The 121,896-nt window shown below is 38.0% G+C and overlaps 8 protein-coding genes and 1 long non-coding RNA gene across 9 annotated transcripts in view; 8 read left to right on the top strand and 1 right to left on the bottom strand.

The window, feature by feature from the left end:
• Window positions 1-878, top strand: part of LOC119532218 (olfactory receptor 11H6-like) — a 941-nt gene extending 63 nt beyond the window's left edge. The window contains 2 exon segments of the mRNA XM_037834417.1: window positions 1-442; window positions 445-878. The exon segment at window positions 1-442 is cut by the window's left edge and continues 63 nt beyond it. Coding sequence (XP_037690345.1) covers window positions 1-442; window positions 445-878 — 876 coding nt within the window.
• A 5,352-nt stretch (window positions 879-6,230) lies between these two features.
• Window positions 6,231-7,166, top strand: LOC119532219 (olfactory receptor 11H6-like). The gene has a single exon (XM_037834418.1). It carries the CDS (start codon window positions 6,231-6,233, stop codon window positions 7,164-7,166), a length of 936 nt encoding a protein of 311 aa, XP_037690346.1.
• Window positions 7,167-19,387: 12,221 nt separating this feature from the next.
• LOC119532223 (olfactory receptor 11G2-like) lies at window positions 19,388-20,341 on the top strand. Its single transcript, XM_037834424.1, has one exon. It carries the CDS (start codon window positions 19,400-19,402, stop codon window positions 20,339-20,341), a length of 942 nt encoding a protein of 313 aa, XP_037690352.1. The 5' UTR covers window positions 19,388-19,399.
• A 24,481-nt stretch (window positions 20,342-44,822) lies between these two features.
• On the top strand, window positions 44,823-45,889 carry LOC119532928 (olfactory receptor 11G2-like). Its single transcript, XM_037835160.1, has one exon. It carries the CDS (start codon window positions 44,918-44,920, stop codon window positions 45,887-45,889), a length of 972 nt encoding a protein of 323 aa, XP_037691088.1. The 5' UTR covers window positions 44,823-44,917.
• A 13,003-nt stretch (window positions 45,890-58,892) lies between these two features.
• On the bottom strand, window positions 58,893-66,299 carry LOC119533471. The gene is made up of 3 exons (XR_005216635.1): window positions 66,178-66,299; window positions 60,549-60,630; window positions 58,893-59,052 (listed from the first exon to the last, which is right to left on the bottom strand). It is a non-coding gene; the product is annotated as an uncharacterized LOC119533471 (long non-coding RNA).
• A 7,122-nt stretch (window positions 66,300-73,421) lies between these two features.
• On the top strand, window positions 73,422-77,926 carry LOC119532929 (olfactory receptor 11H4-like). Its single transcript, XM_037835162.1, has 2 exons — window positions 73,422-73,428; window positions 76,989-77,926. The coding sequence occupies exons 1-2, from the start codon at window positions 73,422-73,424 to the stop codon at window positions 77,924-77,926; spliced, it is 945 nt and encodes a 314-aa protein (XP_037691090.1).
• Window positions 77,927-85,134: 7,208 nt separating this feature from the next.
• LOC119533472 (olfactory receptor 11H6) lies at window positions 85,135-86,127 on the top strand. The gene has a single exon (XM_037835507.1). The coding sequence runs from the start codon at window positions 85,135-85,137 to the stop codon at window positions 86,125-86,127; it is 993 nt and encodes a 330-aa protein (XP_037691435.1).
• Window positions 86,128-90,020: 3,893 nt separating this feature from the next.
• LOC119532930 (olfactory receptor 11H7-like) lies at window positions 90,021-93,047 on the top strand. The gene is made up of 2 exons (XM_037835163.1): window positions 90,021-90,036; window positions 91,894-93,047. Exons 1-2 carry the CDS (start codon window positions 90,021-90,023, stop codon window positions 93,045-93,047), a joined length of 1,170 nt encoding a protein of 389 aa, XP_037691091.1.
• A 6,933-nt stretch (window positions 93,048-99,980) lies between these two features.
• LOC119533473 (olfactory receptor 11H4) lies at window positions 99,981-100,949 on the top strand. The gene has a single exon (XM_037835508.1). It carries the CDS (start codon window positions 100,005-100,007, stop codon window positions 100,947-100,949), a length of 945 nt encoding a protein of 314 aa, XP_037691436.1. The 5' UTR covers window positions 99,981-100,004.
• Window positions 100,950-121,896: the final 20,947 nt, after the last annotated feature.

The following is a 121,896-nucleotide window of genomic DNA, read 5'->3' on the forward strand; positions in this document are numbered from 1 at the left end:
TGCCGCTGGGAAATACAAATCTTCCTTTTTTCCATATTCTTTTTGACTTACACCCTGACCCTCCTGGGAAACACGGCCATCATGTGTGCAGTGCGCTGGGATCGTCAGCTCCACACCCCCATGTACATTCTGCTGGCCAACTTCTCCTTCCTGGAGATCTGCTATGTCAATTCTGATGTGCCAAACATGCTGGCCAACTTTCTCTCCAAGACCAAAACCATCACCTTCACTCGATGCATCTTGCAGCTGTACTTCTTCTTCTCACTAGGCACGACCGAATGCTTATTTCTCTCCATCATGGCCTATGACCGATTCCTGGCAATCTGTCGCCCCCTGCAATACCCCACTGTCATGACTACTAAGTTCTGCAGCAGCCTCATCATCTTATGCTGGGTGTATGGTTTCCTCTGGTTTCTGTTCCCAGTGACACTTGTTACCCGGCTGTATTTTGTGGCCCTAATGTGATTGATGACTTTTTGTGTGACCTGGGTCCCCTGCTAGCCCTGGCTTCAGCCTGTGTCCCAATCCCAGGGACTGTTCTCATATGTGGCACCATGAGCTCCCTCCTCATCTTTGCCACCGTTTTCTACATCATTGGTTCATATACTCTGGTTTTGAGGGCTGTGATGCTATTGCCATCAGCTGCTGGCCGGAAGAAGGCCTTCTCCACCTGCTCCTCACACTTGGCTGTGGTGTTTCTATTCTACGGCTCTGTCATGCTGACATATGTGAGTCCTGGATCAGGACAAGCAGAGGGCATGCAGAAGTTCACTACTGTGTTCAGCTCTGTTTTGACCCCTTTTTTCAGCCCCATGATCTACAGCCTCTGGAATAAAGAGATGAAGGATGCCTTGAACAAAGTTCTAGGAAGTTCCTAAAAATGGTCTGTGATGTTAGTGAATTGCAGATAAGTTCAGACTGTGAGCCACCTGTCCTTGAAGACTTAAGAAACCAGCAAGTGGATGTGAAGGAGGCAGACTCGGAAAAAAAAAAAAGACTTTAAATCCCATTGACCGCTCCTCACATATTGTGTGGTTTCACCTACCTGTAATCAATAAAAAAATATTTGGGCGATTTCACAATCTTAATAAATGGTCTGCCCAATGCCTGTCTTCATAATTCCTTGACTTCCTTTACTCTGGTTACCTTTATCTCCTCTACATTTGCGTAAACTTAACTTGTTTTCCGCTAACACTTGGTATATGCTCCCTCAATCCTGCCCCTTAAAAATCCCTCATTCTTGCCAATGAAAGACTCTGACGTATTGCAACGTGGATAATACCAATTCCTCCTCCTCCTTTATCCTGTCCTGTGTGTCATATTCCATGTCCTCCTTTTCAGTGCTAATGGTTCCACATAAACTCCTCATCCTTTCTGTGTGTTCTAGGAAGGGAGAAGAGGGTGGAACAGAGCAAGTTAAAAGAAGATAAATTGAGATTCAGCCATTTTATTGAATAAATGACCCTGGGATTGCTGCAAGCTTTTGGTTTATTTCCAGAGTTCTGGTAAGGTTTATTTGAACACTTTTGCCAGTGTTTGTGTTGCTTTTACAGAGGAGCAGATTTTTGGAAATCTGTATGTTGCCATTCTGGCAGCCCCACCCAAAACTTTTTACCGGTAGAAAACAATGACATGAGTTCTAAAGTACTTGAGTGTTATAGTAGAATTGTGGGCACAATGTTATAGCATAAAAGTCATAGCTAATTTGTCATGGAAAGATGATATATAGAAAGTAATACAAAGGAAGTGGCAGTTCAGTTAGAACGATAAAGAAAAATAGAACATCTGCAGACATCCACACAAGGAGAGCAGCCCATAAAATTACCCACAGTAATATTGGCTGAAAATAAATTTAGAGCAGTTGGAATTAACAGGCAGAAAAGAAAGGCTGAGCAACTAAAAATGAGTAAGAATACAAGTGGCCACATGTATCCAAGATCTTCTAGTAAAAGCGATCATTTATTTTAGTCTTCTAGGACCCTGAAGAGTAAGTTGAGATAAGCGGCCAGACTGTTCTAACTCTCCTTCTTTATCTTCGGTCCCAGCCACTTTTACTCTGTAAAGAGTATCAGGAACCAGTGAAGGAAGTAAGTATTTATAAAAGAACAAATGCTGGGAGTTAGACAGAGTAGGCCCCCCACAAGCCCTCTGAAGGGCCAGAAGATAACCTAGGCCTTATATCCAGTACCATTTCAAGTACGATTATGAGGTATGGCAAATTATTATTTAGTACCTGGTAAATTTCCTTTTCATGGAACTTCTCCAGGTGGCTATATCACTGGTGTCATCCAACTCTCCTTACTTTTTTCCCAAGCTATTACTGTATGTCTGCGTTTTGAAAGTTTACCTAATCCTAAACAGCACCTGAAGAATTACTGAAATACAGATGCTGAGTGTCATCCCAAACTTCCTAAAACAGAATCTCAGAATACAGCATGGGAATTTTTATTCATTCCAAGAACTTTTGCCTTTTAATTCACAAAATCTTGAACAATTATTTCACCTCTTGAGCATCAGGTTTTTCATCTGTAAAACGGAGTTAACAACAATGTCATAGTATTGCTGTGTGGATGGAATGAGATAATACATGTAAAGCACATAGTAAATACTCAATGAATTGAAGGTGTTTCACTATTATTAATCTTAACCCAAAGAAATTATAACAGTGGAATTTTGGATAACACAACTATTAGGGAATAAGGCCGATATTTTGGAGAAAAAATGTTTTTACCAAAAAGGAAGGAAGTATAGAAGGGGCACCTCCCAAATCTGGGTTTGCTGCCTGGCGTGGCCAGTGGAAGTCACACCGAAAAAGGCTGAGGAGGAAAAGAGGGTTTATTTCCACCAGCGGGGGTATCAGGGGAAGATTTTTCAAATCAGTCTCTCCGAAGTGATTTTTCAATTGGCTTTCATACCCATCAGAGACAAAGAGAGATAATCATTTTAGTTAACAAGTAACAGAGGTTTGGAACTTTCCTACTTCCTTCAGGAATTAGGTGCCTCCATGTGTGTCTAGGGAGATAGACGAAAAGGCTTTATTCATTGCTTGGCGGTCTGGAGACCATAGAAGAAAGTTTATTCAAATCTGGATGCAGAATTTATATTTACATATTGCTGCACACTTCGTATTTATATTTTGTTGCTTTGTAAGACCAAGTGTTCTCACTCCCTGCCTACTTCCCATTTTAAAGTTCCATTTAAAAGCTGTTTTAAAGATTACATTTTAAGGCTACTTTACAATTTCCTGCTTGCTTACAGTTTTAAGATTATATTTGAAAAATCACTGTTACAGAAGGAAAGAAGGAGAGAGGGGTCAGGGGTGTGAGGGAGGGAGGAAAAGAAAAGATAGTGGCCTTACCAAGCCATTGAGTGAATCAAGAGGAGAGAGAATGAAAACTCTGGTGTCATAGCTCTAAAACTGACAAATAAGAAAGTCCAAAATTTGAAGATAGACTCAAAACATGAATACAATTGAATGTGAGAGATTAGGAAGAATAAGAAAAATCTACTCATCCAGCTAAACTGGTGTTGCTGTAGTGTTTACAACATCATAAAAGTAAGCTTTTAATAGAACCAAAATTACAATCTGCTCTAAGAATAGCATGAAATGATGTGATCATCGTGGGACAACCTGGGTCCCAAGAGCCAATTAGTGGGCTCCTAAGGAAAGGAAACATTTGGGATACAACTGGCAATCTTCCCTTATAATGTCCCAATTTTAGAACCCACAGGGGGCTATATCCCTTCAGATGAATAAGACATAAGTTTCAGAACAAGACAGATACGTCTTTGTCATGTAGCAAATACACTAATTTCTCTCCAGACCAATACCGTGTACCCAGCAATGTAAGCCCCTCTCTGGCTGGTGGCTGCCGAGGATGCCACCCCCTCCATCCTGCCTGCCTTTGCTGCAGTGGAAACAGAAGATTACAAATTAGACCTGTCAGTTCTATGAGGATATGGGTTCAAAAGAGACGTAAGGAGAGGACATCAATCAGGCATGCCTTTTAGCTCTGCATTCTATTGTCTGGCTGTAAAAACAACAGCCCCTCAAGTCACATGAATGAATTTAAAAGGAAATCCAGCTTTGCAATGAAGAAAGCCAGGGAAACTTAAGTGAGAGAGATGAGGATGCAGAAAAGATTCCAGTATTACTTAAAGGCTATCTTTATTAAGCAGAAGTTTATACCTAGTCACAACCGGCACTTCACCGAAACAGAGACATTGGCAATCTGACATCTGGAAAGGACTGGGTAAGGGGCTTTGAGGAGCAGGGCTGAAAAACTTCACCTCTCTCCATTTTCAGCCCTGTTTGCTCTGGCGCAGATCAGATGATCCAGTGCTGAGAGAAGGGACAGCTTCGAAATGTCTGAGTTTGCCAGATTGGTGAGTTCATTCCCACTTGGCTTGCAAAACCATTGGAATTGTCACGTGCGTTTGTCCCAAATATTTCTTCTTGCTTTCTTTACTCTTTTTTCATGGTTTCTTTGATTGCTGGAGTACCCTGAATTCCTGCTACAGAGAAAACAACCAGAGCTTTGTTGCCCCAGAGACAATCTACTCATAGACTTAAGAGGAGTCTTACAGTGAGGTGTGAGGTAAAAATTTCTGAATCTCTGCCATACCATTGTGTCTCTAGCTGCAGCTATTAAGATCATCCATAAAGTAATGGCATTATGCAATCTGCAAAGCAACACATTTTATAATGAATAATATTAATAAATAATCTTACCTAGCATATTTCAAACATAAAAGTTTCTAAGGCTATATTCTGGACTTATATGTTCCTGAATAAATAATGTCACCTAATCATGTCACTCTGGGTCATTAAGGTACAAGTAATGACTACCCCTCACTAACTGAGGCATCCAGAAAATAGAGACCAAACTACTGAGTACAGAATCTTAGGAGATTTTGTTGGCCTTGCCCTGCCCCTCTCACAATGTATGACAATGCCCCAGAGAAGAATATTTTCATGAAAATTTTATATATTCCAAAATTACAATAACTTCCTACTTCTCCCTCTACCTCCCCAATCAACTTCAGCCTTCCACACCTATAAAGGTGTGGGAGGAACACAGGCAATAGGGAAGTAGGAGGGGGCTCCTAATAGGGAGAGAGACTTTGTGACTCTCATCCTGTCTTTGGTCCCCAGAGGTCACTGGTGGGAATTGCTGACATTTGTGATCCTCTGCATTCATCCATAAACCAGAAGAGTGGGAGCCTTTCTGGAAATCCTGATATCATAGGCAAAAATTTCAACAATCCTAAAAGAATATACCAGGTCCATTACTCATTATTTCTACCTACCGGGAGAGTTATAATTTAGTCCAAGGTTTAAAAGAGGTATTTTAATCTGACTGGTAAAAAATGGGAACATTGGGTACATGTTTAGGCGTAAAAACTTTCCTAAACTAACAAGAGCTGATGAACATGGAAGAAAGGAGGGCACATTTGACATTTTTTGCCTGGGTTACAAGGCCCCCTTAAGGTTAACAATATTACTAAAACATGTTTGATAATGGATGGTGGTGATGGTAGCACAATATCTGAACATAATTAACAGCATGGTATTTATATACCCGAATGTGATTGAAAGGGAAATGTTAGGTTGTGTAAATGGTACTAGAATAAAAGATTTTCTAAAAATCCATGGAACTGCAAAACAGAGTGACCCCTATGCTAAACCATGGACCATAGTTATTGGTACAAAAAAAAAGATTGACAACATTGTAATCCAACATTTTTCCAGAATAAAAATGAAATGTGTGAAGATTTCATTGTAGTATTCGTTATCTTTCTGTCTCCCTCTTCTACATCTCTGATTCATAGCATTTGTGTCTGATTCCAAAGATACAACTACATGAAATTAGGTTTTTTTCATATTTTTCTACAGACACCAGTCGATGACTTTCATACTTCCTTACACACATGTCTGAGTACTGTCATTAACCTTCTCCAACCTGCTTATTGCATAATATCTTTTATTGTGAGAAAATTCCAAAGAGGAATGAGGGAGACTCCAAGGATTCAGAGCGTATAATTATATCAAGTACTCTCAAAGTATGACAGTCTTCAGCAGTGCAGTTCGATTATAACTTATTTATTAGAATAACAGAATCTCAGAAGTGAATGAGCATTTAGGACTCTACAAAGGAAGTGCCCATGAGGATTGGAGAATAAGATCATCTCTGTCATTGTCACATTCTCTTTTCCTCATGTAGGAAGACATGAACGTGTCCAGAGTCAACACAGTGACTGAATTCATACTCCTGAGCTTCCCCTGTTCCCGTGAGGTTCAGATCCTCCTCTTCATGCTGTTCTCTGTGATGTACATCCTGACACTGATGGGGAATGGAGCCATCACCTGTGCAGTGAAGCTGGATCACAGGCTCCACACCCCCATGTACATTCTGCTGGCCAACTTCTCATTCCTGGAGATTTGTTACATCAACACCACTGTACCCATTATGTTAGAGAACTTCCTGTCTGAGACAAAAACCATCTCTTTCACTGCCTGCTTCCTCCAGTTCTACTTCTTCTTCTCCACGGGCATCAGTGAGAACTTCTTAATGTCCCTCATGGCATTTGATCGGTACCTGGCCATCTGCCAGCCTCTCCACTATCCTACCGTCATGACCAATCATCTTTGCATGAACTTGGTGGCCCTCTGCTGGGTAATAGGCTTCCTCTGCTATCCACTTCCTATCTATTTTATAACACAACTCCCCTTTTGTGGTCCCAATACCATTGACCATTTTGTCTGTGACCCAGGTCCCCTTCTGGCTTTGTCTTGCATTCCTGCCCCTGGAATTGAGCTTTCCTGCTCTATATTGAGCTCCCTTATTATCTTCATCACCTTCTCCTTAATCCTTGGATCCTACACACTAGTCCTCAGAGCAGTGTTACGGGTTCCCTCAGCAGCTGGCAGACGTAAGGCCTTCTCCACCTGTGGGTCCCACCTGGGTGTAGTGTCTTTGTTCTATGGACCAGTCATGGTGATGTACGTCAGTCCAAGCTCTGGAAACCCAGCTGGGGCACAGAAGATTGTAACCCTGTTCTACTCATCAGTGACTCCATTTGTAAACCCTCTGATCTACAGTCTCCGGAACAAGGACATGAAAGCTGCCCTAAGAAAAATACAGATGTGCACAAAAATTAGTTAAGGTGAATGAGAGCTCATAAGTGGACCAAGATCAGGATATTTCTCTTTTTTCCCATATATACTCCTAGTTTTTTTTTACAAAAATGTTCATTTTCACCTATATATTCACACTCAAATTCATCAGTTTCTGCCTAATCATATAATGAATAAGAGTATTTCAAGTAAACCAGACCTTGCCTTCAAATTAGGACTTGATCGATAAACTTGAATTAAATAACCAAATATCTGGATTTTAGACCCTGACCTCTCTATGAACTTCCTGCCCTTTGTTCTGTGATCACTTTCCTGGTCCCTGACCTCATGCTCTTTTTGACCTCTAATAAATGTACATCCAATTCTTACACTTGCTCTTTCTGGCCTGATGATATCTGCTCCACTCCTAGCAGAAAAGTAGAGAATTCAAACCATTTGAGCTCAGATAAAAGAAAATTAGTATCAATCAGTAAATCATAACTGAGCCAAAATTTTTATTTAATTGACACCCATGCTTCCATCAATGATCTAAAGCACTTGTTCCCAAACCTGTCTTGTTTGATAATTACTTGGGGAAACTTTTTAAAAGAATATATTACTGGGCCTTTCTCCAATTCTCTTAAATCAGAATCTTTGAAGTAGACTCTAAATCTTTACTTTAATGCTACCCAGGTGATTCTGGTGCATCTAGATCAGCACTAGGCTACAGGCCAGTTTTTCAGAGTCTCTTTTTTTTTAATAAATATATGATATAAGCAGAGAAAATTTGCATATTATTTTCTACTCTAAGCTTGGAAAAGGGAAATAATACTAAGTGACTCAAACACTAATGACAGCAGCAGAAGTTTCTTTTCCTGACTTGACTTTAAAGTCCTCCATTTATCAAAAACTTCCTTCTTTCCTATTCCTATCAGAGCAATATAGTTAAGATACCTAGAAATAAGGTTACATTTAAAAATAAGATTACTTTGCAATGGCATTACACTTTTGAGCTAGTTTCAAATGAAGGAAGGTTGAGTTGAACACACAGCCCAGAAGAGGCAAAAGAGAGAAAAAAAGCCATAGCGATTCTAAGATACTGAAACCCTAGAGAGATGTAGAGGAATTTGATGACAGCTCCAGATTGTTTGACCTGACTATTTGGTCAAAAATAAATTGGTTATTGTTACCTGGTATAGTTGTATTTAATTCATTCATTCAATAAACATTTATTGACCTCTGTGATGCGTACTGAGATTACATCAGTGTACAAGACAAAGTCCTTACCTCCATTCTTCATTGAATTCTAGTGAAGAAGGCAGATAATAAGAAGGTAAACACATAAGTTTATAATTCCAGGAATCATAAATTGAATAAAAAGAATAAAGGAGAGTATGAATATAGGAAAAATTGGGATAGGATAGGGGATAATTTAGACAGGATGGCAAGACGCCTTTCTGTGGAGGTGATATTTCAAAGTGAGGGAACAAACTGTGTGCAGATCTAGGGGAATTAAGTCCCAAGCAAATGCAGGTATAATATTGGGGTTTTCAAAGTATATGAAAAGATAAATTTTGTTATTTAGAGGGAAAAGGGTCTGGAGACATAGACAGGATCAGATCATCTGTAAGCTTCTAAGCTACTTCAGGGAATTAGTTTTTTATCTGAACACCTGGGGAAGCCTGCTCAATACTATGTACTAAGGGGAAGACTCAATAAAAATCCCACCACTCTCATAAGTACATCTTAACTTGGAACTACTTACTTACATGTTTATTTATATATGTCTATTTATTTTTCTATAACCCACCTTGGGTTGGGTATATAAAGGAGTTGATATACCCAACAAAAACTGCAAAATCAGAGAGAGGAAGAGAAATATGGATTGAAAAAGGAAAACAAAATAGAAAGAAGATTTGTAGACCATAAGATCTTATACAGTTATTAAAGTCAGAACTAAAATTTGTTCTAAACTCCCTTTAAAGCAAAGTGAGGAGTAGGGAAACTTTATCTTTTATACGATTTTCATTACCTGTAAGAAGAAAACAAATGGGTTCCTTATAGGAAGCTAAATTCTAACTGGCTCCTAGTTCAAAAATAATTTAATTTATGTGGATTCATATTAGAGAGACTAAAGGTAAAATGAACAGGCAACCCAAAAAATATCTGTAATAAAAATATGCCTATTTTAGTTGGCTCAATAGAACTGCTTCTTGTTGGATTCCTCAATAAAAGTCAAGGTCATTACTTAGAAGTGCAGCTCAAGAGAAGCGATTCTTTCCAGGTCTAAGAATTATGATCCAAATATCAGCTGCCTGACCATCTGGCTTACCCCAAGAGTATGACCTAAACTATCCTAAGAATAAATTTACAGCTAATTGCATACTCCTCCATATCAAAGATTAAAATCCCCTGAATTAGTATACCAAAGTTCTCTTCTGTCATGTAGGAGTAGTATTCACTAGAATGGAAGGAACCATTGATATTCTAACATTTGTCTCAAGAAATTTATTGGATTCCTACTCCACTGGAAGTAATTCACCTGTAGAAGGCTCCCATACCCACTTTCAAGAAAAAAAAGGTGAAGAGTAAAAGGAAAGAGTGACCCAGAACTCAAAAATATGGGAAGTGTTGGGAAAATGTGGGAAGTATCAGGAAAAGTTATTCCTGACATGGTTGAAAGGAGGAGGACAGTAGTACATAAGTCCAGTAAACTCTTATTAGTAAACAAATCTTCAGGTATATACGATAATTATTTTACGATAAGATGCCTGTATTCTGAAGAAATGTTTTTTGTTGTTTTGTTCTTTTTTTCCTTAGAAAAATTCCTCTTAAATGTGTACAATGATATGCTGGCAGAAATAAGGGAAAGGGGGAGTTTTATTTCTATAACTTGATCCTAATAGGGTAGAAGATGGAATTTGCAAAACACTAGAGCTCAGATTTTGAGGTGAGCAGCAGTTAGAGTCAAGTCCCTTCAGGATCCTGGTAACAGTCCTCACAACAGTCTAATAAAGGAAGGGAAAAAAGAGAGATGAACAACTAGTAAATGGATTGTCAACAAACAAATTGACCAATTTCATACCACTTGTGGTTTCCTCTCACCCAATTCGATGGGAACAGGTCAGCCTCAAGAGCAGAGAGGACCCCCTACAGGTTTATGGGAATCTCATGGGCATAGTGAGAACGCGCCTTGGCAGCCTGAACCATCATTAGATCACAGACCACAGGTTGCTAACACCTGCTTTATGGATGATGTTATAGACTCATTCAGACTTCATTGGCATGCCTAATTTATGCTGCCATGAAAATACCAGATGAGGAGCTATTATTTTATCAGGACTTTTTAGGATTTAGTTATTGCTGGGGTTTCTGTGCCACTTCCTTAAATGATACATGAGTATAGGAAATTCTCAACCAACCAGTGAAATGTAAATTTGGGGAACAACTTTTCTCAGAACTGGATTGCTTCAAATTTGACATTAGTTTTCCCATTTAAACTCTGTTAGATAACGTAGCTAAGTGCCTAAGTCAGCACATAAATACCTAGGTAATATATAATGTACCTGCACATATTAAAATGAATATCCATTCCTGATAAAAGGTCTTAGTAAACTGGAAATAGACATGAACTTCATCAGTCTGTAAAGGGTGTCTACAAAATCCTACAAAAACACCATACCGAATAAAGTAAGACTGAATGCTTTCATATTAAAATCAGAAATGAGACAAGAGTGTCTGTTCTTGCAGCTTCTATTCAACATCAGACTGAAAGTTCCAGAAAAATGCAATCAGGCAAAGGAAAGAAATAAATGGCATCCAGATTGAATAAAAAAAGAAAAACTGTTTTTAAATGACCATGTCATCTATGACACAATCATCTATATAGAAAAGCCAAAGGAATTTTAAAAATGGGCTGTTAGAACTAATGAATGAGTAAGATACAAGCTCCATATATAAAAATCAATGGTATTTCTATATAATAGCAATAATCAGGAATTTAAATTTTAAAAATTAATGCCATTTACAATAGCATCAAAAAAATAAGTAATACTTGGGGATAAATCTGACAAAAGATGTGAAAGTCTTATACAATAAAAACTATAAAACATAGCTGAGAGAAATTAAAGAAGACCAAAATAGAGGTAAATAAATGTAAAATATAACTGGTTTATGGGTTGAAAAACTCAATATTGTTTAGATTTCAAGTCTTCCCAAGCTGATCTACAGATTCAACACAATCCAAATCAAAATCCCAAGCAGGTGTTTTTGTTGAAATTAGCAAGCTAATTTTAAAATGCATATGGAAATGCAAAGGACTTAGAATAAATAAAACAAAATTGGAGGACTAACACTATCTTATTTCAAGACTTGTTTAAAATCTGCAATAATCAAAACAGTGTGGCACTGGGATATAGTCAGACAAATAGTATAGAGAGTCCAGAAATAGACCCATACCTGTATGGAAAAAGGGTTTCAACAAAAGTGCAATGACAACTCAGTGGAGTAAAGATAGACTTCTTAATAAACGGTGCTAGAATAATTAGATATCCATATACAAAAAAAAAAAAAAAAACTGAACTGCAATACAACACCTCACAAAATACACAAAAATTAACTCAAATAGGACCTAAATGTAAAACCTAAAACTATAAAACTTATAGAAGAAGACATAGAAGAAAATTCTTCAGGTCCTGGTTTAGGAAAAGATTTCTTATATGCCACACAAAAAGCATGTTCCAGAACAGAACAAATTTAAAAATCGGACTCCACCAAAATTAAAAAGCATCCATTCTTTGAAAGACACTAAGAAAATGAAAAGACAAGCCACAGACTGGGAGAAATTATTCACAAAGCACATATCTAATGAAGGACTTGCATCCAGAATATATAAAAACCACTCAAAAGTCAATATTAAGAAAACAAACAACCCAATAAAAAATAGGCAAAAGATTTGAATGGACATTTCATCAGAAGACAAGTAAGCAAATGAAACCACACTTAACATCATTAGTCATCAAGAAAATACAAATTAATACCTCAATGAAACACTACCAGACATACCAGAGTGACTAAAATTTAAAAACTGACCATACCAAGTGTTGGTGAGTATATAAAGGAATCAGAACTCTCATCTACTACTATCGGGAGTGTAAAATTCTCCAAGCACTTTGGAAAATGGTTTGGCAGTTTTCTAAAAATTTAAATATCTGCCTACCATATGATATAGCCATTCAACACCAGTATTACCCAAGAGAAAAAATGCATATGCCATACATAGACTTGTACACAAATGCTCCTAGCAGATTTATTTATAATAGCTAAAAACTGGAACAACCATAATGTCCACAAACAGTTGAATGGAAAACAAAGTTTTGTATATCCATACGATGGAATATTATTCAACAATAAAAAGGAATGAACTATTGATACATGAAGTAACATGGACAAATCTCAAAATAATCATGCTCAGTTAACGAAAGACGGGGTCAGAAAGGGGTAGGAGGCAGCAATTACAAAGGAGAACAAGCATATTTTTGGGGCTGATGATTATGTTCACTATCTTATGATGATGGTTTCACAGATGTATCCATATGACAAAATGTATCAAATTACACATTTTAAATGTATACTGCTTACTATATGTCAATTATACTTCCATAAAACTGTTTAAAAAATAAAACATATTCTCAGATCAATCCCAGAGATGACAATATGTTATAAAAAGGACAGAAAAGATAAAAAGAGCAGTACAAATACTCCTCAACACTAACTTACCTACCCACCAAACCTCCTTTTCCAGGTCACTTTCTCCACAGGGCTTTACATTCCTGCTTAATTCATACTGAGTGCTCTTTTATATTTTTAAGAGTTAAATTACTCCTTCAATGTACATTTTTGGAGCTCCCACTGTGTACCTGAGTGGTTTGGTGTTACCAAGACTTGGAGACATCTGCAAGAGACTTTGGGAAGTGGGACAGGAAAGTCAATGAGGCTGCACTATAGAGTGCCTTACTCACCAGGCTTTGACTTTTGAACTTTATGCAATAGACAGAAGTATGAATGGTGCCCAAACAGGGAAGTGAGCTTAACTAATCAGTGTTTTAGACAAAACCTTCTGCCACAGTAGGGAGGATGAAGAGACAGGAGATAAGTTATGTTAGAAGATCTGCCCCTCCTAGGAGCCCACCAGGGAGGCAAGAGGGAGCCTGGCAGTGGATAGTCCGGGCGTGGGAGGGTGTCCCTGCCCTGGCATGGTCCTTTTGAGGAAGAGGTCTTATGATTGGTCCCAGTCCAACACTCTGTATCTCAGTGGGGAAAAGGTGGTGGGATGACTGGCCTTGGATGGTGACTATCAGGGAGGATGAGGATATAATTGAGTGGAAGAATCTGATGCTCAGTTACTTCACATTTACCTATGGGAGTCCCTTTTAGCAGGTCAAAGTTCCTTTTTCCAAGTTTTTCTTCTCTAATTAAGGAAGAATCTGGAGTGCCCAGTCCCAGCTTCTGCTTAACAAGATCTCTTCTATCAGGTTCACCATGGCTGATAAACTAATGGTCCATTCTTCCTGGATATAGATTTTATTAGAGTGTATACTGATGCAGCCAGCACAGAAGAATTTGCCTAGACCTTAGCCCAAAGTTTTTTAAATAGAGATCACATGGTAGTTTTGTGTTACTAAATTAAGGGTAGTAACATCCAGAATGACTCAGACAAAATATCTTATTTCTTTCACAGCAAAAATAAAGGGCCTGCCTCTCTGTTGAGGATGAGTAACCATGGAGCCCACCTCCCAGGAGCAGAGCAGCTGCAGAACGACCCTGCTCTGACTGACCTTAGCCAGGAACATCCTGGAAAGTGTCCCCTAAATGTGTCTGTCTTCCTGGTGACATCCAAATGAAGTTTCATTGAAAGACTTCCTGCTTCACAGAAACCTTATTCTGTGTCAGGTTTCTTTATGCCCTGTAGCCAAAGGCCACAGGAACACTTGTAAATGAAAAACTTGGGCTTATTACTCTTTATAGCAGGGGAGAACACATACTGTGGGGGATCCATGGAATATCTCAATGAGACAGTGTTAGAAAGAATCTATTATAGGATTTGGGCTTTGGTTGGGTGATTTGGAGGAGGGTCTAAGGAAGGAGAGTTTCAATCAAGATTTGATATTGTCAGAAAGCAGGGGCAGTTCTATGACTGGGTACCTCAACAAATTTTATCTATAGAGGACACTCTAGAAGGAGAATAAAGTAAAAAACGGTTGAAAAAATAGTAGCAGCTGCTCATTTTAGCAAAGAGAGGGGGTGTTTGGTATGTTATGGGTGACACTATGGCCTTGTTTTTGTTTGTGCTTAGACAAAATTCTGAAGTGGACTTGTTTTGTCTCGTTTTAATGTGGTTTCAGAAACTCTTTGACTGAGGTTGTATTCTGTGTAATTGCTTTTGTCCAAGAAGAGAAGAACATGACCTATCATGTTAGATAGAGTCAGACCAGCTTGTAATAACACTGAGGTCTAGCTATGAATATCAGATCACAGACTTCTGTGGCTGCTTTTCTTCCCTTCAGGTTTAGACACTCGGTGGGAAGTGGGGTAGGATAGACAGTGTTAGAGATTGAATTATTGGCTTATTAATTAGTCACACAATCAACTGACATGTGAATATTTCATGCCATCTATGAGAGGTATGAAGGCAGGAAAAGATATCATTTCAACATGCATAGGAAAAAAAAAAAACAGAAAAGACGGCAGGTCCCAAGGGAAGTGAATAACAAGCACAGAGCAGTCTCCTGACACTGTTCTCCTTTTAGAAACAATAAGCAGTTCTTCAGGATCAGGAAAAATAGTGCGGAGTTTCTGGCAGCCTCTGCTTATAACCCGCCCATCCTCCAGCAAACACAATCGAGGATCTTCATCACAGCCCTTTCCACCTCTCCTCTACCTCTTCTCTCCTCTCTCATTACTGCCAAGAAGACTGTCACTTCTCTTTAAGCAAATAAAAAGGTAATTTTCTGAGAAGCTGAAGTTTGGGATTCCCTTTCCTGATCCAGGTAATAAGGTGGTATAATGTTTAGAAGAGGAAAAAAAATCATAGTATAGTTGCAGGATCTACTAGCCTCTACCCACAGCTCTCTTTGAATTTGCTATGGCCTTCCACAAAGAAACAAAATTTCTTAAGCTCTTACTGGTCATACCTTGGTCAAGGAACTTCCACAGATGTTATTTCATATAGCAGCAATCTTTTTAATAGCCCTTTGAAGAAGACAAAATTATGCCCATTTTACAGCTAAGAAAACGAAGATAATATCAACTAAGGAAAGCTCTTGACTCTAAATCCAGCACTTTTTCTATTTTCCACAAATGCCTACCACTCTTCCCAATCTGGAAAATTATCCTTACTTTTAAGTATTTTACTGAATTAGATTACATAATGGGACAGACATAGCAGCCACCTCATTGAAACTATACAGATCAGCTAAAGCAGGGAGCGAGTTATTCTGAGATATTTCTGCATTGGCTTGTGAGAAATGAATCAACAAATGAAAGTACCAAAGCTTCTACTGCATCAGGGCTTCTAGAGACCAGCTTTGAGGAAAATATCAGGAAAATGTCTTCTTCTTACACAGTATATGGCACTGGACCAGGCTCACTCAGACATAATCCATCCCAAACTTTCTGGGGTTGACTAATTTACAAGTAAACAAACAAACAAACAGAAAGGCAATTGTTAATTAACTCAATCCAAGCAGTGTGGGTATAGAAACACAGCTGGGACATGGTTGTACCCGTGTTCACAGAGCCCTCTGCAGCCCACACAGGGTGTATCTACTAGTCCCTTTTTTGAAGGGGAGTAACAATACAGTCTGGTTAAATTTGTTAAGTTGATGATAGCCCACCCAGATTTATTTTCACACCTTTCCAGTTTCCTAGAGCAGCTTTGTAAGACTTTATACTTTCAGAATTGTTTTGAGAAGAAATAGTTTTACTCAACAGTCTAACATGCTCTGCTTTACAGTTTTTAAAGAGTAGTCTGCTGCTACCTGCAAAATGGATTGTAGAGAGACAAAAGTGGAAGCATGGAGTTTTCTTAGGAAGGTACTGTAGAAGTACAGGGAAAGAAAGAATGATCTTCTGAATATGAAGGATGACAGTCAAAGAGAAGTGCATAGATTTGAGTTATACTTTGGAAGCAAACATATCTTGCTGATGAATTGGATGAGAGGGATAAATAAAGGAAGAGATAGAACATTAAAATATGCCAAACCAGAAAATAGGAAGTTCTTCGACATTAACTACAGCATTCAAGATGCTGGAAATATTTTGAAATGATAAACAAAGTGATTAACTTAAAAAAAAATCTTTTGGAAACACCCTTCAAAACCCTTTGATTTAAAACAGTCAAACTACAATTAGAAAAGATTCTTGTAACTTGATGAGAATCAAGTGTTTGTTTGGTTTTGCTTTGTTTTGTTCTGTTGCTGAATTGTTACTAAACTTGTCAGCCTAAAACTATTTTTTTTAACTTTCTGCGATTTAAAGCCCTAAGTCACCTTCACATGTTAAATAGCAAATTTTCCTTTGAGTCATTCCTTCCATTCATTAGTAGTTAATGTACTTTCAGGCCTCCAGTATTGTCAACAGCCACATTAAAAAAAAGAAGAAGAAGAAGAAGAGTGCTTGGGGAAATGTTTGCTTCAGCAAAGGCCACATTCTGAATATTTTCATCCTGAATGAGAATTCTATAAAGTGATGAAAGACTACATTATTTTCTATGTCCAGTTTCAGTTCACCCTTAAAAGGGATGAATATTTCGTATCAAACTTCATCTCAGTTCCTAGTCAAAGTACTTTAAAAGGAGGGAAATAGAAGACAATCAGTCAATTAGAAAAGGGAAATTTATGGTACAAGAACAAGAACCTGTTCCTCCCACAGCTGAGGCACTGCAAGTCATGAGGTAATGCAAGTTAAGACAAAGACAAGCAGAATCTTGGAAAATATTATTGGCAGCATGAGTCCCCCCATCATGGAAATCAGATAAAATTCAGAACTACATCTATCTCACAGAAAGAAGCTTTTACACACATTTTATAAGTTCCAAAATATTAATAACATTGCTAGTCCCCTTTCATTAATTTCCTTTCTCTCCCAACAAAACATAATCAATTACCTCTCCCCTGACATCTTCTGCCATTTGTCCTGAGACGTCTTTCTGTTTTTTATTCTAATGGACTATTCAGTCTCCCTCATAATTATATTAAATATTCAGTCTCCTTAATAATTATATTCATACTCAAAAATAATTTGATTGATTGGTTGATTGATTGATTGAAGCAATATTCTATATAGCATAAATAGAGGAAAATAGATATATTAACCAAGTCCAAGGTCTGAGTCCAGGATTATTTAACAGAGTTTTTGACTCTGGAAAATGGAAATCCATTATACAGATGTACAACCATCCAATCTCATTTCTGCCTTGAAGTGCTCCAATCTGTGTTGGGAGAGGGAGCAAAAATGTAGTTTTCTCTTCAAGTTTCTTGCTAAATCTACTTGAAAATATCAATAATATCAGGTTCCACAGTTTACATAACTGAAAAGCAGCATTGGACTTGGCAGACTCGTATTCTGAGCCAAACAATCAAAGACCCGTTTGTTCAAGGCCAGATTAATGTTAATCCTAACCCTCAACTATATCTACCCGGGCTGGGTAACTGTTATGAGAGAAATGAGATACAGCTATTTTCTATAATTAATTTGAACATTTTACTTATGAAGTAGGTATAATTGCATTACCAAATTGCATAAATCAACTAGTTAGTCAACAACCTCAAACAACAGTCTCAAGATTTCCTTGAGTCAGCTTTGCCCACAAGTAGTTGTGTTGGTGTGGTCTCTTTCTGGAAAGTGAGACAGTGCATTTATTCACTCATTTTATAAATATTTATTGAAAGCTTTCTAAGTGCAAAGCTTTATTCCACTCTAGTTAAAGTAGCACCTCTGTTAAAGTAACTACTCAGACAAACTTATTTTGAACCTGTGACAAATCTGTTTGAAACTTGCTGCTCAGGGAGAGGTACTGAGGGACTCACTTCAGAGACTTCTCTCCTGGTAGAAGCATTAGAAAAAGCAAGAGGTACAGTAAAGGAAACCCTGGTTTAAGTCATAAAGCTGGTCACGACTCAAATCTCACCTAGATGGACAGCGAACTTCCCATAAGTGCTTTAAATTACATCATGCATTAAAGGGCTCTCCTAAATCAGATTTAGGAAGAATTTTCTTTCTCACTTCCAAAAGACTCTCTCCTGAGAGCAGAAAAGTTCTCACTTAACTGCCTACTGTGATCAAAAGCATTCCAAAAAGACAACTGACCCAGTGTGATATTATCAGAACAAAGAAAAAGAGAGAAGCTATTGAAATGCAGTCTATATATTATTCACCAGGCTCTGGAAAATAGAGACCTTAACCTGTCATTAAAAACGATGTTGAAAACCAGAGTTCTCATATAACTTCCAGTAGAAGTGAAAAATAGTGCAATAAATTATGGAAAACTGTTTGGCAGAATCAACTAAAGATGAAGGAACACATAACCTATGACCCAGCCTATAGAAACACACACACATGTGGACCAGGAGAAATGCACCCTATACTCATAGTAGCATTACTCCTTATAGCCCCAAACTGGAAATAACCAAAATATTCATCTTTAGTAGAATGGTTAAAAAAAGTAGTGGTTTATTCCTACAATGCAATACTATTGAGCCGTTAAAAAAAAAAAACAAAGACAAACTACAGATTCATGCAACAACATTTCATGCAACAACATGAATTTCACAAACTTAATGTTGAACAAGGAAACCATCCACAAAATACTACATATCACATTTATATAAAGTATACATACTTAGGCCATTAAATTATAAAGGAAAGCAAGGAAGTTACCACCATAAAGAAAAGGAGAGTATTACAACTAGAAGCACAGGTAGACAAAAGATAGAGATGAAGTTGGAGCATGAAAGGAGCTTCTAGAGGGCAACTGATATTCTGTTTCTTGACCTCTGTGGTAGTTACAGTGTTGTTTTCTCTATAATGATCTATTAATCTGTACATTTATTACAGATAAACAACTAACCCAGAACAGTATTTCAGGATGAGATAAAAATTATAATTTTTGAAATGTAAGTGTTTACTGCATTTCTTAGAATGACTTAAATATATTATCTAGATTCCCATCTCGTCTTACACTATCTTTCAGCATTTGATAGTCTTTTTACAGCTCACCGATACATGAAAATCTTTAACAACCCCAATGAGTCCAGCACCCTCACTGGTTTCATCCTCCTGGGCTTCCCTTGCCCCAGGGAGGGACAGGTCCTGCTCTTTGTGCTCTTCTCTACTGTCTACCTCCTGACCCTCATGGGGAATGGTTCCATCATCTGTGCTGTGCGCTGGGATCAGAGACTCCACAGTCCCATGTACATCCTGCTTGCCAACTTCTCCTTCCTGGAGATCTGGTATGTCACCTCCACTGTCCCCAATATGTCGGCCAACTTCCTTTCTGACACCAAGGTCATCTCCTTCTCTGGGTGCTTTCTCCAATTCTACTTTTTCTTCTCCCTGGGTTCTACAGAATGCTTTTTCTTGGCAGTGATGGCATTTGATCGGTATCTTGCCATCTGCCGGCCTCTCCACTATACTGCCATTATGACTGGACATTTCTGCACCAATCTTGTGGTCAGCTGCTGGGTACTTGGATTCCTCTGGTTCCTGATTCCAATCATCATCATCTCCCAGATGTCCTTCTGTGGATCCAGGATCATTGACCACTTCCTCTGTGACCCAGGTCCTCTGTTAGCACTCACCTGTACAAGAGCTCCTAAAATTGAGTTGACCAGTTCCACCTTAAGTTCTCTACTTTTATTTATTCCATTTCTCTTCATCATGGGGTCATATGCTTTGGTCCTTAGAGCTGTGTTGCGGGTCCCTTCAGCTGCTGGACGAAAGAAGGCCTTCTCCACCTGTGGTTCCCATCTGGCTGTAGTTTCACTTTTCTATGGCTCAGTGATGGTCATGTATGTGAGCCCAACAACAGAGCATGAAGATGGAATGCAGAAGATTGTGACTTTGTTTTATTCTGTGGTGACCCCACTCCTTAACCCCTTGATATATAGTCTGAGGAACAAAGATATGAAACACACAGTGAAGAAATTACTGAGAACAGAAAAATGAGAGTCAAAAAGATTCAAGAGAACAGAATTTGTTCTTAACTTCTTTTGGTTAGAAAGAAAACTAACATCACTCAGAAAAGTGTTCATATTTTTAAACTTTATACACCATAGTGTTTTTCATATTTTCTAGAATTTACAGGCCTATGAATGTTCAAGAAAATGTACTCCAAATCCCTAATTTTACAATTGATAGAACTGTAGATTGAAAATTTTGCTTGACTTACACAAGGTCATAACTTAGGGCAAAGCAAATTTCTCTTTTACCCTTTCCACAAGAACAAATTGTCCTTACTCTTCTAATTGAGCTTATAGTTCTATGCTCCAGAACATCTCCCAATTACCATAGAGAGAAGATTAATATCTTTGATATGCATAAATTTTTTAGATCAATAAGCAAAATACCAATTGAATTAATAGAAAAAGTACCAAACATATGAAAAAAGCAAACAGCAAAATTTTAAATATGAAAACATATTTTTATTCATAATTGGAAAAATATAAATAAAACTGTCATAGATCTCTATTTTTCCTCTCAAACAAAAGAGCAAAAATAACTTGGAGAAAAACAACATTCTTTTTCCACAGCTAGTACAGCAAAAATTGGTTAAGAAAAAAATATTTTGGAGGGCATTTTACCCATAACTATCAAAATTTATAGGACATTCCCTTTAACCCAGCAATTTCTTTTCTACCTATTTATCTAACTGATATACTCACATATGATAAAAATTGTATATGTACTAGAATACTCACTACAGCCTATTACAATAGCAAAAGATTGGAAAAATATAAATTCCCATAATTAAAGACTGATTAAATCAATTATTGTGCATCCATGGAATGGAATACTATCTAGATATTAAAAATGAGGAGGCTGTACATGCTTGCTGATATGAAACTATCTTCAAGGTAGATTATTAAATGAAAAGCAAGGTGGAAGAAAGCTGTATCTTGGGCTATCTTTCATGTGAAGAAAGGTTATCTAGCAATCTATATATATGTTTATAAATACTTAGTATCTTTCTTGATATAAAGAAGAACCTGGTAATAGCAGTTGCTTCTGGGAAAGAGAATTGGGTGGCTGGGGACAGGAAGAGAAGGATGCTTATTTTCACTATATACACCTTTGTGTATTTTAAGTTTCATTCCATGTTCATGCATTACTTAAATGACCCCCACTTCCAATCTTAAAATTAAATTTTAAAAAATATTTGTCTATGAATTTAAAACAAAGAAATGTTTCTTCCCAATTCCTTGATTCTTTAGGATACTAGAAAGAGGGCTAATTGTTGACAGAAAACCAAAAAGAAGGAAACTGACAGCCCCTAGGTGTCATCTCACTCAAACACTTTAGTTCTGTTAGGACAAGGTAAGAAATGTCTTCATTCCCTGAGGACCTATGAAAATAAATACACTACAAAAAATTGAAACCATCCATATTTTTAGTAATTGTCCTATCATCTTCCTCCATAATCATTTTGCAGATGAGGTAACTAAAACCTAGACTGATTAAGTAAATTTCCTAAAGCTAAACAATTGGTGAGTATTGAGCTAGGATGAACTAAAGAATCCTGGCTCTAGAAACCATGCTATTAACTACTGTGTTATTCTGTCTCCTGATGCTAGAATATCATATTTGAGCTCCTGAGCTAAACATATTGTGTGCACTATCTCTTTTAATCCTCACTACAATATTTTGTGAGTCATCACTATTTTACATATTTCACAGAATGTAAAGCAAAGGCCTGGAGAGAACAGATATCAACCTTGACCAAGGCACATTCTACTAATAACTGGGAAAGCCGAGACTCAACTCAGATCTCTCTGAATCCAAAGCTCGTACTCTTCATCACTATTAATTTGACGTCACAGAATTATATATTGTATTGAAAACTGACAAATGCTCTCTATGTGCCATCATAGGGAAATATTATTCAGCTATTAGAAAGTATTTATGGGAAATGACTAATAAGAACTTAAGTGAAAAACACAGTATAATATTGTAAATACAGTATAACACATAGCTGCAGGAAAAAAATCCAGACTTTAGGAAAAATTTACCAAAATATATAAAATGGCAATGTTTGGGAAGTAATATATCAGTCATTTTTTTCCCTCTTATTCCACTTCTCTGTTTTGTCCTAATGTTTCTACATCAAACAATAGTAGGTTAGTAATAATGTTGACTCTATAATAAATTATTTTAAAGAAATAATAATGATATATCTGGTTCAGAGTTTCCCAGTTTAAAGGAACTAATATAACTTAAGGGTGTTCACTCATTATAAAACCTCACTCACTATGCAGCGCCTTAATTTTCCTAACAAGCATACATTCATAGCTTCAAAAAAATATTCTTCATTTTCTCAGAATTAAATTAATAGAGAGCAACTAAATCTCTTGAGAAGGTGAAGGCAGGAGCAGAAGGATAGAAAAGTGATCACCTGTAGTGGATGAAAGAAGAGAAAAAGGCCTGTTGGCTCACCCAGGCTTCATTTCATCTGTCTCAGTACAGTACCAAACATGGAAAGTTTCCTTGAGTGTGATATTAGCTGGCAACGTATAAACTGAACTGCAGTCATGGCTATTGATGCTTCAAACTGAAGACTGTGAACAATAACATTGTATATTTACTTATGCCTCATATTCCTGAGCAGATGTGCCCTAAAAAGTTGGCAGATTTGTTTACATTCCATTACTATTTATCTTACATAGTGTAAATAAATTCCTAGAATAAAGTAAATAGGTCTGCAAAATATAATGCAAATCACAATTAATAATCCAGTCTATTCATTTAAATACAGATATACACACACACATATATATACTATGTATTATATAAATATTTTTGAGAAAATATGAAAAATAATTCCCAAGAAATGTCACAAAACTTAAATAGTTTACTGAAGACGCTTTCACATTTCACTTAGATGATATAGCCAAAGCAAATATGTTTTGGGTTAGATGAAGGGACCTTTCTATTTTTAGAATATAACTCTTCTCCTATTGCAAGGTAAATGTCTTTTAGAGTCACAAAATTTTTATTCATTAAATATTTTTATACAATGTCTTATCCATGACATCTTTTTCATATTTTTTCTTCTAGAATATTAGTGTTAATTTTCCCATGATAAATACATTGTAAATTAGGACATCCCTTTACACTGAAATACTTAATGCTGAAATACACTAACATTGAAATAATTCCCTAAAGCTTTTCCTGATACTTTTACATTTTTTTCTCCATATTATCCTCTTTAGGACACAATCAAATCATCATGAAAATTGAATTTTATTTGCAAATATTCAAAAAGACTATGGGCTTCCAACTGTGACCTCCCCCCAAAAAGGCAATAAATATAGATGATCTGGTGATTTTTTTTTTTGTAATTTTTTATGTTGAAAGAATTTCAGATTTACAGAAAAGTAGCAAGAATAGGAGAATATAGAACTTCCATATACTTTTTACTCAGATCCCAAAATGTTAAAATTTTACCACAGTTGATTTATTATGCTCTCTCCCTGTCTGTCTGTCTGTATTCCATATACACTTCTGGAGAGCTAGTTGGAGACATCTTGCCCCTTTATCCCTAAATTCTTCAGTGTGTTTTTTCTAAAAACAAGGATATTATCCTACACAACCACAGTAAAATTATAAAAATCAAAAACTTTAGATTGTTATAATATTATTTTCTAATCTACAGACCCTATTCCTATTTCTCCAACTATTCCACTGATATCTTTCATAGCTGGGGGAGCGGGGGGGATTTTTTTCTGGTCCAGGATCCAATCAGAATTACAAATTGACCGTTTTTTAAATCAAATGGGTTTTCCAGTGTTTGTAAACCAACGAAAAACTTGAAGATTCCAAAGTATATTTCTAAAAGCAAAGTTATTTTTTTACAGATTCTACAGAAAGGAATTTTTTTCTTCAAAGTTAAATTTTTATATTTGAAAATTAAAGTAGTTGCTTTGTTACACAAACAAATAGCAGGATGAAGTAAGAACAATTGAATTCTAAATGATAAATGCTTACCAGATTCTACTCAAGATTTTTAAGAATTTTGTTTCTACAGGAAAAAAAATTAAAACACATTATTATTAGCATTGATTTGAGCTCATATGAAACATAAATTGAGCTGCAGGGTTTGTATAAATTCATAATTAACAAAAGAATAATGTAATGTAGTTACATATATTTATAGTTATAAAATGTATGAAAGTGTATATTTATATTTAAGTATTTAATAATTTAAAAAAGAATAATGAGAAACAGAGATGTTAGTTGCAGAGTGATCTTTGCCTCCTATTAATAATAATTTGTTATTCATAAATGTCTTTAATTTCATTCTTAAAAGCAGGTGATTGGAATTATGAAGGGTAAAGAAGAATACCATTTGGATAAAACATCATCATCCCTTCCGAGGATTTAATCATTATTAATGTTTTTGTTTGGTATCCTTTTTGGTTACCAGTTTCCCATATGATGTGTACTTTTAAAGTGATCATTTTTGGAAGTATCAATTCAGGCCACAGGTTTAATGAAAGTTGATTAATATTTGAAATGGGTTTTCTCCTTCTAAACATCATAAATGGCAATTAGGTGCCTAGGTCAGCACACAAAATCCTATTTAAACCATAATGTACATGCTAATAATATCAATGTATTCCAACACAGGCATTCAGAGTGGTAGGAAAAGCAAATAAAAAGGAAGAAAGTTAGGTAGAGCATGCACAGATATTCCTGTATGCAATTAACTTACAAATCCGCTACACAAGAATGTATGAATTCAGATCCATGGGTGTATTGCTCCACAGAAGTGGGTTCCCTTACTTTTAATCAGAGTCAGGGTGTTCTCTCATGCCTTTCAGGGGATAAAATGACTCAGTCAATAAAGCATCTGGAATTGCGTGTGTGTGCACAAGTACAGCTGGAGCATAAGAGGGAAAGCACAGGAAACTGAGAGGCTGCATTGCAGGGGCTTTATTGACCAGGCTAAGGACTTTCGGTTTTATGTTATGAGCAGGGCAGACATCAAAGGTATTAAAAAAAAGTGAGATGTTTAAGACAAAAACTCCTTTCAGGAGTGTGAAGGGACAGGAGATGAGTGGTGCCAAAAGACCTGCTGCTTTGTTAGGGATAAAGAAACCTCAAAGCCCAAGCCCCAATTGTAGCTTCTCTGAGTTGCTGCCATGGCTCCTCTTGCCAAGAGTGAACTTGGGCCTCACGTCTTTGAGAGAGGCAGTTCTTTCAGAGGAATGTTGGGACTCAGAAAGATCACCAAGGATGCTATGGTGGTTCTGGGAAGACAATGAATGGTTCCTGCTGAAGGCTGAGGTCCCTCAGCCCATCTCCTCTTTCTGGTAGGGAGAGAGAGATCTGTAACCAAACCCACAACTGACACCACTCATCAGAAGCCAAAAAATAAATACTTTCCATACAGACCCTTAGCCTGGGTATGCCTGACAGAATTTCCCTTGGGTACAAAATAGGCGTTATGAACAGTTTGGTGATAGATTGATGAATCTATTGATTGCAACTCTAACCATTACTGAGAGATTTAGTCCAAATAAAAGGACTTATTTCACACTGGGGGAAATAAGTAGAAATGGAAGCACAAGGGTCTCCAGAGAAGAAAAGGAGTGAGCAAGAGAATAACTAGCTCAGAGCTGTCTCCTGGCACTGTTCTCCTTCTAGAGGCAGTAAATGAATCCTCAAGGAGCAAAGGACAGGCTCTGCTTATAATCCTGGATCCTCCAGCAAATACAGTCAGTGATCTTCAACCCAATCTATTTCCATATCTTCTCCCACAGCTGATAATTGCAAATATAACTAACTCTGCTCTCAGAAAAGCCTGCAAGAAACTGGCTGAGGAGATTCAGTTGAGATTCTCTCTCTGCCTTCAGGAAACAAGGTAACATAGTGCTTAGAGGAGCAAAGATATCAAAATATAGCTGCAGAATCTACATCTCTGAGAAAAAAAAAAAAAAACTCCTGTAAATATCCTACACTTACACACAAAATATCTAATATTTATATGTTGGATATTTATCAGGTGCTTCCACATGCATATCTTATTCAGAAGTCTTCATAATAATTTTTAGAAGAAAGCACTGTTACCATTTTACATTGGAGGAAACCAAGAAAAAAGAAATAACTGGTTTATAGAATTTCCCACTACTAGAAATAAAAGAATTCAAACCCTGGACTCCCACCTTCAAATCCAGAGTTTTTCTAGCATACCACACAGTTGCCTGCCGGTTACCAGCAGTGGATAAGTATACTTACTTTCAAAGCCTTTCAAGAAAGAGTTTATACAATGGGACAGAAGGCTACATGCACCTACTGGTTGCCAGGCACTTTACAAATATTGTGCATTTAACCCTCAAAATGTTGTCTTCTCTCCATTTTACAGAAGACCAGAGGAAAGAGAGGTTAATAACTGGTCTGACATCCTGCAGCTAGAAAGTGATGGGAGCAGGGTTCAAACCATGGAGGTCCCAGTCTGGAAGCTGTGCTCCTCCATGGGGCTCCCTCTCTGGGCCAACTGAGGCAGAGAACATTGCTGATTAGAGAATTTTCTGTACTGACGGCTGAAAGAAGTCAATTGGTGAGGATACTAAGACTTCCACTCCACTCTGACTTTGGGGACCCAGCATTAGGGGGAAAATGGGAAAAGCCCTCATCTCACATTGCATATAGAGCACAAGCATCCTGACTTCTAGATGCTAACTCTACAAATAAAAAGTGAAGTTTGATCACATGGTTTTATTAATCTCTTGGGTCCAAGAGGCCTGTATGCATAGAAGCAGCCTTGAGGCCCCTACAATCACCTTTCCACTACCTTAGCCACAAGGCTTTCTGTACCCATTCAGGGGGAACCTGCCAACTTAGACTGTGGCCAGTTAACACAGCAGCTGCTTTGTACACTTCGGAGCTAACTGACAAAAAGTGAATTAAAAACAGCCTAGGGGAAATATTTTTACCTTTACCTATACTTAACTTTATTAAGTTTAGCATAAAATATTTTTACACATTTCCTATTTTATACTTGAATTATCCTGAAAGGAAACAATCCTGAATTTGGTACCTTGATATATAATTAATACAATATTTAGCAGGAGTTTTCACTCCAGGATTATATGAATCCAAAGTATCACTTCTAGGTTTACTAGTCTGGCTGTCATGTGTAATACAGAGATGGATAGGATTAAGAATTATGTAGTTGAACTCCCATTTTACATTTAAGAAATGAAAATTCAGAGATATTAAATAACAATGCTAGATCCATAAAGCAAGTTAGTTTTTTGTTTCGTTTTTCTCAAATCAATAGAATTTAGAATCCAGTCTTTCTACTCTCCACCCTGCTGCCCACCCTTAAGTGTTTGGAGAGATAATTGGCTCAATTCATCTGTTACCAAAAATGTTTAATGTCACATAACCCCCTTTCAAATGAATTTCCTGAAATCTATATCAGCACACTAATAACTTCAGGAAATACAGAGCATTTCTTAAATATTAAATTACTGTAAATTTTACTTTTCTTTTTGAAGGTTCACATGGTGTAAAAATTACTTTCATATAAATAATATTTTTAAAGTTTGGAACAGATTTCTCAAAACACTTTCTGTTTATAGATTAAAAGAGAAAGGCAGAGAAACTAAGATGGCAGCTAGCTGAGACAGGGCAAAAAAAACGCCTCCGTGAAAAACACTACCTAAAAACCAGAAAGTGACCTAGAATACCAGTTACAGTGATGCGCCAGCTGGACGAGGGCTCCTAGTTCCAGAGGGGCCATATACTTGGTGAAACCAGGAGTCGGCATTCTGAAACAAGTGAGTAAGCTGGCTGGAAGACCCTCAGCCACACAGCGAGCTGGGGAAACCAGGGTTCAGCGCTTGGAGACCGGCTGCCTCTTTTATAAAAAAAAAAAATAAGGGAAAAACCCAGGAGCGGCTCCAGCTGCGATTGTGGGAACCACGCAGTAAAACACAGCAAGAGGGGGCTGAGCCAGCCTCTCGGTGTCTGGCTGGGAAGATAGCCCACAGCAGATACCTTTGGGTCTGGGGGAATGGAGGGGAGAGCTGCAAGCAGAAAGAAACCCCGTGGCTAGCAGCTGGCCCCCGGGAGGGCTGGATAAACTCCTGCCCGGGGCCATGCCCACAGCCCAGAGCCCCGCCAGTTGTCCCAGAGCTGGGAAGGAGGAACTGTGAGAGGAGGAGGGGGCTGAGACGCTCCGTTCGGCCATTTTTGCCTCAGGCTGAGAGCACGCCACCACACAGCCCAGTGGCCCGGGGTTTCCCTTGAGGGACAGCACGCACTTGTGATATAGCGTGGCATTCCCTTGGCTGAGCTCCAGGAGGAGCATGGCTGGGAGGGGGGATCTGCTCAGAGAACCCAGGGACGCTACGCCAAGTCTGGTGGTTTGTGGATCAGTGAGAGAGAGGGTCTGGGGCTGAACTGAAATGAAGGCTTAGACTCTTGTGGCGGTGTTGAATCTCCGGGATCCTGGGGGATTTGAACATTAAAACTGCCATTCCTCCCTGGCCACCCGTACACACACCCCACATTCAGGGTGGACGGCTCCAGCAACACACCCAAACTGAATTCTCCAACTGAACCCACAAGAATCATTTCCCCACACACCAAAGGAACAAGGTTGAGAACTGACTTGAGGGGTATAGGTGACTCATAGATACCATCTGCTGGTTAGTTAGAGAAAGTTTACATCACCAAACTGTGTTCCTGAAAAATTAGATCGATATCCCTTTTGTTTACAACCTGAAAGAACCCTATCAAGCAAAACAAATGCCAAGAGGCCAAAAACAACAGAAAATCTTAATGCATACAATAAAACCAGAAGATATGGAGAATCCAACTCCAAACACACAAATCAAAATATTGGAAGATACACTGTACCTCACAAAATTAATCAAAGAACTACAATCGAGGAATGAAAACATGGTAAAGGATTTAAAGGACATCAAGAAGACCATGGCTCAGGATATAGGTGACATAAAGAAGACCCTAGAAGAGCATAAAGAAGACATTGCAAGAGTAAATAAAAAAATAGATGCTCTTATGGAAATAAAAGAAACTGTTGGCCAAATTAATAAGACAATGAATATTCACAATACAAGACTAGAGGAAGCTGACAACATCTCAGTGTCCTAGAAGCCCACAGAACAGAAAATGAAAAAACAAAAGAAAGAATGGAGAAAAAAAATCGAAATGGATCTCAGGGATAGGACAGATAAAATAAAACATCCAAACTTAAGACTCATTGGTGTCCCAGAAGGGGAAGAGAAGGGTAAAGGTCTTGAAAGAGTATTCAAATAAATTGTTGGGGAAAACTTCCCAAACCTTCTGCACAATATAAATACACAAAGCATAAATGCCCAGCAAACTCCAAATAGAATAAATCCAGATAAACCCACTCCAAGACATATTCTGATCAGACTGTCAAATACTGAAGAGAAGGAGCAAGTTCTAAAAGCAGCAAGAGAAAAGCAATTCACCACACACAAAGGAAACAACATAAGACTAAGTAGTGACTACTCAGGGCCACCATGGAGGCGAGAAGGCAGTGGCATGACATATTTAAAATTCTGAGAGAGAAAAGTTTCCAACCAAGAATACTTTATCCAGCAAAACTCTCCTTCAAATTTGAGGGAGAGCTTAAATTTTTCACAGACAAACAAATGCTGAGAGACTTTGCCAATGAAAGACCTGCCCTACTTCAGATTCTGAGGGGAGCCCTACCAACAGAGAGACAGGGAAAGAAGAAAGAGATATAGAGAATTTTAACAGACATATATAGTACCTTACATCCCAAATCACCAGGACACTCATTTTTCTCTAGTGATCACAGATCTTTCTCCAGAAGGGACCATAAGATGGGACATAAAACAAGCCTCAAGAAATTAAAAAAAAAAAAAAAATTGAATATACTCAAAGCACATTCTCCAACCACAATGGAATACAAATAGAAGTCAATAATTTTTGAACTGTAATTCAGCTATTTACTTCCTACATAATACAAAATACACAAACTCTAAGGACAAATCAGTGGTTTTGAACTCAACGTAAAATATGTAACTTTAGACAACTATATAAAGGTGGGGGCATGAAGGAGTATAGGAACATAGTTTATATGTCTTATTGAAGTGAAGGTGGTATCAAAGAAAAACAAGATTGATATGGATTTAAGAGGTTAATTTTAAGCCCCACAGTAGACACAAAGAAATGATCAGAGAATATAACCATAGAGATGAAAGTAGAGTTTGGGTTAAGAGAAATGGGGAAAGGGGCAATGGGGAGTTAAGAAAGGAGTGTAGGGTTGCTGTTTGAGGTGAAGGGAAATTTCTAGTAATGGATGGTGAGAAAGAGCATTACAACATTCTAAACGTGATTAATCCCATTAATGAAAGGCTAGGGAGGGGGTGGAATGGGAAGATTTAGGCTGTATATATGTTTCCACAACTGAAAAAAAAAAAAAAAGACAGTCTAACTAGATGACAATTGAATGCTAAGGATGAACTTGGATGGGACTGGAGGATAGAGGACAGGTGGCTCAAAGGGACACAGTTGAGACATAAGGAAAAGGAAATATAGAATGTAAGCTTTGTATCATTGTTGAATCTACTGTACTTCTTAGCTGCACTTAATGGGATTGCATAAAAGAATGTTCTTGTTCATGGGAAGTATATACGTGAATAATAGTGTATGCTCAAGGATGTGTGCAGCTAACTCTCATATATGATCATAAGACAGAGCAATAGATGATGGATGATAGATAGGGAGGGAGGGAGGGAAAGAAATAGCAATATGACAGCATGTTAAACTTGGTGGATTGAGCTATCGGGGGAGGGGGGTCAGGGTATGATGGAATTCTGTGTATGGGTTTAGTATTGTTTTCGCAACTGTTCATATAACTTTGAATTTATTTCAAAATAAAAAAAAAGAGAAAGACGTTTATTTTCTTCATTATAATTCATGTCTTTTCCAAGGTTTCTATGATGGACATATTTTGCAACCAGAAAAAAATGTTCAATGTGCAGAGCTATTCAGTTACACAACAATTTATCAAACAATTGTTCAGTTATACAACAACTTATTAAACACTAGTATGTGCCTTACACTGAAATAAAAGAAATTAATTCAAGGTCCCTGTCCTCATTCAGCTGGCAAACAGAGTCAATGATAAAGAAAGAAAATCATTTCAGATCTTGAAAAGTGCTAGGAAGAAAATAAAGATAAAGTTACGGATAGAGAACAGCAAAGGAGCTCACATAGTGTGTTCAAGACGGTCTCCCTGAGACGAGAATACTTGGACTGAAAACTGATGAATGAGCTTCAGAAGAGATTTCCAAGCAAAGAGAAAGCCTAGAGCACAGAACCTGATCAGAGGAGGACTTTGCTTATTCTAGTACGGAAAGACGGCCTGTAAATTAGATAAATGGGGAGAAGGAGAGGCAGACAGGAGAAAGGGAATAAGGAAGGGAGGAAGCTGGTGAAGTAGGCAGAGGCCAGATCATTCAGGGGCCTATGTGCCATAAAATGGAGCTTGGGTTTATTCCAGGTCACTGAATGTTTTTAGGCAGAGAGATGACATGGGCAGAGCTATTCAGTTACACAACATGTAAAGTAATTACAGGTAAAACAGGACTCATTTCTGCCATTTTAATATTCCTCTTTTTTGTATGTCTTATGTTTTGTATGTCTTGATCTGATTTTCATTCATTTTTAAGAGGTCACTCTGGGTGCTGAGTGGAGAATGGGTTGCAGAGAGGCAAAGGCAGGAGCAGAGAGATCATTCAGGAGGGAAAGAATAACGGTGGCATGAACTAGGGGTTGTGCTGGTTTCCCTTCCTAGGACAAATACCACACAATGGGTTGGTTTAAATGACAGGGATTTATTGGCTCACAGTTTCAGAGCCCAGAAGGCTTACCTTCTCCCCAGACTGGTAACACTCTCACTGGCTGGAATCCTTGGGTTTCATGGCTTTTCCATCACATGGTGACGTCCTCTCTTTTCTTTTCCAGGTTCTGTTGACTTCTGGCTTCTGGCTCCTCCCCATGACTTTTTTCCCTGTGTCCTTTTTTTCCTTTGCTTATAAGGATTTCAGCATATTGGATGAAGACCCATTCTCATTCAGCTTGGGCACACCTTAACAAATAACATTTTCAAAGGTCCTATTTACAAATGGGTTCACACCCACAGGACCAGGGATAGGACCTGAATATGCCTTTTGTAGGGGACATGATTCAATCCCCAACAGCAGGGGATATATTTTGGAAATAGAGCTGTCAAAAGAAACAAAGTCACTAATATTATTATTACCAAAACTGTGAGTTTATTGAAAGAGAAATGGCTCCAACTGGGGGTGTAAGAGTCTCAAAACGGTGAACAGGTTACAGTGGTTAATATAGGCAATTAGGAGATTTCAAGTGAGAAGTTATAATAATTTTTTAAAAGTTCCTATTCTTTAAATAGGATGCACTCTTTGGAGTGGATGTAAGTACACAGACACCAGCTAAAGAAACACATTTAACGAAGTAAGGAATGAAGAGAATTTTGGGAGTTCAGGAAGGTTATTATTCAAGTACATGTGCTTTGACAAACAAATTATTGATGAACAGAACTTTTAAAAATTGTAGTTCAGTTGGAGAGTTTAAATACATAATGTGGAGAATTATTTGAGAATGCAAAGAAACTTTAAAATGCATAACTTTGTGACATATGTCAGTAAACTGTAATGTATGTTTTGTGTCTTTTGATAAATGTTGACTTTAAAATTACATTCAATTTTAATTAGAAGCAAGATAACAAGGTGAATGATTAAGATTTTATGTTATCAGTAAATTGGAGATAATAAAGTATCTATTTCTTAGTGTTGTAAAATTAAATGAAGCCATGGTTTCGGTTCCTACAGCTTTGGTTTGTTTCGTAAACTCGAAACATATAAAAATTAAAAGAAAGCTAAGAAACCATCAGTTCAAGTTGTAGAACAAGTGGCCAGAAGAAATGATATGGTGCCAAGTATACACTTAGCATAAGCAGCAGGGTCTGTAATTCCAAGCCCCAACTCTTCATATAGTGCTCATAGTTATTTATCATGGTGTCTTATGGTTCTACATAGAATTCTCTATTTGAAAGAGGGAGGGAGGGATGGATAGGTAGATAGATCAAAGAAAGAAGGAAGGAGAGGGAGAAGGAGGCAAAAAGAGGGAGTGTGAAGGAAAAAGACAGGGAAAGAAAGAGAAACATAAGACATACAAAAAAGAGAAATATTAAAATGGCAGAAATGAGTCCTGTTTTATCTGTAATTACTTTACATGTTAATGGATTAAACTCTCCAATCAAAATGCACATTGGCAGAATGGATAAAATATAAAAATATCATGAGCCAATTATATGTTGTTTACAAGAGACTTACCTTGAATTCAAAGACACACAGTGGTTGAAAGTGAAAGGATGTGAAAAAAAAAACTATATTTGCAAAATGTAACAAAAAGAAAGTTGGTCTGACTAATATTAGAAAAAATACATATAAACACATAGGCACCTAACACCAGGATCCTAGTACATGCAACAAACATTGACAGATCTGAAGAGAAAAATAGAAGTTGTAAATTAAGAGTAGGAAACATCAATACACCACTGTCAATAACTGAGAGAGCATCTAGACAGAAGATCAACAAGGAAATAGATGACTTGAACAACACTGTAACTAACTAGACCCAACAGACATCTATAGAACACCTCAGACAACAACAGCAGAATACATATTCTTCTCAAGTGTACATGAAACATTCTCCAGGATAGTCCATAAGTTAGGTCATAAAGCAAGTCTCAATTAATTTAAAAATGTGGATATCACACAAATTATCTTCTTCAATCATAATGGAGTGAACCTTGAAATGAATAACACAAGACCTGGAAAACTCACAAAAACGTGGAAGTTAAACAATACACTCTTAAACAAATAATGCGTCAAAGAAAAACTCACAAAAGAAATTAGAAAATACATTGAGGCAAATGAAAATGAAAACACAACATACCAAAACCTATGGAATGCAGCAAAGCAGTACTCAAAGGGAAAATTATAGCTCTAAATGCTTATGTTAAAAAAGAAGAAAAATCTCAAATCAGTAACCTACTTTCATACCTAGAATAAACAGAAAAGGAAGAGCAAACTGAACCCAAAATGAGAAGGAAGGAAATAATAAAAATCAGAGCAGAGATGAATAAAATAGAGAATTTTAAAAAAAGAGGAACTAAAATTTGTCTCTTTTTAAAAAGATCAATAAAATTGACAAACCTCTAGCTAGACCAACAAATGAAAAAAGAGAGAAAATACAAATAACTATACTCAGAATGAAAGGGGAGGCATTACTACCAATTCCACAGGAATAAAAAAGATTATAAGAGGATGGTATGAAGAATTGTACACCAACAAATTAGATAACCTAGATGAAACAGACAAATTCCTAAAGACACACAAACTACCTACACTGATGACTCAAGAAGAAATAGAAAATCTCATCAGACCAATAACAAATGAAGATATTGAAAGAGTAACCAATAATCTCCCAACAAAGAAAATTCCGGGAACAGATGGCTTTTGTGGTGAATTCTACCAAACATTCAAAGAATTAGCACCAATCCTTTTCAAACTTTTGCAAAAAAAAACTAAAGATAGGAAACATTTCCCAACTCATTCTATAAAGCCATCGTTACCCTGATACCACAGCCAGATAAAGCCATCACAAGAAAAGAAAATTACAGACCAATATTGCTATGAATATAGATGCAAAAATCTAAAACAAAACACTAACAAACTGAATTCAATAACACATTAAAAGTATTACACAACATAACCAAATGGGATTTATCCCAGGAGTACAAGCTTGGTTCAACATAAGAAAATCAGTTAATGCAACATACCACATTAGCAGAGGAAAGGAAGAAAACTTCATGATCATCTCAATTGATGCAGAAAAGGCAAATGACCAAATTCAATACCCTTTCTTGATTAAAAAGAAAAAAAACACTTAGAAAACTAGGAATAGAAGAGAAATTACTCGACATGTTAAGGGCATGTATGGAAAACTCATAGTTAACGTCATACTCAGTGATAAAAAGACTGAAAACTTTCCCCCAAGGTCAGGTACAAGGCAAGGATGTCCATTCTCACCACTGCTATTACAACATTATACTGGATATTCTAGTCAGAGCAATTAGGCAGGAAAAAGAAATAAAGGGTATCCAATTTGGAAAGGAAGAAGTAAAACTATCTCTATCTGCAGATGACATGATTTTATATGTAGAAAGTACTAAAGAATCCACAATAATGCTACTACTGCTAATAAACTAATTTAGGGAAGTGGAGGTGTACAAGCTCAACATGCAAAAATCATCTGTGTTTCTGTATACCAACAATGAATATTACAAAGGGGAGACCAAGAATTCTGCTTATAATAGCATCAAAAAGAATAAATTATGTAGGAAAAATTTAATCATGGACATTAAAGACTTGTACACAGAACTACAAAACATTGCTGAAAGAAATTAAAGAAAATCTAAATGGAAATACATTCTGTGTTCATGCATTGGAAGGTTTAATATGTTAAAATGTCAGTACTACCCAAAATAGCCTTTTTGCAAAAATGGAAAATCCAATTCTCAAATTCATATGGAATTACAAGGTACTCCAAATAGCCAAAGCAATCTTGAAAAATAACAAAGTTGAAGGTTCCATGCTTCCTGATTTCAGAACTTACTACAAAGCTACAATAATCAAAACAATGTTGTACTGGCAAAGGTATAGGCACGTAGGCCAAGAGAATAGAAATAAATGAGAAACAAACCCACAACACTATGGCCAACTGATTTTTAACAAAGGTGCCAAGTCCACTCAATGAGAAAGAAACAGTCCTTTCAAAAAATGGTGCTGGGAAAACTGGACATCTACATGCAAAAGAATAAAATGGACCCCTACCTCACATCATATACAAAAATGGACTCAAAATGAATCAGTAACCTAAATATAAGAGCTTAAACTGTACAACTCTTGAAGAAAACATAACCTTCTATTAAGCAATGGATTCTTAGATTTTACACCAAAAGCACAACCAAAAGAAAATATAGATACATTGGACTTCATCAAAACTTAAAACTTTTCTCAAGAAGGTGAAAAGACAACCAACTGAATGGGAAAAATAGTTGAAAACCATATATCTGACAAGGTTTTAATATCCAGAATCTATACATTTTTAAAAAATTCCTAGGACTCAACAAAAAGAGACAAACAACCCAATTTAAAAATGGGCAAAGGACTTGAATAAACATTTCTCCAAAGAAGATATGCAAATTGCCAATAAGCCCGTGAAAAGATAACCCTGCATAATTAGTCATCAGGGAAATGCAAATGAAAACCACAATAATATAGCACATTGCACCTACCAGGAAGGCTATTGTTTTTGAAAATGGAAAATAACACATGTTGGAAAGGATGTGGAGAAATAAGAACCCTCCTGCACTGCTGGTGGGAACGTAAAAATGGTGCAGCCGCTATAGAAAATAGCTTGGTGGTTCCTTTAAGAGTTAAACGTAGAACTACCATATGACCAGCAATCCCACTTCTAGGAATATACCCAAAAGAGTTGTATACAGGGATTCAAACAGATACTTGTCCACCACTGTCCACAGCAGCATTATTCACAATAGCCAAAAGGTAGAAACAGACCAAATATCCATACACAGATGAATGTATAAACAAAATGTGGCATATACATAGAATGGAATATTATTACCCAAAAGAAAGAATGAAGTTCTGATGCATGTGTCAACTTAGATGAACCTGAAAACATTATACTAAATGAAATAAGACAGACACAAAAAAGACAAGTATTGTATTATTCAACTTCTATGAAATATCTAGAATAAACAAATTCATAGAGAAGGAAGTAGATTAATGATTACCAGACCCTAGAGCAGTAACAATGGGGAGTTATTGTTTAATGGATACTAATTTTCTGTTCATAGCGAAAAAAGTTTCAGGTTATGGTGGTGGTGATGGTAGCACAACATTGTAAATTAATGCCATTGCATTGTACACTGAAAATGGTTAAAATTGCAATTTTAGTGATACAGCCACGATTTTAAAATTGTAAACTTTTTTAAAATAGCTTTTCCTGTGTACCCTCACTGGAATTGCAATTTTAAAACTATGTTTTCATATTTTTAATTACCAAACTTTTTTTATCAGATATTGTTGGCTTTTCACAAAGCCCTTGAATGTAATAAAAACTAGTCTGTAAGAATTTCACATTTTGTATAAAATCATAACGAGATCATATTAAGTTATATCAGTTCTTGGCATATTGCAAACTGCAACTGCCTTTAGACAGAACAAAGACAACATCATACCATGCAGTTTGGTTATTGACAGATTATTCTCAGATGTTGACCAGAGCTTATTGGTGAACGCTAAACTGAGTGGCTATACTAATCTAGATTCATAGATAGCATAAAGAAAAACAGAAAACTTGTCCACATCTAATCTTTTCCAGCTTTTACTACCAAAGGAAAGGAGATGGCTTAATCAATTGAAATGAAAATATCTTGTACGTTCTCCTAAAACTTGGCAATCTGGGGCATACTGTGGAGAAAAGATATTTTTAGCATTTTTAAGCTAAATTGCTGTTCTTTTTCAGAAATGTTCATGATGGACCTTTCCAAACAAAGTGAATAATCTTAAAACACACACACACACACACACACATACAAACACACACACAATGAAAAGCACCCACCTGGAAATCAATATTCAAGTTGCCAAAAAATTTAATTGGAAGTTGATTGTTTGAAATTTAAAACAAATTTGCTCTTCTAAATAGTATTGCAAGTGGTGTTTAGGTGCTTAAAGCTCATAAAAGCCAATTTAACCCGTGTTATATCTGCCCATATGTCTTTGCTGGTTCCCCCAGAAATTAATTCAGACCAAGGATTCCAGAGCAAGTAGTTCATTTTGGAGATGAAGGAAACATTGATAGAGGAGTAGAAAATACCCTGTTGGTAACTGGAGCTGAAACCCTCTGGAAAGCCTTGGGATCCAGAGTTGTTGAGTAGACATCTGAGCTACCCCACAGAAGAGCAAAGGAGCTGAAATATTTATATACCAAACTCCGTCTGTCCATGACTGAAGGCTTCAGCAGAGGGAGAAGTTCATTAATTTCCCAGTGCTTCTGACTTGCCAAGAATGAGCAAAAAAAGCAGGTTTCCCGGATCAGAAAATGTTGTTAGGGAAGAAATGCTGATGTGGGCAGTTGCACTGGAGTGGAAATAAGGAGGAGATGTGGAAGGGATGTAGACAGGGAACCGATGACATCTGTTACACTGTATTAACCACCACCAAGAATTCCAGGAGAAAATACCAGGGTAGAAGGGAGTGATGTGAAGGCTGAGTGGGGAGATTAAGAAAAAAAAAATGGGAGGCTTAGAAGATGCTTAAGTTAGCTCTCTACATCTACATGAGTAAATGAATCACCCCAGGTGTCTCACTTCACAGGACTTTACATGCCCTGTGCCAGTCATCAATGCAGAATGTACTTTCGCGCTTTTCAGAGGAATAATAACTCACTAAACAAAAATATAACAACGCTCATGTGTGCCTGAGCAGCTTGGTGTGGCCGTGACATAAGGACATCTGCAGGAAGTGGTAGAGGAGAGGGTAATAATAATAATAACAGGAGTTAAAGCTGAATTGCAGGGAGTCCTTATTTGCCAATTTTTAATCTTATGCTGTGGGCAGAGGAAACATCAAAGTTGCTTAAACAAGGAAGTAAGAAGTTTTTGCAATGTAACTTCTTCCACAGCTGTGCTAAAAGACCTGTGCCTCTGTTGGGGATGAGGGAATCTTGGAACCCAACTCGCAGAAGTACCTGCTCAAGAGGAGGTATGGAATGCCCTCTTCTGGGCTCCCTTGGGCCTGGGGAATGTGCCCTGAGAGGCAGATGCCTGAGACTCACAAGTCCCAACCCAAATGAGAAAGAAAAAGATCTTGAAGAAAGCCACAGTGATCCTGGAAGAGACTGATTCCTGCTGCAACTGCATAGCCCTCCATAACTGAAGTCTCATCTTACTTCCTGCCCTTCTCTTCTTTCTGGAAAATCAGAGGAGGATCTGCCCCAAAACCCATAATTGATACCACTCACTAGAGGCCCAGTGCATAGCTTCCTGCATCGCAGCCACCTTGACCTGTGTTACTTTGATAGACTTTCCCTTGTACACTGGTAAGCTCTCTGAGTGGGCTTGGAGATTGAGAGATACATCCCATGCCATCCCTCAGGAGTTCAGTGCTGGAGAAGGTAATATTTTCTACTCTGCTGGAAAACACAGGCAGAAGTCGTCAAGGGTCTCCAGGGAAGACAGGCCCCAGGGCAAGGGAAGAAATAGCAGGGAACAGTCTCCTGACACAGTTCTCCTTCCAGAGGTAATAAATCAATCCTCATGGAGCAGAGAAACAGGGCTCACTCCCTGGAGGCTCTGCTTATATTTTCTCTATCCTCCAGCAAGCACCAAGAGATCTTTACCCTATTTCTGCTCCTTCACTCCTAGGCGGTATAATATAGAGGAAAACACCTCTCCTCTTCAGGAAGGTCAGAAATGGTCAGAGAAACATCAGGTTTGGTTTCTTCTCTTGTCTATGAAAGGAGATGATGTAATTATTAGAGGAGAAAATAATCATAAAAGAGTGAGAAAATCTACTACCCTCTAATAATGCTCCCTTTCACTATGCTCCAGCTGCAAGTTATATGGCTACTACGTGTTCTATACAAGGCACTTCCAATATGTTGTCTCATTCGGAGTCCTCAACGCTTTGGAGAAAATGCTACCGTGTCCATCTTACAGATGAAGAAAATGGGAAATAGTTACTATAACTGACTTGACAGTGTTTCACTTACTAGGTTCATTACTCCAAATTCATTGCTTTTTACTATACCTTGGCTGCCTACCATTTTTCATAAATAGGAAACTGTTCTTGTCATCAAGGGCTTTACAGAGATGGGACAGACGTGACAGTCTCTTGTCCAGACCCAGTGAAGCAGATGGTTGTGCTGCCATGAGAGAGGGCCAATAATGCTTCCACTTCTTTGTGCCTTCTTGAACTAGCCTTGGGAAAAAAGTAAAATATCTTAGAACTGCCTTTCTCTTGCGTGATAGGTAGAACAGGACCTGAGTCATCTACACTTGATCTATCCCAACTTTTCTGTTATATAATTGGGTCGGGGCAGGAGATGAGGGGTTATGGTTTGTTTTGTTTTGCTTTGTTAATGAACTAGGTCCAAGCAGCTGGGACGCACACACAGCTTTGACACAATTGCACCCGTATTCACCCTTCCTCTGCCCAGCACCTTCTGCAGCCAGTTCAGGGGACTCTTCCTGCCCTTGCGACAGCCCCAGCTCGGACTTGTACCAGGTAAACACCATGCTGCGCTCTGTACAGAGGACCTAAATAATAAAAGGTAAGTAAGAATACAGCTTTGCAAGAAATATCTCTTTTGACCTGCTGTTAACTTAGATCAAGCATAAAATGGTGACAGCACCTAGAGAATCATTTTTCCTACTCTCCTTGTTTCCTAAGGCAGCTTTGTCAGATTCTCAGAGTTGGAGAATTTCCCAGAGAGGGAGCTGGCCTGGAACTTTGGGCTCCAGGTATAAGTGAAAAAATACCCAAATAATGTTTTCATCTGAGAGATAAATGTAACCAAAATCCCCTCTAGATGTAGAAACTCTTGATATCATTCGTACTTGCAGAATACCTGGAATGGTAATAAGCATTTTATATTGAATATGAATTAAAATCATATGATCCAACTCCCTTTTCATATAAAGAAAATGAAGCTTCTGGAGGTTAAAATACTCTACTAGAGTCACTAAGCAATTTTTTGCAACACTGAGCCTTCTCTCCTATTCTACATCCAGAGGGAGAGAACCATGATTATCTTTAGTAGCAAGAGAGGAAACCATCTGGAGTAAAACATGTTCTACCACCCAGAATATTCAACCTCCCATTACTGCCCTTTGAATGGAATTCCCCTGAAGCCTGGGCCAACACCCTGGTAGCCCCAGGTCAATTGGAGCCTTTATTGTGTATTTCATTTCCTCAATTTTCATCTCACAGGCTTTTAAAGCTCAGCTGAAGTAATTGGTAAATAACAGGGTAGACAATCTATTATTTAACAAATATGTACAGAATACCTACTATACTATCTTGCTCAGACTATGGAGAGCCCTGAGGATAAAGAGTGAACATGAAGAATAAGAGAAAGACCCTGGATCAGGAAAGAACTTGGCTCTTTGTAGAAACTAAAAGAAGGCCAAAGTGTTGTGGGGCAGAGGAAGGGTGTGAGAGTATGAATGTGAAGGGCATGCATGTCTGTGTGTGTGTGTATAGAAGCAAATCCTGGTGGCTTTGGAAACTCATTTCAATGTCCTGACCCAGTGGGTCTGAATTAGCTCAGCAGAACAGGCTGATTCCAGCTGCTGACTTACAGCCCCCCCACCCCACCCTGCCTTTCTATCAAGGCCACCTGTTCAACCAAGTTGCTTCCAGTGCTCCATAGTTGAATGGATGGTTCTTGCTTTCCTGCCCCTGTCAATGTGTAGAGCAGGGATCAGTAAACTATGGCCAAAGAGCCAAATCTGGCCTGCTGCCTGTTTTGGTGTGACGAGCAGACTAAGAATGGATTTCACATTTTTAAATGGTTGAAAAAAATCAATAGAAGAATAACAATTTGTAGCATGTGAAAAGTACATGAAATTCTAAGTTCAGTAGACATAAACTTTTATTAGAACATAGTCACATATGTTCATACAGACATTGTTATGTCTGACTTTTTGCATTGCAACGGCAGAGCTGAAAAGTTATGAAGAAACTATATGACTTGCAAGCCTAAAATATTGAATAAAAAGTTTGCCAACCCCAAGTTGAGAGTATTAGAGGGGTGGCGTCCATCTCTACTGAAATCCATGGTATGTGGGATCATGAGAGCTCTGGAGATCGTAGGCTTTACTTCTTTGTTTTTCAGTTTCTATCCAGTGTACCTTATTTTATATTTGCAGTGCTTATATCAGTGGAGTGTGGTTGCCCCCTTTGCATAACAGATTGTATGTGTGTGAGAGACAGAGACAGACAGAGGCTGATTAATATTAGAGTTTGACTGATAGTAATGAGATGAGGTTGGAGATGTTAGGAGGGGCCAAATCAAAGATCACAATTCTGAGATTTTATTTAGTCCTAAGTGCATTGGGAAACTAATTAGAGTCTTATGCAAGGGAAGGGAATGATCTGATTTTCTTTTTCTAAAGAATCACTCTGACAGAGGCATGGAGAACAGGAGGTCAGTGAGGACAGTACCACAGTGGCCCAGAGGAGAACGAATCATGACTTGAACTAAGGTGGTAGCAGCGGAGATGGGCAGAAGTGGGTGGACTTATTTTAGAGACTAAACTAACAGGATTTGCTGATAAAGTAGATGTGATAGTTAAGGAAAGGAAAGAGATTTTATATTAAAATAAGTTCCAGCAGAAAAAGAAAAAAAAAGAGCTCTTAAGCAATAAATCCTAGGGGTTCATTATAAGGATGTTGAGTAGATGCTTACTTCTAAAATGAAACTTCAAAAACACAAGCAAACAAAAAAAACCCTGGTTAAAAAAAAAATACCTAATCATTGTTAATAACAGTTATTCGTTATTCTTAGTTGATCATAACATTCCTCTGATTTGGTACTAGACATACAGGCCTTTTCAGAGTTCATCAAGGACCTTCACACATCCTAGCAGAATCCTTCTTTTGTGCTGCTGTTCTTATTCATTAGTAATCAATGGCTCATGGGACTCAACATAACTTTGTAAACACTCTACAAAGGCCGGGACATGCTTCAGAAAGGCCAGATGCTTAATGTTCTCGATCACACATGAAGCTGGTGCTGAGTAACTTTATAAAAAATGTTAAACTATTCTGCTGCCTGCTTCCAACTCCTCTTAATGAAAGATAAATATGTGATCTCAGGTACTTACTGAGACCCTATACAAATGACTTTAAAAGCAGAAAAACAGAAAAGAAAAAGACATGGAAAATGGAAGTTTATGGTGCAAGTACCAGAATTTATTAGACCTACCACCACCAGGGCCACCACCAGGCTTTAAAATAGGTCCTTTAAAGCCCTATTCCATTCAAATGCATTAAAATAGAGTCTCAAAGAACCTGTGAAGTTTTAATTGGCCTCAAACATCCCCCAAGACATGGGAATGAGCTAATATCCTGAGCTAAAAGTGACTCAAAAAGGTTTTCAAAGGATTACCCATTGTGCTGTAATTAGTCCCCACCCTCTTCCCTTCCCCCTACACCATACCTTTTATCCCTCTCCTAACACAACACTCTTAAGTAGCCACATCTATATTTAGGAAGAAATAATCAGCTTCTGCCACCACCTTTTGCCCTTCACTCTGCAGAACTTGGATATTCCCAATGAAAAAACTATTAGACTCCCTAGGTCCCTGTACTTCAAAAAGCAGAACTATGTATTTAACATAGCAGGTGTGTGTGTAGATAGAGCACTTTCTTTATGTTGCTCACTTATGCACTCCTTTACAGAGAACTGATTCCCAGGCCAGAGTGCATGACTATTTGACAAAGATGTTCTAATTCATTTAGAACAAAGGAAAGGCAGTGTGCAGATATTCAACCTTCAAAAGCCACTCTCCCTGAGAAGCCCCCAAGCAGTCTCTGGGGTTGAGTAGATTTAGTTTTCCATCCCCTACAAATCCACTGCTATTTAGAGTTCTGTGTAATCAATAATATCACAATTCCATAGTCTGCATTACTGAAATAGAGTTATATCTATAACTGAAGACTGGACAAATACCTATTACCCTTCCAGACAATCGCAGACCTGTTTCAACACAGCCAGTTGATAATTCTTTCACACTGGTCTACTGTGGATGGCTGGATTGATGTTTTAACACAATAGAAACTGCTACAGCTGGTTTCCTCTAACTGATTTGACTGTATTATCCATGAAACATATGGATAACATTATTAAATTAATGAATGAATCATTTAGTTTGGAATAAGGTCAGTGTCAAAAATCACATGAAACAGGGATTCAAATGGTCCATGGTGCATGGCTACACAGTCTGACTTAGTTTCTGCCACAAACAGTTCAAATAATGTTGCCTTTACTGCAAATGGAAGAAATTCTATTTTTGTGATATGTCTGTGTGTATCTGTGTGTATTCTACTAAGCATAAAGTCTAATTTTCAAATATTTGAACAACACTGTCCTTCAAGAGCTTATCAATTCTAACCAAAAGTTTTATTAAGTCCACAGTGAAAATCTGTATGAGAGCAAACCCAGAACAATATTTCAGTATTAAAGTAAAAGAGTATCTATTGATATATGTCTTTATTTTCTTTCCCAGGACAATTTAAATGAAAATCTGCATCCCCATCTGTCTTTGCACTATCATTCAATAACTACTGGTCCTTCACAGTTCACAGATACATGAAAATCTTCAACACCTCCAATGAGTCCAGCACCATCACTGGTTTCATCCTCCTGGGCTTCCCTTGCCCCAGGGAGGGACAGGTCCTGCTCTTTGTCCTCTTCTCTATTGTCTACCTCCTGACCCTCATGGGGAATGGTTCCATCATCTGTGCTGTGCGCTGGGATCAGAGACTCCACAGTCCCATGTACATCCTGCTCGCCAACTTCTCCTTCCTGGAGATCTGGTATGTCACCTCCACTGTCCCCAATGTGTTGGCCAACTTCCTTTCTGACACCAAGGTCATCTCCTTCTCTGGGTGCTTTCTCCAATTCTACTTTTTCTTCTCCCTGGGTTGTACGGAATGCTTTTTCTTGGCAGTGATGGCATTTGATCGATATCTTGCCATCTGCCGGCCTCTCCACTATCCTGCTATTATGACGGGACGTCTCTGCACCAATCTTGTGGTCAGCTGCTGGGTACTTGGATTCCTCTGGTTCCTGATTCCTATCATCATCATCTCCTGGATGTCTTTCTGTGGATCCAGGATCATTGACCACTTCCTCTGTGACCCAGGTCCTCTTCTAGCACTTACTTGCCAAAGAGTTCCTGTGATAGAGCTTGTCTTCTCCACCTTAAGTTCTCTGCCCGTCATTATTCTCTTTCTCTTCATCATGGGGTCATATGCTCTGGTCCTGGGAGCTGTGTTGAGAATTCCTTCAGCAGCTGGGAGAAGAAAAGCCTTTTCCACCTGTGGTTCTCATATGGCTGTGGTTTCACTGTTCTATGGTTCAGTACTGGTCATGTACGGAAGCCCAAAATCTGAGCATGAAGCTGGAACAAAGAAAATTGTGACACTGTTTTATTCTGTCATGACCCCACTCCTTAACCCTGTGATATACAGTCTTAGGAACAAAGACATGATAAAAAACCTGCAGAAATTTCTGAGAATATTTAAAAAGTGTTACTCAAAGAGACCCTTGGGCAATTAAACACACACTTGCCTTAATTCTTGTTAGAAATTTCAGGGCATGGTCATAGAGGGCATGAAGACTAATTGACTTTCAGGCAGGAAAGTTTTATTTGAGCAGCAGCAGGGTGTGGGTTGGAAAGAAAAGCGCCATTACCATGGCAGGGGTCTGAAATAAAGCTTCAGCTCACTCAAGACAAAGGCAGAGCTGTATTTATGCTTTGCTTTCGGGGGTGATCAGTTGGTCAAGATGGACAGTGGTTTAGCTGATGGTTTAAGTGATGATTGGACCTGGGGGTCTATGAGGGTGAGAATTGAGAAGGAATGGCATTGAGCCAATGGAGAAGTGAGTAGTGGGTTTTATGCCCTTTTAAGGATTGGAATGTATATAGTTGGGGAAAGGGGGTTTTGGGAGAAATGCAGTGGCTGATTACCTGGAAACTTTGCACAAAGGGCTTGTCTAATGTGCCGTTTGTGAAACTCTGCATTTGGAGAGGAATTTTCTAACAATTCTCAGGTTAGAAAAACAAAAAGATGTCATTCAGATAATTGTTCATCCTTCTATTGATTCAAAACCTGAATTGCCTTCAGTCTGTTTCTATTAACTATTCTTGCTTTTGCTCATTTGGTCCTCTTTATTATCTTGCCTCAATTTTTTTTTTAATTGAATGTTGACATTGTGTTTAAACTGTAAAGACAATGGATATAGTAAACCCATGAAGATTATGTTTTTTTCCACCAGGTAGATAGCATAGAAAAAGGCAGGTCACTTTGATCCCATTCAAGGATTATTTTTAGTGTTTTAAAGATGGTCTATGTCAGTTTTGCTTTCACTCCCCGGGTGTGGCCCTTACTTGTGGAAAATGGCCTTTCTGTGATGTCCACTGCAAGCTTGTACTGTTTACAGGGTCCCTGCAACGCAGCAAGTCCTGGCTTCCTACTTTCATACTCCTGGTACCCCGTGACTCCTGATACCTCTCCTAGGCTATTTAGACTCCCATTTTCTGCTTTCTGCTAAATTTCTTTAAGTATCATCTTGCACATGAATGACTTAGGAATCCAAAAATGCCTTGAAGAGAAATTGTATCTGATTTTAAGTCTCACATCTCTGTGGTCCTTCTCTCTCTAAGATTTGTTCCTCAATCCCAGATGCTTTGGCAGCCACAAATTCCAAATCCTCTAGCTCCTCGCGTCAGTGAAACTGTTTTTGGTTCAGACTTTATACCTGCCTCCTCTATTCTCTCCTGCATTCCTCCACATCCCCTACTCTCCTCACCCAGTGAATTCTCAAATGTCCTCAGAGAAAAGCACAACATGAATGTGGAATTTACCTCTTTGTTCTTCCCTTGTTCTTGGGATTGAAGCCCCTGAAGTCTTGCCTGTGTGGCTTGCTCTTTAATGCCTTCAAATGGGCATTTTATCTATTTTGTCCAGATTTTATAGCTACTTTTGGCAGAAGGGTTAGTTTAATACAAGCTGCTCAGATGTGTCCATTCCAGAAATCCTTTTCTGGTATATTCAAGTTCCATACAGTCTCACTTCTTCCCTTGCTTTCAGAAGATAGTCTTGTAACACAAGCATGTAAAAAAACACAAATCAGAGAGACAGGTGAACATAGGGGCTGGTGTAAACACAAGTCTGAGATGCAGGCCTACTTTCTTCCATCACAAACAGCTCCAAATTCCTGAGGATTCCTCCCACACAAGCGGGGGAAAAAAGGTTACCTACAGTAAAACAAGGGGTGAAACCAGGACTACAGAAAACAGATTTAGACTCTTTTTTTACTGGGATGCACCCAGAAATTGTGGAGCAGTAAAGTACTGACTCAGAATTTATGTTAGTAACTTAGGCCAGCTCTCCTTGCACTCCCTCCTAGGCTCTGAGTGAGTTATGGTATGTGAAGGAGTATTTCAGCATAGATAATTATAGGTCATTGTCTTTTTTTTATATATATATTTTTTAATCTTCATTTTATTGAGATATATTCATATACCACGCAGTCATACAAAACAAATCGTACTTTCGATTGTTCACAGTACCATTACATAGTTGTACATTCATCACCCAAATCAATCCCTGACACCTTCATTAGCACACACACAAGAATAACAAGATTAATAATTAGAGTGAAAAAGAGCAATTGAAGTAAAAAAGAACACTGGGTACCTTTGTCTGTTTGTTTCCTTCCCCTATTTTTCTACTCATCCATCCATAAACTAGACAAAGTGGAGTGTGGTCCTTATGGCTTTCCCAATCCCCTTGTCACCCCTCATAAGCTACATTTTTATACAACTGTCTTCGAGATTCATGGGTTCTGGGTTGTAGTTTGATAGTTTCAGGTATCCAACACCAGCTACCCCAATTCTTTAGAACCTAAAAAGGGTTGTCTAAAGTGTGCGTAAGAGTGCCCACCAGAGTGACCTCTCGGCTCCTTTTGGATTCTCTCTGCCACTGAAGCTTATTTCATTTCCTTTCACATCCCCCTTTTGGTCAAGAAGATGTTCTCCATCCCACAATGCCAGGTCTACATTCCTCCCCGGGAGTCATATTCCACGTTGCCAGGGAGATTCACTCCCCTGGGTGTCTGATCCCACGTAGTGGGGAGGGCAGTGATTTCACCTTTCAAGTTGGCTTAGCTAGAGAGACAGGGCCACATCTGAGCAACAAAGAGGCATTCGGGAGGAGGCTCTTAGGCACAACCATAGGGAGGCCTAGCCTCTCCTTTGCAGCAACCATCTTGCCAAGGGTAAAACCTGTGGTCGAGGGCTCAACCCATCAAACCACCAGTCCCCTATGTCTGTGGTCATGTTAGCAACCATGGAGGTGGGGTAGGCGAATACCCCTGCATTCTCCACAGGCTCCTCAAGGGGGCACTGCATCTTTTTTTTTTTCCTTGTTTTTTTTTTTTTTTAACTTTCCCTTCTTTTTTAAATCAACTGTATGAAAAAAAAGTTAAAAAGAAAACAAACATACAATAAAAGAACATTTCAAAGAGACCATAACAAGGGAGTAAGAAAAAGACAACTAACCTAAGATGACTGCTTAACTTCCAACATGTTCCTACTTTACCCCAAGAAAGTTACCTAATATCGCAACATTTCTGTGAACTTGCTCCTACTATATCCATCAGAAATTAACAGACCATAGTCATTCCTGGGCATCCCCAGAACGTTAAATAGCTTATCTGTTCTTCTTGGATTATTGTTCCCCCTTCTTTAATTGCTCTCTATTGCTAGTTCCCCTACATTCTACATTATAAGCCATTTGTTTTATATTTTTCAAAGTTCACATTAGTTGTCGCATATAATATTTCTCTTTTTGTGCCTGGCTTATTTCGCTTAGCATTATGTCTTCAAGGTTCATCCATGTTGTCATATGTTTCACGAGATCGTTCCTTCTTACTGCCGCGTAGTATTCCATCGTGTGTATATACCACATTTTATTTATCCACTCATCTGTTGAAGGACATTTGGGTTGTTACCATCTTTTGGCAATTGTGAATAATGCTGCTATGAACATTGGCGTGCAGATATCTGTTCGTGTCACTGCTTTCCGATCTTCCGGGTATATACCGAGAAGTGCAATCGCTGGATCGAATGGTAGCTCTATATCTAGTTTTCTAAGGAACTGCCAGACTGACTTCCAGAGTGGCTGAACCATTATACAGTCCCACCAACAATGAATAAGAGTTCCAATTTCTCCACATCCTCTCCAGCATTTGTAGTTTCCTGTTTGTTTAATGGCAGCCATTCTAACCGGTGTTAGATGGTATCTCATTGTGGTCTTAATTTGCATCTCTCTAATAGCTAGTGAAGCTGAACATTTTTTCATGTGTTTCTTGGCCATTTGTATTTCTTCTTCAGAGAACTGTCTTTTCATATCTTTTGCCCATTTTATAATTGGGCCGACTGTACTATGGTCATTGAGTTGTAGGATTTCTTTATATATGCAAGATATCAGTCTTTTGTCAGATACATGGTTTCCAAAAATTTTTTTCCCATTGAGTTGGCTGCCTCTTTACCTTTTTGAGAAATTCCTTTGAGGTGCAGAAACTTCTAAGCTTGAGGAGTTCCCATTTATCTATTTTCTCTTTTGTTGCTTGTGCTTTGGGTGTAAAGTCTAGGAAGTGGCCTCCTAATACAAGGTCTTGAAGATGTTTTCCTACATTATCTTCTAGGAGTTTTATGGTACTTTCTTTTATATTGAGATCTTTGGTCCATTTTGAGTTAATTTTTGTGTAGGGGGTGAGGTAGGGGTCCTCTTTCATTCTTTTGGATATGGATATCCAACTCTCCCAGCCCCATTTGTTGAAAAGACCTTTATGACTGAGTTCAGTGACTTTGGGGGCCTTATCAAAGATCAGTCGGCCATAGATCTGAGGGTCTATCTCCGAATTCTCAATTCGACTCCATTGATCTATATGTCTATCTTTGTGCCAGTACCATGCTGTTTTGGCAACTGTGGCTTTATAATAAGCTTCAAAGTCAGGGAGTGTAAGTCCTCCCACTTCGTTTTTCTTTTTTAGAGTGTCTTTAGCAATTCGAGGCATCTTCCCTTTCCAAATAAATTTGATAACAAGCTTTTCCAAGTCTGCGAAGTAGGTTGTTGGAATTTTGATTGGGATTGCATTGAATCTGTAGATGAGTTTGGGTAGAATTGACATCTTAATGACATTTAGTCTTCCTATCCATGAACATGGAATATTTTTCCATCTTTTGAGGTCCCCTTCTATTTCTTCTGGTAGAGTTATGTAGTTTTCTTTGTATAGGTCTTTTACATCTTTGGTTAAGTTTATTCCTAGGTACTTGATTTTTGTAGTTGCTATTGAAAATGGTATCTTTTTCTTGAGTGTCTCTTCAGTTTGTTCCTTTCTAGCATATAGAAACATTACTGACTTATGTGCGTTAACCTTGTATCCCGCTACTTTGCTAAATTTGTTTATTAGCTCTAGTAGCTGTATCATCGATTTCTCAGGGTTTTCTAGATATAAGATCATATCATCTGCGAACAATGACAGTTTTACTTCTTCTTTTCCAATTTGGATGCCTTTTATTTCTTTGTCTTGCCGGATTGCCCTGACTAGCACTTCCAGCACAATGTTGAATAACAGTGGTGATAGCGGGCATCCTTGTCTTGTTCCTGATCTTAGAGGGAAGGCTTTCAGTCTCTCACCATTGAGTACTATGCTGGCTGTGGGTTTTTCATATATGCTCTTTATCATGTTGAGGAAGTTTCCTTCAATTCCTACCTTTTGAAGTGTTTTTATCAAAAAGGGATGTTGGATTTTGTCAAATGCTTTTTCAGCATCTATTGAGATGATCAATTGATATTTCCCTTTTGACTTGTTAATGTGTTGTAATACATTGATTGATTTTCTTATGTTGAACCATCCTTGCATGCCTGGAATAAACCCCACTTGGTCATGGTGTATGATTTTTTTAATGTGTCTTTGGATTCGATTTGCAAGTATTTTGTAGAGGATTTTTGCATCTATATTCATTAGGGAGATTGGCCGGTAGTTTTCCTTTTTTGTAGCATCTTTGCCTGGTTTTGGTATTAGATTGATGTTAGCTTCATAAAATGAGTTAGGTAGTGTTCCATTTTCTTCAATGTTTTGAAAGAGTTTGAGTAAGATTGGTGTCAGTTCTTTCTGGAAAGTTTGTTAGAATTCCCCTGTGAAGCCATCTGGCCCTGGGCATTTATTTGTGGGAAGATTTTTGATGACTGATTGGATCTCTTTGCTTGTGATGGGTTGGTTGAGGTCTTCTATTTCTTCTCTGTTCACTCTAGGTTGTTCATATGTTTCCAGGAAATTGTCCATTTCCTCTACATTATCCAGTTTGTTGCCATACAGTTCTTCATAGTATCCTCTTATAATTTTTTTAATTTCTTCAGGATCTGCAGTTATGTCACCTTTTTCATTCATTATTTTGTTTATATGGGTCTTCTCTCTTTTTGATTTTTTCAGTCTAGCTAGGGGCTTGTCAATCTTGTTGATCTTCTCAAAGAACCAACTTTTGGTGATATTTATCCTCTCTATTGTTTTTTTGTTCTCTATGTCATTTATTTCTGCTTTAATCCTTGTTATTTCTTTTCTTCTACTTGGTTTAGGATTGGTTTGCTGTTCATTTTCTAGCTTCTTCAGTTGATCCATTAGTTCTTTGATTTTGGCTCTTTCTTCCTTTTTAATATATGCATTTAGTGCTATAAATTTCCCCCTTAGCACTGCTTTTGCTGCATCCCATAGGTTTTGGTATGTTGTGTTCTCATTTTCATTCATCTCTATATATTTAGCAATTTCTCTTGCTATTTCTTCTTTAACCCACTGATTGTTTAGGAGTGTGTTGTTTAACCTCCAGGTATTTGTGAATTTTCTAAGTCTCTGATGGTTATTGACTTCCAATTGTATTCCACTGTGGTCAGAGAATGTGCTTTGAATAATTTCAATCTTTTTAAATTTACTGAGGCTTGTTTTATGTCCCAGCATATGATCTATTCTGGAGAAAGTTCCATGAGCACTAGAAAAGTATGTGTATCCTGGTGATTTGGGATGTAATGTCCTGCATATGTCTGTTAAATCTAATTCATTTATCAGATTGTTTAGGTTTTCAGTTTCCTTATTGGTCTTCTGTCTGGTTGATCTATCTATAGGAGAGAGTGATGTGTTGAAGTCTCCCACAATTATTGTGGAAACATCAATTGCTTCCTTTAGTTTTGCCAGTGTTTCTCTCATGTATTTTGTGGCACCTTGGTTGGGTGCATAGACATTTACGATTGTTATTTCTTCTTGCTGAATTGCCCCTTTTATTAGTACGTAGTGGCCTTCTTTGTCTCTCAAAACATCCCTGCATTTGAAGTCTATTTTATCTGAGATTAATATTGCTACACCTGCTTTCTTTTGGCTGTAGCTTGCATGAAATATTTTTTTCCATCCTTTCACTTTCAGTTTCTTTGTGTCCCTGTGTCTAAGATGCGTCTCTTGTATGCAACATATTGATGGTTCATTTTTTTTTGATCCATTCTGCGAATCTATATCTTTTAATTGGGGAGTTTAATCCATTTACATTCAACATTATAACCGTGAAGGCATTTCTTGAATTAGCCATCTTATTCTTTGGTTTATGTTTGTCATATTTTTCCCCTCTGTCTATTAATATCCTTTATTGTACCCATACCGAATCTCTTTAGTATTGAACCTTTCTCCAAGTCTCTCTGTCCTTTCTTTGTTTCTCTGACTGTAGGGCTCCCTTGAGTATCTCAAGTAGGGCAGGTCTCTTGTTAGCAAATTCTCTCAGCATTTGTTTGTCTGTGAAAAATTTAAGCTCTCCCTCAAATTTGAAGGAGAGCTTTGCTGGATAAAGTATTCTTGGCTGGAAACTTTTCTCACTCAGAATTTTAAATATATCGTGCCACTGCCTTCTCACCTCCATGGTGGCTGCTGAGTAGTCACTACTTAGTCTTATGCTGTTTCCTTTGTATGTGGTGAATTGCTTTTCTCTTGCTGGTTTCAGAACTTGCTCCTTCTCTTCTGTGTTTGATAGTGTGATCAGTATATATCTCAGAGTGGGTTTATTTGGATTTATTCTATTTGGAGTTCGCTGAGCATTTATGATTTGTGTATTTATGTTGTTTAGAAGATTTGGGAAGTTTTCCCCAACAATTTCTTTGAATACTCTTCCTAGACCTTTACCCTTTTCTTCCCCTTCTGGGACACCAATGAGTCTTATATTTGGACGTTTCATATTATCTATCATATCCCTGAGGTCCATTTCGATTTTTTCAATTTTTTTCCCCATTCTTTCTTTTATGCTTTCATTTTCCATTCTGTCATCTTCGAGGTCACTGATTCGTTGTTCAACTTCCTCTAGTCTTGTACTATGAGTGTCCAGAATCTTTAGTTTGGTCAACAGTTTCTTTAATTTCCATAAGATCATCCATTTTTTTATTTAGTCTTGCAATGTCTTCTTTATGCTCTTCTAGGGTCTTCTTGATTTCCTTTATCTCCCATACTATGGTCTCATTGTTCATCTTTAGTTCTTTGAGTAGCTGCTCTAGGTGCTGTGTCTCTTCTGGTCTTTTGATTTGGGTGCTTGGGCTTGGGTTATCCATATCGTCTGGTTTTTTCATATGCTTTATAATTTTCTGTTGTTTTTGGCCTCTTGGCATTTGCTGAACTTGATAGGGTTCTTTTAGGATTTGTAGACCAATTGAAGTCCTTATCTCTAATTTATCAGATCCACAGCTTCGTGGAGTACACTTTCTCTAACTAACCAGCAGGTGGCGTCCACAAGCCACCTGTTCTCCACAAGCCAGTTCTCCCCTGCTTAGCCTTTTTGGTGAGTGGGGGAGTGAGTCTTGTGGGGTCCAATTGGTGTACCAAGCTTGCGTGTGTAGTTGGTGTTGCCTGCCCTGTATATGGGGCGTGTTTCTGGGCAGTCAGGGAGTGGGGGTGGCTCTAACAATCAAATCTCCCTGGTGATCCTAGAGTTTTAAAGCTGCTGCAATAGTCTAATCCTTCAGTTCACTCCCGCCACAGTTTGTCTCTGCCACTGACCCACAAGTCCTTGGTATTAGCGTATGGCTCCTGAGACTTGCAAGTGGGCCCCTCTTCCAGGCCGTGCACCCCAGGTCCTCTGTTGAGGGATGACTGTGCTATGTCACAGGTGAGTGCCATCCCCCCAAGGCAGTTCTGGGCTGCTGGGCTGTGTAGGGAGGCTCCCAGTCTGCTGAAATGATGGCTGAATGGGGCTTTGTTAATTCACACTGCTCTACCTTCCCAACTCTGGGACAATCAGCTGAGGTTGCAGGGAAGGCTAATGTCCACGCCCAGTTTTATGGTGTGTGCCTGTTATTTGAAGCACTTCCGTCACACGGGGTTGTCTGGGGCAGTTCTGGGCTATGGGGCTGGCGATGGGCAGGAGTGTTTCCTGTCCACCAGGATGATGGCTGTGAGCGGACAACCCCCTTTTCTTGGGAAGTTGTGGTGTTTAGTGAATTTTCTCAGCCACTGGATTATTGCGTTTTGTCTCAGAGCTCTCCTAGTTCTGCTCTTGACTTGACCTGCCCAAATAGCAAGTCTTTGAAGCTTTCTGTATTGGGCTTCTTAGAGTAATTGTTTTAGAAAAAGAAAAAAGGATTAAAAAAAACAAAAAAACAAAAACAAAAAACGGGCCCTCCTCAGAGATCTAATGGGTTATTGAAATGCTAAGAGACAAAGCAACCAGGGCCATTAAGGAAAGGTCCACAGGGCAGAGAGATCAGCTTTTCTTCTGGATTTGCATATGCGCCTCAGGGCCCTTCCCCTTTCTATGTTCACCAGAACTCCAAAAATCCTCCACTTTTATTTTGGAGTTTTTCGTGCTGTTTTTTTTTCTATGCCTGTCTCCTCTCTGCTGGGCTGGCTGCTCTCAGATTCTCTGGTGTCTGGTCTCAGTCTATCTATGGTTGGAGTTTGGATCAGTAGAATGAGTTTCCGATAAGGGCTGCCACTGCAGTTCTCCCTTCTCCTTCCCGGAGCTGACAGCCCCTCCTCCCCTGGGACTGAGCCTGGCAGGGAGGGGCGCGGGTCCCCTGGCCACAAAAACTTACAGATTTCGCTGATCTCAGCAGTTCCACGTTTTCATTAGTGTTGTATGAAGTATGCCCAAAGTCAGTTTGCTCTGTGGTGTCCAGTCCACGCAGTTCCTGGCGTTCTACCTACTTTCCTGGAGGAGTAACTAAAACATACAGCTCACCAGTCTGCCATCTTGCCCCGCCCCTCAGGTCATTGTCTTTTTACAGCTGCACCTCAGGTTGCAGAACAGAAGTGCTCCTATAAATTCTGTGTATGGTATTATATAATTAACTAGGGATTATTAATAGTTCCCAGAGACAAAATGAGCATGACTCCAAAATGTAACATCAATTAAAGTCCAAAATGAGATACAAAAATTTAAGTACACACAGGTTTTATTAATGGAAACCTGGGTTACTCCAATCTACCCTCCTGCTGGGAACAAAGAAAATTACTAAAATAAAAAATAAAACTTAAAAACATTGACAATCCTTAGACACAAAGGCAAACCTCTAAATACATTTTTTTATGAAAGCCTGAATGATAGGCAGAATTGTGGAAACAAAAGCCTCCCATTTCCAGAGAACATTGCCTATACTTCAAATCTTTGTGCTTCATGACAATAACTGGCTGGAGAGATGGAGATGGGAACCCTGGACTCATAGGAAGCTGGGGCCCTAGAGAGCTTCACCTCTAAGTAAGGATGAACCAAATCTAAACCTACAGTAAATACATTTAAGATGAAATTTGGAAGGTTTTTCCCTTTGAGATTCAAAAGAAGGATGCTCATTATCAACACTTGTATTCAACATTACATTTGAGGTTCTAGCCAGTGCAATTAGGCAAGCAAAATAAATTAGTTATATGAAGTGGAAGGCTAGAAATAAAATTGACATAGTTGTATATGTTTAAGTGTAATATGCAAAAGAAATAAAAGTGGCATAATTGTAGCTGCAGAATATCCAAAGGAATCATCCAACAAAAATGTCAGAATTAATAAGTGAATTTTTAAAAATCACTTAACATGAGTAAATACACAAAAATTATTTTTCTTTATGACAACAAAATTAGAAAATAATTTTAAATGATGCTATTCATAACATTAAAAATCATCAAACATCTAAGAATAAACTAACAGAAGATGTGCAATACTGCACAACAAAATGACAAAACATTATTGAGAGAAATTGAAAATCTAAATAAATTGAGGGGCATATTATTTCATGAATTGAATGGCAGTATTGTAAAGATATCAGTTCTCTCCAAACTGATCTATAGATTCAATGAAATACCAATCAAAATCCCACCAGTTATTTTAGGGGAAATTAACAAGCTAGTTCTAAATTTTATATGAAACAATCCAAATGATCATCAACAGGAGAATGGACAAATAAATTGCTGTTTAATCATACAAAGGAATATTAAATATCTGGTTTTAAAAAGACTTAGAATAGGAAGACAAAGAAGAGGAATAAAGTTGGAGGACTTTCATTTCCAGATATCTAGGTTTATTGCAAAGGTATAGTAATTAAGACATTGTGACATTAAGGCAAAGGTAGACAAATGCACCAGTGCAACAGATTAGAAGGTCCAGAAACAGAACTACATGTACAGAGTCATATGATTTATGATAAAGGTGGCATTGCAGTGCAGTGGGAAAAGGATGATCTTTCCAGTAAAGCATGGTCAATTCGATTCCTGTTTCAAACCACACACAAAAACCAATTCCAGATGGATTTCAAATCTAAAAGAGCAATAAAAGTTCCAAAAAGGATCAAAGGAAAGTATCTGCATAACCTTCAGGAGGGAAAAGATTTTTTTTGGTCACAAAAAGCACTAACAACAAAGGAAAAGATCAATAAATTAAAATACTTTGAAATTAAAAACATCTATCCATCAAAATATATCTCTGAAAAGTAAAAGAGGAAGAAAAATTCCAATACTTATGTTCCAAATTATTTGTATCTGGAACGCCCATAGAACAATAAGAAAAAGATAGGAATCCTACTAGAAAAATAGGCAAAGCATTTCCAGAAGCATTTCTCAAAAGGAGATATCAAAATGGCCAATAAGCATAGAATATATTGATCAATTTCATTAGCTATTAGGGAAATGACAATTAAAACCACAATGAGATATCATTAGATAACACCAGAATATCTAATATTAAAAAGGCTGACAAAAGCAGATGTTTGTGAGAATAGGGAGAAAACAGAAGTATTATTCATTACTAAAGGGAATGTAAATGGGTACAACCATTTTGGAAAACTATTTGGCAGAATCTACTAAAGTTCATCATATCCATAATGTTTGATACAACAATTTCACTCCAGTGTATATAACTAAGAGTGTCCCGGCCCGCGGGACGATCAACGGAAGCTCCAAGTCCTGTGAAGGAAGAATGGTATGGGACAAGAGACATGAAGAATGACAGCAAGACAGGTTTCTGATCAAGCTGCAAAATTTTATTGAGGAGGCTGAGCATATATACTCTAGGGTAGGATGGGGGTGGCTAGTAAGGATGGGTGGCGATCTAGGATTGGCTGCTGCTGTTGCTAGGGTGGAAGGCAGATGTAGGGGGATTGGTGGTTGCTGTTGCTGAGGTGGAAGGTAGATGTATGGTTAGTACTTTTGGCGTGAACCGCTTCCGTAAAGAAGGCGGAGGGCAACCCAAGCTGTTGTTGCATCAGCCCTGGCGGCCATGTTTCCGGCATTGCTGAAAAGTGGACTTCATGCATGCTACCTTAATCGCCCACAACATCTCCTCCCTTTGTTTTTCAAAAGGATGGAGGAAGAATGCTGATTGAGCATTCTTTTGGCATTAACCTGCTGGGGGAAGTAGAGGCCTCATTCCCCAAGTTGTTTGTGGCTCTGTTTTTCTGGGGAGGGGGATTTGTGCAGAGCAAACCCCTATGCAAATGAGGCATACTTCTCAAGGAGCTCGAAAATGGCCTTTAATTGTTTTGGCCCTCCTTTGCAGTGCTTTGCCTTGCACCCAGCGGTACCAATCAAGGCACACGCTTGAAGCATATTTTCGAGTTATATGTTGCTCCCGTAGGAGGGGGCCTTTCACCCGTAAGGGTGGGTAGCAGTTAGTTAATCTGGATTTATACCTTGGTCAGCGAGGTGAAGCCGGTGATAGTGCACTTGAATAGGCTTGCCTAGGGCAGAATCAATTTGGTCCTTTACTAACTGTATTATTCTTTTTATGGCCCAAGGTGCAAAGGATATTATAAGGAGTATGGTTATTAAGGGGCCTAGTATAGGGAGGAGGTAAGGAAGGATTCCGTCGAACCCCCAGGAGGCACCTCCTTGGGTTTCCCGTTCATGTTTGCGGTTTGCAATTCCTTCCCTAAGTTTGGTCATGGAATCTCTAACTAAGCCAGAATGGTCAGCGTAAAAGCAACATTCCTCACCTAGTGCAGCACAAAGCCCTCCTTGCTTAAGGAAAAGTAGATCTAAGCCTCTCCTGTTTTGGAGAACAACCTCCGATAAAGATGTAAGGGATTTCTCAAGATGGGTGATGGAGGTTTCAATGCGGGCTAAATCTTCGTCTATAGCAGCTCTCAGGTGGGAGAAGCTTTGGCGTTGGAGAATGATAGAGGCGGTTCCGGTGCCTAGGCCAGCAATACCTAAAAGAGAGGCAATAGTGACAGCCGTGACAAGTTCTCTTTTGTTTCTTAGCATGGTTGGAGGCTGCGCGTCCCAGTGTTGATAAAGGTCTTTTTCTTCATGGAAGAGGACATGGGGTAGCACAGCCACTAAGAGGCACATTTCCTTTGTTTCAGTGAGGGCTCTTGCTGATACGCAAGGAGTAAGCCCCGTGGAAGAGCACAGCCATTTGGCCCCTATTGGGGGAATATAGAATTTACCTTGCAATGGAAAGGACGACTGTGCACAGACCTTTTTAAGGAGGGGGAAATGTTACCAATACAATGCCCAGAGTGAATAACGGATTGCATGGGGAGGCCAATTTTTGTTGTATTCCAAGGACATTGGGGAGGATTGTCTTCGTTAGAAATATTAAATGAGGTATTAAGGGCTACAGCGTCATAAAAAGGGGGGTTGACAGAGAAACATAGCCAACAACTGCGAGTAAGGTTAGGCTGGGAGGAGTTTAGGGAGAGAAAGGTGGCTTGGAGCACTGTCCAAAGCGAGTTATAGATTGGCTTAAGCTCTATGGAAGGGCTTGAGGGTGACGATGTTGAGTTGGTAGTAGAGGAAGAATTAGCTGAGATGGTGGTAGAGGAATAATTGGCGGGTTTGCGAGGAGGGGTAGTTGGGGGCGGGGGAGCGAGCACTACATTTGGCCCAATGGCGAATGGTTTTTGCTGTACCGCTTCCTTTTTTATTATGATAAGACTCCCTGGGTCGACTCCTTCCAAATAGACTCTGAAGCCCCAGGTTCGACCGATTAGCCAAGAGGGATCAGTAGGGAGCTGTACGGTGAGATTTAGTTTCTGACAATTATATTTATCATAATAAGGATTGATGGAATAGTCACGGGGCTTGCAGCCAAAAGGGGCCCATTTTAAAGTTAGGTAATGATCAGGGGCGTAAGGCTTCCAAGTAGTGGCTAAGGTTTCACACCCCCAGTATGCACAGTAGTATTGGTTGGGAGCATTGCAGTACTGTTTCCCAGGGTTTGAGGATGGGCACATGTAATATTGGGCTTGGTTAAGGCAAGGTGTGCCCTCTGGGAACAGGATTAGGTCACAGGTGTAAACAACAAAGGAAGGACGTCTTGCGGTAACGTGGGTTTGCACAATCTTGGAATCTTCCCATCGTGCCAAGGCCCATTTACAAGGCTGGTGGGGATTGGGACTGTGGATAGCGGTACCTGGGTCATTAAGCACACTCTGCAGGAGAAAATGTAAGGTGGCAACCTTAAATGGCAGTAGGCTTAACAAGGCCATACTAATAGGGGTTATAGGTTTCTTCTGTTAAGGAAAGCAAGCTAGGAGAGTGATGCACCCTACAACGCACAAGTACGTTATAGCAAGCAGGATTTTTTCTAACAGGTTCCAATGTTCTGGGGCAACAGCTGCCAATCCGGCTGCAAACAGCAAGGCCAGAAGACCAATTAGTAAGAGCCAATAGTTCATGTGGCCTCAGTGATGGGGCAAACCTGTAAGTTGGGCTTCCCTTGGTTGCCAGCTGTACGTAGGTTGGGCGTATTCTGGGCAGGCTACAGCAAAGTTGGCGACGTGCTGGAAGAAAAGAAAAAAAAAAAAAATTTTTTTCTCAGGGAGGGGTTTGTTCCCTGGAAAGGTTATTGTTAAAGGGAAAGGGGGATTTTGGGGCTTGTTTTGACAGTGGAGGATTAACACGTCTAATTAGTCTTTCTGGAAGCCAGCGAGGACCCTCTTTTTGTTGGTCATATATGCAAGCAGAGCCTCGTCCCCAGATGATAACGGGGTTGGGCCCGTTCCATTTTGATGTTGAGGGGTCACGCCACATAACGGTGGCTTGCTGCGTTTGTGTTTTGGGATGCCAGTGTCTATCAGCTGCAGCGTGCCCTTCATTATCCAAAGTTAGGAAGTTAAGAACAAAAAGAGCATGATGTAAAAGATCTCGGGGGTGTTGTTTTGTGAGATTGAGAGTGCTATTAGCTAGACGACACAGGGCATTTTTTAGGGTGCGATGTGCTCGTTCTACTACTCCTTGGCCCTGAGGGTTATATGGTATTCCTGTAGTATGCTTGATTTGTAATTGTTGACAGAAGGTTTGAAAATTTTTGCCAGTGTATCCAGGTCCATTGTCTGTTTTAATGAGCTTAGGCTGGCCTAAGATGGTGAAACAATGTAGTAAATGAGAGATAACATGTTTTGAAGCTTCTCCTGATTGTAGGCTAGCTTGAATGAATCCACTATATGTGTCAACACAAACATGAATATATTTGAGTTGCCCAAAACTGGCAAAGTGGGTGACATCCATTTGCCAGATTTCATTTGGGATGACTCCTTTCGGGTTGACTCCCAAGTGAGGGACTGGCAATTGGGTTACACAATTTTTGCAGGTTTTAACAATTTCCCTTGCTTGTTCTCTTGTAATATTGAATTTTAGGCAGAGAGTGTTTGCATTTAGGTGGTGTTGAGCATGGGCTTGGGAAGCTAAGGTTAGAGAATCACAGAGATTGGGGCATATTAACTGAGTGGCGGCGTCTGCTAGCGCATTGCCTTTTGCAAGAGGACCCGGTAGATTTTGGTGGGCATGGAGGTGCCCCACGAAGAAGGGGTGCTGTCATTTGAGAATTAGTTTTTGTAGCTGTGAGAATAAGGGGACTGCATTGGAGGAAGGTTTGATAAATGGAGTTGTCTCTAATAGCGGTATAGACTGGGCTATGTATGCGCTATCAGTGTATAAATTAAAAGGTTGGTTTTGAAGGTGGGAAAAAACCTGCAGGACTGCATAGAGCTCGACAAGTTGAGCTGAAGTATAGGGAGAGCGCACGGAAAATGCTTGATCCTGGATGATGTATGCTGCGGTCCCATTTGCTGAACCATCAGTAAAGACTAAGGTAGCAGAGTCTATGGGTTTTGCTTTAGTGACCTTCGGGAAGGTGAATTGATGGATTTTGGCGAACTGAATTAATGGATCGCCGGGGTAATGGTTATCGATATTGCCGGGAAACGAAGAGCATGCAATAGCCCACTCGTCGTCGGTTTGGGAGAGCCAATGGATTTGATCTTGAGTGTACGGGACGATAAGGGAATCGGGGTCTTTTCCAAACAATTGGCGACTAGTTTGTCGGCCTTTAATTATGAGGGCAGCTATAAGAGAAATGTATGGCGAGAGCACTTTTGATGCAGTAGCGGGGAGGTGAACCCAGAGCAATGGGTGGCCTCGCCCATTTGGCTGTTTTAAATTGGATTGCCAGAAAACCCCTGTAGGTGTGTGAGTTGTAGCAAGAATTATAAAGATTAAAGGTTGGTGGTAATTTATTTGATAGCAAGTTTGGCTTTGGATAGCTTGATTTATGATGGTAAGCGCTTGCATTGCCTCTGGAGTTACGCTTCGGGGAGAGGAGGGGTTTGCGTCTCCCTTTAAGATATTATTGAGCAGCAGAAGAGTTTCAGTGGGCAGTTTTAGGTAGGGGCGAAGCCATTGAATGTCCCCTAAAAGTTTTTGGAAGTCATTTAGTGTTAATAGATGGGAGGTTCGCAGTTGAATGTGGGGTGTTAAAACTTGCTAGTGCCAAAGCTTGAACCCCAGATAGGAAAAGGGGTCTGAAGTTTGCACCTTGTCAGGAGCTATTTGAAGACCTCTTGCTGTTAAATTTTTTAGAAGGTCTTGAAAACAAGAGTGTAAGTTGGACATGTTTGGACCTGCTAATAGGATATCATCCATGTAATGAAGGATGTAGATTTGTGGCCATAGATGCCTGATGGGGTTAACAGCGTCTGCAACAAACTTTTGGCATAAAGTTGGACTATTGGCCATACCTTGTGGCAGGACCTTCCATTGAAATCGGGGCATAGGGCCTTGAAAGTTGATCTGAGGAACACTAAAGGCGAAATGTTGCCTGTCTTCCGGGTGAAGCGGTATGGAAAAAAAACAATCCTTTAAATCTATAACTATTTTGTGGAAACCGATAGGGATAGCAACTGGCGAAGGGAGACCAGGTTGTAGCGCCCCCATGGGCACCATTGCTTTGTTCACAGCTCGTAAATCCTGTAACAGTCTCCACTTGCCTGACCTTTTTTTTATTACAAAAATGGGAGTGTTCCAAGGGGACTGAGTAGGCTCAATATGTCCGGCATTAAGTTGTTCCTGTACTAACTCTATAGCCGCTAGGGTTTTTTCCTGAGTCAGGGGCCATTGATCAACCCATACTGGTTCTATGGATTTCCAGGAGATTTTTTCAGCATGGGGTACAGGGATGTCAACGGCCATCAGGCTAAATTTTGGGAGAGCCCAAGTCCTGTTCTAGCTGTATTAGGTGTTATAGAGATGGGCTGTCTTATTCCTTGATTAGCTTTGCCTAGGCCTTTGCCAGGGAGAATGTTCATTTTGAGCATTTGAGCAGTAACTGTATCACTAGGGCTGCACATAAAAACTTTCATTTGAGTTAGGATATCTCTACTCCAGAGATTAACAGGGAGATGGGGGATAATATATGGTATAACTGTACCAGCGTTCCCTTCCTCATCCTCCCATTTTAGGGCTTGTGAACTTTGTAGAGGATTTGTGGCTTCGCCTATTCCTTGTAAGTGGGTGGCAGTGGCCGTGAGGGGCCAGGATTTTAGCCAGTGGTTTGAGGATATAACTGTGGAATCGGCCCCTGTGTCTAAGATTCCTTCAAATAGCTTGCCATTAAGTTTTAGTTTTAAGGTGGGCCGATTATGGGATATTGGTTGTGCCCAAAAAATGTTGGAGGATCTAGGGCCCTCTGTGGGGCGCTGGAGTTTTTTGAAGTTGGAGTTGACATGCTGAATGGGGAGTATTATAAGTTGTGCTATTCAAGTGCCAGAGGGAATAGGGATAATATTGTTTGAGGTGGCTACAATTATTTGTATTTCACCTTTAAAGTCATTATCTAGTACACCTGGGATGACTTGGACTCTGCGCAGGGTGACACTAGCTCTACCTAGAATGAGACCGAAGGTATTTGGGGGTAAAGGTCCATAGACTCCTGTAGGTATGAGGAGAGGGCTGGTTTCTGGGGTTAATATTGATTCGGAGGCGGTACAGAGGTCCATTCCTGCTCTCCCTGCTGTAGCTCTCCATAAGTCTGAGATATGGAGCGTGGTTTGTGGTTGGGAGCGCTACGACTGGGGATGGTTGAACAAACCGTATTGCCCCTGGGTTTGTTCTGATTGGGGCCTGGGGCCAGCCCCATTGTGAGTTTCCCTGGGGCTTAGGCTTAAGGGGTTGGCCATTAATGTCTGCGCGAGAGTGGCACTCAGATGCCCAATGGAACCCTTTTCTACAGCAGGGACAAATAGAGGGTGGCAATGGGGGTTTTTTAGAGATGGGTGAAGAGGAACTGGTTCTTGGCACGGGGCAATTTTTTGAAAAATGGCCAGGTTGCTTACAGTTATAGCATGTTGGGGGCTTAGTTTGTGCTGCAAAATTTTGAAGGGCGGCGCCAATGGCTATTCCAAGACTTTGAGTGGGCCCGATGCCAGAACAGAGTTTTATGTAATTATTAAGATTGGTATTGCGAAAGGGGCAGATTGCTGCTTGGCAGGCAGCATTGGCATTTTCATAGGCCAGGTGTTTAATGAAATCACTCTCGCTTTCGCTGGCCCCAAATAGACGCTCAGCCATGTTTTGCAGGTGGCTGAGGAAATCAGTATATGGTTCATCGGGTCCCTGTCTTAATTTAGCAAGAGAGGCAGTGGCAGCACCCTTTTGTGGAAGTTTTTTCCATGCTCTAAGCGCGGCCGTTTGTATTTGTGCTAGGAGGCCTGGGGGGAATTGAGCTTGCTTGTCATTTCGATGGTAGGGGCTTTGACCTAAAAATTTGTTTAATGTCCATTTTTTAGAGGTGGCTTTACGGGCATTACGAGTGGCATACCTTTTGCAGTGCTCTTCATAATCAGATTTCCATAACAGGAAATCGCCGCCAGACAAGGCAGCTCTGGCTAATTGGGACCAATCGTTAGGAGTGAGTTTCTTTTCACTGAGGCTTTCTAATAAGGTGAGCGTGAAGGGGGCGGCAGCGCCATAATCATTCACTGCCTTTTTTAATTTTTCTAAATATTTTAAACTGAGTTTTTTATATTTAGCTGTTGAGGTAGTACTAACTTCCTCTTGCTCTTCTTCGTCAGAACTGGGGGGGTTTAATTGTTCCTCTTCCTCACTTTCGCTACTAGAAGCGCCATTTTGGGAGCTAGCGGCGCCATGTTGGGTGTCAGCGGAAGGGTTTTGGGTCTGACTACATGTAACTGGAAAGGCGTAGGTGTGGTGAGTGCAATGGGGACGTGGTGAGTGGGCATTTTCCGGGAGTGCAAGGGCAGCAATGCTTTGAGTTGCCGACCGGAGGTCGGCGAGCAATTTGGCAGCTCGCAGCCGCTCTTGATTAAAGGTTTCTTTAAAATTATCAGCGTGTAGCCAGAGATTTTCTGTGGCCTCTTCTAAAGCATGGAACTGAGGCAGAGACGTGACTGGATAAAAACGAGGGCATGGATTGGGAAAATCAGGATTATAAGGGGGTGGCTGAAACAGGGGAAGGGAATTGGTCTCAAAAGAGGAAGAGATTTTAGCCTCCAGTTTAGCCTCCGGGTTTTCCAAAAGGGGAGAGATTTTAGCCTCTGGTTCAATTTCGGGCTGATCGGGTGATGGACTGGCCTGACTGGTTGGGGTATTTGGCCTACTTTTGTTGGGGTCTTTGTTTAGGGGGTTTTCAGGCATATTAATAATTACTGAGCTGCATGCTGAAGCAAGACGAGAGTGTTCCCTTAAAGCTTCCTCTCCTCTTTTGCAGAGTTTTTGAATGTCTAGGGCAGAAGAATGGACTCTTAGGATTTCATCAATTAGGTTCCAATAAGAAAAGGCAGTAACCGGGACCTTTTCAGGACCAAAGGTTCTGAAGTAGTCTTTTAGACAATCTCCGACTCTTAGCCAACACTGGTGGTCTATAGTACCTTCTTGAGGGAACCAAGGGCAGGTTTTTAGCAGAAAATCAAAGAAGCACGTGAGATCCTTTTTATTAACTCTAGTTCCCCGTGTCTTGAGCGATTGTTTGACCTGACTAACATATAATTCGTGTTGGGAAGTTGCTTGTCCCATGGTGGGGACGGGGGGCCTACCTTTTTCTTCTCCTTTTCGCCGGCGCTGGTTGACTGCTGAACGGATCTGTCTCACGAGCGAGTTCCTTCGTGGCGATCCCAGGTGCGGTGAGTGTGAGAGCTCTCTTCTTAAGCGCGGCGTTCTATCCTTCACAAGGCTCGAGCCCCACGTTGGGCGCCAGTTGTCCCAGCCCGCGGGACGACCAACGGAAGCTCCAAGTCCTGTGAAGGAAGAATGGTATGGGACAAGAGACACGAAGAATGACAGCAAGACAGGTTTCTGATCAAGCTGCAAAATTTTATTGAGGAGGCTGAGCATATATACTCTAGGGTAGGATGGGAGTGGCTAGTAAGGACGGGTGGAGATCTAGGATTGGCTGCTGCTGTTGCTAGGGTGGAAGGCAGATGTAAGGGGATTGGCGGTTGCTGTTGCTGGGGTGGAAGGCAGATGTATGGTTAGTACTTTTGGCGCGAACCGCTTCCGTAAAGAAGGCAGAGGGCAACCCAAGCTGTTGTTGCATCAGCCCTGGCGGCCATGTTTCCGGCATTGCTGAAAAGTGGACTTCATGCAGGCTACCTTAATCACCCACAACATAAGAGAAGTTAGTGTGTATGTCCAAAAAAATAGACATACGAAAGATTATCAATCATACTTTATTTCTAATAGTCAAAAACTGGAAATAGCCCAAATATTTATCAATATAAGAATGGATAAATAATTTTTGGCCTGTTTATACAATAGAATACAAAATAGCTATAAGAAAGAAACTACTGATATGTGCAAACACATAGATGAATATCAAAGATACTGTGTTGCATGAAAGAAGGCAACACAAATTTGTAAGTACCAGACCTAATCAGTGTTGAAGGAGATAAGAACATTGATTAACTTAAGATAGTATATGGTATTCTGGGATGGGGCATGAGAGAATCTTATGAGGTACTAGAAATATTCTGTATCCTGAATCAGGTGCTAGTTACCCAGATCTATACAAAATCTTTTTAAAAAATCATTGTGTCCACTTAATATTATGCACTTTCTTTCATCAATCATAACAAATTTACCACAAGGAGGTATATGGGAATCCTGTATTTTATACATGATTTTTCTGTAAACCCAAAATATGAAATAAATAGACAGACAGATAGATAGATAGATAGATAGATAGATAGATAGATAGATAGATAAACGATTAGTGCACTTATTCCCTTTACTCTACATAAGTTATCCCTCAAAATAAACAAACACACAAAAGCCTGGTATTTGCCATTTAATTATTTTATGCTCACTATATAGGAAAGGATGGTCTCCATCTCCCATGGGCCAAAAATTCCATCAGGACCCACTGAGCCATGATTGGCCTCCAACACTGTAAAATAAAAATAGTGGTGATCATGACAATTTGTTCTGCTTCTGGTGTCCCCAGCTAACACTGTTCTTGGGTCAGAGAGCTTGACCCACAAAAGCAAACAGATTGGAAACAGGAAACGTGCCTTAAACAAATATTCCCATACTCTGCATCAGCACTGTGGGCCTGAAACCTGGTCAGATACATTTAATGATATGTGTCCAGGTGGCTTGAGTTTTCCTACGGCAATGGACAAACCCAATTTCATTTTCTTCTCTTTTAAAACCAAGGAAGCTTCAATTAGAAACAAAACTGATTTGCCTTTGACCTAACCTACCCTGCCAGAACTATTCACACTATCAGTGTCATTAGCCTTGAAAATGAGAGGACATATATACTGAGCCTTCAAACAGAGTTTAACCTGAGACTAGAATTATTTTAGTATACATTTTCTTTCAGATAATCAATTTCCTTTATGGAGCCCTTTCTATCAGGATAATTTCTGTCAATCAGATTTTGTAGGTATATCAGTAATCATCCAGCAACATTCAGAAACTTATGTATTTTTTAAATCATTTTAAAATCAAAGAACTTTAAATTGTTTATATATAATACATGTATACAATAGTATTTTAGCCTTGGTTCTTTACAGTGACATAAAATTATTAATGCCCAAAAGATACTTAATGAAGTTGCTTGACTATAATAAAAAACTGATTAGTAGTTTCCCAAAATTATTTATCAACATTTATTATATATTTGAGGAAAATAATTATAAATTAATATTTTTCATTAATTAACAAGCAAAAATGCAGGACAGCTACTTTTCTAAAGCCCTTTCTAAAACTGTCATCACATGTTTTGCTGAAAAGTAACTGTTTGGAAAATTGAAAAACATTTATTAGAAAAGTAATAGCAAAAACCTATATAATGTTTTCTAAGAGATATAAACATGTTGCCACAACTTTATTAATCTAAAATTATCTCATTCTATTGAGGCTATTTATACAAAAAGATATGGCAAATTCAATATTTATATACAACACATTAAATAGTACAATGATACTTTCCATCTATAGAAATCTCCAGACATTTTAAATAGAATAACTATTTAATGTCATGAAAAGTAATTTTGTCTTAAGGAAGGTAATCTTCATAAAAAGGATGAAATTAGCTATTAGATTCAACTTACATATCTATATTATATAAAGGAAATTTATAGATAAAAGTACTCACTAGTTTCAAATGAAATAAAAACCTTGCTTCAATTATGTTTCAGAGATCTGGATAAATATATTTATACTCATACAGAGTCTCAAGGTCATAAAATTAGAAGTGTATAAAGTAAAATAAATATCTAAAACCTGGAAATAAAGATAATCCGCCTATTGTGTTAGATATAAAAAAGAAATATGTGTTCTAGAAGGGGCAAAAAAAACAAAACAAAACAAAACTCAAACTGATGATCTTAAGCTCTGGGGAGATTGTGGGTAATGCCGCCCTGCTCCAGGAATGCAAGTAAATAAATTAACTAAAATAAAATTATAACTACTGATTTTCAGGATAGTTATCATTGTCCTCATTGTTCATTTCTTCATTTATGCATTCACTGAACATTTATTGGAAACCTACATTATCCCAGGCTCAGTGCTAACACTGGATTTATGCTAATAAATAAAGCAGAGGCTTTGCCTTCATGGACCTCAGAAATCGAGAGGACAGAAAATGAACAAACTGCTTGTTTTTAAGTGTGATCGGCATTACCTCTATGGATAGGAATTTGTCAAAATCTATCAAAATTTACAACTGTATATTCCTTTGATACAGCAAATTCCTCTTCTAGGATATTTACTCTACAGATACTCTGCTGCATGTGTTAAATCATATATGTACAAAAACATGTATGGCAACACTGTTTGCAACTGCAGAAAATTAGGACAAAAAGCTCAATATCCTTTAATGGGGAAATGCTTAAATAAATTACTCATCATCTCCATACATTGGCATACTACAGAGCCATTTTTTAAAAAATGAGACAATGGGCACAAAAACATTTTTCAGGTGACAAAAATACCTTTATATATGCCCTTGATCTGATGGATTTTCATCTTGGGTGCATATTAAAAAATCACCTGAGGAACATTTTAAAAAGCTGATGCTCAGGCCCCACCCCAGAGATTGTTCTTGAGTTGATAATGTGTGTGGCTTGTTGTGAAAGGTCCAAAGTAATACTAACTTGCAGCCTGGGTGAGAACTTCTGAAGATTTCTCGACTTCTTGCTCTGCCTTCAGCACTGAGCCATCTTCTGCTCCCTGCAGCTTCCTGTCCTGAGCTAAGGGCCAGGTCTCTTTATCTCCTCTCCCCAACCCCACCCCAATTTTCCCAGCAAAGAAATATAGAAAAATTTCACTAGGTAATAAAAAGAATCCAAATTAAAACAAAAATGGACACCAAAAAAAAAAGGGATAATTATTTTAAAATGACAAATTAACAGTTTTATTTTCCTTTATGATAATACCCACATGGGCCAAAATAGGTATTCTCATGAATTATTTTGAGGAATATAAATTGGTAGAATTAGTTTGGAAAACAAATTGGAAATATGAATCAACAGTTTTAAAAGTGAATTCTACTACTAAAAAGCTGGCATAAGGAAATTATCATAGGGAAAGAAAACTATGAAGGATCATGTTCAAACTATTAACTAGAATTACAATATCGTCAAACAATTTCAGTTGCTAGGTTCATGGCACACATTATAAATTTTACAGCTGTGAACAAAATGAAATTTTGGGAAAGGATCCACTAACGTGGGAAAATGCCCGTATTCTGACATGGAGTAACGAGAGCAAGATACAATATTGTGCACGTGGAGCGGCATTTTACTCAGAGGTTGGGATCGGAATTAAATATATAATATGAAAATTGTGTATGGTCAAAGTTATCCTTAAAAGTACCTTAAGTTACCCAGAAAGTGTACTTATACATGGTTTTGTATATTCAATCCTATATAGTAATATGTCTACATACAAGTAGTATATATGAACAAGTATGTAGTATTCATGTGTGACTTTATACCCCCAATGACATTCAGTTCAAAGAGATTCCCAAACTGTCAAGAAGTGTCAAGAAATGACTTAGACCAAAGGAACAGCAGGTTAACATTTTTCTTCTCACAACTCAATACAAGGCATATTATTAAAAAATAATAATTGTTGAGTGCTTATATGTACCACATGTTGTGCTTTATTCTATTTAACTTATTTAATCCTTGCAACAATGCAAAGAAGTATATTCTACGAAAATCATCATCTCTGCTTTACAGATGAGAAAACTGAGGCATAGATTTTTAAACTTCCTAAAATTGGTCAGCTAGTAAATAGTGGAGCTAAGTTTCAAATTCAGATAGTCCAACTCCAAAGCTGTACTCTTAGCCTCTATGCTGTATAGCTGCCTCTCATTCAGTGGAGTTGTGTACAGATCACCCAAACAATAACTACATTCTCTTTCTCTCTCTCTCTCTCTGTCTCTGTCTCTCCCTGTCAAATACATATACCTGAATTTGTGTACATTAAATGTCTGTTTGAGGTGACACCACTATATACAGAATTATTGCAGCCATGACAGCCTGTATCCACCCAAAAAATAAAAAAACTGAAAATATATACAGAAAAAAAATGTCTTGGAGGAATGTGCAGATATGTTAAAATTTATAGATTTGGGTAGAGAAATTATAAGTGATTGTTTCTTATTTCCATTTTCTATGTATTTTCTAAAAAATTCATATTAGGAAGTTTCCTTTTTAAGAAAAATGTTCTAGCTTTTCTCTCAGTTCCTCTAAAAGGGATTTTTATCCTGTTCTATACATACCTGTTTTATACATACCATTTTCTACATGTCCCCAGTATACTGCCTGCAATATATCCTCTTTTTGGTTCAAAATGTATTTATCTTTCCAATAATGGCATTGTCATACCCTTCTCTTTTTCTCTCTTCATGCGTAAACAGACACACACACACATGCACACACACACACTCCCAATCCCATTGGTCCTAACAAAATTTTAGAGTGTTTTAAATTAACTGGAAGGGTATACACCCATCTTATGATAGTAAACTGCACAAGAGGAATCAGGCTGTGAGGAGCTGTCTGTAACACCTTATTTCTTAATTTTTTAAGCAGGAATTACAATCTCTTCCTCTGACTAGAAAGACAGCAGCCCACCACTCCCACTGCAACAACCACAAAATCCATAAAAATTTGAATCACCATATTTGTAAAGACATTGGTGAGTTCTAGAAGTGATGAGTGTTAAATAAATTGGAAATCCTAGGGTGGGGAACCCATTCAAGATGATCTGATGAATGCCAGCCACTTTCTTCCCTAGGGGCATCTGCTGACTCTGGTAGTGGACCATAGACCAGAGTTGGCTACGCAAATGGACTCTTATCGACAGGAAAAAAAAAGTAACAAGGCCATTGCCAGTTGAACAAAGTTGGCAAGGCATATTGTAAAATTGAGAAGTCCCAAACGTTGTTGGGCCCTGATTTAGTTTCCTAGGCTGCTCAAGCAAATACCATGAAATGGGTCAAGTTAAACAATGGATATTTATTTGTTCATGGTTTTGAGGCTAAAAGAAAGTCCAAATCAAGGTGTCATCAAGGCAATGCTTTTTTCCCTAAGACTGGAATGCTGGGGCTGGCTACTGGGGATCATTGTTTCTTATTTTGTCACATGGCAAGGCACATGGCAGTGTCTCTGGATCTCTCCCTTCTCTTCTGGATTCTGTCAATGTTCAGTTTCTGGTTGCTCTGTCTGTGGATTTCTCTGAGTCTGAATTTCATTCCACTTACAAAGGACACTAATAATAGGATTAAGACCTATCCTGATTGAGGTGGGTCACACCTTAACCGAAGTAGCCTCATCAAAAGGTCCTAGGTACAGTGGGTTCACACCCACAGGAATGGATTAAGTTTAAGAATACGTTTTTCTGGAGTACATAGAGCTCCAAATCACCACAATCCATCCTCCCCCCAACAAAAAAAAAAAAAAAAAAAACCATTTGCTGAATCCTAGGAGGCTCAGAAACTGGACCAAGGGCTTCTAAAGAGCCTACTGAAAACCCTTTGCAACACTGCAGCATTTTGGAGACCAAATTCAAACATAGGGAGGGGGCTGCCTCAATCATTCAGCCCAATCTCCACTTCCACACATTTTCCAGATTTCGAAGTTCTATGGAAATCCACACAAACATTTCACCATTGCCTTTTTAAGACATTCTTTCTGCCTTTTCTCTGGGGCCCAATTTACCCTAAACTCTAGGAATACTGGGGTAGAAGAAAGGATGCTGCACCAAGGACTCTTGAGAGAATTACAAAGCAGCCCAAGGGGGACTGAAGATGTCACAATAATCTCCAAAATGCAACTTTAATTGTGCCCCTTGAGAGTCTCAACAAATACTCCCTTACCCTTCCTTCATCTATACCCCCTTTTTGAAATCTCCTCATGAGGTTCATACTCCAGTGCTTTCAGCTACTCTACAGCAAAAGTAACTAATATATAATGCTCACCAAAGAAACTGTCTCAGTTCAGACAGAGAGGTAAAAGGTCTGGATGTCTAGGGGTGACTGAGGTCTATTATGTGGCCCTTGAAGAAAATACCAACCTGTCGATTGAGGCCCACACCACAAGGGCTGATTATAGGGCTGTGCTTCTTTCCACAAGAGAAGTACTCTATTGCTGTAACTGTTGCCTTTGAGCTCCTCAGGAAGGCAGGACGAGAGTATCTGCAGTTGGCTTTGTATATTCTAGGACTCTCAGGGTTCAGATCCTCAGGTTTTGATTCCATGGAAGGAAGAGGCATTAATTAAGAGATATAGACTCTGCTCCCAGCTCTGTACACATTTAGCAAGATCATGAAGGGTAAGTAACTTTTCTCCCTATCTCACCTCCACTGGATTTTTCTAAGACATTCACACATGGATGTCAGGTCCAGTGGAACATTTTTAATAATGATATATTTTATATACTTTTGTGGGTTTTGTGTTTCATCAGGAATATCTCCAAAAAGATAACAAGTTATGCGATAATGAGCTGCTCACTCCAGTGCTCAGCTACCCAGATATCCCTCAGCTTAGCAATCCCTTAAACTGTCTTGCCTCATAATGCACAAAGATATGTTTCATTATTCACAAATAAGATAAATTACATACTTTGGTATTAGAAGACTCTTTAGTGTGGTGCTTAATAACTCACTTTCTACAATGTCCCAGTTAAATACAACTTATTCCAATTTACCTTTATGCACATCCCAGGTAATGTCCTTCCTTTAATCATTTATTTTCTTCATCTTGAATTGTGAACATGACTGTGCTTTTAAATCTTCTTCCTTTATATCAGATATAGCTGTATGTCTTTAAATGCCAGAATATAACAGAAGGTTGGTAAAATAAATCTGAGTAATTAGAGAGCCAGCTGTCCATAGCTTTGCTGTGTGATACCATGGATCTTTTCGTTTGGTCTGTTAGATTCACTTAAATTCATTATTTTTCATTTAAATTTAAAAGTGATTATGATAAATATTATTATCCCAGTTACTATGTAATTCATAATACTATGAATTCATAATACATAGTTGCTATGTAATTCATAATACTGTTAGTACTAGTATTATTAACAATAACAGCTATGATTTTTTTAGGTCCTAGTATATACCAGGCATTGGCTTAAGCATTTGTATTCAACACTATTTTCACCAGAGCTCTGCAGGTAAGTGATAACTTGTCTACAGGTACACAGTATGTCATACAGTGTTTGAACCCAAATCAATTTGACTTCCTTATTTCTTTTCCTTTAATATGTGATACAACAGGAGTAGTAAGTTAAGTGTTACTGGATTGAATCAATCAGTTGTGAACCTGACCAGGCTCTGGTATGTCACCTCATAGATTGACAGAGTGGGTATTCTCTTTCTTCTCACAAAACCATATGCTTTCCTCCTACCACTACATTCTCATTTCCTCCTAAAGAGCAGTCCTTTTTTTTTTTTTTTTTTTTTTTTAAGGAAAGAATTTACTTTGATCCCTTATGGGCTCTACACAGACTTGAGGAACATTTGGGAGAGTAAATCAACAGGATTTGTTGATTGATTGCATATGGAAAGTGACAGAATTAAAATGACTTTCAAGTTTATGGCTTTAGCAAAAGTTAAATGGATTGGTAAGTGGAGAATGGAGCCACTCACCAAAAAGCAAGTACAGAAGGGAAAAACCTTACCAAGGAAAAGGAGAGTAAGCACTGAGCAGAATGGGAATAGAGAGTTGAAAATACGAAAGGGAATAAATGACTGGAGAGATTTACATTTTGAGTGGGCACTCAAGGATGACAGAGATATGTAGAAAGTGCTATGGAAATACTAAACAGGGAAGTTATCTTATCTGTAATAGGGCTTTCCTTCACTAGCTTCAGTGTATGACAGGTATCAAAAGGATATCTAAAATCTTCACCATCAAACTATAGGGCACTCTATATTGTATAATCTAATAATTTTAGTCATTAAAAGTTCACTTTATGGGTCAAGTAAACTAAGGTATATGTTAGTTATGTTACAGAGCTGATTATAATAGCAAAACATTGAGAACAATCTAAATACACCACTAGGGATTGGTTAAATCTATAGACAATGCAGCCACTGAGTAGATTTTTACTTTTTATTAGAGAAGTTGTAGACTTACAAAAAATCACATATGAAGTACAGAGTTCCCATATACTACCCTATTATTGACACCCTGCATTAGTATGGTATATTTGTTATAACTGATGAAAGAACATTTTTATAATTGTACTATTAGCTATAATCCATTATTTAAAATAGGGCTCACTGTGTTGTACAGTCCTATGTTTTTTTTTTCTTAATCTTTATCCAGTTACATATATACAACCTAAAATTTCCCCTCTTAACCACATTCAAATATACAATTTAGTAATGTTAATTACATTCACATGTTGTGCTACCCTCACAATGCAGCCACTGAATTGTTTGGGGAGGTGGTTATGTTTTTGATATGGAAAGAAGATAAAAATATGCTAACAAAACTGATTATAAAACAGTATATTTTGAAAAATCCTATTTTTTTTTAAGAAGAGAGGAAAGCAATACTACAAAGAGTTAAAAGTTTTTTCTAGGAGGTGGGATTATTTTTATTTTTATTTTGTCAGTTTCTGTATTTCTGAAGTTCTTAATTATTGAAAAAAGCTTTCTATTTTGGAAAAGTAAATTTTAATTATTTAACATTTATAAGCTGAAATAAAGCATAAGGATTTTAGATTATTTGAATTTGGTACTGAATAACAATATTAATAAATATCCTTGAATTGGAAAAGGCTTGTTGAATATTTTTCTACATATATGTTTTGTGCATCAACCAAAATGAAGGACAATAAAATATCATTTGTGCTAAGCAAGAAGAATTGACCTTTAGCAACATTTAGAGATATATTATCTTTACTTACTTGTTGGGTTTGTTGTTTGTTTGTTTTTTTTGTTTTTTTTTTGTTGTTGTTTTTTTGATAATCAACCTTTCTGAGTTATTAAGATTCTGAGTTTCCTGCAGGTAGGGTTGCGGTCAAGAATGTGGAAACCTATCATCAACAATATATGGAGAGCACAAAAATGAATCCTTATAAGTAGAGGAACCAAATATTTTGACACAAATTATTTGTTTTTAATGAGAGATTTATGATAAAACGATTTAAAATTGCATTTGTTTAGGGTAGTGGAGATTCAATTCGCAAATTACAATATTTAAAATAAAACTTGAAGTAAAGTCAATTCAAGGAATATTCCAGGTTAACTATTAACTCTGTACTCTCCAGAAAAAAATATTACTATGACTCTCATTTTGGTTTCTGTGCTGAAACTTATAATTCATTCATATGTTATGAGAAAATTATGATGTGAAACAAACCAGAGAAACAAATTAATAATGTTCATTCCCAGCTCTACAATGTCAAAGTAGATCACATGCTTTCCATTTGGTGAAAGATATTAAAAAAAGAAAGTAGTCCTAATTCTTAACCAAAAAATTAACTCAGTAAAAAAAGCTGTTCTATCAGAAATAAATAACAATGGATGGGAAAAAGAAATACAAACTGAAAACCACTTTGCTGCCTTTCATGTAAGTGAGAGAGAGTGATGCTTTTGAGCTTTCAAACTTTCAAAGGGAGGAAGGGATTTTTTTTTTAATCTAACCATTGGTATATTTGTATATATCTAAGTAAAATAAAGATTCTATTGTTATGAATCCAATTTTATTGAAATTTAGGATCCCTAAGATCATTGATTGGTAGTGTTTAAATAAGAGCTAGGGCGGGTTATTCCAAACTAATTGACAAATGGCTAAATAAGAACCTTGCTACATTTCTTATAGGTTTCTCAGGAAGCCAAACAACTTGCAAACTGGTGTTCTCTGTCTTCTCTGCAGCCCTGGCATTTGTGAACACTTCAGAGACAAGTGCTGTGACTGAGTTTATCCTCCTTGGCTTTCCCGGTTGTCAGGAGATGCAAATTTTCCTCTTCTCACTGTTCCTTGGGGTCTATATATTTACTATCATGGGAAATGGGACCATTGCCTGTGCTGTGAAGTGGGACCAACGGCTCCATACACCAATGTATATTCTCCTAGGGAATTTTGCTTTCCTTGAAATCTGGTACATTACCACCAGTGTGCCTGGTATGCTGGTCAATTTCCTATCAGAGACAAAAACCATCTCTTTTGTTGCCTGTTTCCTCCAGTTCTATTTTTTTACTTCTCTTGGCACAACTGAAGTGTATTTCCTCTGCATCATGGCCTATGATCGGTACCTTGCTATCTGCCACCCATTGCACTACCCAACTGTCATGACCCCACGACTCTGCTATTTCTTGATGTCTCTTTGCTGGGTGTTTGGGTTCCTTAGTTACTCTGTCTCCACTGTGCAACTCTCTCAATTGCCTTTCTGTGGTCCCAATGTCATCAATCACTTTATGTGTGACATGGATCCACTGACGGCTCTGTCCTGTGCCCCAGCTCCTATTACTGAGATCATCTTCTATACCCTGAGCTCCCTCATTATCATCCTCACTCTTCTGTACATCCTTGGATCCTATACCCTTCTACTGATAGCTGTGTTAAAAGTCCCTTCAGCAGCTAGCCGGACGAAGGCCTTTTCCACCTGTGGATCACATCTGACAGTGGTGTGTTTATTCTTTGGAGCCCTCTTAGCAATGTATGCAAGCCCCACATCTGATAACCCAGCTGCATTTCAGAAGATTATGACTTTGTTCTATTCTGTGGTGACTCCCTTCTTAAACCCCTTGGTTTACAGCTTACGAAACAAGGACATGAAGGCTGCATTGAAGAAACTTTTGAGGATAGAATGAGCATCAAGTTTTCTACATAAGACCACGTAGAACACTGTCCATATGTAAAGGATCAATTAAGGAAGACTTGACTTTCTGCTGCTATTTCACCAATACACACTTTAAAGAACTATTTTCTTAGTGGAGTCCTTCATTGTTCTATTCTTCAACTAATCTGGCAGAGCTAAACCATAATCAATTCATGATACATTTCAAATGTAAAATTACATTTTCAACATGAGTAACTCCAGTAGATAATGATATGAGGACATTAAATCTGAGATATCTTACACTGTGTTAGTTTTTATTACTTAGGGATAGGAGTCAAAAGTAGAAGAAAAGAAGTTATCCCAGGTCATTGGTGTACTCAAGACACTGGTGTATTCAAAATATTTCTTAAGATAATCCAATATTTTAAAAAGTGAATAAAAATTGAATTTAAATGCCTAATGGATACAAACCTAAAGAATTCAGTAACAAAAAACTTTCTTTTATCCCCTGCCTCTTTATGGTTAAAAGTTTTCCAAACCAGGGACAGACTAAACGTTTCATGATTACACAAGTGATATGTAAGCAAATATATATATATATATATATATATGTATCTCAGATAAAATAGTAGTCATTCTTTCATTCAACAAGTCTTTATTGAGCACCTACTATATTCTAGTCCTTCTAGACACTAGAGAAACACTGTAACCAAAACACTTTAGAACCACTACCCATATGAAGTATACATTGCAGTAGGGAAAGACAGAAAATAAACAAATAAGTAAATATATATAGCATATCTGAGAGTTTAAGTGCCAGGGAAAAGGGGGAAAGAGGATAGGAAGTGTAGTGGGGAGAGCTAAAATTGTAAATAGGGTAATCAGGAAAATACACACTGAGAAGGCAGCATTTAAGCAAAAACATGAAGGAGGGAGTGATTCATGTAGACATCTGAGGGGAGGGCATTCCAAGCAGAAGGAATCTAAAAGACCCTGAGGCAGGAGTGTGTTCAAGTAAGAGCAAGGAGGTTGAGCTGGCCAAAGTAGAAAGGATAAGGGGGAGAGTATTGGAAATAAAGTCAAAGAGAGTGAAGAAGGGGCTAGATTGTACAGGGCCTTGTAAGTCACTTGTAAAAACTATTTCTGCATGAGACTGGAAGCCTTTGAAGGGGGTTGAGCATATTACTGTAATCATATCTACACTATACAAGATACAACCTCTGGCTGTGTTCTCAAGAACAGACCGAAGGTAGACAACGGCTGAAGCCAAAGACCAGTTAGGAAGTTACTGTGGAATTGATTCCAAAATGGAACCCACATAAGATCTTTAACTTGCACGTATATGTTAGCATGCTATTTTACTATTATTTTCACTGTAAAATTGACTAAGTCCAAATGCCCTGCAAGCAAGTTTAGATAAAATGTCAATAGTCATGGAAGGTGAGCATAATGTAATAATTGCAATAATTTTACAATTTAAACCTATTCAAGTTTGAGTCCACCAACATTGCAATATGAAACTGTGCAACTAGGAAAGATTACAAAGGGAAAATTGTTATGAACAAAACTTTGATATGTATATGACTCACATTTTAACCAGATCTATTCCTTGAGTGCCCAAGGAATAAATCCAGTTAAAGACCTTCTCCTTCATGATTTTTATCATTTTTAAATCATGTGACTCACATACATGGGTTTTCTGATGATGATGAGCTCTACTGTGGAAACACCCTGAATGACTCTGATCCAGAGGTTGATTCTACTTGTCTTTTGTCTACTAGATAATGTCTAAAAAAAAGGGCACACTCAGAAAAATTGTGAAACTTGATGTGATGTAACCTAATGGCCAGGTGATGGTGCCCAGTTGTTTGATTAAGCAAGCACTGGACTGATTGTTACTAAGAGGATATTTCGTGGACTCAAATCATCAGTAAGTTGGTTGCATTATGGCTGATTACATCTACAATCAACTGAGGGTACTGCTTTCAACAATGAGAGATGTCTCGTCCAATCAGTTGAAGGTTTTTTAAAAGCATAAGTGATGATTTCAGCAGTCAGAATGGAGAATTTCCGTTTCTTCTTCAGCCAGCCAGCTTCTGGAGAATTCATTGAAAACCTTCATCAGAGTTCCCAGCTTGCAGCCTACCCACAGTTGTGTGAGACAATCTTTATAAAATCTCATAATATTTAGAGATATCTCCTGTCATTTCTGTTTCCCTAGAGAACCCTGCCTAATACACTTGGTAAAGTTACCTTTAGAATACCTGACATCTCCATCTCATTCTATTCTTGTTTCCCCACCCTGCCCTTTAGCTGCCCAGTAACCTTTGGCTCCCTTCCCATAGCAAATTAAGAAAGGACTTTCTGTCACTATTTGCACATTTTACTGAAAGTCTTTCATGCCAATGTGTCAACTTTCTTGGGTATTTGCATTTTAAACTCTTATTTCTAGTTATCAAACTAAACATTTGCTTCTTTTTAAAGAAGGAATGTATATCTGTAACCTATCCTTGAGTATATGTATTTGGGGAGAGGGGAAAAGTCAGGGAGCTTGGTTGCCCCCAGAGGAACGGAAAGCCCTCTAAGACCCCAGGGAATGAAATTCTATTTCGGGAATGATGTTTCCATAATGATCTTAAGAGAGATAAAAGGAAGTTAGGAATCGATCCCTGAGGCTCTTAAATCTCACTAAATCATAATAATATATGGAAATGTACTAAATATTTTCCTACCCATCACCTCATTTCATCATCACGGGGTACACAATCTAAAGGTCAGTATGTATTTAATATTTGAGGAAACAAGTTCACAACTTCTTACAACTAATAAGTGAAAACAGAGCCTTTTCTGTGTCCTGGTTTTCTTTCTATTACCTCCCCCACTTTCTCTTTAGGTTCAACTCTGCTCCCACCCAATGCCACTATTTATCCCAGGTCTCCCCTCCCATAAAATGCCTGAATAATCTCCTCCATTCCTCTGTCTATGCAGACACTTAAATCCAGTCCTGCTTTTTCAGATACTGACATCTCAGTTCCACACACATCATCACATGTACCTCAACTCGAAATGCCAATTGTCCCTACAAATATCATTCTTAACCCTCTATCCATTCCATGCTCAACTGATTCCTCATCCTACTGAAACCCTTCTCAAACTTTGAAGCCTGTTGCAAGCACACCTATGCTTCACCCAGACTCATGCTCTGTCATCTACCACAGTGGTTCCCGAATTTTAATGTGCATCAGAAACCAAAAGTTTGTTAGAACAGATTGTTGAGCCTCAGCCTCAGGGCTCCTGATTTAGTAGGTCAGGATGGGGCCTGATAACATGCAATTCTAACAAGTTCAAGTGATGTGAATACTACTGGCGTAGGGACTGTGTTATGAGAACCAGCTCCACTCTTACACAGCCTCACCCCTCAACTCAGCCAGGGATGCTACTTGAGCTCTTGCTGTGATTGCAGTCATCTCCAACTCAGGTTCTCTGGCTCATAGTGTTTGCTCTCCTTTCTCTGATATCATTGAAAGAATTTGTACTTCCCACCTCTAAACCATTGAAGGTGCCGAACTTCTTTTTCACTAATATTTTTTCATGTCAGTCAACAGCATTACAAATACGCATTTACAGAAAACTAAAAATATTTTTCAAACACATATGTGCAAGCTACATTTAAAATTGAAAAATCCTTTATCTTATGTTGAATACAAAATCAAATAAGCTATGTATAGACACAGAGGTGTTGGGTTTTTTGTTTTGCTTTGTTTTTTGTTTTTTAATTTAAGTGCTTATTGGATAGGCACCAAGAATGAAGCAAATCTATTTTGGAGAGAAGAAAACACACACACACACACACATTCTCTCTTGCCCTGTCTCTCTATTTACCCTACCCCAATCCCCCACCATTAGATAAGTTCCTTAGAGAAATGAGAGCTTTATGAAGAAAAAAGTTTTCAAACCACTGAGGGAACTATACACAAATACAAATAGAATTAGATGTATGCACAGGATGCATGCACGGAGAACAAGGTGCCTCCCAAGGAGGACACTGGGGAATAATGGATCCTATTCAAGAGAGGCTTGTAAACTCTGAATAATCACAGACATGGAAAATGCATTTCATTTGATTCAGAGTAATAAGGACTCTACACTTTACGGAAGCAAGCCTCTTGAGCCACAGACAATGCTCTCTGTCCATGACTCAGCTTTTAGATTGTATAAATGAGGACAGTTTTGTAGCTGGAGTTTCTCTCCCATCTTCCTCTTGAAGCCAGAAATGCCACCAGGTTTGTAAGGAGGGTCTGCGTGCTTCAGTGTGATAACTACTCCTGTGCACCTGCTGCTCTGATCAGAGCACACCGGCTTTTCTGTGAATCTGTTCATTCTTTGTCTTTTTTTCCTTTATAGGAAAAGGGTGTCAGGCTCTGCAGTTCTCTTCTCCCAACACACTTCTGAGGAGGGTGCAGGGTGATATATTCACATTTAGGGTCCACTCTTCTCTTACAGCGTTCTCAAAATACAGCTCACTTAGGTAAAATGGTGCTCTTATGTCTTGGATATATTTGGGGGCCACTACATGTCCTTCAATTAAATTGTTCTCTGAGTCTTGTAGCATTTATGCTTTAATGTTGGTGCAATGAAGTTTTAATTAGCACAATATCCCTCACCAAGAGCAATTAAGGCAAGCTCGTCTTATTTTTTCAGAGTTGCTGGCCAGTGACAAGTGGCAAGTGGAAACTGAGCTTGAAGTAGGCCAACAGGATTTCCTATCGTTTGGATTTATCTATGGATTAACCATAAATAAATGCATAAATATTTAAAGGATCTAAAAGAACCCCTGCCCTTATAAATTTAAAAAGTGAATATTCTTCCCTGAGCAAGCAGCTTAAATTCCCAGTGGTTGGGGTTATGAAGGAAGGTCTCCTCCCTTATCAGTTCACACAGAAAATTTCCCAGGCTATTTGCTTCTCCTCTTCTTTCCAACTGCCCAGTCATACTATCTATCACTTGAGGTGAATAGAAAACTGAAAGAGGTGAATTTAAATTCACCATTTCAACTACTAATAGATGTGTTTTGGAGGTGGTAGCAGTAAAAACGGGTGCTGTGAGGTTTCAGATGATCTGTGAAGTTCACCTGTCCACCTGTAGATAACTGAGATTTCACTGAACCAAAATCATGTCACCAGGTTCTTGGATATCACGAAGTCAGGTGACCAGGTAGGAATTAAGACTCATAATAGGATCTAGTTCCAGCTCAAGGACTATGAATTAGGATTATACTTCCATTCTTGGTGCCAAGAAGTGACTGGTGCAAAGGGTAAGTTCATTCATGCCTCATGTCTCTGTCTACTGTCATGAAAAGACCAAAAGGTCCATTTTATGTTAACCTCACTGTATATATTTATCTATTACTCCTAACTGGAATAAATATTGTTTTTATCAGGCCCACAGCATACAGTTGGGCCTGCTGCTGTGAAACCACAGCTTCCTAAGGCCCAATTCACATAGACTCACAACTGTCCAGATGTGAGTGGCAGCCCTGATTGACTTTATAACCATAGGTTCTGGAAGGTGAGGAATTTTCTTTTTGGCATTCACCATTGTCCCCAAAAATTAGCACACTACTAGGAATATAATAAACAGTGAATAAGCATTTTTAAATGCTTGAACAAATAAATAAATGAATAATGTAATACAATTTAAATTCAGCATTCAATTTTTTATTACAAGCCCAATAACTATATTTTCCAACCAAAAATGACAGCATGTGGTCTGGCAAATATAAATATACTTATGAGAACTATATTTGAAATTATAACTCTCCTAGAAATTTTGATGCATGTGGTCATCATAATTTTAGTTCAACCAAATCTCTTGAGCAAAATTTACAATTCCATAAAAATCATGTTTTTTAGAGAAACATTTTTTCATCATTCTAAAAATCTTGTTAATGACAGTAAAACATTTATCCTTCTGGTTTTCTCCAGATTTGATCAAGTACTGAGAATCAGACCCCTTATACTCTACATATTATATAAATATCATAAGGATGGAATTTGGTGAGTATCTTAACTATGACATTAATAAATCATATGGTCAATTATCCTACTTTGAAAGTCAATATTTGCTAAATTTAAAACTTTCATGATGATTTGTCCAGTCAAATATACTGAGTTTTAACTGGGAAACATTAAGATGTAGAAATCATACTTGACCCAACAGTTTCAGGAACATTGTAAACAAAATATCCAGGTTTATAGTCCTGTCTCAACTCTTGATTCAGTCAATATCAGAAAGCCTTTCCTGGTCTCTGCACATCCAAAGGGAATCTGACTACTCATTATTCAATTTAGGTAGGGACAAATTAGAGTGTTTAGGGCTTACTTCTTAGCAAAAATATAGGCACATGGTTTCATATTCTAGAGAAACTGAATGAGATTCAATTCTAAATATATATTCTAGAGAAAAGAAATGATTTATAAGGGACATAACAGCTGTCTTCAGTTTTTTAAACCTCTCCCCTCCACTGTAGAAGAGGAATTGGACTTATTTTATGTAGCTGCAAAGAGGAGTTCCAGGATCAATGGGTAGAAGTAATAAGGGAGACAGATTTTACTCAATAAGGAAGTTCTTTGAAAGAACCAGGGCTCCTCAAGAGGGAAATGCACTGCAGTATTCAGAAAATCTAGATGCCAGCTGAGAGATGTGATCAGCAGGGAACTAGACAGATGGTTTACAAAACATTTTACATAAACCTTTAGAGATCTGCAGCATCTCCTCAGGAGCAGCAAAGGCCAAGGGTGCTCAAAACTCCTACCAACTCCATTCTCATCTGCTTTTCTCTGGAAATCTACCTATGAAATTCTAAGAAGCCAATATAACAGCTAGGTTTGTTTCAGATTTATATTGACTTTAGAATCAAAGCAAAAGAATGTGTCCAAAGTTTATACTGGTATGTAGGCTATCCAAGAAGGCTGCAATTCTACCATTCTACCCTCTTTTAGAATGAAACATTGCTGAGACTTGATTTAAGGTTGTGGAACATTTGAAATGAAGTGATATTTGTCCCAAACCAATCTTCAAATCGGCCAGTGTAACAAGGAGTTGCTGGCTTTGCATATTTAAGTAAATTCCTTAAATCTCTCTTCCTACAGGTTAAGGGGTCATTAGGAGGACCAATGAGAAAATGTATGTGAAAATGCTTAGTCTATTTTCAAAGAAATTTGTCAACAAATCCTACAAATGTTTTTTATTATTCATTCCTTGGTCACTTTTGTTCCTCAAATAGCTTTGGGAACCCAGAACAGAACAATGCATGTTGTGACTGAGTTTGTCCTCCTGGGCTTCCCTGGTCAAAGAAAGAAGCAGAATGTCCTCTTCTCATTAATCCTGATGGTCTATCTCCTGACCCTGCTGGGGAATGGAGCTATTGTCTGTGCAGTGAAATGGGACAAGCGTCTCCATAAGCCCATGTACATCCTCTTGGGAAACTTTGCCTTCCTAGAGATCTGGTATGCTTCCTCTTCTGTTCCAAACATGCTGGTCAACATCCTCTCTGAGACCAAGACCATCTCCTTCTCTGGCTGCTTCACTCAGTTCTACTTCTTCTTCTCTCTGGGTACAACTGAGAGTTTCTTCTTATCAGTAATGGCCTATGACCGGTACTTAGCCATCTGCCGCCCACTTCACTACCCCTCCATCATGACTGGAAAGTTCTGTGTGATCCTGGTCTGTGTTTGCTGGGTGAGTGGATTTCTCTGCTATCCAGTCCCTATTGTCCTTATCTCCCAACTTCCCTTCTGTGGACCCAACATTATTGACCATATCGTGTGTGACCCAGGCCCATTGTTTGCACTGGCCTGCATCCATGCTCCTTCCACTGAGCTTCTCTGTTACACCCTCAACTCCATGATTATCTTTGGGCCCTTCGTCTTCATCTTGGGATCTTATGCTGTGGTTCTCAGAGCTGTGCTTCATATTCCCTCTCATGCTGGTCGAACTAAAGCTTTCTCCACATGTGGGTCTCACCTAATGGTGGTGTCACTTTTCTATGGAACCCTTATGGTGATGTATGTGAGCCCATCATCAGGGAACCCAGCAGGGATGCAGAAGATCGTCACTTTGATATACTCAGCCATGACTCCACTCTTAAATCCCCTTATCTACAGTCTACGAAACAAGGACATGAAAGATGCCCTAAAGAAAGTTTTAGGATTAAAAATTAGCCAAAACTGAGACATCTTTATAAGAAACCTGATTTTGGTACTTCTGGTCTTAGTTATTTATAGTAACAACAGAGACTGTCTTCAGTAAGTTGTATTCTGTTTCATGCTAAAGCAGAGGGAGATAATTATCTTTCACCATTCCTTAACAGTTCATGTTCAATTTCATTGATTATAAATGCTCAATAAATTATTTTAAGTATGCATGGCCTCACTGAGTAATTGTATGGATAGGATGGATGGATGGATAGTTAGATAGATAGATAGATAGATAGATAGATAGATAGATAGATAGATAGATAGACAGATAATCCTTTTCTTGCTGCATCTTTACTGGTTTTAATTTTGGCTGTTGGAAGGTATCACCTGCATGTGTACCTGAAGCCTGAAGAGAAAGTGAAATCTTCTAAATTCAGAAAATAAGTGTTCTTTAAAATAATGGGTCAAGGTGCCTCAAAAGAAACTAGTAATGGATAGCTTTCATTATCAGAGGCTGTCTTTCACCCCCAAAACTGAGTATGCTTCATGCCTCTGTAACTTGGAAATGACACACAAACTCTTCCATCTGACATTCAGTCACTAGACTGCTCCACTCAGTTTTCTATCCTGCTCATCCACTGCATACACCCTGTACTTCATGATAATCAGTCTTATTTTATCCAAAACATATTTACTCACAACTGAGTGCCTTTAGTGCTAACTCTGACCATGAGCACTTGCCCTTGCCCATCTACTGAAACAAATCTTAATCAAACTTCAACCCCTTCTCTGAGATGATCCCTGATGTCTCCCTGAACTCCCCTTTCCCTGAAAGCTCATAGAAATTTGTCTTTATATGTACTTATATTCTATTTTGTAGGGATGCATGGATGTTCTTTTATGAGCAAGACTAAAACTTAAATATCTTTTGCCTCCTGCACAAGGCCAAATTCAGGGCAATGTACACAAGACACAAACCAAATATCTGTAAAATAAATTAATGAATAGCAGGGATACAGGCCCTAATTAACATCAAGACTAGCCAAATGTATATCTGAATTCCTCAATTTCTTTTCTAGTCCTGAAAGTTATTTAGGAGGAATATAGTCCTATAAATGAACATTAATTTATTCTTCACACACACTTAATTGGATCCTGACTGCAATGGAAACTTTTTACATGAACATGGTCCCTCCAAGAGAATATGTCATACTAGAATTTGTCTATAGAAAAGGAGGAATCTAAGGTAGATATGTCAAGGAGAATATTCAACGGAAAAGAATAAAATAAAATCTAGCACTCAGTTCTCCTAGATTCAATCTTTTATTGATTCCTAACTGTTTATATAAATATACCCTGGTTTATAAACTGTACAAGTATACAACCTATATCTTCTATCTCTATAATAACCTCTCAAGTGCTTGGCTCATACTGGTTCTTCAAAAGGAACTTAAGTGTTAATGTGATACACGTAGCAGAATTCTACTGCACTGCTGGATTAACATGATAGGTGAAGCAGAGTCGTGCTTCTGATGGGGTGTCAATCCATCCCTTAGAGGCTTAAGGTACTTGTGAATTGCAGACAAATATGAAAATTCACTTTGAGTACACTAGCCTCAGACCAACTTCTCATATGCCATGTATCTTGGGGATACTTTATAAGTTGTAACAATTTCTAATTAATATAATGTCATAAAATGTTCTTAAGCTTTCCTAATTCCTGAGTGCTACCTATTCTGATTCTTGTAGGTTGTTAATGACTAAATGCTACATATAAGCAGAAATCACCCCTTTCTTCCCAGACATATAACAACTGCAGTCTGCCTGTTTAATGATATTCCACTTCCCCAGCACAGAAACAAAGGGGGAATTAATTTTGGTAAAGAGGCTTTCAAGCTACACACCTGAATTGAAAGCCAGCTGGAGCTAGAAGCAAACCCACCAGCCTGCAACCATCTATTCATTCTTTAAAAGAAAAGAGTTCCCTTCCCCCTACAGTTCTTGATACCTTTGCACTGTTGGTTATCTCCTAGTTGTGTCAACAGATATATTGAGCTCCATTCTCTCCAAATCAACTAGGACAGCCCAATATCACTGGGAATATAGAATAACAATGCCCTAGACATAGTTTATTCATACACAGCAGTTTCTATTTCATCCACAGAGTAACATGTGCCTCTCAGAAAACTGTAGGGCAAAGCCCCAGTGAGAAAAACATTCAGAGAAAATTATGCCACAAACAAATTCTCAGTTTGTGCCCAAGCCCCATGCGAAACAGGAAGGTCATCAGCTGAGAGGCCAATCTAAGTAAAATGAGGGCACACGCTTTCAGTTTTGGGCCATAGTTGGAATAAATTTAGGTGTATCAGCAGGATGGACCTGCTGGGTGCTGGGTGATGAAATGCTCTAGCATTTCTAGCACAGTGTTTCTCAAACCTTTCCACCACAGCACATTCAGCACGTTCATTTGGAGGCAGTATTTCTTTGAAATTAAAAGTTATATGTTAAATATTATCACAAATTGTACTTTCTACCTCACAGTATATACATATTTGACATAACATAATTATCTTCCCTAAGTAAAATTGATGCTTCAGGAAGACATTTAACTGGGTGCTTTGTCTATCCCATGGCACCAAACCACATACTGTGTTTGAAAAGAACAAGCTTAAAAAGGCCATGGGGTCTCCACAGAGCTAATGTAGCACATTATTTTTTAAAATCCTTAGGAGTTATTTTGTCAAAAAGTCAATGAACCCCCCAAGCAAGAAGTAAGAAAGTCCCTAGGAGAAATGTGAAGAGAGACCTAATAATTCTAAACAGTGGCTAAAATGAGGCATTAGGACTAGACTATAATAGTCTGGGAAAGAGGCCACCAGAATCTCAGGGCACAAAGGAAGTGAAACAAGCTACACACAGAGCTCTTACACAGGGCTTCCAGTTAGAGCCAGCCAAGCCAGCGACAATCTTCATGACCTTCCTCAGAACTCTCTCCAGGCTGACCCGAGAAAGCTTCACGGTGTGTAGGAGACACTTTCTCTAACAGGCACTGCCGCCATTATACATCACAGGTGGGGCTTATTCACCGGTACATTTGTTCACTCAATATGCTCAAGATCTCAAGTATCAAAGAATATTGATTTCCCTTTCAGCTCAAGAGCAAGAACCAAAAAAAAAAAAAAAAAATCCCTCACTGTGTTTAGATCACCAGGGATCTTACACTTTCAAAAATGAATACACTAGATGGTGCCAAAATCATTCATTCATGGATCTTCCCCTTCTCAGTGAGTGACTAAGGCACCAGGAATTCTCTGACATGTAGAGTTTTGAGCAAAAGAGTATAGAGCCAGCTCTCTCCACTCAGACTGTAACCAAGAGAAAACTGGGAATTTTTTATTTTGACTCCTCACTCTGGCTCCCCCTCTTTGTTCCTTTCACTACTCAACTGCACCTTCAGGAGAGACGGCAGGAAAAAAAAATAAGAAAGTGTAAAATCAAATCAGTCTGCAGGAAATCTAAGATCTCATATTGAGTTCAGTGGTGAACTTTATTGGAAATTGCTTCCTACAATTACATTTGAAATTATCTGTGAAAATCATTTATCATGCTATCCCTGGGGCTGAATAGTTGATTTTCTGCAAGGTTTTCTTTTTTGCATGTTTTGTTTTGTTTTGTTTTTAACATCAATCAGAGAAGTCTATAATTCAAATTTATGGAGCTCGGTCTTCTGCATTTTGATTTTGGGTCAAAGTCTGTGAATCCAAGCTCAGTGTTGTTGTTGCTGCCTACTCTTTAGTTCCAGGGGGAAGTGGTTGCTCTGTTCCATGCTTTCTGATCTTGTTAAAAAGAGGAATTCCTTGCTTGGAAAGATGGATACTATGTAGAGTTCCCACCGTGGGAACTACTTTTTCATGATTTCTCAACACAATGATCATCAGTGCAGGTGATTTTAGTTCTTCATAATCACCTTAGTTTTAAAAAAAAAATTAAAAACAGTGAATCCAATATTTCAGTTTCCTTCTTTTGTTTGTTTCCTGTCTACTAGTCTGTAACCTGCTTTGACATAAACAGCTCAGTAGAAAGATTATATTTGCTTCTAGATGACTAGACTCATACTTCACTTTATACATGACTAATTTGGTGAGCTGTAACAGCAACCTCATTCTACACATATTTATCTTATTTAATATAATCTTTCCAAAAAACAGGTTATATTCAATTTGTATTCAGTGCATACTGTTATTTATTTACCCTCCCTGTCCAATACAATAACTATTAAATTAAATCGTCTCCCTAAATACATCACTTCCATAGCAAAGTATTTTTAGGCAAATTTTCCTCGTATCAATCAAAATAGTTGAAATTGTCTTGTTACAAATTTTCTGGAGATTCCAATTTGTTAAAGCTATCATTGTGCTCTTTTCTCTGAGTTGTGTATGATTCCTGAAAAGATACTTTCTTTGGTGATGGTATTCTAAAGGGAACAATGGCAAATTTTGGAATGTGGGTGAATAATGGCTTTTTTGAAACAATTTCTTTGATTCTCTTGTATTCTGTTATTTTGATCATTTGGAGACTATATTTTAAGTGGACTAAAGCAAAATTTTCCAAATAATCAGTTTTAAGGGAAATTTGTGGCAGCGGCAGTAAGAAGAGCTTTAAAATAGAATCTCTTGGTGATTGTAATTTCTTCTCCAATATACCACATAAGTTATAGTCACCTTTAATGATACATCTTTTGAAATGTATAGGAAGGATGATAAATTAGCATGCAACATTAATAACCAGACTTTAGGGACTGAATAATAGTAACTTTTTTCACTGCCAAAAACAAAGGAATAAATGCCATATTGTAAATGAGTTGGAGTACAATTTAAATGTCTTTAAATGAAAATTGAAAACAAAATATATAAGAATTTTAATATCTGAATATCCTTGATGATTTTCTTCTGATAGCACTAAAAAAAAAAGGTAGAAAATAAATCCTCCTAATGTAAACAGCTTTGAGAAAGAAAGAATCTGAAATAATGTGAAAGCGCAAATTGTTCAAAGTTGTAAAAAGCCTCCAGTTCAAGTCTGTTTGAAAATGATGGCATATGTGTCTCACACTTTGAAGTAAATAGCAGTGGCTATTTGCTATATATGAACAGCTTTCACTGAAAAAAATACATAAAAGATAAATAATTTTTTACTCTATTTCAAAATGTCTTTATATCAAAAAAAGATGAAATTACGTGAACAAGTTAGGGTGGTCACTGCCTAGAAATCCCTGAAGATCCGAAAAGTGATTAAACTAGAGGAAGAGATAGCAACAGACAAGGTGGAATTTAACATAGGATTATGAATACTGAATCTCTATATAATTTTCTTCTTCTTGCTGAGGTATTAGAATAGCTAGAAGGAAAGAACTGTAATGGTGGAATGGTAACCCAAAGCATCCTTTGAAATTTGTTCTATAGCTACTTGTTAAATTGTAATTTGAAAGTTCTCACCTTTTTTATGTGTTGTATTTCACAATAAGGAAATAACTGAAACTATGGTACTGTAACTCATAACGTTTTTGGAAATCTCCTATATAACTGCTTGTTAAATCATACTTTGAAAGATATTACCTTTTTTGCATATATATTTCACAATAAGGAAATAACTGAGACTGTGGAACGGTAACCCATAACATTCTTTGCAATTTGCTCTCTGCTTGTTAAATTTCACTTGGAAAGTTATCACTTCTATGTATATATGTTATATTCTATATTATTAAAAAAAGATTAAATATAACTGATTTTGTCCACTGCCACAGGAAACTCAAATAGCCTAGAACTACGATTACAAAGAATCGGGGCCAAAGGATTCATTCAGAATAGAGTGAGATTTGTACAAGCCTTGTTTGAGAATATCCAAAGCATTTGCCTTCATGGATCCATCTCTGTCCCAAGAAAAGCTTCAGGATACCTCAACAGCAAAGTAAATTGCCATTATCTATCTCTCTTCTCTCCGCAGTCTCGGGCCGTGAATAAGTCAGGGATATCTACTGTGACACAGTTTGTCTTGTTGGGCTTTCCTGGTCCCTGGAAAATGCAGGTCAGCCTTTTCTCAATGATTTCGTTGGTGTACATCTTGACTTTGACTGGGAATATGGCCATCATTTGTGCAGTGAGGTGGGACCACCGACTCCACACTCCAATGTACATGCTCCTGGCCAATTTCTCCTTCCTAGATATCTGGTACGTGACCTGCACTGTCCCCAACATGCTGGTCAATTTTCTTTCTGAAGCCAAGACAATCTCCTTCTCTGGCTGCTTCACTCAATTCTACTTCTTCTTTTCCCTGGGTACAACCGAATGCTTCTTCCTCTGTGTCATGGCTTATGATCGGAACCTTGCCAACTGTTGCCCACTGCACTATCCCTCCATCATGACTGGACAGCTCTGTGGAATTCTGGTGTCTCTTTGTTGTCTCACTGGTTTCCCTGGACATTCTGTTCCCATTTTCTTCATTTCCCAACTACACTTCTGTGGTCCCAACATCATTGATCACTTCATGTGTGATGTGGATCCACTGATGGCCCTGTCCTGTGCCTCAACCCCCATCATAGAGGATGTATTCCATTGTGTGAGGTCTCTTATCATCATTCTCACCATTTTGTATATCCTTGGATCCTATGCCCTGGTGCTAAGAGTGGTTCTTCAGGTTCCTTCATCAGCTGGTCGGAGAAACACGTTCTCTACCTGTGGATCCCACTTGGTTGTGGTGTCTCTGTTCTATGGAACCATCATGATGATGTATCTGAGCCCCACATGTGGCAATTCAGTTGCTCTGCAGAAAATCATCACACTGATATACTCTGTAGTGACACCAGTCTTAAACCCCCTCTTCTATAGCCTACGCAACCAAGACATGAAATATGCTGTCCATCATGTCCCTTGTGGAATGAGAATTATTCAGTGCTCCTGAACAGGCTCTCCATAAACCAATTACTTTCTTTTTTCCATAAGTGGTAAAATAATCCCTTCTTCCAATCAAAACTGACTTGACTTTATTCATAATCATCAGAGTTCTTTTGTGCAAAGCAAAACATCATGCATCTGATCACATTTTGATTCCCTTATAGTTTCAAAAGTGTGTTCCCATGGGAAAAAAGACAGGCCCCCAACAAATGGTAAAAACAACTCTTAAAGTTCTTTACATTTACTTCCAGGAAGTTTTTTCTCCTTTTTCAAGTGAATCTGTGTCCACACAACCTTGGAAAGAGACATGAATCAAATTTGTTGTTTGCTTACATGATTTTCTGTCATTTCTTGAATAAGATATAATGATATGCCTAGATTTCTGACAGAAACCCCACACATCAATGTTGGACATACAATGGAAGCCAGTTTCATAACTCTTAGCTCATCATCCTCAGCAGCAATTTACAAGGGGAAGCTAGAAGTTTGATAGGGACCATTAGTGAAAATTCCTCTGATTAGAGTTGTTAGTGTGAGATTCTCCTAAACAAAGTGAGGAGTACATCAGGAGAACCACTCAGAGGGCTTGTCCTTGTCCCCTGAAGAAAGAAACATGCAAAGGCTGAGCTGGAGCTGGCTTTGAGAGCAGAGCTGGGGGAGATGAGCTAGAGTGGGAAAAAAACTGAATTCCCATTAATAATTAAGAAAATATAGAATACCCACATTTGGCCTAGTTAGCACCCATGAAAAGTAACCAACTTAAGCCATCTTAAAAGGACCCCACCCAAAAGTACTACTTGGATAAATAAGGCAGTCCCAAAAGAAAGCCTGTGTGGAGTGGGTCACCAGAATCCAGGAATAAGGAGGAAGTCATCAATAATCAGCCAGTGAAGCCTTGTGCACATCAGAGAACTGCAGTTGGTAGAGCCCTCCCTGACAAAAAACCTCTCTGTGAGAGAGAAATCAACAATCCAATTTTTGCCACACCAGGAATGCAACAACATCTGATTACTTATTTACCAGTCAAGAGCCTTCCTGCCCTTATTCAACTCAGACATCACTTCCCCCTGAAAGGCTCCCTAATATACCAGGCTGGACTAGGTGCCCCTCCTTGATGCATCTAGAAAACACCAGATCCATATTCCAATCATTGTACTTATAGGCTCTTTGAGGTGGGTCTATTAAGTATCCATGTCTCTTCTACCAAACTATGTGCTTTTTGAGGACAGAAACAGGTTTCTTATCTTATTATTTCCAGCAACGAGCCTGAGTCTGATGCATACTAAGAACAGGGCAAAAGACTATTTAGTAGAATTGGATGAATGAGCTAGTTCTTGAATTTACCCTCACTAGAAGTTTAGTCAGAAAACCATTAAGTGATTGTTTAGGTTTTTTAAGAAACATCTGTTTTTTAACCTACATTTTGATGTGTATTTTATTACAAAAGTAATACGTGCTTTTTATAAAATTGAAAACAATAAAGAAAAGTATAAAGGTAAAAATTCCCACCCTCCATCCCTGCAATCTCACTTCCCACAAGTAAAAAGTTTTGAAGCAGTCTAAATTTCTATGCATATACAAGCATGCAAATGCATACACATATAATGGTTTTACTTTTGTTAAATTGATTATGTTATACAGGTTATTCTGTAGCTTTTTTAATTCTCCTAAAATTTTGTGGACATCTTTACAGGCCAGTACAAAATACATATAACTCATTCTTTTTCACAGGTGAATAATGTCCTATTGTATGACTGTACCATAACTTATTTAATTATTCCTCTATTGCTATACACACATTGTTTTAAAGTGTTTGCTTCTCATAGGGATTCAAGGCTTTTTCTTTAAATTCTAGGAAGTGTCTTGTTAAGGTAACAACAAATACACCACAAGCCCTTTTGTAAATTATGAAATGTCCTATACATACAGAAAAGTCTACATAATGTATATGTAAGTTTAAAGAACAAAAAATTTTTAAATTCCTGTATCCTTCTTTACTCAGAAGAAAAACGTGGAATATCATCAGCACTTTAGAAGCTCTCTGTGAGTCTATTCCCAACTAATCCCCTTCCCATGCCCCAGAGGGGTAACTTATGTGTTAATCATTCCCTTGCTTTGGTTCAAATTTACCACCTAAGTATGTATCTCTTTTTAAAAATTATATAAGTGTGCATGTATATTTAAAAGCTGAGAAGCAAGGGCATATCTAACTACATAAAAATTTAAAAAAAGGAATATTATCACTATTAGATAAAAGTTCCCAGGAGAAGACAGCAAAACAAAGTCTCTGAGGCATGATCTACTTCAGCTTCCCTGGACATTTACTGAGACCTCCATTCCAGAGAAGTCATAGGTCAGAGACCTGGGAAACACAGGGGAGGCCACATTCAGGTCATATCGCAGGGCTGCAGTATGGGGCAGACATTGAACATCCAGGAGGAATACAATCAGAGAAAAACACTGCTGTGTATAGTCTGATTTTAGACCCCTCATGACCTACCTCCAGCTCTCAGCTATAGATGAAGGCAGAACACACCGGTGGGGTTCAATGTGTGTCCTCAGCTGATGACAACAAGGTTTGCACAGGGATGTAGGAACTTTATTAGTCCATTATCCAGGGAAGCCATGTACAGATAGGAATCTGGGATATGATCACTTGAGCACTCTGGTCTCAGTTTAAAGGATGGTTTGATGACAGCTGGTATCTTGGAAATGACAGCCCTGAATCCATCTGTCTCTTCAGTCTTTCTGCTCCAATTTTGACTAGTTGCCATCCATTTCTAATGCAGAAATATCATCAAGGGTCTCCTTTCGTTGCTCTCCTAAAGATTCTCTTTGCCTCTTTCCTATTTTGAATTTTCTCTTTTCTGCATTCCATGTTGTCTTATTTGTGGTTTATAACCTCATTTTAGTGAGACACATCTTCCAGAAGTTCGAGTATGGGTACATGGGAGGTAAATTTGTCAAGACCTTGAATGTCTGAAAATGTCTTTATTCTACCAACACAATACATTGATAGTGTGAGCTGCTTATAGAATTCAAGATTGGAAATCACTTTCCATCAGAATTTTAAATGCATTCTTCCATTATCTTTTTGCTTCCATTATCACTCTTCAGTATACCAAAGCCACACTAATTCCTAATCCTTTGTATGTGGCCAACTTTTTGTCTTAAAAGAGTGAAGAATGATCCCTTTCAATTATTAATTCCTCTATCCAACCAAGAATTTCAGATAGGAATTAGAACCAATTAAACTAATTCAAAAGCCAATACTATCAGAATAATTTTTCTCCTGGAAATAACTATTATATTCAACTTCAATATGAAATTATTTCAGATTCAAAGGGCTAGAGGGTGGACCTTTGAGCCTCATCACTACTGCCTGCCTAAAATTGACTCTATTAATATTTTTTTCCATTTTTTTTTTTGCTGTGGACTATAACATATGACTCTATTAACTTTTATGATTAATTGATACCAGCCACCTACTCTAATAACCTTAGCTACTTACTGCATCAGCCCATCCTCTGACCTGTGTGTGGCATCTTGCTACTCAAAGTGTGCCCTGTGAGCCAATAGCTACAGCATCTCTGGGAAGCTAGTTATAAATCCAGAATCACAGGTAATGGTCCAGAGCTACTGTATCAGAATCTGTAGTTTTAGCAAGATTTACCAGATAATTCATATGTACATTACAGTTTGAGAAGCACTGGTCTCTTGAGGAAATGTAAAAAAATACTGATGCCTTGGGCTAACCCAGAGATTCTGATTTAATTTGTCTATTATAAACTTTGAACATCAGGACTTTAAAACACTCTCCATTGACTAAATTAGTCAAATAAATGGTTTCTGCATATAGAAAATCTTGGAATTCTTTCCACATCAATTAATTTTTCATTATCATGTCACTCAAGGCAATTTCTACCTAGTAAAATCACTTGGCTATTTCAGTGGAAGAGTCCAGAAAAATTTAGTGGAATTAATTATAAAGTGATCAACAGAATATAGTTTCCTACTTCTCCATGTTGTAGCACTTCATTTAAGCTAGAGAGGAAAGATTTGTTCACAAACATGTCTCAGATACAGTGTTCATTTATGCCACTGATCCCCACAGAAGATGATTCCTTAATGAAATGCAATCTCTTTGCAATAGAAAGCCTCCTGAAATTTACGTGGTATTTCCCCTGGCTTCTCTGTTTCCTTAACTCTATCATACCCTAGGAGCTAATCTATTAAAATCTGGGTGAGCCCCAGGGGTTGGAAAAAGGATGGACTCCAGGGGAAACTTAGGAGAGCTGCTGAAACCACTTGGAGAGCAACATGGGGTTCTATAGTAATCCCTGAGAGGAAACCTAGATTTAAAACTGCTTTGCTTGGTAAAGCATCTCAGCAAACTCCTAGAAAACAAGGCTTTGGAGTCTCCAGAAATGAAGGAGTGGCAACAAACCACATATACTGCCCTCACCTGAGGTTTTCTTCATCAGAGGCCAGTGAGGAGAAGATGCTTGATGCTGAGCTCATCTTCAACTCCACCGTGCCCATCCCTCTCTCCAAGGACATTGTGTGTAAGAGAAAAGGACTGATTGTCTATATTACAAGCACCACTGTGATATACTTCAGAGTGCTGTTTCCTATATGAATTTGATTAGTCACTTTTCCTAAAACGGAGGAAAACAGACTCAGGGGAGGACGTGTAGTACAGTGTAAAATTTCCATGTGAATACAGGACCCATGTTTATTGGGTGACCTTAGAAAAGTCATGTCCTCTCTCTGAGCCTAATCTGTAGAACAGATAGTTAGAATAGATCATCCGTACCATTTCTTCCAATTCTATGATTTTATGATTATTGGGGATCATCTTTCCAGAAACCAGCTGGCTTTCTAGAAGTAAAAAGGTGGTGTAGTCCTTGTCTCAGGCTACCTGAATGTACCACAGTATGTCAAGTGAGGGGCATTTGGAAGGAGACTATTTAACTAAGCTGCCACTTATGGGGCAAGTGGATTGATGGGTTCATTGGATGGTTGGTTGGTTTCTACTCGTGGAAAGGAGTATGTGAAAGAACTCATTCCCCAGTTTCATAGCCCACTATAGTGATTCATAAATCACAAAACATGAAAAACAATATGTATATGGAATGAAATGGTGAATATCCCATTCTAATAATCTATTCCCAGAAAACAATTTTGGAGGCTTCGAAGAGTGCGTGTTACATGTAACTCTGTGGAGTCAGTTTATTCCATCAAGGTCAAAACTCTTAGAATCCATTACTTGGGCTCTTCCTTTCAGAACCCCACCAGGGATGATTCCATTACTTATCTGCACTCTCACTAATGGCCACAGGAAAATAATATTGTAAATAGATCTCTTACAAGAGTATGGTGGTAGAAAAGATGAAGTGAAGTTTTAAGTTGTTAGCATATAATCAAGTGTCCTGAACTATTACTCACATTAAGCAGGCATTGCTCATTTCTTAGAACAAAGGACAGGAAGTGCAGATCTCATGATTCTGTTCCTGGTTTAAATCTATGGGCCTGAACTTGTTTCCTGACCTGTAGCAAAAGTAATTTATTTGTGCTTCATAAATAACAATAGAATCATCTATTAAGCATCTTATTCAGGGAAGATAGTCAACAAATGTCTTTTGAATTCATTAGTGATTAGAGAACTGGACACTCAAAAGTTACTTTTCTATGCTTTTTTATAACAGCCTCCAACAGGGGATTGTGATAGTGGAGTCCGGATCTTCATTCCCAAGGATCATACATGATCCTCCCTTCAAATTCTCTCTTCTTACTTACTTTTCAAGCTTCTTTCTGTCCCATTCCTGACAAAGTTAGGATTGGTGATCTCCAAAACACAAGGCAAGAGTTCTGATCTCAAAATCAAAACTATCACTAATACTCTTAATTCAGTGCTTTTTGAATATTCATTAATTACAAAATTACTCTGCTGTTTAAATGCATTGTATTTGTGCATCTTATTTATTCAATTCTTAAAAATATAAATTTGTTGCTACTCAAAATACCATGATGTCCAAATGTTTGAAAATTTCCTCACTTCCCTTTCAGAGAGCAAAATTAATTTTACCAGCTAAAACTGCTACACTGTTTGTTCTCAGATCCCTTTAGGAACTTCCTTTGTTTATTTTTATCACCCAAAAAGACTCACTAAATAAACTAAACCTTTGTATTAAAATATCATTTTCTTTATTTCATCTAGGTAGGATCTGAATATGAAAAGTAGGATAGTTTCTTTTTGTACAATATGTGAAAAGACATGAAAATAAATACATGCAAATAGAGACATTAGAAAAAAATAATATCCTCTTTTGTCTTATTTTAGAGCTAAAATGTTTGATATGCTGGGTTTTCCAGATGTCACTCAACTGGCTGTAATGAGACTTAAAAAGAAAATCTTTAAAGGAAAATTTAAGAAAGACCTGAGTCTTGGGTATAGTGACATCTGTGACAATTAATTCAGCTGGTTAGATTATTCTGAAAGGCCAGTGTCTTGGTGTGAGTTTTATCTCCATGCATCAGCCAACTAATTCTGTTCTGTTGCCAAAGGCTTATTAACCTAACTCACACCAGCTGTCCTCTGTCTAAGTGGGCTAGATTAGACAAAGCTCATGAATATGTGCATTAAGACCCATAATCAATACTGGGGGTTAAAATCAGAAGCAGAAAAAGTCTTCTTAAGCATCAAAGGGAAAAAAAGAAATTCTTCTGGTTGTACCATTGTTGTGAAAAATTCTAGCTGCATTGGCTTCTGCCAAAAAAATACTGAGATTTAGAGCCACAGTCAATTCAGAATGAAGTGAGATTTGTTCCAAAGTGATCTCCAAACAATCTCATGTATTTTCCTGTATAGGTCAAGTCTCCTTCTCAATAAAGTCCTTGACATAAGTAAGAAGGAAAACAGATTGTCACATTCATATCTTTCTCCTTCATAGGTTTAACACACATGAACAAGTCAGCAACACAGACCGTGACTGAGTTTGTTCTCCTGGGATTCCCTGGTTGCTGGCAGATACAGCTTTTCCTCTTCTCATTGCTTTTGGTGGTTTATGTCCTAACTCTGCTGGGGAATGGAGCTATCATCTGTGCAGTGAGATGGGATCCACGACTCCACACCCCTATGTATCTTCTGCTGGGAAACTTTGCCTTCCTTGAGATCTGGTATGTTTCCTCCACCGTTCCCAACCTGCTAGGCAACATTCTCTCTAAGACCAAAGCCATTTCATTTTACGGTTGCTTCCTCCAGTTCTATTTCTTCTTTTCCCTGGGCACCACTGAATGTCTCTTCCTTGCAGTAATGGCATATGATCGGTACCTGGCCATCTGCCGCCCATTGCACTACCCCACCATCATGACGGGGCGGCTCTGTGGCAGGCTGATGTCTCTCTGCTGGCTCATTGGATTCCTTGGCTACCCAATCCCCATCTTCTTCATCTCCCAACTTCCCTTCTGTGGTCCCAATATCATTGATCACTTCCTGTGTGACATGGACCCTCTGATGGCTCTGTCCTGTGCCCCAGCCCCTATTACTGAATTTATTTTCTATACTCAGAGCTCCCTTGTCCTATTTTTCACTGTTACGTACATTCTTCGATCCTATACCCTGCTGCTTAGAGCTGTTTTTCAGATCCCTTCTGCAGCTGGTCGGCAAAAGGCCTTCTCCACCTGTGGTTCTCATTTAGTTGTGGTGTCTCTTTTCTATGGGACAGTCATGGTAATGTATGTGAGTCCTACATATGGAATCTCAGCTTTGATGCAGAAAATTCTCACACTGGTATATTCAGTAATGACTCCTCTCTTTAATCCCTTGATCTATAGTCTTCGTAATAAAGACATGAAAGTTTCCCTAAGAAATATCCTATGTGGAATGAGGATTAGTCAAAATTCATGAGCCAAAGATGTGCCGTACTTCCATGTTCTAATGAAGAATAAAGTGGAAATATATCAGTTCTTTCAGTGTCTTTTAGTCCTCACTCTGAGAGTTAGAGGTCAGATACTTTAGCTAGAAATGTACCCAGCTTTAAATACCTTTCCAGTACTGATCTACTTAAACCTTAATTCACTGGCCTTTAGCATCTAGTGGAATTTTTGTATGTTGATCCTTATTGGAATGATAAAATATGATTGCTATATGAGAGAAAGTAGACTTTCCTGCTAGATTTACCATCAGTTTGGAGACAAGCCTAAAAACCTTTACAAAATAGTCAAAGATGCAGTAACATTTAAACAGCCACTGGACCTTTCTATAACCTTAAAGACACTCCTTTCTTGATCTAGTCTAACAATCTTAAATAATCATACTTTGTTTCTATTAAAAGAGGGAGAGGACAAAACACTTAACCAGAAGGAACTCTTTGAACAGATTTTCTTAGAGGTATAGTTCCCATGTGATGAATTTGAAATAAAACATTGATACATGCTAAATAATAATTTCTTGAAGCTAGGCCAGAGTGTTGTCTGTTGAACACAAAAATTTCACAGAACACCAACATCAGACAAGGCCACTCTGTGACCATAATGAATCAGAACAAAAACAAGTCCACTCCATAGTCACATCTGAGCACAGACATAAACAAATGTACTATCCAAACCCCCCAAAAATGATCAACATGCCCCCTTTCCAGCTAGTATACGTGACTGCTTCTCCTTCACCAACTTAATTCGTACTGCTTCTAGATAAAAATTAAGTCATTCCATTATAGAATTTTCTTCTACTTTCTGACATAATCCAGAGAAAACCCCCACTTCCTTAAACTCTCCCCAAAATCACCCAACACAAGCCCAAGTGATATACCTCCTGTCTAACACCCTCCTGCTGAGAAGCCTCGTGGTTCCTCAGGGCATAAATTCTTCCTCCTTGCAACAAGCCAATAAATCCAATTTCAACCTTGCTCAGCAGCAGGTATGTTCTTGACAGTCTTTGCACGATGGGAATCAACAGTAGTACAATACCCAGCATATAGTAAGCATTCTTAAATGTTTGTTGAATATTTTTAATCTCAATTTTTTACTTAGAAGAATAATATATGGCTGTTGTAACAAATTCAAGCAATGCAGAAGTGTTTAAAGATGACAGATGTCCCATCTTCACTTCCATCCCTAGCAATCCTTCTCTCCGCTCCTCTGAGTCAATAGATCTAAATTCCTCTGTCTGGCATTCAATGCCCTACTCATAATACGGTCCCATTAATGTACTGTATTTGTTTTTCACTGCTTCCCAACAAGACCCTCAGCTCTAGCCAGGCCAGTCACTTTACTACTTCACTCCTGATCATCTCTGCACCTTTACTTAGGCTACTCATTAATTCAAAGAGCCTCACCTCTTCTGCTGTGCAACTTGAGAGAATTAATACTTATGAATTTTAAGATCTTATTTTGTAAAATGGGTATAATTTATATCCTGTAAAAATGTTACTAGGATTAAATGAGATAATTTATGCAAGGTCCATAGCAGAGAAAGAGACACATATGAAGCTCTCAGTACATGTTTGTTCCCCATTCCTTCCTATCTATCTAGTGTGACCATAGATAATTGACTGGTTAATATTTCAGATTTTCTCTATACTTTTGCAAACCAATTTACATAAAGATAGTTTATTTAAAAACCAAATTGGTATTACCATATTTTATATATTGTTTAGCAACAATAGGGACTGGATAAAAGTGCAAGCTCTGGAAGCAGACTGCCTAGGTTCATATCCTGACTTGTCTGCTTACCTAACTGTGTCACCTTGGCAAGTTGCTTTAACATATGAACTTCAGTTACTTCATCTATAAAGTGGGGTAATAGTATCACCTATCTCTTAGGATTGTAGTGAGTCAATTCTTGTAAAGCACTGTCTTAGTTTTATAGGCTGCTATGACAATTTCCACATAATGGGTTGGTTTAAACAACAGAAATTTTTCAACTCACAGTTTTAGAGGCCAGAAGTCCACATTAAGGTGTTGGTTAGAACGCTTGCTTCCTCCCAGGGTCAGTAGCGTTCTGGCTGGCCAGCAATCCTTGGTTGCTTGGCTTTCCCCTCACATCACTGTCCTCTCCTTTCTCTTCCAGGTTCCCACTGACTTCCTGCATCTGGCTCCTCCCTGTGGCATTCTCTCACTCTGGCTTCTGGTTTCTTTTGCTATATAAAGCCTCTTGGAATCAGAGTTAAGACCGGCTTCATTCAGTCAGGCCACACCTTAATTTATAATAACATCTCCAAGAGATTCTACTAAAATGGGTTAATACCACAAGGATGCAGATTAAGATTAAGAACATGTCTAAATTGGGGTACTAATTCAATCTACCACAAACATTGAGCATTCTGTCTGGCAAACAGGAGAACTCAATAAACATCAACTAAAAGAATAAAATTTTTTCTATTTCAAAGTCAGTAACAGGTTAAATGTGTTTTATTCTATTTTCCATGGTGGTTAAGGCAGAACAGGATTTTTACCTAACCATTTGTACTATGCTGCCCTCTAATGGTCATTATGTTTTAATTGTATGCCTACGTGTAAACAAACGTAAAACAGGAAAAACCTCAACCCACTCAACGTCGTGTGGAAAGTAAGACACTACATTCATTAATTGATTCTTCAGTTAACTGAAGACTAACCAGAAAACTCTTTTATATTGAGTACTAAAACCTTTCTAAAGTGTATTTCCCTCTTTTAAACATATGTATACTGAAAATAATTTAAATCTTTCGCTCTATAAGGACTCAGAGAGCACAAAGCAATAGGACAAGCAGTCAACAGGCAGTCAGGTTATGGGAGCGTCCATCTCAGTTCCACCCCAACTAGTCATGTGTCTGCCCTTACATAAGTCACTTCATCTCTCTGGCCTCAGCTCCTTTATCTATAAGATAAGAAAGGTGAACTGAATGAAGTTTCTAGTATTCCCTACATTCATTCACTTTTCCCTCAAAATTTCTTCCCTTGAGATATTTAACAGGTCTATGGTATGTATATGGGGAATGGGACAGATAAGTGAAGAGCCAATTTTAATTTAGGGTGAGAAGTGCTATAGTGGAGTTAAAACAGAATGCTTTCAGAGTTCACGGGAGGATCATATAAACCAGTCAGTGTCCAAGAGTATATGGGAGGTGGCAGGGAAATCTTCAGGAAGAAGTAATGTCTAAACTGACACTCGCTGGGTAAATGGGAATTATCAAAAGAGCAGGGATGGATAAGAAAGAACAATATGTTCAAAGGGTCAGAAATGAGATAAGCATTCAGGAAACTAAAGTAAGTTTGTTTGGGCTGCAATATACACTTTAAGAGGGAAATGTAAAAAGATGAGGAGACAGTTAAGCATGGACCAGATCATCCAAGGTCATGTAAATGAAGGTATGAAGTTTGGACTTTATCCTAAGGCCAATGGGAAATGTTTGAAGGGTTTGAAGCATTGTATGATCATATTTACATTTCTGAAAAAAATCAGTATGACTGCAAGATGAAGAACATACTAGAGAGAGGTCAGATTGAAAGGAGAGAATAAATTAGAAGGATGTTGCAATAATCTAGGCAAGAGACGAAGGTGACCTGATCGAGGACAATGCTTCCCAAAATATGGTCCACAACTAGAAAAGAACAGAAACTGAGAGAAAACTTCAGAAAATATTCCAACAACCCAATTTTGTTGTAACATTCAAACATGGTTGATGGGCTCATCTCCTTGAGCAGGATATAGGTAAGTTTAGTTGTTGTCAAACTCCCCTGGGGAGTCACCTGTAGTACTGGCTGTATATACTAGTCACACACAGTAGACCCACATTAAAACATGAGATTTTTTTTAAGTTAGTTTATAAACTATAACCAAAAAGCATATAAAATTGAGAAAACGTACACATTTATGTTTATAACTTTTTACTATTGTTTTAATTTTAATTTATAATTTAGTATTATAAATTAAATTTTTGAAGCATTATTTATATTATTTATTTTAAATCCTCTTTTAGTTATAGCAAAACAAATTTCACTGGGCTCTTTTTCAAGAAAACACACATCATTTCTGAATGTGGCCATAGTAATAAACCAAATTATAAAATGCAAGCGACTTCAAAGAAATTAAGACTAAAAGAGCTCAGACTAGTTTTACCCAAAATTACAATCTCTCCTACACTGAGTTGAAATTTCATAGCCACAATCGAGAGTGAAGTGCTAAAACCACAGTGTGTTATTTAAAGAGATACATTGGCTAATGAACCAGTGAAACAATGGAAACTGTCAAAATGTAAGCAACATTTACGTACAACATATACAGAAATCAGTTCAAAACCAAACTAATTTTTTTAAAGAAAAATTACTGAATTAAAAAACAAAAAAGCAAATGGTCAATATTTCATGTGAAATTAGTGCTTTGGGGTCTTCTTACACAGAAGGTTTTGGGTTGTTAAAACTGAGAAAACATACAATGGCTGAGACATTAGTAAAAAACTGCATCAAAGATTCTTGCTAGCAAATCTTGATTGCAAAAAAAAAAGAAATCTTGATTGAATCAGTGGCAATGAATGTAACTCAATTACCACTTTTCAATGACTCTGTAGTTTAATGTATTCAACAACTAGCTCATAGAATAAATAGTCAGTTTATTTTTTCCATGCAACTTGTTGAAAGCACAAGTTTTGCTAAAATGGTGATTCTTTTTGTATATGGGCAATTTGATCATGGCAGTGATATGAAGGGAGATTTCTTTTTTCACTTCATTCCTGACAAAACAATTAGCTCTAACCTGTATAAAATTATGAAGGATTACACTGTTAATTGTGGTTTGGAGTTTAAATTTTGGTTAGGAGTATATGCTGATGATGCAGCTGTAATGACAGGAAAATATTCTGGAAAATACTCACATTAAGGAGTTTATGCCAATCTTACAAATTTGATTAGCTTGTTTTAGTCCCCCTAGAATGTAACTACTTCCATGATTTGATAAAAGCAAGTGTCTGGGCCTTAAAATTGAGGAATTCTAGTCCTAACTATGATGGAATAGCCATTATCAGATTTACCTTCCCACCCATAAATAACTGTCAAATATGAACAAAATATAGAAAACAAATGCTTAAAGGCATTGTACAACAACCAAAGACAGCTAAAATCCTTGACAAAGGAGAGGCAAATGAGGAGTCCCACATTCACCCCAGCTTTCTCCCTGGGGACATTTTATAAGCTACAGAACACGGTGGTGGTGGAGCCCCAGCAGGAAGCAGAAATGTCATTGGCAGAGGAGGCAGAGATAAGAGTTCCAGCTTATTATGGTGGTGGGATTTGGGGAGCAGAGTGCTGAATAAGGGAAGCCATAGAGAGAGAATCCCAGAAGTCCACAAGGAAATCTCCCTCAATCCTTGACTTATCCCTGTGCTGTACAAGCCCAGGGCAAAAATCTGAGTGGCTAGAAGACAGCAGCCATTGGAAGGACAAAAGCTGAACAGAAATTCTGGAACTTGCAGAGTGCTGGGCGAGGTTGGAATTTAGGTCTAGCCAGAGTGAGGGGCCTTGGTAAACACCCTAGGTATTCTACTAAGACCTAAGAAAAGCTACACCCTAGGAGTAAGGACCATGCCACAGGAGTAAGAACCAGATTCTGGAATAAGGGCTACTCCCTGTTTCTAAGGACAAAGCTGAAATAGACCCACCCTAAAACAAGGCTCAAGGTTTTAGGATCATGGTAAATGGCTGGTAAAGTAAATGTCTGCCAAAAAAAAAAAAATACACAAAAAAAACTTAGCACTTCTTAAAGAAAAGAAAATAACCCAGAGTCTCTTCAGTGCATTATACATAATGTCCAACAGAAAATAAAAATTATTAGACACACAAAAAAGTAGGAAAAAATGACTGATCAAGTAAAATAGTCAATAGAAGGCCAAGAGATGACTCAAATATAAAAATTATCAGACTAAGACTTCAAAATAACTAAGATTAATGTGTTTTTAAAATAGAGGAAAAGATGGACACAATGGGAAAAAAAGATAAAATATTCAAATCCATAGAACTCAAAGCTAAGAACATGGCATGCCCATCTGGGCAGTCTGACCTTTATCTTTAGCTGCAACCTAAGGAAGCAGACAACCAAAAATATTCCCATGATTGCAAATGTATGAGTTGTTTGCCCATGTGGAAGGTGCTGTTTATTAAAGAGATGGTATCTATGAAAAGGAGGAGGTCATGACTGACTAAATACACACATAAAAACATGGAAATGACAAACTTCTCCAGCTTTTTTCTTTCCTATGAAATGTAGTAGGACTCATGATTTTAGATCTGCACTGTTCAATACGATAGCCTTATGTGGCTTTTAAGCACTTGAAGTGTGGCTAGTCTAAATTGAGATGGGTTTAAATATAAAATATGCACCAGGTTTCAAAGGCTTATTATTTGAAAACTAGAAACTATCACAATATTTTCATATTGATTTCACATAGAAATGATAGTATTTTGGATATATTGGGTTAAATAAATTATTAAAAGTATTTTCCCCTATTTCTTTCTACTTTTCTTAACGTGGCTACTAGAAAGTTTAAAATTACATATGCGGCTGGCATTATATTTCTATTAGCACTTTTCTAGACATTCAAAGTGTCAGGTTAGGACATCTCATGGTTCATCTTAGCTCAAGAAATCTCACTTCTGGAGATCAGCAAAATCCTTGTAGGAGAGTGTCCTGGCTCCCTCATGTAAGTACAAGGAAGTGGAAAAGATCAAGAGTGAACTATTTTTCTTATTTTGTGGCAAAACCGTCAACACCAACTTAAATTCTGATGAGCCAGAAAAATATTTTGAGATATTAACCAAAGTTCTCCATGTCCCTTTGCATCTGTCCAAAACCAAGGTATCAGCAGGCCATGCCTTCTCCAAAGTCTGTAGTGTTTTGGTGATGGCTTGTTGGCAATCTCTGCCTCTCTCACGTGGTGATCTGTCTGTTTCTGTTTCCTCCTTGTCCAAATTTCCTTTCTTGTGAGGACTCCAGTCATGCCAGATTAAGGCCCACTCTGATTCACTTTGGCCTCATCTTAACCAGATCTTTGAAGATACCATTACAAATGAGTTCACACCACAGACTGGGGGTTAGAACTTGAACATGTCTTTGTGGGGGACATGATTCAACACACACAGTCACTAAAAACTAAGATATCTTTCAACAGGGGAATGGATTAACAAACTGTGGTACATCCATAAAATAAAATATTACTCAGCAATAAAAAAGAATGAGCTATGAGTCACAAAATAATATGGATGGTTTTTAATGCAATTTTATTGAGATATAGTCACATACCAGATATTCATCCAAATTGTGCAATCAGTGGTTCACAGTATCATCATATAGTTGTGCATTCATCACCACAATCAATTTTTGAACATTTTCATTACTCAAAAAAAAAAAAATAAGAATAAAAATTTTAAAAAAACACCCAAAGATCCCTTACCACTCATCCCCCTATTATTTATTTATTTGTTGTCTTTGTTTTCTTACTCATCTGTCAATACACTAGATAAAGGAAGTAGTATCAGTCACAAGGTTTTCACAATTACACAGTCACACCTGAAGAGCTATCTAGTTATATAATCATCTTCAAGAATAAAGTGGATGCTGTGGATGATTGTAGGGTATGTGAATATATCTCAATAAAATTGTATTTAAAAAAAAGAATCAAGTGGATGATCTTAAATACATTTTAGAAAGTGAGAGAATAAAGATACAAAAACTACATATTATATGCTCACATTTATAAGACATTATGGAAAAGGCAAAACTGTAGGATAGAAAACATATTAATGATTGCCAGGGGATGGGGGACAGGGGGAACAGGGTGATTAAAAGGGAGATGTATGGAGGAATTTTTAGGGTGAAAGAACTTTTAGGGTAGAGGAACTAACTGTTTATATGGTACTAGGATGGGTGGTGGATACATAACTCTACACATGCATCAAAACCCATAAATCTAAACATCACAAAAAATGAACATTAACATTTGCAAACTTTAAAAAAAAAAAATCAACCAGGATGTATGATATGGGGGAATCCCAAGATAGGATACAGACTGTGACAAATGAATCTAACTATGTTGCAAATGCGACAAATGAATCTAACTGTATTACAAATCTATGACATAGCTAAAGTGAAGGGAGATGGGGGAAAAGAGCTTACTTTAGTAACTTTAGAAAATGGTATTTTGACTGGAAACTATAAGCCTAAAGGCAAAAGCAACTGTACATAAATACTGTACTCTAGTCAGTAAAGTTGTTTTTCACAGGGGTATGGGTTAACAATTCTATAACTGCTTTACTTCTGTACTGGCATTGAACAAATAAGTAAATGAATGGTGAATGGTGGGAGCCAGATTTCTCACTGTCAAATGTAGTGGCTTAAAACAACATAAATTTATTATCTTACAGTTCTGGAGGTCAGAAGTCTAAAATCAGTCTCACTGCACTAAAGTCAAGGTGTCAGCAGGGCTAGTACCTTCTAAAGGCTCTAGGGAAGAATCTGTTTCTTTGCCATTGCCAGATTTAGCAGCCACTACATTCCTTGGCTAGTAGCCCCTTCCACCATCTTCAAGCCTAGCTGCATAGCATCTTTAAATCTCTGATATTATGTGGCTATCATGTACACCTGACATGATATAATAAGAAGGGCACTTCACTTCTGTGGTATTCTTCCTCCAAACCCATAACCACAGTCTAACCATGAGGGAAGCCATGAAATCCATATTGAGGGACATTATACAGGATACCAGGCCAACACTCGTCAAGACTGTCAAGGTCATGGAAAACAAGGAAAGACTTAGAAACTGTGACAGGCCCAGAAAGGACTGGGGAGACATGACAACTAAATGCAATATGACACTGACACCCTGGATTGGATCCTGGAAGAGAAAAAGGACATTATTGGAAAATCTGATGAAATCCAAATAAAACCTGCAGTTTAGTTACTGACAACATACTACTGTCAATTTCTTAGTTTTAACAAATGTACCACGGAAATGTAAGATGTTAACAATGGAGGAAATTGGGTGGGGAGCATATGGGATTTCTGTCTATTATCTTTGAAACTTCCTGTAAATCTAAAATTATTCCAAAATAAAAAGTTTATTTTTTAAATGATTTACCGAATGTTGCTGTTTACCTGAACAAACGCATCCAAAAATTCAAGGTTGATATGAAAATATATTAACTTACTGAAAGTGTGTGTGATTCAAAGCAAAATACTTAACTTCAAAAACAGTAAAGTTGAAAGTGGTTCACTAGTAATTTTTAGTCAGTTTTATTATTTAAATCCTGAAGAAGATTTGTTAACACTAGCAGAGCAACATCAGTGTACGCTTGAGGAAAATACTAACCATTTTTAAAATATTTGCTATGAGGAAGTTTTGTTAATGTTAATATAATGTTGTTTCCCCCCAAGAAATTCTAGTATTGCATTTGTTAATGACAGAAAAGAGCTGTGAGATTTTTGAAAAATAATCACACCCTTAGGTTCATCCAAAAGACTGAATTACCCAAATTCTGGTTAATAGCCAGAAAGGTGAAAATGCAATATATACCATCTGCCATTTGTTATCATGTATTTATGTAAAGAAAATTTCTCATCAATGGGGATTATCGAGAATTTGAAAAGATCATCATTCAAAGACTTGGTCAGGAATTTCATGAACCACTCAAGCTTAAAAACTAATATTAAAAAGTTATAGATTTAAAATGTTTATTCACAGAAATAAGCCCATGATTTTCACTGAAAATTTGGATAATACTTTCTTTAGAAATTTTATACAAATTCAATATTTATTGTAATTTAATTTTTATACATTATACATTATAATCATATTATATTGCATAAATATTGTTTTTTGGTATAACAATACAAAGAAAACCTAATGAATTATTTTACCAAAATCTAAAAGCTATGCCCCCAAATCCCTTCAAGTTTATCCCACTGTGTCAGACAAACATTATTTTCTTAGTGTACCATTTTCTAAGCATTGCCTGAAGGGACAACATGTATGTTCAATCAATAATTCTCTATAACACTCTGGGGGAATTGTTACTCTGGTTCAGTTCCTCCTTCCAGAATTGTTCTTTCTTCTTCCCTGCCCCCACCAGAGTTCAAGGATTTCATATATAATAGATGACCTGGGCACGGCCCAAAGTTTCTTTTTTTTTTCTTTTTTTTAACAAGCACTCTCCAAGCACTGTTCTCGAAGAGAAGAATACACTCATAGCTTTAAAACTTTATGAACTTTTGACAGGTCAATTCTACATCAATACAAGTTGTCAATATTGTTCTGATTCTTTTCTCATCTCAGACCACAGCTCCACAGACACACTGTTCTCAGCAACCATCTCTATTCTTCAAAATAATTCTTCCTGCAATCCCCAATACAATGCCCTGCGCGGCTTAATAAGAGTTTTCTCATATTTTTAAAAATAACATTTGCCATCATTTTCAAGTTTGGATATGACTGTTTATTTCTTTGTAGGAACTTGGAAGATAATTAATATTAAAATAAACTTTCACACTGGCTAAGTCCTTATGGTATGAACAACTAGATAGCCAACAAAGGTGGTTTATGAAAGGCTAAATTAACAGTCTTATCCTCAATTTTACATTTCTCCATAAAACAGACAAGTAGAAACAATAAAGAATATTTTTGAAAACTACATTTAGGAATTAAATCTAAACACGTAAGGAGAATTAGGCACTCTACTCACTAATCTTAACTCTTAGGAATTTTAAAGCTTCCTACATTATCTTTTCATGGATTTGCATATGGAAGAGTAATTCCTTTTGCTTTCTTACTTGGACATTTTAACCTCACAAAGCAGCCTATTACAGCATCAACACCTAGTGTCAAGAGACCCAGATTCAAGCACAGGTTCACCAATTAATAACTGTACAATCTGTCTCATCTTGGAACTCTCCTGCTGCTACATCAATACTAGGGTATGCATTTAACTACAAACTGGGTCTGGGAGGAACCAGTGAAATAGTGAACAAGTCCTCTTCCCTTACCAACTTAGATTGGCAAGTAAATCAAAGAAAAGATATCTACCTCCCTCTCAATGGTTCAACTACTGGGCAGGACAAAGACGGATTGGCCAGTGCCAGGAAAGGAGCACAAAGATAAGGAAAACTAGACACAACAGAAAGCCTGGTAGGGTTAGACCCTCACTGGGATTCCAGATCTCCTTTGTCCTCTCCCTGTCCCACAGTGGTCAGCCATGCACTCTCCCCATCCAATGGGGCCACAACCTGAACTCCCAGTACCCTGGCTCTACTTCTACATTTATCTGATAGGATTCTGGTATAATCACTTCTACAGCCATCCTGTGTAGAGATAAGCAAGACTGTGAAGACTGTGAAGCCATTTTGTTTCCCTATCAATATAAGCATGTAAAGTACATGCAAAATAAACATGAAAACTTCACCTTCTATATCTAAGGTAAGCAAGGATAGAAAAACTTGTGTTCATAGAATTGTAGTGAACAATAGTATAATGTTTATTCATTCAACATTTATTGAATATGTACTGTAAACAGACACTATACTAGAGCTTAGGGCTACATTTTAAAAGACATATTTCCTACCTAAAAGAGATCAGTCTCTTGAGAGATATTTATAAAAATTTGCAAGTCCCAAGACTGAGCCTTTTAAGCAAGTTCATCTATAGTCTAACCACAACCCTATCATTTAGTATAAAGATCACAATTCAACCCTCAAACAAGGGTTTTCCACCTTGGACCTTGGTTGTGTCCTGGCCAAAGGATATTGGTAATAAAGCAGTCAAAGTCAAAATCTACTGCCCTGTGTCTCCAAAGGTGAACTATATACCAGGACAATCTGCCATGGTACTAAGCAAAAAGGGGTCACACAAATGTGCCTGAACATGCCAGGAGGATGTATATTTATTCGCCAAGGTAGCCTTAAAACCATATTAACAATTATTTTTAAGTATCATTTTTAAATGTAATACAATAATGATTATTGGCCAAAGCTGCACCATTAGTGTTTATTCTCCTTCGGGCAGAGACATACAGGAGACTAAGTCTTCCAAAAGCCTTTTGCTATAGGAAGGAGTCTGTGGACCAAACTACTGCAACTCAATTTCCTCAAATGATATGCATTTTCATTTACTAATATCTTATTACTTGTTTCTCCCAACATTCACCAGGCCCCAAATATGACTTTTACTCTTCCCTCTCTGCTAGCAGGAAAAAGAAAAGTTCAGGCCTCACATGGTAGTTGACAAAGTCAAGAAAAGTTTGGCACTGTTCGAGCTGCCTCTGTGAAAGCAATACCCAAAGGATTCCTAGTCACTCAGGCCTAATCCAGACACAAAGATGTTTTAACCAATTAAAAAAGAAACTTGAAGAACCAAGAATCATAGCTGAAGAAACTGCCATCCCCAGGTGCCAGTCTGGAGCTCTCTGCAGCAGCTCTGCCTTGGTTGATTAGCTGGAGTTGGAGGCCCCTGAGAGCCAATTAGAGCAGGAAGTCATCATGAGAGAGGGAGAAGTGACTCCAGCAACTGCCAATTAAAAGTGAGTGGATCCCACAGCACCTAGGGACCAAGACCCCAACTGTTGCATCAGCTAAGTTCCTGTACCAACTCCCTGAACAAGAAGAGCAAAGGGGAAGGCTGAGGGAGGGAGGCAGAGGTGTCCCACACCCTGGAAAGCTTCCACTTCTTATCCCAAGTGAATATATACGTAACAATTAAGGTGCAAGCATTATGTCCTGATTAGCCAAGTAGAAAGCTCTGAGAACCTGCTAAGAGAGAGAGAGGACAGTGTAGACTGGAAGCACACACAACAGAATTAGGCAGGTGCTGCTGACACAACAGACCTGCTACCAGTTCAGAATCACTCCAATCAAACAAGATCACACATGACTCATTGTACTTGGTGTGAAACAATACTGTTTTCATAACTACTCTCACCCTCTATTTGTAAAATAGCTAATGATTTACACGGTATGTTCACAAACACTATTTTGATTTTTCACAAAATGTCTGTGAGTTTTGTTAAGTATATATTAGTATTCTCATTTAAGAATTTAAGGTATTTAAAGAAGTTAAGGCTGAAGTTCAAGGGATTTGCCTAAGATCATACACAGGCAGTATTATTTGTATGTTTTAAGCAATATACTTCTATGTTTATATAACCATAGAATGTCTCTGGAAGAAATCATAAGAAACTGGAAACTCTGCGCAGTGCAGGGACGAAGGGTCAGGAGTGATATGAAATTTTGTTTTCTCTGTATATTCTTTGTAACTTTTCACTTTTACAACATTTTATATATAACTTTCTGAAATTAAATAAAAAAGAAAAAAATCAAATTAGGAAGCATAAAACCACAATCTAATTCTTTTTTCCACTGTACAATGCTGCCTCCCATGTGCAGTAAAAAGCCAGAGCACTTTTCTTTCTCTTATACCTTCCCACTTGATGCCTCAGTTCATCACCCCTATTTACATATAACCATGCACAACTTTCCCATGGTTACCTGCTCTATGCAAATCTGCCAGGAGCTGAAAGTATGCTGGTAACCCACCAAGTGATAAGAAAAATGAAACTACGATTCTGGCTAGTAGATAGAGTGATCCTAATAACTCAGTTTTCAAGGGTTGGATACTAGAATATATACAAAGAAATCCTACAACTCAACAATAAAAAGACAAACAACCCAATTTAAAAATGGGCAAAAGACTTGAATAGACATTTCTCCAAAGAGGATATACAAATGGCTAAAAATCATTTGACACCTACTAGAACAGCCACTATCAAAAAAAAAAAAAAAAAAAGAAAATACAAGTGTTGGAGAGGATGTGGAGAAACAGGAACACATTCACTGCTGGTGGGACTGTAGAATGGTGCAGCCAACTTTGGAAGGCAGTTTAACAGGAAACTAAGTACAGAATTGCCATATGATCCAGCAACCCTGTTACTAGGTATAGACTCAGAAGAACTGATAACAGGGACATGAACAGACATTTGCACACTGATGTTCCTAGTGGCATTATTCACTATTGCCAAAAGATGGAAACAGCCAAAGTTTCCATCAACTGATGTGTGGATATAAAAACTGTGGTATCTAAAAATGATGGAAAATTATGCAGCTGTAAAAAGGAATGAAGTCCTGATGCATGCAACAATGTGGATGAACTCTGAGGACATTATGTTGAGCGAAATAAGCCAGACACAAAAGGACAAATACTGTATGGTCTCACTACTTTGAACTAATTATGAGCAAACTCTGAGTTAGCAGGTAGAGAATGGGCAGATGATACTTAAGGTGTGCAGAATTTTTAATAAGATTGTAAATGTTTGGCAATTGATGGTAGCACAATATTCTAAGTGTAATTAACAGTGTTAAGTGTGAATATAGTTGAAAGAGGAAGTCTAGGACTGTATATGTCACTAGAAGGAAAGTTAGAAAATAAAGCATAGGACTATGTAACATAGTGAAACCTGTTGTGGAGGACGACAGTGATTAATTGCACAAGTATAAGAAAGACCTTACATGAACTAGAACAAATGTATGTAACTATTACCAGGTGTTAACAATAGGGCGGTATATGGGAAAAAATACTATTAATGCAAATTAAGAACTACAGTTAACAGTAACAGTGAAATATTCTTTCATCAATTGTAACAAAGTTACTCTAGGAAATCTAAGCATCAATAATGGGGGGTGGGGTCAATAATAATCCCCCAAAAGGGTATGGGATTTTTTTTTTGGAGTAATGAGAATGTTCTCAAATTGATTTTGGTGGTGAATGCATAACTCAGCGATTATTCCAAGAGTCACTGATTGCACAATTTGGATGGATTTTATAGTGTATGAATAAAATCGTTTTTAAAAAAAAGCTCAGTTTTCCTTTGGAAACTAAAATGAACGTCTTTGTTCAAATAGCTGAAAAGAGTGGAAAAATAAGGTAACACTGCAGTACGAAGGATAATACTGCAATATGAAGGCCACAAAACCTGTCAGTACCAGGCACTGTGGTTCCCCAATAAATACTACAAGGGCTGACTGGTCGCTAATGGAAGTAGAAGAACTTCCTTTTCTGGATCTCATCAAGGGAGGCTCCCTGGCCTTTCAGAGAGAGGCAGGTGCCACAAGAAGAAAAGTGAGAGGATGTATAACACTATGGGAAATGCAGCTAGACACATCTAGACATAAAATAAACACAATGAGAGAGTATTGGAAGAAATTGCTTCTCAGGTCACTTTCAACCCTGATGCTCTATGAGTCTGCAAGTCCAGACATACAGATGATAGGTCAATAAGCAGAGAAGGAAAGCAATAACAGAATCCTAGGGATGGTGATTCCCATGGACTAAATTAGACTACTCCTATGGAAACTGTGTAAGTACTTCTTTAAAGTTCACTTCCTGGTTACATGTAAACTTATCAAGTACTTGTGTCAGGTACTGAATTAGGAACTGTGACCTCAAAGATGATATACAGTGGACTGAACCATGCACCCCAGAAAATACATGTTCTTAGTCCATGTTCCTGTGGGTGTGATTCATTTGTAAACAGAACATTTTGAAGATGTTATTATTAAAGTGTGGCCAAGTTGAAACATGGTGGATCTTAATCCATGTAACTGGAGGCCTTAAAAAGTGAGAAAATTTATATGCAGTCAGAAAGCCACCAAAGAGGGGACCGAGAACATCACCCCACAAAGAGGATTGCCATAACCAAAATGCTGCCAACTCCAGGAGGAAGTGTGGCCTTGCCAACACATTGACTTTGGACTTCAAGCCTTCAAAACTATGAGACAATAAATTCTTGTTTAAGTCAATCAATTATGTGGTATTTGTCATAGCAGCCTAGCAGACTAAGATAGATGATGCCTTCAAAAACTCACAGCCTATAGGAGACAAACAAATAATTAAAGCACAATGTAATAAGTGCTCTGAGAGCACAGAGATGAACACATCAAAATCTCCCTCAGCTGTGCTTAGAAAGATTTTACAAAAGTGGTAATGTTTGAGCTGAATCTCAAAAAACAATTAGGAGCTTCCCAGGGGAAAGAACAACACATTTCAAACAGAAGGAACCATTTGTGCAAAAAATACTGAGATACAAAAAAGCATGTAAATTCCCAGATATTAAAAATGCTTTGGAGCATTAGAGCTGTAAGAAGAGGGAAGAAATGAAGTAATGATACAAATAAACAGACCAAAACATGAAGGCTGTGGGCTGTGTGAAAGATTGTCTTACTAGAATTGTAGAATTGCTGAAGGTTTTTAAATAAGGAAGTAATATGGTCAGATTTGCATTTGAGAAAGATGCAATTGTTGGCAGCATAGCCCACTTCTGAGACTGCAGAAGAGCAGATTAGTATAATGGATAAGAATCAAACTCTTGAGTCAGGTTGCCTGGGTTCAAATTCCACCTCTCAAACAGAATAACAACAGAGTGCTTTTTCTTTATTTGTTCTGTTCCACATGTTGGGCATGTATCACCTCATTTAATCATCACAAAATTCCTACAAGGTAGGTATTCTCTCCATTTTACAGATGACAAAACTGAATCTCAGAAAGGTAAGCAACTTGCCCACAGACTTTGTAGCACAGTAACAGTTACACTTATGAGCTTGTAAACTTGGAAAATACTCTTGTAATTATTATCATTATTATTAAAAATTGAAAAATTAATTAGAGAAAGAATGATTTCAGCTATAAAGAAAACCATTGCAATAATCAGGCAAGAAATGCTGAGCTACTGACCCAAGATAATATGAATGAAAAGAACTGAAGAGATATTTAGGAGATATGATCAGCAAAACCAGTGACAGACTGGACATTGGAGATACAGAAGGAATTCTCAAAGGTGACTCCCCAGGTTTCTGACTTGGATAACTGAATACATGGTGATGATATCTGTTAATGTGGAGACAACAGAGGTGCTTGCTTGACATAATGAATTCTATTTTGGACATGTTGGATATGAAGCCTCAACAGCACACATGGACAGAGATGTATGGTAAGCAATTGTAGTTTATTACTAGTGATAAGGAAAAAGATCTGAAAATATAAAATTAGGAGAATTGATATTGTTTGGTAGTTAAAAGCACAGCAATGAATGAAATGGCCCAGGGAAAATGTTTTAAGGAAGAAAAAAAAGCAGGTCATGGGTAGAACTCCTAAGAAGACCATCATTTAAAGACAGGATGAGGAAGTAACCATGTAGGAAGTAGGACTCAGAAAGATTCTAACTTCTCCACCAGGGCCATCATATCCACAACTTAGAAGCATTCTGTACTTTGGCACTTTCCTGGGTTCAAAAAGTTCATGATTACCCTCTTAGATATAATACCCTTGAGTTTTCTCCCCTTAGTTCCTCCTCTAACCTCTGTAATGCAGACTCCTTTACTCCCTCTATGGAACTTGGTTATAATTCCCAAATTCTGCTCTTTTCTTGCGGCATCCTCCTAGAAGTTTCATTTGATGGTTGTAGTGCATATACCCAAAAGAATTGAAAGCAAGGACTGAAACAGATATATACACACTGATGTTCATAGCAGCATTATTCACAATTGTCAAAAGATGGAAGCAACCCAAGTGACCACCAACAGATGAATAAAATGTGTTATATACACTCTATGGAATATTATTCAGCCATAATAAGGAATGAAACTTTGTTACATGCTACAATATGGATGAACCTTGAAGACATCCTATTTAGTGAAATAAGCCAGACACAAAAGGACAAATATTGTATGGATTCACTTACATGAGATAATTAGAATATGTAAATTTAAAGATCAGAAACTAGAATACTGCTTACCAGGGGCTGGGATGGGAATATGGAAAGGGAAAACAATGTTTAATTGGTACAGAGTTTCTGTTTGAGTGAGGAAAAATTTTGATAATCGATGGTGATGATGGTGGCTTAACATTGGGACTATAATTAACACCACTGAACTGTATATTTCAATGTGCCAGAAGGGGAAATTTTAGGTTGTATATATGTTACCATAATAAAAGTTTTTTAAAAAAAATTAGAGCAGAAACTAATCTTAAATCGACTGTTTCCAGATTTAAGAACCTCATTCAGTGTCAATAACATATCTAGCAATCTTTATATGAAAAAGAATTCATGCCTCCTAAGGCAGTCGAGTTCAATTTTTGATAGCTTCAACAGTAACTTTCTGATATTGAATTTAATCATGCACATCGAGTAGCTACTAGTAGACTAGTTACTGTGAACATAATTAAAACAACAAAAATGCTTCATAACTGCTATTCAACATCGTCCTGGAAGTCCTTGCCAGAACAGTTTGGCAAAAAAAAAAGAAATAAAAGGCCTCAAAATTGGAAAGAAAGAAGTAAAACTATCTAGTTGCAGATGACATAATGCTTTATGCAGAATTTTCCAATGAATCTACAAGAAAATTACTGGAACTAAGAAGCAAGTTCAGAAAAGATGCAGGCTATAAGATTAACATGTAAAAATCAGTTGCATTTCTGTACACCACCAAAAAATATTCTGAAATGGAAATTGAAAAACAATTCCATTCACAATAGCTCCTAAAAGAATAAAATACCTAGAAATGAACTTAATCAAGGAGGTGAAGGACCTGTACAGTTAAAATTACAAATTCTGATGAAAGAAATTAAATAAGATCTAAATAAATGGCAAGACATCCCATATGAATGGATAAAAAGACTTAATATTATTAAGATGTCAATATTACCCAAAGCAGCTTTTTCTTTATCATGGTACCTCAGAGGCAGTCGGCTGCCTCAGCATGAGGTTGAACATCTCCGTCCCAGCCACTGGCTGCCAGAAGCTCATTAAAGAGAACAATGAACACAAACTTCGTACATTTTATGAGAAACATGTGGTCACAGAAGTTACTGATCCTCTGGGCAAATAGTGGAAGGGTTATGTTGTCCGAATCAGTGGTGGAAATGACAAACAAGGTTTCCCCATGAAGCAGGTTGTCTTGACCCATCGTCATGTATGCCTCTTACTAAGGAGCATTCCTGTTATAGACCAAGGAGAAATGGAGAAATGCACAAATCTGTTTGAGGTTGCTTTGTAGATGCCAAGCTGAGTGTTCTCAATCTGGTTATTGAAAAAAAAAAAGAGAGAGAGAGAGAGAAAGTATATTCCTGGACTGACTGATACTATGGTACTACTGTGCCTCATTGCCTGGGGCTCAAAAGAGTTAGCAGAATCCACAAACTTTTCAATATCTCTAAAGAAGATGATGCTTGCCAGTATGTTGTACAAAAGCCCCTGAACAAACAAGGTAAGAAAACCAAGACCAAAGGGACCAAGATTCAGCATCTTTGTATTCCGTGTGTCCTGCAACATAAACATCAGTGTATTGCCCTGAAAAAAAAACAGCGGACTAAGAAAAATAAGGAAGGGACCACAGAATATGCTAAACTTTTGACCAAGAGAATGAAGGTAGCCAAAGAAAAATCCCGAGAACAGACCGCCAAGAGCACAGGCTGTTCTCACTGAAAGCTTCTATCTCTAAGTCTGAGTCCAGTCAAAAATAAGATTTTCTAAGAGTAACAAATAAATAAGATCAAACATTTAGTATACATATGTGTATGTATATGTACATATACACACATATATATATTACCCAAAGTGATCTACAGATTCAACACAACACCTAACAAAATCCCAGCAGCCTTTCTGTAGAAATGGAAGAGCTGGTCCTCAAATTCATATGGAATCTTGAGGGCCCCAGAATAGCCAAATCAATATTGCAAAGGAAGAACAAAGTTGAAGGCCTCACACTTCCAATTTCAAAATTTTTACAAAGTCACAATAATCAAAACAGCATGGCACTGGCACAAAGATAGACATGTAGACCAATGGAACAGAATTGTCAGTTCAAAAATAAACCAATAAATCTATAGCCAATGGCTTATGACAAAGGTACCAAGTACATTAAGTGGGGTAAGAACAGTCTCTTCAACAAATAGTACTGGGAAAACTGGGTATTCATTTGCAAAAGAATGAAGTTAGATCCATACCTCACACAATATACAAAAATTAACTCTAAATGGATCAAGGACCTAAACATAAGAGTTAACATCATAAAAGTCCTAGAAGAAACATAGTGGGAAAATTTCATAACCCCAGATTTGGTAGTGCTTTCTTACATATGATACATAAAGCATAAGCAACAAAAGAAAAAAATAGATAAATTAAACTTCATCAAAATGAAAAACTTTTGTACATTAAAGGACAATAGCAAGAAAGTGAAAAAACAACCTCCAAAATGAGAGCAAATAATTGCTAATCATATATCTGAAAGGGTCTTACTATCCAGAATATATAAAGAACTGTTATAACAACCAAAAGATAAATAGCCCAACCTAAAAGTTGGCAAAGAACTTGAATAGAAAGTTCTCCAAAGAAGATATACAAATTGCCAATAAGCACATGAAAAGATACTCAACATTATTAGCCATTAGGGAGATGCAAATTAAAACAACAATGAGATACCACTTCACACCCATTAGGATGATTATTATTTTAAAAAACAGAAAATAATGTGTCTGAGGATGGAGAGAAATAGGGACACATATATTGCTGGTGGCATTGTAAAATGATGAAGCCACTGTGGAAATCAGTTTGGCAGTTCCTTAGAAAGTTGAAAATAGAATTACCACATGACCAGGCAGTCCCACTTCTGGGTATATACTCAAAGAACTGAAAGCAAGGACTCAGATATTTGCACACAGATGTTTATAGCAGCATTATACACAATACCCAAAGGGTAGATGCAACCTAAATTGAATAAACAAAATGATGGCATACACATGCAATAGAATATTATTCAGCCATAAAGATGAATAAAGTTCTGATGCATG

Source organism: Choloepus didactylus, chromosome 4, assembly GCF_015220235.1.
Source record: "Choloepus didactylus isolate mChoDid1 chromosome 4, mChoDid1.pri, whole genome shotgun sequence".
Lineage (NCBI taxonomy): Eukaryota > Metazoa > Chordata > Mammalia > Pilosa > Megalonychidae > Choloepus > Choloepus didactylus.

Coding starts and splice junctions, on each gene's coding strand:
- LOC119532219 (XM_037834418.1), top strand. CDS start 6,231: ATGAACGTGTCCAGAGTCAACACAGTGACTGAATTCATACTCCTGAGC.
- LOC119532223 (XM_037834424.1), top strand. CDS start 19,400: ATGAAAATCTTTAACAACCCCAATGAGTCCAGCACCCTCACTGGTTTC.
- LOC119532928 (XM_037835160.1), top strand. CDS start 44,918: ATGAAAATCTTCAACACCTCCAATGAGTCCAGCACCATCACTGGTTTC.
- LOC119533472 (XM_037835507.1), top strand. CDS start 85,135: ATGTTTTTTATTATTCATTCCTTGGTCACTTTTGTTCCTCAAATAGCT.
- LOC119533473 (XM_037835508.1), top strand. CDS start 100,005: ATGAACAAGTCAGCAACACAGACCGTGACTGAGTTTGTTCTCCTGGGA.